The sequence below is a fragment of the Pyrus communis genome, chromosome 2, assembly GCF_041283825.1.
Source record: "Pyrus communis isolate YQ-2024b chromosome 2, ASM4128382v1, whole genome shotgun sequence".
Taxonomy (NCBI): domain Eukaryota; kingdom Viridiplantae; phylum Streptophyta; class Magnoliopsida; order Rosales; family Rosaceae; genus Pyrus; species Pyrus communis.
Genome location: NC_142566.1, coordinates 20,035,147 through 20,143,273, shown reverse-complemented (window position 1 = coordinate 20,143,273; position 108,127 = coordinate 20,035,147). Strand labels below are relative to the sequence as shown.

At 36.5% G+C, this 108,127-nt stretch overlaps 8 protein-coding genes, 2 long non-coding RNA genes and 4 other non-coding genes across 23 annotated transcripts; 3 read left to right on the top strand and 11 right to left on the bottom strand.

Annotated features, from left to right (window-relative positions):
* Positions 1-20,042: 20,042 nt before the first annotated feature.
* Positions 20,043-20,846, bottom strand: LOC137748208 (uncharacterized). Its single transcript, XM_068488320.2, has one exon. The coding sequence runs from the start codon at positions 20,728-20,730 to the stop codon at positions 20,254-20,256; it is 477 nt and encodes a 158-aa protein (XP_068344421.2). The 5' UTR covers positions 20,731-20,846; the 3' UTR covers positions 20,043-20,253.
* Positions 20,847-24,255: 3,409 nt separating this feature from the next.
* On the bottom strand, positions 24,256-30,291 carry LOC137749061 (pentatricopeptide repeat-containing protein At2g22410, mitochondrial-like). Of its 7 annotated transcripts, none has more exons than XR_015956789.1 (5): positions 28,169-30,291; positions 27,404-27,718; positions 27,197-27,309; positions 27,023-27,094; positions 26,817-26,879 (listed from the first exon to the last, which is right to left on the bottom strand). XR_015956789.1 is itself a non-coding variant. In XM_068489244.2 (2 exons), exon 1 carries the CDS (start codon positions 30,171-30,173, stop codon positions 28,182-28,184), a length of 1,992 nt encoding a protein of 663 aa, XP_068345345.2. In that variant the 5' UTR covers positions 30,174-30,291; the 3' UTR covers positions 27,323-27,718; positions 28,169-28,181. The 7 variants fall into 7 exon arrangements, 1 of the variants encoding a protein (XP_068345345.2); XR_015956792.1 differs by having other exon boundaries at positions 26,830-26,879; positions 27,223-27,309; XR_015956781.1 differs by lacking the exons at positions 27,197-27,309; positions 27,404-27,718 and adding an exon at positions 24,256-24,455 and having other exon boundaries at positions 26,766-26,879; positions 28,222-30,291.
* Positions 30,292-31,245: 954 nt separating this feature from the next.
* Positions 31,246-33,604, bottom strand: LOC137748849 (CASP-like protein ARALYDRAFT_485429). Of its 2 annotated transcripts, XM_068489038.2 has the most exons (4): positions 33,158-33,604; positions 31,820-31,952; positions 31,657-31,726; positions 31,246-31,529 (listed from the first exon to the last, which is right to left on the bottom strand). In XM_068489038.2, the coding sequence occupies exons 1-4, from the start codon at positions 33,286-33,288 to the stop codon at positions 31,438-31,440; spliced, it is 426 nt and encodes a 141-aa protein (XP_068345139.2). In that variant the 5' UTR covers positions 33,289-33,604; the 3' UTR covers positions 31,246-31,437. The 2 variants fall into 2 exon arrangements, with proteins under 2 accessions (XP_068345139.2, XP_068345138.2); XM_068489037.2 differs by having other exon boundaries at positions 31,246-31,726; positions 33,158-33,602.
* A 1,400-nt stretch (positions 33,605-35,004) lies between these two features.
* Positions 35,005-36,900, bottom strand: LOC137748280 (oxygen-evolving enhancer protein 1, chloroplastic). The gene is made up of 2 exons (XM_068488408.2): positions 36,458-36,900; positions 35,005-35,920 (listed from the first exon to the last, which is right to left on the bottom strand). Exons 1-2 carry the CDS (start codon positions 36,698-36,700, stop codon positions 35,165-35,167), a joined length of 999 nt encoding a protein of 332 aa, XP_068344509.2. The 5' UTR covers positions 36,701-36,900; the 3' UTR covers positions 35,005-35,164.
* A 793-nt stretch (positions 36,901-37,693) lies between these two features.
* Positions 37,694-37,767, bottom strand: TRNAI-AAU (transfer RNA isoleucine (anticodon AAU)). Its single transcript has one exon. It is a non-coding gene; the product is annotated as a tRNA-Ile (tRNA).
* Positions 37,768-37,883: 116 nt separating this feature from the next.
* TRNAV-AAC (transfer RNA valine (anticodon AAC)) lies at positions 37,884-37,957 on the top strand. Its single transcript has one exon. It is a non-coding gene; the product is annotated as a tRNA-Val (tRNA).
* A 1,490-nt stretch (positions 37,958-39,447) lies between these two features.
* Positions 39,448-39,516, bottom strand: LOC137749108 (small nucleolar RNA Z105). Its single transcript, XR_011070178.2, has one exon. It is a non-coding gene; the product is annotated as a small nucleolar RNA Z105 (small nucleolar RNA).
* Positions 39,517-39,703: 187 nt separating this feature from the next.
* On the bottom strand, positions 39,704-39,789 carry LOC137749117 (small nucleolar RNA SNOR75). Its single transcript, XR_011070186.2, has one exon. It is a non-coding gene; the product is annotated as a small nucleolar RNA SNOR75 (small nucleolar RNA).
* A 4,281-nt stretch (positions 39,790-44,070) lies between these two features.
* On the bottom strand, positions 44,071-47,075 carry LOC137748156 (BTB/POZ domain-containing protein At5g66560). Its single transcript, XM_068488253.2, has 4 exons — positions 46,597-47,075; positions 46,408-46,477; positions 44,988-46,316; positions 44,071-44,859 (listed from the first exon to the last, which is right to left on the bottom strand). Exons 1-4 carry the CDS (start codon positions 46,662-46,664, stop codon positions 44,254-44,256), a joined length of 2,073 nt encoding a protein of 690 aa, XP_068344354.2. The 5' UTR covers positions 46,665-47,075; the 3' UTR covers positions 44,071-44,253.
* Positions 47,076-49,643: 2,568 nt separating this feature from the next.
* On the bottom strand, positions 49,644-50,759 carry LOC148698700 (uncharacterized). The gene is made up of 2 exons (XR_015952179.1): positions 50,431-50,759; positions 49,644-49,925 (listed from the first exon to the last, which is right to left on the bottom strand). It is a non-coding gene; the product is annotated as an uncharacterized LOC148698700 (long non-coding RNA).
* Positions 50,760-58,936: 8,177 nt separating this feature from the next.
* Positions 58,937-63,961, bottom strand: LOC137747424 (uncharacterized). The gene is made up of 7 exons (XM_088685903.1): positions 62,772-63,961; positions 62,169-62,710; positions 61,250-61,494; positions 60,259-60,465; positions 60,033-60,123; positions 59,614-59,887; positions 58,937-59,526 (listed from the first exon to the last, which is right to left on the bottom strand). The coding sequence occupies exons 2-7, from the start codon at positions 62,465-62,467 to the stop codon at positions 59,194-59,196; spliced, it is 1,449 nt and encodes a 482-aa protein (XP_088542029.1). The 5' UTR covers positions 62,468-62,710; positions 62,772-63,961; the 3' UTR covers positions 58,937-59,193.
* Positions 63,373-63,988, top strand: LOC137748178 (uncharacterized). The gene has a single exon (XM_068488284.2). It carries the CDS (start codon positions 63,373-63,375, stop codon positions 63,844-63,846), a length of 474 nt encoding a protein of 157 aa, XP_068344385.2. The 3' UTR covers positions 63,847-63,988.
* A 140-nt stretch (positions 63,989-64,128) lies between these two features.
* On the top strand, positions 64,129-66,231 carry LOC137748176 (thioredoxin-like protein HCF164, chloroplastic). Of its 2 annotated transcripts, XR_011069997.2 has the most exons (5): positions 64,129-64,417; positions 64,816-65,034; positions 65,372-65,475; positions 65,601-65,940; positions 66,037-66,231. XR_011069997.2 is itself a non-coding variant. In XM_068488283.2 (4 exons), the coding sequence occupies exons 1-4, from the start codon at positions 64,247-64,249 to the stop codon at positions 65,881-65,883; spliced, it is 777 nt and encodes a 258-aa protein (XP_068344384.1). In that variant the 5' UTR covers positions 64,129-64,246; the 3' UTR covers positions 65,884-66,231. The 2 variants fall into 2 exon arrangements, 1 of the variants encoding a protein (XP_068344384.1); XM_068488283.2 differs by having other exon boundaries at positions 65,601-66,231.
* Positions 66,232-93,512: 27,281 nt separating this feature from the next.
* Positions 93,513-98,856, bottom strand: LOC148698699 (uncharacterized). 2 transcript variants are annotated; one of them, XR_015956776.1, is made up of 2 exons: positions 97,447-98,856; positions 93,513-97,109 (listed from the first exon to the last, which is right to left on the bottom strand). It is a non-coding gene; the product is annotated as an uncharacterized LOC148698699 (long non-coding RNA). The 2 variants fall into 2 exon arrangements; XR_015956777.1 differs by having other exon boundaries at positions 97,716-98,856.
* Between the last annotated feature and the right edge of the window lie 9,271 nt (positions 98,857-108,127).

The window sequence follows — 108,127 nt, the reverse complement described above, 5'->3', positions numbered from 1 at the left end:
TATAAGTAATTCGGTAAAAACTAAGCTTGGAAATTAGGCAACCCCCGTCTCTGGCTAACACAGAGCCGGCCTTGATCGCCAGAGAGACCAGCTTCTGGGATGCAGTGGTAGCAGAAAGTAAATTTGGCCCGGCTGGAGCTCCTTTTCTTCTTTTAGAAACTTTTGAGCATTTGTGCTTGCACTTAAGTGGTGGTGAGCGATAATCACCCTAAACATTACATTCATGTTCATTAAAAAAATATGGTATTATAATGCAAGGCTTTAAGCTCAATCTCTTCCCTAATTACTATTTTAAACTTAAAAGTTTATATGCAATATTGAAATAAAAAGTTCATAAAAGTCGAAGAGTATTCCATACAATATTGAAAAGAAAGAGTATCACAAGGATCTTAATATGGTTCTATCAATATTCATTTCACAATCATAATTTCTTTAGTAACTGCTATGATACTTTTCTGACAATTTGAAATCAGGACTTTTTAAAACATAAATAATACAAGCAATAAGTTATTTTAAACTAGGAAAAGAGAAGTCCATTAAGCTCAAGTGGATAAGAGGAAACACATCCGTTTTAGTTAATATATGACAATGACCGCGTTTTTCTTGTCCGATTGTTTTAGTTTTCTTCATTTCACTACGATGGATGTTTTGGGATGGATCCTTTGATGAAAAATAATGCTGTGATGCATGAAAACGTAGATACACAAAAGTTGGTCAAACAAGTAACAAATCGTAAAATCACAATCACACAAAATACAAATATTTTAACTTGGTTCATTCAAATCGGGTTACCACAAGATGTTGTTCTTTTGTTTCACTACCGAAGTTTCGAGTTATATGATAAGGAAATTAAGACCATTATTTTCAAAATTTTAGAGTGGAATAAGTAGGGCTAGAAACAGAGTATTAGTCGCATGACAATGACATGAGCTTTTCTTATAAATATTTCATGCGAGCATTACCAAAGCATATATGAAAAGGTGTTCACGTTTCCAACTTTCATACAAGGACCATATGATAGATGTGAAAGCCGGTTAGGTATATGTTGATTGGTGAGCATTTGCTTTTAGTTGCGAGAGTAAATTGTAGTAATAGTTCCTCAACTTTAATCAAATTGGAGCAATGGTCCTTCAACTAAAAATTTAATACCATTGGTCCCTCAACTCATCAAAATGTGTAGCTATGGTCTTTTTTGTCAACTTCGTCAAAATTTTGTCAAAATAAGTTATGTTGGAAGGACCATTGCTAAAATTGAGGTCCCTCAGCACGTGTAGCTATGGTCATTTTCGTCAACTTCGTCAGAATTTTGTCAAAATGAGTTATGTTAGAAGGACCATTACTACAATTGGGTTAAAGTTGAGGGACCATGGCTCCAATTAGGGTTAAAGTTAATGAACCATTTCTCTATTTGGATTAAAGTTGAGGGACCAATGGTAATGAATTTTTAGTTGAGGGACCATAGCTATACGTTTTGATGAGATGAGGGACCAATGGTAATGGATTTTTAGTTGAGGGACCATTGCTCCTATTGAGTTAAAGTTAAGGGACTATTGCTACAATTTACACTACTTGTGAAACCAGGAATTTACAACGATGGAATAAAAAAATAGCTTTTAAAAATCGATTGTACTTTCATTTATAATTGTCCACGACGTGTTCTTACATTTTGAAAACATCGTATCACAACATCATTATCAATAGAATCAAATACATCTTTCGCAATGTATACAACCAAGTTATCGTTCACCATTGATCTCCCATCCTATTATGATTTGGATTCTTCACAATATTCATCACCGAAAAAACTCTTTCAACAAAAGCAGTCACAACAAGTAAAATTAATGTTAATTTGACGAACAAGTACACCAAGGAATATTGTCTATCCTTCTTTTGTCTCCACCAGCTTTTGTTTAAGACTTCTATTCTTTTCAATCCAAAAAAAACATTATGCAAAAAGCATGTAGAAATATAATTCGTTGTACTCCTGCAAATGATGTATATGGAAATTGATGGCTTTGAGGTTGAAACAATTACCTCTGCAAATAAGATCTTCATACTTGATCTCTAATATTTGGATCATGTTATGATATTTGAAGTCGAAGACTAGGATCTTTAGGAAGATTTGCTAGTATGCTATATATGTCACTTTTTATTTGTCATAGAAGGTGAATGTAGTATCCCACATCGCCCGTGAGGGCGTGGTCTTTGGGCCTTATATGTCCATGCCTGCATGTACCTTTCAGTGAGGCCTTTTGGAGCTGCGGCTTGCAAAGACAAAACCGTGAGGTAGCCCTGCTGTCTGCGACCTAGTCCAGGGCAGGGAATGCCAAAGCGGACAATATCACTGCGAGGGAAGGCGGGATGTGACAGTGAAGGAGTATCTTCTATTGATTTTCTCTTAAAACACCTCTCCATAACTGTTCTAAATAATACAAAGGAAAAAGGAGTCAACATAATACAATTATTAACAACCATTGACTCAATCAAAACCAAAGGCAATTAAAAAAAACCTAATTCGACACTTCAATCTTCAGTTCAATATCATATTCATATAAAGCCCAATGTTCTAGCCATCTAGATCGAATGATCAGAAATGTTGAAATCCCATTATCCCAAGTCAGCCAAAGGGAAAGGACAAAAGCAATTTAAATAGAATTACTTCACTCTAACTAATATCGAGGTTTTTTGTGATAAAACCCCACACCTAATGGATTGGGCAGGTGATAAAGTGGGGACAATATTGATATTGTTGGAGTGGGCCCTCGACATGTCGACCTGAAAAATTCTACATGGTATCAGAGCCAGGGGACGGGCTCGTACTGTCACATGATTGGGTGGGTCCCTTTTGGCCCGAAGGATGGGTTAGTCCCGACATGGCTCCACGTAGGCCAATGTTGCCACGTGACGTAGGCCAATGTTGCCACGCAATTGGGTGGGTCCTATTTGGTCCTGCGTGTTGGGTGAGCCCTGACTTGGCTCCACGCGGTTGTCGATGATTGGGTGGGTCCCCGTTTGGCCCCACGTGTTGGGTGAGCTCTCACCCAACTTGGCTCCACGTGGTTGCCTATGTGTGGATCTCCACAAGTGACCCATGATGAGTCGATATTATACCATATATTTTACCCTAATCTTAGTATTAATTTATTGGTTATTTTGGTAAAATTTTGGGTTATCATGGTTACGAATTGGCATTGTTGAATTGATATTTTGAAAAAAATTGATGACGAGCATATTTTCTCATGACTATGTGATTAATAAGGATTAGTCTTGTTGGCCAATAATAATTATGTTTGGAAACCTTAATACTTATGAACGTATTGATGATTTATTGAACGGGAATGAAAGTACAAATTGTGGTTATGAGTTGTCCATTTATAAAGTGGAATGGTGGAAAAACCATGGATATTCTTTATATATCGAATTACGAGTGTCATAAATAAAAGTATGGAATGGGATTTTGGATTCGTTTAATATAAATGTATTCCGGTTGAGTTTTTATATTCGATGCAAAGAATTGTTGGGGAAGTTTGTAATTACAATTTTGATTAGTTGGTTGTCACAATTATAAATTGTCATTGTTGGATTGGTTATTGTGAACCAAACTGATGATGAACACGTTTTCTCATGGTATAGGATAAATAAGGTTTAGTTTTGTTGGGCATCCGAGTGTAATATATTTAAATTTCTCTCTTGATTGATGAAATGTGAATGATACTCTGGAAGTGCGAGTCACTCTTTTATTAGATTTTTGGTTGCACTTTGAAGTAATTTAAAAAGAGAAATGAATGAAAGGAAGATGTGAAAAAGGTAAGATTTTAAAATCATCATGAGTAATCTAGTGTAATAGTGGAAAGGAATGAAATCATAGAATAAATTTTAATTTCGTTCAAGATTAACAGTATTGCGAGCATAGTTTTAAATTTCCTTCTATTACCCAGTGGGTGTGGTAATTACTTAGCCACTGATTAGTATGACTTGCATTTTTTTTTATATTTCTTGGTCCAATGATGGTTATGGCTGAGATGTATGATACTTATTTTTTATGTTGAATATGGCAAGACTTTTCTGAGGTTGGATAACGCTAGTGATTGTGAATAGAAATTTTGAGAAAGAATCGTGAGTGAATAATGGTAAATGGTTTGCCAATGGGAATATGAGAATATGAGTGAAAATCACGGTTAACATTCGTTAGTGCTTATTTTGGAGCCTGAATCAAATCGTAGACTGAGATTACGATTTTATTCACTACTAAAGGAATGGTGGGAGTATTTCTATTTTCTTTTTGTAACTCGGAGGTTGAAATCTCGGGGACGAGATTTATTTTAACGGGGTTAAATGTAATACCCTGAATATTTAAATATATGAAATATATTCATAATTATGAATATGTGGAGAAAATTGAAAATAAATCGATTTACGGTTATGAAGATAGAATTGGGAAATTATTATAATTCACGTAATTGTATTATTGAGATTTTATGTTATTTTTCAAGAAGTCATATTAATTTATTTGAAATCAGTTCTAAATTAAACTGGTTACGAAGTTTGAAGTTTGGAAGTTAATTATTTAAAATCCATAGACCATTCGAGGCCACAATTTATATTTTAAAATAGAGCTCGATCTCACGAACGCGTGGACACAAACCGTTCGCGAAACGGAGTTATAATGAAGAGGTTATTAACGATAGAATTAGAGGACAAAAAAGTCATTTTAGCATTAAGAGGGAAGGCTCCAGAAAATCTAGAGCAATGGGAGTGCCACGTGTGTGGCTATGATTGAAAGGGAAGTAGAGAAAAAGGAGGGACTGGGACCAATGGGAAGGAAAGGAAAGGAAGGCACATGAGAAAAGGAAAGGAGAAAATACAAGGGGAAACGTGTACTTGTGTAACCGTGACCCGACCCGGACCTAACTCCCAACTCTGGCCATCATTAACGGCGAGGTTAGTGTCAAAGTGACCATTCCTTTAAGGCCAATCGATCCCTCTCCCATCTTAGTCCAAAAATGTAATAAAATTTGGAGGATTGCGAGAGAAATCGTGAGGAGAGGTGCACGGGTTGGCTTTAAATTCACCATGATCTGAAGCTAACTCCACCCATAAACACCACCCATAGTCATACCTCAACCTTATGAACAAAGCCCAGCCATTGGTTGGGGCGGTGGATCACCGGAGGAGTCGAATCAAGAACACCTAAAACAAGGGTTCCAACGGTTCATGGCCAATTTGAGGGGTTTCCCGGACAAATTGGACTCGGCCGCATGTATAAAGTTTGATCTACTTTTTGAGATTTTCATTTCCGAAATTTTTGAGAATTTTAAAAATAGTTGAATTTTACGGCGAGTTGGAGCGACCGACCGCCACCTGCAGTGGCGCGCACGGCGGCGCATGGCTAAGACGATGATATTGCTATTTTTAAGCTAATTACAATGTTCTGAGTCCATATTTATAATATATTTGATGTGAATCAATTGTTTGGACTTAATTTATGAAGTGTTAGTCATTTAAAAGGTGAAGATTATGAAATAGAATTTAGAATGTGAACTATGAATGACTTGATCCCTGTTTAGGGTACATAGGCAGTCTAACGAGACGTTAGATGCAGCCATAAAATAAGTGAGATTAAATAATTGAGAATTAATATTTAGATTGAATTTTGACCTAAGAGAAGGAAATGGTTCTAAATTGGAAGTGAAATTGTATGTTTTGGTAAATGATTAATGTTTATGAATTACACGTGGGGGTGAAGGAAACTATTTGGAGAACGCTACTAATGATAGTGTTTTCAATTGTTAATTTAATGTTATGTTTTGACATTTAAGAAAATATGGATAGCTTGTAAGAATCTAAATCATTGACTTAGAGGAATGTGACTAATGACAATAAATTAACTATGATATGAAATTGGGCCTATCAACAAAATCAATCCCTGAAAGAAAAAAAAAATTCAGGGCCGGGGCGTTACAGAGTTGCTCAAGTTCTTTGAGCTTTGATGTAGTGGGAGGTCATACATGGTACGTCTTTAAATTGTAGACGTTTCACTGCTTTTCGATATCTTTGTTGTTCATGGTGGTGAGGATGTAATTGTTGGAAATATGCCCTGAAAGTCAATCTTTGGAAGAAACCTTTCAGGACAATGAATTGATGTATATATGACTCTTATACATCGGAAGGCAAAGATACTAATTAGGACTATCTCAATGAACAAAATATGTCCTAAATAGTGAATCCATGGACAATGGATTGATGGAAGAAGTAACCTAATGATGTTAGATTACAGAGACCTTCTTTTCATAACCATCATGTCCAAAAAGGTTCCTGGTCATAGGATTGTCGGAGGGATACTGAAAATCCATAGACCGGTACATACTATGTCCGCTTCAATTGGAAGGATGGAAAGTCTCATCCCATTCGTGTAGCGACACTAAGACAAGTATGTAGGTGCTCATTAAGGGAATGAGTTCACTGAACACAATCGAACAAGAGTACTTGCATGGAGGTCTACTCACATGTCAAGCAAGTAACTCTAATGGTTGGAATAATGTAAGTAATCCTTTGACCTGAGGCATCGTCGTTGTCTTGTGGTTAAGTACTTAATCTTTGATTATGTTAAAGTCATTCCGTTCGCGAGTGTCCAAGGCATCGTTGGGGTTAAGCCACTTAGCCATGAAGGCAAGTGAATGCGCAACAAGGAATCTCTAATCCTCGATAAGAGAGGATGAATACTCTAAGATATGATTCGGGAATCTTCGGCCGAAGTATCGAGCGTAATAAAGGAAAGCGTTCCTATACGTCTCAAATGAATCATATAAGAAGGAATAATCACATTAGGGGTTTGACATTATAAATCCATACCCTAGTAATGTGATTGAGAGTATTGTTTTAGAGAAGGATCGAATTACATTGTAATTCCAACTGAATAGGTTCTCCGAATAACTTCTACATTAGCTTGGGTAGCCATGATATATGGTTAGATGTCACTCATGGCTTGTGAGTTCTTCTAGATGATTAAAAGTAGTCATCAAAAGGAAGGTGAATTAAAAGTAAGTTTTAATTCACTAAGTGATTGGATAATCAATTGGATTGGTGCCAATCACCTCACTGCCTTGCTAATTAGAACCTAAAAGATTGTTCACCAATACACTCTTGTAGTGAGTAACTAATGGATGAAGGAAATAATTAATTGGATTAATTAAGTGTTTTGATTAATTTAGAAAGTCTAAAGAAATCATAAAAGCGATAAAGATCGTTTTGGGCTTATAGAAACGTTCGGGTTTAATTAGGCCCATTGGGCCAAAACCCATTGGGCTTTTATTCAAGCATTGGATGACTTGAAATAATTAAAAGCCCAAAGCCCAAACCAAACACATATGGCCGGCCAAAGAGAGGGAGAGAGTAGGTCAATTGTTGACTTGTTTCTTTATGTAATAAAAGGAACATTATAGTGAAAGATTCATAAGGGTTTTATGTGTTCTAAAACAACAAAAGAGAAAAAGAAAAGCTCTCTCTCTTGAACACAAAGAGCCGACCACCAAAGGGGTGATTTAACTAATCATCTATACACCCTTTTGGTTATTCCTTCATCTTTCTCATTACAAAGTGGGTGAGGATCTTTAGAGGTTTTCATATCTTTGGAAACTTGAAGAGAACCTAGGAGCACTTACTATACAAAGTGGAGGAAGCAAGGAGGGAGGCTAGGCTCAAGGAGTTTGAGGAGCAAAGATCTTGGAGGTGGTCCATCCTTGGTCTAAGATCTAGATCAAGAGGTATAAAACTAAACCTCTAGTTTGTTCTTCTTATAAATTTTGTTTTGATGCATCTTATATAAACCTATGCATCTTGAAGGGGATTTGCATGACTATAGCTTTGATAAAATGTATGACATGCTTCCGTTGCTTTCGTATATAAATTTTGAATTGTATATGCATGCTAGTCACTAGAAATCCCACATGAATCTCATAGATTTCCCTTCAGTAATTACCCTTGCTGCCTACTCTGCTAATCTTGTAAGGACCTTCCCAGATGGGATCCATCTTTTTGGAGCCTTCTCTGCAGGCAGTGATGAAGGCTTTTCTTAAGACTAAATCTCCGAGTTGGAATTGCCGGATCTTGACCATTTTGTTGTAACTAGAGATAAGCTGCTGCTGATAGGCTGCGATGCGGGTAATGGTCTACTTATGCTTCTCCTCTGCCAGATCTAAGCTTGTGGCCATCTCCTTACTGTTCTGCTCAATGCTTGGCAGTAGAGTGCTGATATTTGGCACGATGACATTGGGAGGAATGATTGCTTCTGAACCAAATGCCAAAGAGAAAGAAGTCTCACTGGTTGCTTGTCTTTTGGTGGTGCGGTATGCCCATAGACATCCAGGGAGTTCGTATGGTCATTTTCTGTTCTTGTCGGTGAGGGATTTCTTGAGGCAGTTGAGGATCGTCTTGTTGGATGCTTCGGCCTACCCATTGCCTTGAGGATATCTCAGCATGAACATATGCTACTTGATGCCATACTTTTGGAAGAACTTCGCCAAATCTTTGCCCACGAACTGTGGGCCATTGTCGGTGACGATGGATTGAGGAATGCCAAATCGGTAAATGATATTCCTCCATATTAAGCGCTCTATGACCGTCTGAGTCGTGGTTGTCATGGGCTCTACTTCTACCCATTTGATGAAGTAATTGGTTGCCACGACCATCATGCCTCTACCCCTAGTAGCAGGTGGCATTGGCCCTACCAAGTCAATTTCCCACTGCATGAATGGCCAAGGTTGGTACCGGCTTGTAGCTTTGGCAACAGTCGCACTTTTGCACTAACTCCTAGTGTCCTGATGCATGGTAGGCCAGTAGTAGCTTGCGTTAAGAGCTTTCTATACTAAGGATCGGCCTCTGGAGTGATTTCCACAAACGCCTTGGTGGATTGAGCTTATAACCTTTAGGTCGTCGGGAAACGCTAGGCAACGAAGATGTGGTTCGGTGTAGGATCTTCGGACAAGAATGCCGTTCCACATGTAGTAGCGTGTTGCCTTCATTTGGAGCTTTCTAGACTCCAACCTTTTTCGTGGGGAGTGTCCCATTAACTAGGTAGTCTATAATAGAACTTTGCCAGTTGGGAGTTATACTAACCTATGACACTTCGGTTGCTGGCTCCGCCTCTATACTTGGCTTGTCTAGATACTCCACTGGAATAGAGCGTTTAAGTTGGATTTAAATTGTCTTCCATTTCTTAGTACAAATTAGTGTAAATGAATTACTTGTTAAGTAAACTTTATTTTTATCCCTTAAAAAGAGACTAGTTGGTGGCTGCTCCACTACAATCCATCATTTTGGGGGAGGAAAAAACTTACAGAGGTACTTCAGCCTCTTTTTGACAACTATCGTGCAATTCACCAAGATCAGAAATCGAACCCAAGACGTTGTGTGAAATGCATTTATGTTATATCTAATATTTTCAAAATAATAATTCACTTTATCGTGAATAACTTAAAAAAATAAATTATTCATTTGAATCCAATCCAAATTAAGAAAAGACGCCTAAGAAGCCACTACTATAATGCAGTCTTCAGGTTCACTTCCTTGATTATTTCTTGCTATTTAAAATTTTAAAAGATGACATTATGCATAACTAACTATTACTTTGATGTCAAATATATACAAACTAATAGGTCGCATAAACTGCATTCATACTAGGCTTTTCAGTCAAAATAGTCTTTAAGATTTGCATAACTCCTCACTTTGATCTTTGAGATTTGAAATCAATAGAAGTAGTCCTTAAGTTTGTCCACCATCAATCATTTTTGTCATTCTATGAAAAATCTCTATTAAATAAGGTTAAAATGACAAAAATATGCTCAATTTTTGTCAAATCATTTGGCTCACTGTTTATTAAATTGAGGGCTTTTTATGTCATTTTGGTCTTTATTTAATGTAATTTTTTATGAAATGATCAAAATAATTGATGGTGGACAAATTCATGGACCACTTCTATTGATTACAAATCTCAGTGACCAAAGTGATGAGTTATGCAAATTTCAAAGTTATTTTATCCAAATAGCCTCCATACTATAATGCAATCCGCATTCTGGTACGGACTTACTGTTGAATTCCACTTCAGATGGGCCAAGCGATGATTGCAAAAAATTAAAAATTCCACTTGAGAAGTTTCTCAAACCAAGAGGAAGAAGAAAAAGCAACAGAGAAAAGGTTTAAATTGAAAAAGCAACACGATGCAGGTAATTGTTAAGCTTTTTCCCCATTTAAATTTTTGCATCAAGAACTTTTAGTTTAGTTTTATTTATTTTTTGAGACTCACTACTCGAGTTAGCAAAAAAAAAAAAAAAAAAAAACGTAGGTACGAAGCTAATTATAAATTCAGATATTCTAAAATCTAAATTCAAATGTCAAATTAGACTATTTGATTGTGTAGTTAGCAGGTGATTATGTAGTTGAATTATAAGTAGCAAGGCGTGTAAGTTTTTGTCCGTAATCGATGAAGATGTAACACAAATAATATTACTTCTATGATTGTCTTTCACTTGTCATTTGGTGAAATTGTAATGCAGATAAAAAAAAATAATGCATGTACCTTTAACGTGTAGTGAGTAGAAAAAAGAAACGTCACACCAATTTCAAAAAATAATAAAATTATTCAGGTGTACAAAATTAATATACTTGTTGACACAATAAAAGTGAGTCATACTATTACTGTGATTTCCGAATGTGTTAAAGAGCGTATCAACGAATATATCAATTTGATGTCAAGATAACATCACCTTCACAAAAACCCTACTCATATAGGCATAAGATTATTGTGATCAACAGCTGGATCCAAGGGCTCGACTATCAAACTAATGTAAACCATGTGAATCAAAGAACGTATGGAAAAAGAAAGTGGGGGCCAAAAGTGTTGAAGTTTTGAAGTCGGGAGTGGAGTGAAGCCAAAATAAGTAGTTTCCCAAAGCTAGAAATTATCGAATATCATGCGTGCTTAATGGGACTGCTTTGGACTCCTTTGCAACCAAAGCAAGTGTCTCGGAATCTTCTCACCCTCAAACAAACACATAAAAGACAAGCTTTTAGTGGAGGACAGCGATTTGAAAACCCTTCTATATAATCCAAATCGTCCTGTTCCTTGTTCTTCGAGCAGAAGTAACGCACTATTATTAAGTTCTCAACTAGCTAGTTTTCCAGTTCGAGTTTTTGCAGACCTGTAGTCCCATGCACTTGAAACTGCGTAGTTTTGAAGGCCTATAACTTATGGTAATGGGGCACATTCTTTCACGAATAATAGCTATTTGTACTAATAGATGAGGACTTGAGGAGTGCATTATGTCCCACACTTGCAATAGTTGCTATGTGTGATGAGTGTAAATAATAAATATATACCTGTAAAAGAAAGATATACAAGACGATAATTATTTCGATTTTAATTTTACTTTTTGGATTGGAGATACGAAAAATATATACAAGAGAACAAATACAGAAGAAATAATGAAAACAAAATTTAGAACGTGAAAACAATTTAAAACGATTTTTTTATTTTTAGTTTTCATTTTGTTTTTCTTTCATTCCTTTTTTAGTTCACTCATTTCTCTCACGTCTTTATCCTCTAAAATCAAACGAGCCTTAATTTTTACAGTAGAGTTAAAGTATATATTTTGTATTTGGCCAATGGTTATGTCATGTTTGTGGATGCAAATTTCCGCCTTCTCTTTCTTGGACGAAAATGCACCTGCAAAACAATTAACACCTTAGGTCAAGGCTAAGAGCCTCACGCGCCCACGATGAATGTGTGTGTGTGTGTTGGGGGGGGGGGGTGAGGGGCGGTTTGGTTGAAGAACCTCCGATGCCAAAGTTAGAATTTGAGAGAGAAAGTGTTTAGAGAATTTTGGAGAATTTTGCAAGAGAATTGGACTTAGGTTTTTGGAAGAAATTGGAGCTATTTATAGGGGTGTGGCCCATATGTGGAGAAAAGGGGTCCGGCCACTTATGGTGGTTTTTGGGTGTAATTGCAAGATATTATGTCAAAATAATATCTTGCAATCAATTAGAAAATTAATTAATTAATTAGGAAATTAATCAATTAATTTAGGATTAAATCCTAGTTTGAATGAATAATTGAGGGTTACCTTGTGGGGAGGATTTGATGAGGATGAATGAAATAGGTTTTGAATAAATACCTATTTTGATCATTTTTTACCTTGATTGAGTCATGATTGTCTGCTGCTTGCGCGTGGGAGTTTCAGTGTGGCTCAAGGATAATTTTGTTATTTTCACCCAAAAGTACAAGTGTTGCCTCCACAATTTTCTTGATTATTTTTTACTCCACAATGTTGTTTAAACTATGGCAGTTGAAGGTCAATGATATGTCTGTAATTCAAGCGATTAAGACAATTTACCCCTAAACATGATATAAGAGATCAATATTCGAATTCATGAAATTATTTCATGTGAACAAAACTAAAAGGACTCATATACATAGATAACAAATTCACGTAACATTATCAACTACTAGACTTAAACAAATTCAAATAATTGCCTTGAATTGGTCTTTTGGTGCTCGACTTGAAAATCTATATTTTTATGTCAAATACAACATGTAGATCATATCTTGCCACATCAAATACACCTAAGGAAGTTTTCCTCGTCATCGGTTACCAACTTGTTCGGTTGGTAGAAGGATTCTCGATGGGCAAATCGAGGAAGAACATAAGCACCCATAGCCATATATAGGCATACATATCAGTATATGTCACCTTGACTGGACCAGCTCACGAGAACCTGATGATCAGGACCACTAATTAAACCTTTGATTAATATTGTTATTAGTTTTATTTATTTGATTTTGCTTGAGGACCATTAAGTTAGGTTTTGGATAATGATGATAATTTGTTGGGATTGGTCAATGGTCCCATGGCAACAAGCTAAGCTTGGTAGAATGATGATGAAAATTCAAGCTGTTCCCCATCTTGGGGTCTTCCTTCCCACTTGTGTAGCTTGTGCATGTGTTTTAGTTAAGTAATAAATCAGGATTAATTTTGTATTGACTCAATTGTAGGTGAACTTGTCTCCTTTACATTTTACATTGTATATTTAACATCAATCATAATTTCCCACTCTATGTTTTTTTTTTTTTTTTTACCATAAGTACAGTGTTGGTGAGCGTGTCACACGTACCATTGTATATTTAACATATCTATTCTACTTCGAGAAGAGCCCTTGTTAACTATTTTTCCTATTTTCTTCAATTTTGCCCTTATTTTTTAATACACAATATTGACATGAGGAGGGTAAAATAGTAATTTTGTATCTTTTGACAAAATGACAATCATATTCTTATTTTTCCTATTTTACCCTCACTTTTGATACACAATATTTACATAAAGAGGACAAAAAAACAGTAATTATGTAATATTAAGATAAAATATGCACTTATTAAGAGAAATTGTCACACCATTATTTTTTCATACTCTTTTTAAAATTTTAAAAACTAATCTCACTCCTTAATAAAAAAACAAAAAATAAAATGAAATTATTCACACACACAGAATATGTGTTCATCGACTAGTCACTGTTTACTAGAAGGAAACTTCACTCTATTTTCTTTTAGTTAAGGTAATATTATTATAAGTTCTTGCTCGGTTTTGGCAACGGTGTAGTTTTATTAAATTTTGGTTTCAGTTTTTGCAGCTTTAACATATAATTTAATTTTTTTAGCCATTTCAGGACAGTAATGTGTAAAATTTAAATGATCTGTGAAATGAATGACTGAAGTTGAAAAAAATATAAAATTAACAATTTTTTACATTAATTTAGTGATTATATCATTTTAAATACTGAGCGCTACGTGAATTGAAGTCACACCTATAAATTAATCAAACAAAGTAAGACATTATAATATTTGTAACTTGTATAATTGCAAGGCTTATTAGTCGAAATGCCCCCCTAAAACTGCTATTGAGTCTCAGTTTACCCTCTGAAATTAGTTTTGTCTCACTTTGCCCCTAAAACTGATATTTTCAACTCTTTTGTCTCACTTTACCCACTTCAACTCTTTTAGACATTTCATTTTTTACACATTTATTTACTTCTAGCCTACACACTAAACAAGTCTCAATTTTATTTTTGAAACTCTAATTCAAACCCATAAATTTTGGACATCTTCAAAAATAAATTATTCAGTCAATAGAAATTGAGCAACAAAATCATTGTATCAACCGAAATAAGGGTTACATTTTGTTCATAGAGTCATTTCACTTGCAAGACATCCATGTATTGGCTCGAAACTTTGCAACTGAAAAAATATTCATTACAACAAAATGATTATATCATTAAGCTATCATATCCAAAATACTTCCCAAACCGGGAAAAAAAAAAAATCATTTAAAGCAAATGTGCACAATTTGAAACAAAAAAATTCACATTGTTGAATTCATGGGTTTGAATTAGAGTTTCAAAAATAAAATTGAGACTTTTTTAGTGTGTAGGCTAGAAGTAAATAAACATGTAAAGAATATAATGCCTAAAATACCCTTAAATTTAACAGTCCATTAATGGAAGTGGGTAAAGTGAGACAAAAAAATTAAAAATGTCAATTTTAGATGGCAAAGTGAGACAAAACCAGTTTCATAGGGTTAACTCAGACTCAATGACATAATTTAGGGACTAATAAGCCTAATTGCAAACCTTACGTATACCTACACCAGAGGAAGCCAAGAAATTTCAACCCATTCCTTTCGTGTTCAAGGAAACTTAGCAAAGCCTACGAGATCCAAATGGACTAAGCACATCGCAACAGCTGTATCCCTGTACTAACGTACAAAATACCCCATGTAAAAATGGCAGCTCTCCCTCTCTCTACTTCTGCTTAACTTCTCTGCCTTTATTACCATACTCACACGCAGACACAACGCTCACTGTCGTGGCCAACTCTTCTGATAAGCTGCTCAACAAAAACCTTACAATTATATATTCTAGCATATGGGCACACAAAGTGTGTGAGAAAATTTTTTATTTTTGTTTTTGAAATAGAAGGAGAGAGGAAGAGAATGTGGCAGTTAGAAGTTTTTTTTTTTTTTTTTTTTAATTAGAGATATGTTAGGATTACATGTAGGTGAGGTTTTGAAAAAAAAAACAGAAAAATTTGGTTGTGTGAAATTACATTTCTGCCCCATATTTCTTATTTATATTTTGTTTTAATTAGTGTTAAATTGGTAATTTTATAATATTTTAATTGACATTGAATGTTTCATTAATTAGTAGAGATATAGACACATCATGGTGTTATTACAGATCCAAACAATATGGCAAACAAAAAGCACACCCCACGAAAGAGGCCAAGAGATAATAAGAACGATACCCATGACATATCAGTGTCTGGCTGTACTATATTCATCATCATGCAGGCATGGTTTTTGGACGTTTTAGACATGCCAATGTTGTAAGTATATATACCGTTCACACTCTTTACTACTATTTTTTAACGTTTTACATCAACATCTTATATGTTAGTCAGTTTAATACGTTATATCGTACTATATTCAACATGATGCATCCATAGTGTTTGGATGTTGTACACATGGCAATGTGAGTAATTTACTGTTCACACTCTTTAATATCATTTTCTACCGTTTATCATCAACATCTCATATGTCAGTCGGTTTAACACGTTATATCGTAGGTTTGACATTGTCAAAACTAAAATTTAAGCTTTTTACTAGTCCAAACTCTTAGGAGGGCACGATGAACAATGCATAGTGACTTTTCAGGGTTTGCCAGCGTCGTTGCAGATAATATTCTCTTGTCATGCAATCTAACACATTGTGTTAGATTGTCAATCTGAAAAGATCAAAACATGAACAAAAAGTATACAACGTAGAATGCGCCCGGCTAATGACCTTTTAGGGGGCGTTTGTTTGCCCTCACTAAGTCGGACTGGACTGGACTGGACTAGCTATTAGTCCAATACCGTGTTTGTTCTATGCTGGGACTAACATTAAGGGTGCGTTTGTTGCACCGGACTATCTCGGACTGGACTAACTTCAGAGATTAAGCTGGACTGGCTTAGACTAGATTAAGCTGGACTAACTTAGTGAAGCGTTTAGTGTAGTGTCGGACTAAAATAAAAAATTTTAAAACTCTTAATTTTTTTATTATTTTTAATTCATTTTTAAATTATAAAAATATCTTCAGCATTAGAATTTTTTTTTTTTTTAATATTCTGCAGCTTCCCCCTACTCTTTTCTGGAAGGAGCTTCCCCTTTCTCTCTCACAACTGCTTCCCCCTTTCCTTTTTCTCACAACTTTGCAGACGACACATCTCTCCCTCTTCACTTTCTCTCACATCTTCACTTCCTCTTTCTCCCTTTAAGTGCAGAGGTATCAGTGCTCATCCCACTCGTCCTCGACAAAAACTCCCCCTCCCACAGCTAAGCAAAACGAACAAATCAAAAAATCAACAGATCCCATGGCGCGATTTGGATTTTGGTGGTACTAGAACAACTAATGTGCAGCTGATGGAACGATAGATGCACAACGATTCTGTAAATTTGTTTTTGTTTTTTGTTTCGAATTCTTGGTTGGATTTTTGAAAATGGGTTTCAAATTCTAGGCTGTTTCGAATTTTGGTCAAATTCTGGGTTTTAGACTGCGCTATCTGGTTTTGAAAATGGATGAGCAAGTGAGGAAGAAGAAGACGGAATGGGCGAAGCGGTGAAAGACGAAGCGAAGCTCATTGGTCTTAGCAGTCCGCCCAAAATTGGGGGGTCTCGCTAAGACCCTTTAGCGAACCCGTTAGTCCATGCGAGTCCCATTTTGTCCCATTAAAGTTAGTCCCTGCTGAAACCAAACACAAGCTTACACAAAAACTTAATCTAGTCTAGTCCAGTGAAAGCTAGAGAGGGCAAACAAACACACCCTAATGAGACTAAAGGGAACTAACATGGACAAAACCCTTCACTAAGAGGTCTTAGCGAGACCCCCCAATAACCATGGGACTAGCTAAGACTATCCTTTCTTTCTCGTCCTCGTCATGCTCAACGACCACTCCCGACAGACTCCTCGTCATCTCCGGTCACCTAGATCAATCATTAACTTTCCGACTCTCTTTCAGATCCACTTCACAACCAACTTTCATATAAAATATACAAAATTGAAGCTGGGAGTGACAAGATTACGATTCTACCTGAATCGAGGCCAAAATGTGGTCGAATGTGGCCGGAAAATGGCCTAGAAGTCTCGACCTGTTTGGGCTTCTTCAAATCCATGACAGATTCGAGCATGCAAAGCTAAGATCTCGGTCCAGGGATGGTGATGAATTTTTTGGCGGTGTTAACTTCATCCAATTTAACGAGGGTTGGCTGGAAAACACATCGGGAAACTTGCAACTCGTCGGGAAAATTGGAGCCTTGAGGTTCCGTTCGAAGAACGCATAGCTAGAGAATGAGGGAGGACAGAGAAATAGAGACTGGAATCGATAAGGAGTTTGACCAGAAATGAGAAAGAGACATGAATTGAGAGGTCTGAGAGGAAAAAAAGAGGGAGAGGGTGGGACGAAGAACTGAGAGAAGAGGAAGAGAGTGGGACGGAAATGGTAGGAAAAGATGGAGAAAAAGATAAGATCATAATAAAATATTAATAATTTATATATTAAATAATATAATATTAGAATTTGTTATTATCCAGCTTCTTAGTCCAATACTGCACCAAACGCTTCACTAATTTAGTCCAGTTTAATCTAGTCTAAGCCAGTCCAGCTTAGTCCTTGAAGCTAATCCAATCCGAGATAGTCCGGCGTAACAAACGCCCCCTTAAGGTTGTCAACATGTTTCAAATACAAGTATATAACTATTCTCTTGCCACGCAACCTAACATGTTATGTTTTTAAACAATCAATCTTACCAAATCGAGATATGTCCTTATCCTCGAAATTTCTTTTTGATCAATCAAAAGAAAAGTGTGATAAAACCCTCATATATACCACACATACATTGCATGATCATTAATTATAATAACGACGTGCTAGTTCTACTACCACAGCTGTAAAGAATTTTCGTTCCTTCAAATCTAATTAACCAAATACCGCGTTGTTTAATTAATCAGCAGCCTGCATGCATGGTCCCTATATATAAAACTGAACCTCGTGAAGAATATAATTAATCGAGATTAACCTGCCAAATTGCCAGTTAATCTAGACATTTTCCTCCTCATCCTCCGTCTCTTTCCTTACTAGTTCGTACCGATTCCGCGTAAAAGTGACTTATTGTAAAAGCACTTTCTTTATATCCGTCAGCACAGTGACTTAAACACACAGATAAAGTAGTTGACATCAAATATCTTTATAGCATCCATGCACACAAACCCTATCACAGAAATATCTAATATTTTCAACATTCAACCCCCAAACCAAAGTCCAAAAAGTGACCGGCCTCTTGTTAATTATCTGAACACCTTTGCCACTTGCTTCTTATCTCTCCTTTGGTGGTCTTCTACGACCCAGCTTTTCAACCCATAAAGTAATTGCTCTACTGATATCTAGTAAAGTACCCAAAACACCCCAAAATAATGGATCATCGATCATCTATCATGGTAATCTTTTTCAGAGAGTTTTAATGAAATACTTTTAGTACTGTTTATTTTTAACAAAAAATTATATTTTTACATTTTCTTAGTACAATTTACTATGCATTTATTTATAATTTTTTATTAAAATTAAATTTTTTTTAAACATTTCGTTAGTTTTCTTCACTTTTTAGTGTCACATCAATGTGATGGAAATTGGGGTCGGATGTTAAAGAGTTAAGACAAGATTAAAAAAGTGACGTCGTGACACTGAAGTTTATAATGCGGTGTGGAAGATATGAGTTAGAGAAGTAAGAATACTTTGGAATTATGATGTACTTTGACGAAGGGTTCAGTGAATATATAAAGATGAAATACCGTTTTAGGAAAGTTGCAACTTCCCCCAAGATATAATCATTCATATATTTTGAATTAATTAATTAATTAACTAAATAAATAATTATATAATTTACTTTGATAAATAATTAACTTATTTTCCCTTTGGTTATGTGTCTATGGATACACCAGTGTTAAAGTGTACATTCACATATAATTACACACATTGTAAAAATTATGTTATCATAATCATATTCCAATTAAATCTTAGATTTGCGTCTAAAACTACTTCGTTTCAAATGTAATTACCCAAAGCATTAACCTTAAACTTGAATCGTAGATTTTATTTCTATTGCAAATGTAATTTGGATAAGAAATGCAACTAAGTAAAAATCAAGAGGGTAATAGACCCAAAAATTGTCCGATAGTTTCTCAAATCATGCATGAACATCACCTATGTGTAAAGCAAAATGAGCAAGATGATAAGTAACACTTTTAACGAGTTGAGCCAAACCGAATATTACTCTGCTCGAATTTAACTTTTTTAACTTTTTTGAGTTCAAATTGATTTGGCTTGCTTCTTATTAGAGTATATGCTGTTCAATTCTCCCAAACACATGGTATAAAGTTATGTTAATCATCATCAAGTAAATTATTTTAAGTACAATTTTGGTTCCTACAAACAAAGAAGTACCCTTTTGGTTTTTGCTTTTGTCTATACTCCCTTTTAGGGTTTTTTTTTTTTTTTTTTCCCTCCAAAAAGCAGACCAGCTAATGGCTTCATAACGGTAGTTCATCATCTTTAGACTCGAAAAGCTCACAAAGACATTTTAACTTCTCCAGGGCACTATAGTGTGATTCACTAGCGTCCAGAATCGAACCCTCGAACGTTCTGTGTGAAATATAGATCTGAAATTTGTCCCAACTAGTTTACTACTCCGTGATTGTTACTTTTTAGTTATTTTGATTTGCAACATTATTTTTTAATACCACATTAATTATTTGAGATAACTATCTAAATAAACTAATATTTGGTTGAGATTGCTATCTAAATATTTAATATTTGGTTAAGTGTAACGTACGCAGTGTTCCAAAAATTAATTTAATTAAGTATATGCATCTGCTCTGTCAAATTTAAATTTTGGACACCAAAATACTCGTTTTTATGGTGAACATTTTATTTTATTTTATTTTTTTTAATTCAATTTTCTCAAAACCACCAGGGTAAAATTGTAACATCACCCCAAAATGGTTAGGGGACAAACAAATTAAACTCCTAAACAAAATTAAGCAAATCTACCCACCCACTAATCACATCCAGATCGTTACAATCTATTTACACAATTACCCATCTTATTTCCCAAACTACCCCTACTCCGGAATTGCACTCAACTCCGCCGCAAACCGTCCTTTTCCACCACTATCCCTCCGCCTCCTCGACCCCCCACTGGCCACCACTCTCCGGCGATCCTTCACCTCCACGCCGGAAAATATCTGTGGAGACACCGAATTCCGGCGACATCCACATTTTTCGCCGCCACTCTTCATAAGCGCGGAGCTGGCTTTTACGGCCAATGCGGCCATCTCTTCCGCTTGCAGCGGGTGCTTGAGCCAGCTGAGCGGCAAGGCAAAGTAGAGCTGTCCAGGCTGGAGCACCTCGTTATCACTGACGGGCTGAAGGACGTCGTCGAAGTCCATCTCGTCGGAGTTGCAGATGAAGCAAGTGGGGTTCTTTTGGAGCACGTAGGAAACCTTTACCGGGTACGGGTATTCTTGTAAATTTCCGTCCTGTAGAATCAGCTTGGCGGTGGCCACTTGGGTGGACCCGGACGAGCTGCAAATACCCATTTGGGTCGAATTCGGATCGTTGGAAAATGGCGGAGAATTTGAGGTGTATTTTTAGAGAGGGAAATTAGAGAGACAGCACGAGAAATTCGGAGGAGGGAGAAGCACGGAGGGTGTAGAGAAGAAAGAGAGTGAATATATAGAGAGAGGAAGGGGTGGTGGGCCCTCGTAATTTGAACCAGGATGCCACTTAGGATATTTGTCGTTTAGCTCAGCCTTGTTTTATTGGATCAGTGGGCAGAGGGCCTTGGCCACAGCCAGGCTGTAAGTTGGTGGTGGTGACAGGTTGTAATCGATTTTCTGAGAGTTTTTTTTTTTTGTTTTGTTTTTGTTTTTGTTTTTTTTTTTTTGTCAAATATTTTCTGAGAGTTTGGAATTGGGATCAACTTGCGGTTAAAGCACCTGCCGCCACCCACTCCGGCTTTTAGTCTTGGCTTTTGGGGTTATTTACGAGGAAGAGAATTTTAACATATATGACTTACTGGTTAATTTTATATCTTAAATCGACCATTGTTATTCGAACTCGAGAAGTTAATTTTGCGATTTGTGCATTTGGTGAGGATTATGGGGAAGAAGTTTGACGTTTATTGGAGGTAACTCATTTCAGGATTTTTTTGTTGGTGATTGCAAGCTATGAATGAATGGGTGCGTTCTTTCTTTTGTGGGGTTTTTTCAATGGTTTGAGGGATTCACAATCATGTTTTTATGTCATTGCAGAGTCTTCGTGTGATGGTATGATAGTTACCTTGTGTGTCTTGACAATGTTATGTTTGACTCGTAGGGCTTAGGCTTTGTGAGTTTATCTTTCCTATGATCGAGGAATCATACACTGAAGAGTTTATTTTGTATTGCGTTGTGGTTTTGTTGTCTGTTCGCTTAGCAAAGGACTATAGGAACATCTTCGAGATTCTCGTACCAAGGCTTCTTGCCGAATGAGCGTCGTCTTTTACAAGTTCATCATCAACATATGGTGCAAGGTTTTATCTTCGTAAGAATTACCTTTTCGTTTGGTTAGATGGGTTTATGTGGAGTAAGTTTTAATTTTCTTTCTGTTGCGTTTATAAACATAAAATTGCATTAAGAAAGTGTGATGTTCTTTGTTTTATTTGATCAATGAAAGACTTATCACTTCTAAAAAAAAAAAAAAAAAAGGAATTGGGATCCTTAGATAAATTGCCCTCTTGGTTGTATAAAATTACAAGGGTAGGGACTAGGGTTGGTCATGAGATTAGCACAGTTTCTATAAGTAGAGAGTGATGTCAAAGGATGCTTGTAAAAAGGGGGAGAACTGCTAAACTTGGCAAGCCATTTCATGGATAATGGGATTATGGGAATGGGAGACCCACCTAACCATGATTATGATCATGATCATGATGGTACTACTATTATATATCAACCCCTTTTTTCTGGGGGTACTAATATTAATATATGGTTCCAATTATATTTTCCACTTCCCCCTTGTGTTTGTTGTGAGAGATTTATTTATTATATATTTTGTTTGTTTTCTGAATATAATGGGTCCACCAATTGTTTTTATAACTAATTAATTAGTATTTAATCTCAATTTTTATCATGATTAATCATGAAACAGATAGAATTTTGCTTTTTAAAGAATAAAATGCAGAGAGTATTACAATCATGGATTTTATTTGCTATGGAATTAAAACCAGAACACAGAAATGTGAAAACCATTAACCATTGGAAGAAGGCAAATATCAAAAAAGAATGTTTAAAAGCAAATCCTGGAAGCCACTCAGTACTATTGCCTGGTGAATAGACTCAGTACTATTGTTTGGTGCTATTCATTTTCACTTGTAAGTGAGAGGTCTTAAGTTCGAATCTCGTGGATGGCGAATTCGATACCAAATTAGGCTGCCTATTGTGTGGCTTAGCCGAACTCCCCCTCCTCCTAATGTGAAATATATCGTTGTACCAAAAAGGAAAAAAAAAAGTAAAAAAAAAGGCAAATCCTGGAATAATTTGGACTTACCAAAGATGTTAGGAACTTAGCCTTCCTTAGCCTTGAAGGTTTTGGTCACTTATGCTTAAACTTTGGGGGTTTTTAGATGTTAGATTAGACTTTGAGAGGTGTATGGCCCTATATATGCTAACGTGCTACTTTTGGATGGATTCCACTAGGTAAAAGGAACTTTGAGTACTTTTTTGAATGGAAGAAAAAGTCACAAGATGCTTCTCCTTACAAAGTTACCCCTGCAAACAACACAGAAAAGTTGAAAAAAAAAAAAAAAACCATGCAGATATTTGTGAAGATAAGTATTAGGGTGAATATAAGAACTACGTGTGTTTTTTTTTTTTTCTTTTTTGACATATCTTACGTATACTAATATACTAATATGAAAATGACAAATATTTAATACGATAAAAAATATTTTTCTTCGTCTATAAGTGTAAAGTTTTATGTCTGCCTAATTCCATAGATAATACGTTTGGCTCATTAACCCTAGAAACGCAAACATAAAACCAGAAGTAAGAAGGGTCCGAATTTTTTATTCTAATTGCGACCCCCAAAAAACCAAACGAAATCTGTCATATACAATTCACATTGCTAAAACTCCAATTGTTGGACAGAGATTTTTCACATGCATGAAAGGGTTCATGTCACTCCAGCATCTCCACTCCCCAGACAAAATCTGCAGGGGAATTGTAATTTATGGGGGACAAGGATACTTTCTAGATTCTTTTTGTAGGGATTCAAAGATCAATCAATCTTGTTCATTCATTATAGATCGTGTGGTCAATTTTTTTAGATACTAATTATATTCAATTTAAAATTTAAAATTTAAAATAATTTCTAATCATACAATGTACGATAAACGAATAAAATTAATTGATCATCCGAATTCTTACAAATAAGATCAGAAGGAGATCCTATTCCATTTAGGGGGGAGAGAGATGGGGTCTTTTCCCAGAGACAACAAAATGACTGAATAATTGGTGACCAGGAGAGAGTGGGTGGCTGATGAACTTGCAACGTTTTCTTTGCACCGTGGCACTTTGCAGGCACATTGTTCAAAATTTGGCCCAACTCCAAGGGCAGAGAAAATTCCAACAAACAAAAAAGAAGAAAAATATAAAATTGGAATGCATGAACGAGAGAAATGGAAACGTGGCAGGGTGCGGGAGGAGGTGGTGCGTCGCTGCAATGCATGAGAGAAGGCACGTGGAAAAGAGTAGCCATGAAAACTGCAACAAGCAAGCTATAACTAATAAGTAGATAATATAATGACGTTAAAATGGTACATACAATATATATGTGTGTATATATATATATACCTTTTAATTTAAGAGATCTCCATTTAAAAAAAAAAAAATAAGAATATCATCTTGATCGTTAGATTTGGTTTTAATGAAATTCTATGGTTAAGATTAAATCACAGACTACAGAATCTCAACCATAAAATTTTTATTAAAGTCAAATCTAACGATCGAGAGGATATCTCTATTTTTTTTTTTTTTTTTTTTTTATGAAAAATGGATTTCTTTCCCTTCATATATATATATATATATTGCAAGGCAATGAATCAAGTATCCGACAAAACAAGCGGTGGCGTAAGCTGACGTGAGTTTGCTGGTTTGATCCCCGACTGCGCCTGCAATCTGCATGCTCACCCATGCATCCCGGCGCAATGCAGCCCTCCTTTCGTTCAACTTAAATAAGCTTCCAAAGTCCGCCGCCCTTTCCTGCTTCCCCGGCGACTCTTATCATCCTGCAATCCACAAACCTCCTCTCTTTTAACTACAATTCTTGTATATGTTTATTAGTGTTGTTGTGCCACTATCACTTAATTACCATCACTACGTATGTATGATAACTAGAATGTTGTCTTGTAATTATTATCTTTCTTCTTACGTTGTTAGATTATGAATCTAAAAATTATATACACATCATAATAAAATTAGATAATTAAATAATTTAACAACATAACATGTTAAATTCAACGACAATATGTCATCAACATCCCCTTTATTGATTCTAAAATATTCATTGAGTAGACTTTTATTTGAATGTGTATATCCATATAAATACTACGACAATACAATATTATCATTCATCGAATTGGTGAATCTAAATTGTTCATAAGTTTGAAGATTATTTCAATAGTTTGCATGGAAGTAAATAATTCAATTTTACATACATAATTTAACAGCATAGCATGTCAAATCCTGCATCAACATACATTATCATCAATTAAGCATGTTATATGAATCCATTGGCATTGAATTTCATGGACATTGTTACATCAATACTTTGACTTAAGGAATGTAATTGTAAAAATTTTCACATTTTGGATATTTAGAGGGTTAAACTTCAAAGTGTGGTTGGAGGAGAGAGTTGAGTTTTTAAATTTGCTTGTATGACAAATGATATAAAGACATCCAAATCCACACTTAATTTCAACACATTCTTAAACAAAAGAAAAGAAAACAGGAAATCCAGGATTTCTTCCATTTTGGCATGCATACTCAAGTTCTATTGGAAGAGAGAGAGAGAGAGAAAATGATCACCAATTATGGATCCTGCACCTACTGGCAAATAAATGAAATAATATATTGATTTTTTTAGCCAAAATAGTATCTGAGAATCTTCGGTTTGGTTCCTAATGATGAAAATTGATTGAAGTGAACCATGTATTTGTCTATCGTAAATCATTTTAGTCATTTTATTAAATTTTCTGTCAGCAAGGGGCTCAAACCCTGACAATACCACACAGGCAATGGAGTTCGTGGATTGTGATGGTCTTTGTTAATTCTTTTTTACACATGTTAATATGTCTTATATTTTAGAACAAAGAGCTACCCACTTGGCCCCCTTGTATGCTTAATTAAATTTAATAAACCCAAAACCGCTAAAACCCCATAGTTTGTCAGAAAGATTACTAACTAATTGTTCGGGTTTTGATTATAATTATTATAATTATCAACCTCACTTTATGGGCCTTAATTATTAAAATGTCCCACATCAATTCCCTAAACCTTCTTTCCTTGAAGCTTCTTAGCGTTCTTCTGCACCCCTCCAAGTTGCCCACCAAAATAGTCATGCATGTATCCCTCTTAAAATAAGCGCTTCAATCATGCACTTTTTGACCCCAAAAATTATGTCTAACACCCAATGCCCTTTGTGCTTTTTAATCATTTAGTTAATTTATTTAAAAAGAAACAATCTTTTGTGTTTTTAATCATTTGTCATTAAAAAGCTTAATTATTTTGACAAATGACCTTTTCTGTTCCCTTCTCACCACCCTCTCCCTCTCAAATCTTTGCTGGCCCTTTTGTCTGTATATGAGCCCATCTTGGAAATATATGTTGTTTTGGGCGCTGCTTTCATTTGGGCTAAGGCCTAGATGTATATATAAAATGAAAACTAATGAAAACGACTTCAAAGTTTTGAGTTTTAATAATAAAGACAAAATAAAAGGTAAAATGAATAGTACCAGGTTTGACTTTTTAATGTAAAAATGTGGTTTTTCGTTAAAGTGAACAGTACCGTGAGTTTTTTGTTAAAACTCCCATATATAAATACAAGTACTCTTTACGTAAGACATTCGTTCTTTATTAATGAAAGAACACACTACGATGTTACCAACACATTACCGACTCCCCATTCTCTAACCTGTGCTTCATGGCCGGATTATATATAAAGAAACAATATATTCAGATTCAGGATCAATTTTCTAATAAGAAATTATTGTTTTGAATGAGTTATGAGATTTGCATTCTTTTATTTCTGGCTTGGACTTTATTTTCTTTTGTTTAGTAAATTAATTGAATTTTGAAGCAGAGATGTTGGCAACACAAACAATGAACCCCACCAACCGGATAAAAGCAAATCCTACTCAATTATGTGTGGATTATGAATTCAGACAAAACCCTGGAAAAGAATCCGATCTAACTAATACTTAAACCCTAGATGTTAGATTTGAACATTTTTAAAGGTTGGACAACATATCGCTTTAGCATTATTTTTATCAGTGCAGATTGCAGAAAGTTGATAAAAAAAAGTAGGGCAAGGTCATTACCATGAAGGTACTTGATCCAGAGCACTTTATCCATGCATGGCTGTCAGGCCCCACCTCTCCTTAGCTCCTTAAGATTTGGAAAGACTCGAGCTTTGGTCAAATTGGTTCTGCAATCTGCATAACCAAAGAATACAAAGAATGCAGTACGAAATAATTGAACAAATTTTCAACAAATACAAAGAATTTTTGTCCTCTACTCGTCCTATGAATTCGACAGGACGATTGAGATCATTAAAAATATAGAAGAAATGAGATACCTTGGATTGGATGTGGCTTTCCTTCTTCTTTCCTTGCAAGATTGGATCTTGGGTTTTGTCCTTTTTGTTGAACTGCAGCAAAAGGATTGGATAATGCCCTTTAATCCAAAAATATTTCAGTAAATCACTAAATCTACCTACAATCGGATAGCATAAAAATGAGCAAAATATTACTGTTAATACTTCATTGTATTCCCTACATTCGATTCAATGAAACTTGTATGGAAGTTTCAGTTGTTCCCATACGTACATATATATGCCTATTAGCTGCAGTTTGACATGAAGTTCTGAAGACATGAAAAGGAAAACAGATTATTATTCTCAAGAAAAAAAATACAGAAAGAAGTTGCCATAGCTGGTTAAAAACGAAAACAAGGTGACCTGCATGTTCGGTGTGCATCCTTGATCCTTCCAAGTTTCACTACTCCCTAACAGTTCGTACAGTAGTATTTTTTAAGGATTTTCATTGTATTTTTTACAATTTTCGAACTCACCAAGTAACCTATTAGCAACGACCATGATGCATCAGTCGGTATTAGGTTCTTTCTGCATGGTTGACATGCTCTCAAACTAGATAGAAGTCTAAATCCAGGTGCTCAAGCTCTGTTTCGTACACTTAATCAACGCCCTGAAAGGAAGAAACCTTTTTGTAGAAGATATTTCTACTTGCTCCGTGGTCAAAAGGTGTATATCCTACTTCAAGTTGCAGTAAAATTTCATGTTAGCTATAATTTCAATGATGATCATATGCTGTATATCCTACTTAGATCAACTAGAATTTCAATGATACTTTTAGTTTCATATTATCAGTTGCAAGTTACTTTCTTGGCACTTTTGCCTTTCACACACTCAACTTTAGAACTCAAAGGAGTAAGTTTCCAGTTCTATTGCCTAAGACCTTGTCAAAGTAAGTAACCAAAAATTAGATCAACACTTGTAACGTCGGTCAGGCGGTGCTAATGACTTGACATTTAAACAAACCTTTATCTTGAATTCTAAAAGCATGGTTATTTTTAATTAAGGTGAGTTTCTCCCGACTGGGTTTGGTATGGAAAACAGAAGCAGGCATTGGCTTCTTGCAAGTCACTTCATATAAAAACAATTAAAAGTATAAATAATTATCAGAGTGTAACGGTTCTAACTTACAGATAAAGTAGAACTATGATTCTTCAATATCCAAAATCGCACTTGGAGCATACCCAGTAGGCCTCAGATGATCTGTTAATTGATCAAGCATCGAGTATATACTGCTTGAAGTTTCATGTCTCTTGTCATCAACCGTAAATTCATAAACACGGCCATCAATTTCAATCGAGCTCACTGCTCTACTCTTCATGGATCTGCCGTCTTTTATTAGTTTCCTGATGTTCTTAACATCCTCCCATCTGTGCGCTTCCCCAAATATGTTTGCTAGAAGTACATAAAGCCCAGAACCATGCAGTTCCAACTCCAACAGCTGCTTTAGAATCAGCTTTCCCAATTCCACATTTCCATGGATCCTACAAGCACCAAGTAAAGCACCCCAAATGACAACATCAGGCTTCATTGGCATTCCTCTTACCAGCCTCATTGCTCCTTCTAAAAGTCCCGCTCGCCCCAGCAGATCTACCATGCAAGCATAGTGCTCAATTTCAGGTGATATTCTGTAAGTAGACTTCATTTTTTCAAAGTAATGTCTCCCTAAGTCTAGAAGACCACCGTGACTGCAAGCAGAAAGCAGTCCGATGAAGGTGATTTCATCCGGCCAGATTCCACCTGCTTGCATCTGTTCGAATATCCTGATTGATTCTGATCCGCGACCGTGCAATGCAAGGGCCCCGATAATGATGTTCCATGATACTACATTCTTTTCTGGTATCAGAACAAAGATGTCCATGGTAAATTCAACAGCACCGCATTTTGCATACATGTCCATAAGGGAATTAAAAAGAGTTACACTGGGTGCAATATTGCTGTTGCAAATGTAATTATGGGTTTTCCTTCCAATGACCAAATCGCCAATTTGACTGCAGGCTGAAAGGACGGAAACCAAGGTAGCCTCATCAGGCACCACACTGGAATTAAGCATTTTCTGGAATAGATCCAAAGCCACCCTGCACTGGCCTTCCCGGACATAATATGAGATCAGTGAATTCCAAGAAACCACATTTTTATGTGGCATCTGGTTGAAAAACTCCTGGGCAAATTCAATGAGCCCATGTTTAGTGTATGCTCTAACCATTGACGTCCAGGAAACCACATTTTTGTGGGTCATTTGATCAAAAATTGTTCGTGCCATGTGCAAATGCCCACACTTGGCATACATATCCAGAAGAGCATTTCTCACAATTTGGTCAATTTCAATCCCACTAACCTCAATAAAACGATGCACATATCTTCCCAATTCCAAATCACAAGCTTGTGAACAAACAGAGAGTAAATTAACCAAAGTAAACTTATCAGGCTCAACGCCCAAATCTCTCATCTCCCTAAACAACAACAGAGCCTCCTTGCACGAACCCATTCTAGCATAGCCACCGATCATTGAATTCCATGAAACCAGACTCCTCTCAGACATATCATCAAACACATTCTGAGCACACCGGATCAACCCACGAACACTATAGACAGCTATAAGGGCATTTTGCACGCAAACTTGAGACCCAATTCCTAGTTTAATAGCCTGGCCATGAACAGCCACGGCTTCCCAATACGCGGACTGTCCCACGCAAACCTTGAGCACAAAGGGCAACGTGAACTCGTTCGGTGAAAGACCTGAACCAACCATTTGGCAGTAGAGTGAAAAAGCCTTAAATGGGTCATCACTATTTGAGTAACCCCTTATAAGACTATTGTACATAAACTTATTTGGTTCAGGAATTTGGTCGAACACAAGCTGGGCGTAGTGGAGATTTCTGGGATCGGAGACGGAGCAGAATGATATGAGTTTTCCGAGCGTGAGGTTTTCGTTTGTGAGGCTGTGGAGAATGATTTGGGCGTGGAGCTGTTTGAGTTCTCTCATGGAGGAGCATTGCTCAAGGAGAAGGTGCAGGGTTTGGTGAGTGGAGTTTTTGAATTTGTGGGCGAAATTGGTGGGCTTTGAAGGGAGAGTGGGGTGTAGAGAGTGAAAGAAGCGGGAAGCAACGGTCGGATTTTTGGGAGTGAAGAACATGGCCGTTGGAATTTTGGGTTGGAGGTAAATGTAACGGTATTATGAATTACAAAGATACCTTGTTTTTTGTTTGGGTTGAAAAATATCATGTTGCAAAAACAACTAGCCTTTAATTTGTATGGAAGATCTCCAAACTCACATGATTAAATTTGATATCTAATTATTATAACCGAATCATTGTGCAAGCTTAATTTGAATCCTTCTTCACTAAAATGAATATCGCCTAAAAAACAAAGCCATATTATTAATTTTTATTTGAATGTACGATTTAAATTGAGAGTCTAATAACCAAACATATTAAATATAAAGAAAGTGCAACCCACAATGGTGCCATTCATAATGTTAGTGTTATATGTTCTAAACCAAATGACCCATATGTAAACTTGTTGAATTATCAGAGCGACGAGCTAAAGGTCCACTTCCAACAACATCAATATTGTCCCCAACTTGATAATTACCACCTACATAATTCGTCCGGTGTGAGATTTTATTACAAAAGGCATCGGTATTAGTTAGAGTGGAGTTATGATATTTAAACTCTTCTTTTCACAGAAATACAGTCCATGTGGGATATTTCAACACGCCCCTTCACATAAAACCCAATTAGTGGGTCACACATAGAAGATCCACAAATCAGCAACCACGTAGAGCCAAGATAACTCACCCTACACATGGGGCCAAGGGACCCACCATCATGGAGTATATTTCAATATGCCCCCTCATGTGAGACCCAATTAGTGGGTCACACGTAGAAGATTCACACATCGGCAACCATATAGAGCTAAGAGAACTCACCCTACAGGCGGGACCAAGGGACCCACTATCTTGGAGTATATTTCAACACACCCCTTCACATGGAATCAATTAGTGGGTCACACGTAGGACGTGAAGTCAAGGGAAATCACCCTACACGCGAGGCCAAGGGACCCACCATCATTGTCCTTGGCTCTGATACCATGAAAAATTATCAGAAAGACGAGCCAAAGAAGGCTTCGGTATTGTCCCCAACTTGTTAATTACCACCTGCACAGTCCGCCAGGTGTAGGGATTTATCACAAAAAAGGCTTCAGTATTAGTTGGAGTAGAGTTGGGTATTTAAACCCTTATTTTATGGGATATTTCAACAAAAGCTTCTTGCAAATATGGTTACAGGTGTCACTTGCATTTACAAGTGACTAGAAAAACTTATTCTTTCTTCATAAAATACAACTCAACAAAACAACTTTGTAATATACATTTCTCTAAGCTTCATCTCAGAACGACTCTATTTGTATCTCCTAAAAGTTTCTGCATATGACAGGATTGTTTCAATCTCGGCGGAGCTCATTTTCTGTATACGACAACAGCCGGCAAGACCTTTACAAAGAAGGAAGAAGCCAAAGATTGAATAGAGAGGAACCTAGTGAAAGAAACCAAGAAAGGAAAGCCATCGCAGCAGATAACTGATATCTAGTGCATAACTTGGCGGGGCAGTAGGATCTACCAAGATAAAGTAGGAGATTTGTGGTACTAGCCGTCGAGCAAGCTGCTGCGAGTGAGAGATACGACAACGCCTGTGATGAAACAAACATAATATATTCTTAAGTTGGGAAAACGAAGAATTTGTTCTTAATGAGATAAATAAGTTTATAGACAAAAACACATACCAAGTCTCCTAAAATAATTACTGTAGTTATTCTTGGTCGACGAGGCAAACATCTAAAGAAGACAGAGTAGACATCAACGATCACCAACGTCATGCTCCACGGAACTACCAAACCCATTACCGTCACCAAATAGCTGCAACGCCAACACAAGCAATGGTAAGAGTTACTACTATATATTACTGAAAGAGTTCTCGTTGAGCATTTTCATCTCCTTCATTTTGCAAACGTGAAATAACCGAGACAACATAAATCTGATAATGGTTATAATGGACAATTCAAATAGCACCATAGAATCATTTCAGTTTACAGATTAGCACATGAAGAAACAAACGTTGCAGGAAAAGTGACTTGAATTCATTAGGTTTTAGAAGTTGAAAAGTTCTTAACTGTTAAAATTTCTAGCTCTTCACCAGAAGACTTTTAGAGATGGCAATATTTTACAGGTTCGAGAAGACACACCAATAAGGCCAAGTTCAGGGTGAGGTTATTGATTGGAAGTACATTTGGAGCAATGGAAGCAACACATACAGGTGAACACAGTAGACTTCTTTGGACATATCATTAGAGCATAAATTCTTAAAGACTAAGTCAATGACCAGCAAAAACAGACGTGCAAAATTAGCTTTGTGAGAAAAAGGAAAAAAAGTCAACTAAGAGCAGATGATACCACAATGTTCTGCAATGAGAGTTTACAGTCTTTTCATTTCCATGAGAGTTTACACTATAATGTTTGAAGGCTGAAAGATTTTGCTTCCAATTCTCTGTTCAAGAGTTTTTTGTTTCGAATCAAGATTCACATCTTACGGGCCATAAAACCAGTTAATTCTATCAAGAAGCAGTTTTGATGCTCTACAATGTTCTAATGACTTCAAAGCTGCTAAAAACTAGAACTAACATAATCTCTAGGTTTGATTCAAACAAACATACAAAGTAAACCTTCCCATCGACATAGAAAATTCGATAGTGAATTACAGAGTCCTAAACAGTTCATTCTCTACAAAAATTCCAACATATTTAGTTGCTCAATTAGGAGAAACTTAGAAACAATAGCATATACTGAAGATTCTTCATCAGTAAGCCCAACTATATATTATTATAATCTTTTGCATGTATAGAATATGTTAAATTTTAACCAGTTCAATCTCCATATGATCTTTACAGAAACACAGTTTCCAGTTCTTAACAAAGCCAAAAGTCAATATCCAGCCCAAGAAATCACAACAGAATTGCCATCAAATTCAGAAACAGAGACATGGGTATTGAACAACAAGTCAAAATCACAAAAGGGTCGGATGAAATTCAACTAAGAAACTCCAAATTCGAAGAATTCGAAAGTACCAGAAAGCGGTGTAGCTGTAGAACTCGACGTCCAAGCACATGAAGAGAAGGGAGGCAGTGGAGAAGATGGTCTGCCCGAATCGCAGAGCCAAGCTGGCGCTGGTTCCCAACGACCCCGGCAGTTCATCCATGTTTGCAATTGCATGCAGCACCAGCAACAAGAACTCCTCATGGTAAACGAAATTCAAGAACAATTCTTCTCAGCCACATGACCAAATAATTGTGACGAAAGTGGAGTTCCAAATAATTGTGGGGAAATATGGGAACTGGGTTTTGAAGGGGGAGAGGAGGACTTGCTCTGGTGGGAAGAATGGTAATGGGAATGTGAATCGTTGTGGTGAATTGTGAAGGAAAAGGAGTGTTTGGGAGAAAAGAAAAGAAAAGTGAGAGGGACGTAAAGGGTACGCAGTTTTGGTGGGTTTTTGGCGTTGGCTTTGGCATCTTCTCCTTCATTTGGGCATAAGTAGTTTAATGTTCTTTTCCGGCAGGTAGGGCGTGTGGCATCTTGTCCTCCATTTCATCCCACTTCATTTATTATTATTATTATTATAAGCGAATTTTATATTTTTATTTACTTAGGGTTTAATCCTAAATAAGTTTAAAAAAGTTTAATCATCGAGAGTGACTATATGACATAGATATACAATCATAGTGGCGTTCGTACGCCAATGAAATAAAAACATATGTAAATTTTATCTATATATTCGTATTTCATTGGCACGCCATGATGTATCAGTAACTTCTCAATCATTAGAGCAAAACCCAAAAATTATTAGGTGGATAAAAATAGTGTTTTTTTTTCCTTCTCTTTATTTATTTATTTTTTTCCCCCAATAAGGTTCTTTGAATCAAAGCATCTAAAGTAAGGGAATTGACCTTAAATTTGCTATTATATGTCTTTGTTTTATTTTGCATGATTAATTGACAAGTGTATTTTAATACATGTTGGATACAAAAGAACCAAAAAGTAGTACAAAGCTCAAATGAAACTTGACAAACTTCATTTCTCACTTAACATGTATTTAATCTTCATGAACACAATCCAATTGGTTTATGACTTTACTGTCATTTACAAGTGAAAGAAGACGATAAGTCAAATATAATTAGATTTCAAACTTAACATTGATATTATACATCTTTATCATTCATGTAAGTCAAAATTTAACCCTCTACTTATGAGCGACAAAAAAAATATTACTAAACTGTTTTTTTTTTTTAATTTAGTTTTTCTTCTCTATTATTTTTAAAGTCTACATGAATCTAGCTTTGTCAACATGTTATCTTTTTACCCAAACCACATCATTTTACTAGTAATATTATAAAAATTGAGACGAAAACAACGTCCATTGAAAAATTAATATTTAATTAAATGTTTGTTGCTTTTGATTTAAGATAATCTAATATATAATAATTTCCCAAATATCATGGTTCAATGGTCTCTTTCATAGAGGGTTTAAATATTATTTCATATATGAATATAATATAATTACTTTCAAGTTTTGCCATACAAAACACAGAGAATTATAATCACTCATTTTTTTTTTCTTTTAAAAGTTTGACAATCATGAAGAGAATACTACCAAATGCATGCCGCTCAGTCCAAATGTCAAATTTGTGTGGCTCACCAACCATATAAAAGGACATGAGAAAGCAATTAGCGTAAAAAGATCATGTCGATGGCCATAATTTATTCTAATCAGTATCGCTCGTTACTTTTTCTCTGCAAATCGCTGTCTGGCGCATCTATAAAAGAAACAGTTTTTGCGCACGTCAAATTTTGACGTATAATGATTTACCGTCAAAGAAGTTTGACTCCTTAAAAGATAATATACAAGAAAGATAATACATACAAGATAATAGGCATGATAATATACAAGAAGATAATGATCTGAGTGATCTCAGTGCTTGTTGTTCAGTTGGGATACAAAGAGAGTTGAGCAACACCTTTTTAATTTATAGCAAAATCTGAAACCCAGAATCACCATTAATACATAGAGGAAAACGAAACTAATCAAGCTGAGCATACCAAACTCCCTGGATTTTGACATCCTTGGGAGTCTTGGCTCCCAAGTCAGTGTCGGATGGCTGAAGGCTCTCGAACACCCCAATCAACTCACCAGTCTCAGGCTTGGTCTTTGTCACACTCAGTGTTATCTTCCCCTTCGATGCTGCTGTATTCTTGGTGTTCTCCTTTGCCAGCTCCTCCTCGTCTCCTCTGCCTCCTGCCGGCAGTGCGACCGCATTGTCATAACCAGTGGATCCTCCTCTTCCCTTGGGGTCCAAGAAAGAGGATCCACGGTATGATGGTACTAGAAACTCTCCTGTGAAGTTTTCGGGCTTGCCAGAGGCTACCAGCTGCTTGATGGTAAAGAGGAAGGGCACGCGCTCGCCTCCCGGGAGCTGGACTGTCACTGCAGCGTAGTCAATGCCGTCTTTCTCTTCGAACTTGATGGTGCCATCTGGAGCAACTTCGAAAGGTCCTTCGATCTCATCAAGGGTGTAGGTTAGGCGGGTCATGAGCTTGGTGTTTTGGAACTCTGGTGGAGCGTTCTTGCTCACACTCTCTGCCTTAACAGTGAAGGATGTTGGCTCTAGGCAGAACTTCTTGGCAGTGTACTTGCCGGGTTTGAAGGCAAATGCTTCGGATCCTCCGTCGATGGTTGGGCATTGGTTAGCAGTTCCTGTTCCCTTCACTTCCAAGTAGGTCTTGCTCTGGATTTCATCGAAGGTCAACCTCTTTGGAGCTCCCTCTGCACCTGCTCCCTGAAACACAAAGTGTTGGCCAAGAATGACCAAATGTCAATCTTGCTTAATAATAAAAAGGAATCCGATGATCACGTTACCTAAGTTGTTGTCAAACTGTCAAACTAAATTGAAATAGTGATATTTATATCCATACTATATAAAATCAAGTGATGCTGCATTATGTTTGATAGGTTTTCAATCCCAATTATTAGATGAGCATAGGTACATATGATATGCGATTCAGATTGTGATCCAAACAACATAACATGTCATACATCTAAAACGAATATTACTCACGTCTGGTGAGACGATCCAATTCTAACAAATTAATGGAGAACATGTCGATATTGCCACAGAGTTGCGTATTCAACTAGTCCAAACTTACCGCCTAACTATAGTTCATATTAACGAGTAAATACTACTAGTAAACATAAATTCACAAAAGTTCAAATGCAAACAACTTAGTCATTGTTCTACTTCTACACCACAATTTCAATCACATGAAGCAAGAAACTAAGGAGTGAAATGGAGTGAAATGGAGTTAGCATGTCATACCGAAACGACGAGAGCGGAAGTAGCAAGAGCAAATCCAGCAATCTTGGATGCATCAAGGCACTTGTGAGCTAAGTCCTTGAGATCAGATTGCAAAGAGCAAGTGAGCCTAGCAGAAGCAGATGGCTCCAAGCCAAAGGCCTTGGAGATACTCTGAGAGGACCTCAGTTGCACACTGGTCCTCGCCGACATGCCGACCTTGGTCGGCTGCATGAGCGTAGCAGCTGCTTGGAGGGAGGCTGCCATGGTTGTGTTCACTATTTTTTTGTGATCTCTCACACAATAATTTGAGTATTTGGAAGCGTTTTTGTGTGGCAAATGGGGAGTTAGTTGGTGGGAGTAAGATAAAACGGATAGGATAAGGCTTGCTGTGATTGGTGGTATGAAGGTAGAGGGTTTGGATGTGTTGGAAGCCAAGTGGCAAGTTTTTCATTTGGGATAAAGATACTAGTGGTCAGACAAGCAAGTTCATATATCATTGGCCTCCTACTCCACAGGTTCCAAACTTCAACGTTTTATTTGTCTACATTAGGCTTAGTACGTGGTTACTTATCCAGAATGACAATATAAAATGTAGGAGTGTCGCTCTAATTTTTGACGTATTTAACGTTTACTAACACATAATGAATGAAAAAATTAGAAGATTTTACGTTAAAAATTTTTGTTTCACTCTCAATTTCAATTAGGTATCATTATCTAAGATCTATTCTGTAGATAGACAATTAGATATTAACATCTAGGGTTTGAATCATGTTCAAGTGGAAGGAATATACAAGTTCTCATCAACATAATTAACGGCAAAACACAATTTTCTGGGAGAATTAGGTCTGTCATCCAAGATATCAACCACCTCAAGGGTGAAGTTTTCACTACTATCGTTCATGCATATATTTAGATTTAGGATTTAGGTAGTTGATGCAGTAACTACATTAGGACAACATTATCGTCATAATAGTATTTGGTTTTCAAAATTTCTTAGTAAACTTTAAAGATACATGTACTGTGTGCGATCAATAAATATCCTTCAAGGATTATCGCTGTAACTTCAGCTTGTTCCCAAAAACAAGAAGATACTATTAGAGACTCTAAAACAATTCAATCAATGAAGGGGAATGTGACATTAATCCAATTAAAACCCCCAAAAGAAAAGAAGAGCATAGAAGTTTCGAACCTGCCACCTTAAAACAATTCGCTCTCTCGAATGTCGGGCTTAAAAACCGAAAATCGTAAAAACTAAATTGGCCCATGCAGGTCTCGAACCTGCGACCTTCGCGTTATTAGCACGACGCTCTAACCAGCTGAGCTAATAGGCCATCTTGTTCAACTTTCTGAATTATTCATATTAGACGAAAGAGTACCTAAACAGATATTGAGATACAGAACTTAATGGTACAAAGAAATAGTATTTTAGAAAAAGAATCACCAACAGGGTTTCGTGGTGTAGTTGGTTATCACGTCAGTCTAACACACTGAAGGTCTCCGGTTCGAACCCGGGCGAAGCCATGTTCATGATTTTTTTTTTTTTTTTTTTTTCTTCTGTTCTTTTGAGGTGTGGTCTGCTGTGTGAGTAATATATAATTTCTTCTCCATTTTTTTGATAATATGCAGGGAATTGTTTAAATTTCCGACATTCAAAAGAATGGATATTTCAGTTTTTGCTCAATTTCTAAAGATCAATCAAGGCATCCTATCCTTTCAGTGCCCCTTGTCATTGTCATCATTCCAATTCAACTTATGCTATGGAAATCCATCAAAATTTGCCATAACATGTCATATTTCAGCTTAAATTCCAGGAGTTCAAGATCATTCGCAGCTTAATGTTTCATTCAAGCATTTTGTCAGACAGATGATACACACCAAGAGTCGGAGGACATCAAAATTGCCCTAATAACACTTGACCTTTTGGTGGATCCGCCACTGCAACTATATCAATCAACTCCTCATATTCCACAAGATTTTCCCCTAATGGAGAAAACCACTTTCAAAATTTCAAGGCTCGCAGATTTCTGAGGTCACAGGGATCCAATCTATATTTTAGATACTTTAGAGCGATCAGTTGTTCCAAATATGGATTGTGGCACTCTTTCAACACCTTCAATTATTTCCAAAAGGTTTCGTATTTATTGGTAAAATCACTTGTCATAAGTTTGAGTTATTCAAGATTTCTGAAGTCCATAGTTAAATATAAAGGAGGATTCTTTACCTTCATATTCTCATCTTTTTTTTTCATATTGTTTTTTGTCTTATTATCTCTAAAAAAAAAATCAATATAAGATGTTACCGTGGTTTAACCGTGAACGTTCAAATAAGAAGGCATAGAAAAGTAAAGAGATTAGGAGGGTAAAGAATCTTCCTTCGTTAAATATCGGCAAAATCCTTTTATTTTCAGAATTCATAGCAATACCAAACCCAATTACTGCATTAATTTTGTATTTTGTGGCAATTAAATGCTGCTAATGCGAATTCATGGCAATACTAAACCTAATTACTGCATTAATTCTGCATTCATCCTCCAGATTTGGTATTGTTTCGGGGAAATTAAGAAATTAAACAAGAAAAAACAGACAAAAAATTGAGAGATGATAGAGAAGCTCAATAGTGCTTGAAACAAAATCATGGGTGCTCCATCAATGAACACTAGACTTGTAGATTGAGTTTTATCATCATTGCAACCTCATCACCCTTCTCTCTCAAATGCTTAAATAGAGTTATCTCCCTCCTAATCTCTCTCTTTCCGTCCCCTTTTATTTAAACAATTACGATTACATCACGTTTACATCTTATTTTAAATTTTTATATAAAAAATAAAACAAAAAGAAAAATATGAGAAAAGAAAATAAAAAATATCTATAATAGTAGGAGAGAGAATTCTATTCCAACACCAACTCAAAATTAAAATAGAATTACAAACTAAAAACAATTTTCACCCAATTTTGAAAAAAAAAAGATCAAAACCTTACATAAAATTAAATTAAAATGTGAGTAGCAGGCATTCAGTATGAGTAGGAGGTAATTAATTCATCAAGAATAAATCAGATAAATACACATCATCACCATGCCTGTTTTTTCAAAAACGAAAAAAATAAAAACACCAAGAAATCAACCACAACCCAGATAAATTCAGAAGGGAACGCCGAATGGATCATCCACACACATGTCTACTCTCAAAAGCCCAACCAAACAAATTAATAAAATCCCAGAAAAATTAGCAACAGAAAAAAAGATGGAAAAAATGGTAATTGGGTGTTCATCTCTCAGACAAATGCCTCGTTTTGTCGTCACGATTTTATATATGAATGGATCGGACTCGTCATCGTTGTTGATCATCATTGAGAAAAACCCCAAATAACAAATTAAAAAATAAATAAATAAATAAAGATTTCAGAAGGAAGAAACCAACCAAAAAAGAAAGGAAGATTTTTTTTTGAGAAAAACGGAACAAACAATCGACAGAAGAATAAAAAACAGAATGATTAACCTAATGAGAAATGACCATGAAGAAGCGGAAAGGAGAAGGAAGAAAACGGGACTGCCATTTCGACTGCTGGCAATGGGTCTCCGTGAACCAGTTCTTGTGCTGTTTTTATAGGGCTCAATTAGGGTTAGGGTTTTGGGTTTTCGGTGTTGGGGGGTTTTACGAATCGGCCATCATTTCGGCTGAATAGAGCGCAGTCATAGCCCATGGGCCCTGGTTTTGATATGAGGACACTTGGGCTTTGCTTTGTCCGAACATGAGGACTTTGGACTTTGGGCTTCACTCGCGTGATGTGGTTCGGCTTAAATATCGACGAGGTGGAGTTCACACGTTATTGCATGAAGATATAGACATGTTTGGAAGTTCTTTTTAATATAAAAAAGCGTTTTTAGATCACTAAAAGTATTTCTAATCATGTTAGGTAAAGAAATTTAAAAGTTCTTTTGGGTTCTAAAACACACTTAAAATGATTGTTAACAAATGGTTCCTTCCGACCCCGACAAGCCCCAAAGGAACATAGGCCTAGAAGAACACAGACCCATAGGGACACAAGTCCAAAGGAAAGAGGAAGTCAAGTGCTTCACGAAGTCTATGTTATTAGTAGTCAAGCTGAGTGCTTTTTCATAAAGTGCTTCTAAGCACAAAGGCAAGTTGGCTACTAATAGCTTTAAGGCACGAGGTCCCAGGAATAGAGGGGGCAAGCCTAGATAGGGGAACATAGGCCTATGAAGGAACATAAAGGTTGACAGATAGGGTGCTCGGATATAAGTTCTCACCGATCCAGGGTTGAGTAAGGTGCTTGGCTGCGTCATCCCAAGAAAGGACACAAGTGGCCGTACTCCAGTGTCCCCTCATTGCCACATATCGGCCTAAGAACAGAGAGATAGCTAGCCAGTCTAGTATGTGCATTATGCACATTCAGTGGCGAATCTATGAATTTTTCAGGGGATGACGATTTCCGACGACCGGAGGGGCGGCTGCCCCTTCTTACCCCTATGTAGCTTCGCCAGTAGGCACATTAAATGTAAAGGAAGAGATATATTTGAACATAAGGTCTGAAAGTTCAAAAGAATGTCTATAAAAGGGGGATGAGTCTTCCGTAAATGAGGGGTTGGATGAATTGAGAGAGAAACTATACTATTCTGATTGAGCACTATTTGTAACCTTATTCTCAATTTATATTAGAAACTCAGTTGAAGTAGCCTAGTTTTAAGGGGTGGACCTGTGAAATCTCGTTCATGGATTTCATTGTTATAATCTACGTATTGGTATTATTGAGATTTTAAATTATTTTTTTTGGGAATTTATATTAACTTATTTGAATTTAGATTTTAATTAAACTAGTTACGAAGAGTGAAGTTTGGAAATTGGTTATTTAAAATTCGTAGGCCTTTCAAGGTCACAAATTATATTTTCGAATAGAACTCGATATTATGAATGCGTAGGCGAAACCGTTCGTGAAACAAAGCTATAACGAATGAATTATTAACGTTTAAAGTTAAAGATATTTTGGTAATTTTATTCAATTGGGAAGGCTCCATATTTCTGCAGCAAAGATCTATGAAGCCAGTGTGTGGCTGGGATGGAAGGAAAGAAAAGAAAGAAGAAAAAAGTCAAGGTGGAGAAGGATCGAGAAAAAGGAAAGAAGGGAAAAAAGGAGGGGGATCTTTGGGATCTTTCTCTTTTTCTAGGGGGAGGACTCCCGTTTCTCTTGAATTTTCTGGGGCGGTTTGAGAGGACACCCATGGGGAACGAGTCCTGCGAGTCTGACCACCAAAACACTACCAAGGAAGAGAGAAAGAACCAGGAGAAGAGGTGTAGATAGACTTGACGAGTAGCCTTACGAGCTTATTGGTTTCTCCCCATTAGTCGACCCAAAAATAAAGAGAAGAAAAGACAAATGGAAGGAAGGGATTAGAAATTAAATAGAAGCTGAGAGAAGGGAGTTGAAGATATTCGTATCATTCTCGCTTGGGATGTCAACCTGCAGTATGGGTTCATATTCTCAACTCTCTTTATCCTTTCCGTTTAGCTAATTCTTATTAATATTTCTTTCGGTTAATCTGTCGTTTGCAAAACTAGTAGTATATATATGCAAATGCCTAAACTCTAGAATGGTATAAAAGCCGAAATGGATGTTTTGTTCAATTGCCTTGTTTCTGAAGACTTGTATTATGCAGAAAGCTATATTGTTGTATTACTACCCTTGGCAAAGTATTTCGACTAGTCCACTTCGGGAAGCTGGTTGTTTTCCAAACGACTGTATACTGAATACATAATTAGTTATGAAGAGAAAATATAGGCAGGTGGTTTTGTCTACATATGTATCAAAGTACCTGCATATCTTCCTCACTCAATTTTTACAATCCAATCGGTTGGGCTTTGAAGAAAACAAGCTATTTTATTTGTTACAATCAGTCCAGGTAATTATTATCAAACCATTGTTAGATTATTTGCTTTTATATGTACTATTGGCTCTATGTTTTGATATAGAATTTGAAAGGGGTATGCATATGGTAATTGATTATGATTGTATTTAAATGATATTGGTTGGTAAAGTTAGGGTTGGTATATATGTCAATAATTTGACAAATCCAATTCAGTGGGATTAATATTTTGATTAAGTGCTTCACGTTTACACATTACTTTCTTTGTTTGAATGTTATATGGGTGTCTCAATAAGTATACATATCTATATGCATTACTACACTGAAACCAAAACCAATTTGACAATTCACGTTCTGAAGCTATGTGCCTATACGTCTCATAAGGGTTACTATGTTTACATGTGTGTAGTAATGACTTGCAGTGGTGATAGTAGTTTATTGAAGATGAACTACGAATGGCTTGATCCCTATTGAGAGTACATAGGCAGTTTAACGAGGAGGTTAGATGCAGCCATAAAAAATACGAAAATTACAACGCAATTCGAATATTGATTTATGCTTTGTACCTATCCCGAAGGTGGGGTATGTTAGACATACGGATATTTGGTGACGTCATGTGTCGATCCTGAACGTATGTTGGGATCGGGGCGTGACAGGACCACTTAAATCGACCGCCTTAGCACTATTTGTACTAGCCAACACTACACGTAGTCCAAGAATTGGCCGCTCGAGCGCCCTCACCTCGATGACGAGCCCATGGACTCGAACTTGAGATTTAGGAGAAGTGAAATCTCTTTTTTGCTTGGCCAATTGGTCCAATCAGAAGTGTAGTCCTCAATTTTGTGAGCTTTTCTCTATGTGCAACATTTGCTTCTTATTCTAATTTCAGTAATCATGCCTCAAATCAAACTTAGCGGTTTAGCTAAGTCACATAATGCGTAAACTTGAAACCTTTAGTTTACAAAGAGAGAAGAATATCACTAAACCATAACGTCAGTGGAAACTTTGATACATCTATTTATCCATTTTCTATATTGCTCGGCTAAATCCACCTGGAATTTGATTAGAATCTCAAGCCCATCCTCATAACTCCCGATGCTAGGTGCTTGCACCAAGTTCCTAATAAGTGATTAGGCCCAAGGAATCATCATGCTTGGTTAGGAACTAAAAAACACTCTTGTTTATCATATTCTCTATCAAGTATCAAGGTAGCCAAAGTTTCTAAAAGTTAAATGTAAGTTATCCAAGCACAATTTGAATAACCATTGTTTGCTAGTGGGCAAGCACTGCCCTCTTTGGTAACTCAAACAATCGTAAAAACTTATTTGAGTCACCAAAGCAAATGCAGACGACTCCCAACCATTGATGTGGGGCATTACCAACTCAAGCGTGCGCAACTAATTCCACCAAAACCCTAATTTTTCTTCTCTTTTTACAAGGTTGAAAACCAACGCTTGAGCTCATGATGAATGAGTAGAAAATGGCCCCCCTAACTTCAAAGTCTACTTAAACTTTCCATCTCTTAATGTTTCCTTTGACACAATTCAACCATCCAACAGATAATCCTTTTAACTAATCATCATGAATCATGAATATTCAAGAACCACATGTGCGTGCTCTCTCTCTGTCCTTCCCCTCTCATCATCTCAATCAACTTAACAAAAACCCCAGACGAGAGACAAGCTGTTATCATATCTGCAGCTTCCAAAAGTCATACCAAAAACTGCTTTTACGAAAAAAATCAAAAGCAGATATGGAAAAAAAGTTTGCATTTTGCACCATTTGTAAAATCGCTTTTCGGCTTTTGCTTTTACATAATCATATTTTCTCAGACACATCGCCTCAAAAGTCGAGTTCTCAGTCCAAATAAGCGAATCCAATCCAAGGTTCATTCATCTACGTGGCAGTGAAAAATAAGTGATCCGCTACGGGCGGGCCTACTGTTGGTGATGGTGTCGCCGTCCTTTTCTCGTATCGACGACGGTAGGTTCGTGCGAATCGCACACCTGGGTCTTGAACTTGCACCCGAACCTCCGGGTCAACGACTTTTTCCAACCCGAACCGTCTATCCCGGGTTGACCCGACTTATCAATCTTCTCGATTACCTTTTTCATGCTGGAGCATTCCCGCTCTAGTTGGTGCACCCGCGTCCTCATGCTATCCATGTCCAACCGCAACACCTGATTCTCCCTCACCGCCGCCCGCCACGTGCCGCCACTTTCCTCCGCACGTGCCACTCTATTCTCCTCTTCCTCCCCGCGTGCCTCCGCCGCGTCATCATCGTCTTCTTCCTCCTCATCCTCTGGCTCGCGTCGCAGCACCGACGGCCTGGCCGACTCCGGCGGAGCGACATCGGCGGCGAGAAGAGTTCCGGCGATTGCGTGACGGAGCTGGAGCTGCTCAAAGAACAGAACCTGCACCACCGCGCGCAGCGGCAATCGCTCGTTCTGCGCCGCGTGCGTGCACGCCTCCAGCGTCAGCTTCTGGCAGTCCAGAATACCGCAGACCTTCTCGCGCTCAGGTTCCGATAGCGATAGATGAGCCTGGAGAGCAGAAAACGATTAATATTTTGCAACTAACACCGTCTTGAGCTTCATTTCTAAATTAATTATGATTAATTAGGCTTAATTTCTGAAATCGTATTCTAATTTGTATCGAATTGCGTACGCACCTTGAGATAAACATCGACGGCTCTGTAGAGACCGTCGTCGAAGAGCCGAGCTTGATCAGGCAAAGAAATCGCGAGATTGTAGAACCGATCCGGTTTGAGATTCGCATCGGAGGCGATCTCGGAGAGAAACTCGTCGATCAGTTTTCCGACGAGCATCAGCGACGGAGATCGGACTGCGCCGCCAGAACCGTCGTCGTCTTCGATTCCGGCGGTGTTTCCCTGATCCAAGCCGTTCAAGAAGTAGCCGAGGATCCGCTCGATGCAATCGACGTCGTAAAGCGTCTCGTTCAGGTAGGAATAGCTCGGGATGAGAAGGTCGTCTAAGGTGGCTTGGTGGAGCTGCAACGCGATCTTCTTCTCCAAGGCGGCCTTGCAGGCATCGGAGGCGTTGAGTATGTTGGCGGTTCGCAAAAGCCCGAAGAGGAATCGAGTCGCGGTCGAAGGTCTGGAGCTCTTCTCCAATGGAAGATTGGAGATGATGGTCTCCAAAAGTTCTCTCTGCTGACTCTCCGAAGCTAAACCCGATGATGCGGCGGCGGTAGTGGCGGCGGCGACGCCTGAGGAAGAAGACGAAGGCTTTCGATTCGTTCTCGAAATTCCAGGAATGTACTTCTTAGCATAATGCATCAAGCACGTCTCCACCATCTCCAAGCTCAGATCTCCAGATTTCATGGCGGAAATCAACCGCTTGAAGAGAGGCAAGCTCAGAACGACCAAGTCTTCAAGCCATGAATCCGCGTGTTTGGATCTTCTCCGTCCGCCGCCCGCGTCGATCCCATTCCATAAAATCTGCTGTTTGGAAGCAGAAGAAGCCGAAACAGTATCGGCATTAGTATTCCGATTGGGTCCACCGTCACCAACCGGCCAGCCAAACAGGGTGGGATCGGCGGACGTGGCGCGGGAAGCGACGGAGTCTATGCACCTCTGCGTTATCCCCAATTTCTCCGCCAGAGGCGCCACTCGCTCGCAGGACTTGAGAGCTCTGAGCGACTCCTTGAAACTTTTCAGCACCGACTGAGTAAGAAACCTCTCAGTTTTCGAAATAAGGTTGTCCTCCGAGTACTCCTCCGTCATCTCCAAATACTCTCCGGCGCAACGTAACGGCACGACGTTGGAGGAGCTCAGGTCGATCTTGACGCCGTAGCAGAACTTGGCGGCGATCTCGAAGGTCTCGGAACCGCCGGGGAAGTCCGAGAGGGATATTTGGCACTGGACTTCTTCGATTTCGTCGTCTACGTCGTTATCAACTTGCTGGTAGGGGTTTGATGGGTTCGCCTCTTGCTCTGTGATCAGGTTGTGAAGCTTTTGACTTTTCGACATCAGAGGGAACTGTAACAAATCAGAAACTGTTAGCTGAAATTTTTGGCCGTGGAAGAAGATGAAATGTAGAATGTGCGCTCCAGGTGTTTGATGAAATGACCTTGTGGAGATGGAAGGTCATGTCGTCGACTTCGACGACAATGTCGCTTGGTAATCCAGTGGTGCAGAACCTGCAAAGACGAGATTTTGAAGTGAGTTTTGGCGAATTAGTGCATTGTTTTCAAATGGGTATCCGGCAGAAAAATCGAAAAGGTGAGGTTTTTTAATTGAATTTGAACATTGAACTCACCATGCTTGGCCTTTGGAGCTTGATTTCTCAGCTGCCGCCGTGGCCGTCGCCGCCGCTGATGCTGCCATTTTCTCGACCAGGTAATGGAAGGGTGGAAGAAATTGGGTGGTTGTGATATTCTGTGAGAATCAATTCAGCATTTGGAGAGAGAGACAACAGAAACCACGAAAGAAAAAGGAGAGACGAGAGAGAGGGATTGGAATCCAACAAAACTGAGAGAGGACAAAGAAATAGAGCTAACTCGATCAAATTTCGAAAAAGGGTATCCAGAATTCAGAAGAAGAATCTCACTCACTCACTCCCAGCTGACTCTCTCTCTCTCTCTCTCTCTCTCTCCCCCCTCCAAATGCTGAGACAGAGAAATGGGGGTGGCGTTGGAAAAGGCACGTTGTCTTTGAGGCAAATTCTCTCTTTTTTATTTTTGAGACATTAAAAAAAGAGCACCCCGACCTATTATAAATATAAATTAGCCAAACATTACGTTGCGTGCCAACTGTAACGGGGCCTTATTTGCTTTTTGGCGCAAATCATCTTCTGTGTTTTTTTAACGGTGTTTTATAATATTAACATCAGAAATAAATGTTTTTTTATTTATTATTATTTAATATGATATATATTTATTATTTTATTTATTATCGTTAGATGAGTTTAAATTTTGAAATTTATGCTTATCTACTACATGAATCTTAAAATTTAAATCTATGTAACTGTGATAAATAGAATGATGAACAAAAATACTCTCCATGAAAAATAATGTTGAAATGTAAAATGATAAAAAGCTCATACATAATCTCACTTTAAACGAGTTTATCTAGCCGTTATCTTAAATTCTTAGTGATACAGCAATTATGAGTTTTGGAACTGTTGTGGAAAATCCATAAGAATCGAGAACAACCTACTTCTGGTGAGACCGAAACAAATTCTCAACTACCCGCATGAGTGTCACGAGACTGCAGTCGCGCTTTCAAATTGGCCGGGCCTCACAAGTCATAGCAGAATGTGCTACAAGAGCTGTCTTTTGATAACTCTAGTCTTTGGTTTTATAGTGAAAGCCAGAATATTTACAATTTGTTTACTATTAAATTCCTTTTGTATTTATAATTTTGACAGGAGTGCGCAGAAGATAAAATGAGTGGGGATATTGTCTCATTGTGTACAACTTTCTTTAAAATTTAGTGGACCTTTACTAAGATGAATAGTTCATTTTTTTTACATTACAAACCCTAAAATTTAGGTTCCAACTAACTTAGTGAGACGATACCGTCTTGTCCAGTGCAATGATATGATCCTCTATCATCTTCTATCCGATATACATGGAAAAGGCCTTTTTTTTATTTATTAAGTGATGTTGTTCTTAATTGCTTGAGTTACTCGTTAATTGTGGTATTTCAGTTGTTGATTGATGATTAAAATTTGAAAATGTGAGGGAGCTTCCTCAGTTTTTGAGCAATGATACCAACTGTTTTCCCATAGATTTGTGTCTGAAAGCCAAAAAAAGGGAACCCTCATGCATTTATAACAACACATCTACTCCAAGTAGTCTTGGACCATTGTTTGGTCTTGCATTAATGCAAAGCATTAATGAAACAGACGCAGCAAAGCAGGGTGCATTGAATGTTTTCATGGGCACATTGGGAAACTGAGAGGTGTTCAAATTTGAAATTGGTCAGATCATTATAGTATTACTAATCTTTTGATTTTAATTGTAATCAAAATTGTCTAATTAAACATGATTTCTTAGTTAAAGTTTTGGTTTTTTATTGAGTAAATCTAATTAATTATTTTATTTTGATTAGAAGGCAAGGAGAGATGGTGATGATGTGTCACTCGTAGGGGCCAAGGGGAAGACAAGCAGGCTCTGTCTCGAGATATTTTTTCCAACATGATTCACTTCGAAACTTTTTGAGAATCTTGATGATTCGTGAATCATGTTGGTTTATTATATATTGTGCAATCAGTTTTCATCCGGTACTGTTTGTATTTAATTTTAAATAAAAAAATTAAAATAATTTATATCCGTACGATGTACAATAAACGGATCTATGAGATCCTCATAAAGAGAATCTGGATTAGATCCAGATCTTTATTTTTCAATAGGCTTATATGTCAAAGCGGTCCCTATGTTTTACTCTATCGGCCAATTTAGTCACTGTGTTCTCAATTTGTTCAAATTGGTCCTTGTGTTTACATCTGTTAGTCAATTCAAGACAATCCGTTAAAAGATAGTTAAAATTAACATGTCCTAAATCCCATAATACTCAAGTGAATTGATCAAAATATCAATTTCTAAAGATGGGCATTATATCTGTTTAGTGGGTGTACATAAAATTACGTTTTTGTCCTCTCACGTGCCTAGCACATGTCAATTTTAACGGTTCTGTAATAGATTGTCTTGCATTGGCTAACAGATGCAAACACAAGGATCAATTTAGCCAAATTAAAAACACATAGACTAAATTGGCCAATTGAGTAAAACACAGTGACTATTTTGACATTTAAGCCTTTTCAATATGCCCAAAATACGGACTTTTACGCCATTGTTATTATACAAGCAGAGAAAAAAAAAATTTAAGTGTCCCTCCACTTAAATGTTGTGAGTGATTTAATAGTAATTTGCTTCTGACGGAATCTTGTGAGTGATTTAATAGTAATTACCTGCTTTTTTGAATGATTTTTAAGTTGAAAGGGAAGTAATCAATTATACAAATGTTTGACTACTTGTGATTAGCCCTTTGTTTTCACGTGGTTTGGTGACTAGTGATTAGGCAAAATGCATAAAGAAGGATGGGAATTGGGGATGCTGATTTGGGCGCACACCAACTAACCTGCCATGCTAGGTGACAAGACAATAAGACGCCAAGCTATAAAGAACCAAAATTGAAGAAAAATGCAATAGAGCTAATAGGTGGTTTTCAGCGTTTAATTCAAACTCGAGATTTTAGTTTTGATTTTTTCGTTTTTTAATATTGCTTGTACAAAATATTGAGTTGGTTAAAAATAATAAAAATTGTGTCACGAATTATATAATCAGGCATGTATACATCCAATTACGTAACATAATATATTTTTTCATAATAATATCCTTCATCATCTTCATATAATCCTAAACATTATTCAAATCCAAACACTACAAAAGAAAAGGCCGGTTGGAGTTGGGTCAAATGTGTCTTGACCACAACCTGCACAATCATTGTTCCAAATCTAAATTAAACAAAACCCTAGATGATAAGATGATATTCATCTAAAGGCTTTTTAGCTACCACTATTCCAAACCTCCATTTGTTTATGCTACCACAGGAGACATCTGCAACTGCAACCTACCTACTTGCCTGCACATAGAAACACCATGGATTAATCAACAATACAAAATAGGCATTAGATTGTTGGATGAGCATAAGTTATAATTTGTTGACGGGTTCAAAAAATTTTATTCACGAGGGGAAAAAATAAGCATCTGCGTCACTGTTATGGTTGCTCTTGCCTCCTAATTACCATGTCTCAACATCTTTGAGACATTTTCTTGAATAAGTGGTCCCCATGGAAGCCATAGGGGAAATTTTATGTATAGTAACAACGGGTGGTAACATCCATATTGCTAGATAGTCTGATAACATATAGATAACATGTGTTATTGTTGTTAGGCTGAATTCATATTCACAACGTACCAACACATATAGTTAAATTGTCAAACTATATGATAAGAGAACATCACCTATTTAATTAGTTCAAACATACCAATATTATATCAAACATAGTACATATATACCATCACCACTCCACAATACAATATGAATAATCTAATTTTTCTTCATAACACATTAGGCACATAAATACCTGAGGCAGAGGCAGAAGCAGAAGCCGGAGATTGTTGCTGAGTAGCTGTCGTCCCCGGCTGCTGGTTTGGTACGACAACACCAGGCCATGAGCGGCACATGCAGTGCTTTCCCTGCTCGATGCCTGCGTACAGATTCGTCAAGTGCTTCCCACATCCTCCCCACGACGTCTTCCCACATTGCTTGCATTCCACTCTGAAGCACATCGTTTCAGTTTCGATTTCGACAACAACCCTTGATCCCGACTCCAAGTTTTATTCTTTCTTTCTGTGGAGATTGGGTGGATGTTTGTTTCTTGCTTTGTTTTCCATCTTATCCAATTGCAGTTGTATATGCAGTCTCTTTCGCTTTGCTGTCATCGACTTGTTTTTCTTTTTGCCTCAAATGCCCCTCATTACTTGGCGTTGAAGCCATCGCTTTATTCCCTTTGCATAGTAGTTGACATATTTTATTAAGTAATAGCCAATGGATTTTGAATAATTTCGGCACATGTTTTCGAATCTTACAATGTGTTTTAGTCAAGATGCTTTTATTCCCCTAGGGTTTTATCTTTTTTTTTTTTTCTTCTTCCGGATATTCCAATGATGTATAATTATTAAACCGTTTATTTTCAAGGAATGAACATAATTAAGAATCGTTCAGTCATTTGATTAACAATGTAATAATTTTGTGTTTAGCAATATATTTGACTTGTAATTTTATTTGATAAAAGACTTAGATTAATAAGCGATTTCTAATTAACCAGATTCAATTTTTACGAAGATGATTGTTAAAGGGTGACTTCTAATAATCAAAACACACTACATGAAGAGAACGAGAAGGTTGAAGGGGAAGCTACAAAGCAAAAAGTAGCTAGGATTCATAATCCGATCATGACAAAAGTTCGGCTGATGACAGATTTGTTGCCCTACAACGGTGTGCAATTGTTTAAAGATTTTCCGAAACCCTATATGTTCACTGTTTTAGCCCTACCAACTCAAACATCCGTGAAGACAACCTGTATTTTCTGGTAGTGAGAATAAGCTTGAAGGGGAAAGCTACTAAGCAAAAAGTAGCTAGGATTCACATTCCGCCAAAGTTGGTAACTCACAACCTAATTATACTATGATGGTTAAAGTTAAGGCAGTCAAAACAAAAACAGAAACACATCGTTATAGAAATAATTAGGATTCGTCATCACTTTATTAGGTTTCATCTTCATCCCATGTTCTCTTGATATTGTAGCCAATTTGAACATCCGAGGCAAATGGAAATGGACCCACAAATCATCAAGATGGTAGGAACTAATTAAGAACAAGTCTGTCTCACATAATCATCAGCTGCTTGTGTTCATAAGAAATGTCAAACATAATAATTATGGTTTCAATGTTTTTGGTTGTAAATGAATGCTTTCTTGGTTACAAAAAATTGACATTTTTCTATACAAGTGATGGTAAAAAGAGAAATTCAGACTCAGAATTTGAAGGAAAATTGACTAAATTAAAAATCGTGAAAGGTGGAGTAGTTCGAGCCTAAACCTTTCTCTTGAAAGAAACCCTAACCACTCTAGCCTCCGTCTCGCCACTGACCCCTTCCTTTGGATGGGGTTGGTGGCAATCCCTACTTATTTTCTGCTTTTTTATTCTCTTTTTTAGTAGCTTAGCTTTGTTTTTTCGGTTTCTTCATCATATATTCATCATTGTTTGCTGATTTTTCAATGTTTCTCACCGTTTTTGTCTTAGGTAAACCATATCTCAATCCTGCAATGTTGAATTTGTTAAGATTTCCTAGCCGTTAGGGGTTAGGTTTCCTAGTTTGTAGGATTATTTTCAGTAGTTGTTAATAATCCAAATTCTTTAGGGACAAGTTGTTTACTTTGCTTCTAACTTTAGTTGTGTACCACATTATTAGGTTTGTTAAAACATGGGCTGCTTATTTCTAGCTTTCAGGTTTCTTGTAAGGCTATTTAACGCCATTGTTGCTCTTTCAATTGAATAACAGATATTCCCCTAACTATTGAGTGCACAAACAAACAGTTATTTACAAGTTTTCTTGAGTGTTTATCCTCGGGTTCCAACATCTGGTATCAGAGCCCCATCATGGGGCCTGATCGTAGCTAGTTTCATCGTTCAACAACAACACCATGACCATTGAAAGTAGCTTTGTGCAACCTGCAATTCCGAGGGTTGATGGACACTATGATCAATGGAGCATGCTTATGGAGAATTTCTTGCGCTTCAAAGAATATTGGAGCTTGGTGGAGATTGGGATTCGTGCAGTAGCAGACAAGGAGGATCTCACTGATGCATAGAAGAAGACCATTGATGATCAAAGGTTTGAAGACTAAGAACTATTTGTTCCTGGGTATTGATCGATCAATTCTAGAGATGATACTGAAGAAAGATACTGCGAATGACATCTGGGACTCCTTAGGCAGAAGTACCAAGGTAAAGCACGAGTTAAGCGTGCATAACTACAAGCTATTCGCAAAGAGTTTGAAGTTCTGTACATGAATGAAGGGGAATTAGTAAATGAGTACTTTGCATGAACTCTCACCATAGCCAACAAGATGACCATTCATGGGGAAAAGATGGGAGATGTGGTGGTCATCGAAAAGATTCTAAGATCAATGACTCTTAAATATGACTACGTGGTGTGCTTTATTGAAGAGTCTAATGATCTCGACATCTTGTCCATTGATGAACTCCAAAGTAACTTGTTAGTGCACGAGCAAAGAATGGGCAGACATACAGTGGATGAACAAGCTCTGAAGGTGACTTATGAAATCTAGCTAGGTGGGAGAGATGGACGCAGCGGTTTCAGAAGAAGAGGATGAATGAGAGGTAGGAATGGACCTGACAAGTCTACCCTTGAATGTTACAATTGCCAGTGGGAATGCCCTAAGAAAGGGAAGGATTCAAAATGTTTCTACAAAAAGACAAGTGAAGAAATGTTGTTGATGGCTTATGTGGATATTGAGGAAGCTGACAGAGAGGAATTATGGTTCTTGAATTCAGGATGCAACAACCATATGTGTGGCAATAAGGATATATTCACAGACCTTGATGAAACCTTTAGAAAATCTGTGAAGTTGGGGAATAATTCAAGCTTGGTTGTGCTAGGGAAGGGAAATGTTCATATGAAAGTCAATGGGATCATGCAAGTCATCACTGGGGTATTTTATGTGTCGAATTTAAAAAACAACTTACTGAGTATTGGGCAGCTGCAAGAAAGGTCTTGCCATTTTTATAAAAGGTCGCAAGTGCAAGATTTATCATCTTGAAAGAGGACTGATTTGGGAAACATCAATGGCAGCGAACAAAATGTTCGTCATGTTTGCTCGCACATAACCACAAGAACAGAAGTGTTTTAACACTATTGTAGAAGATCAACCCCAACTGTGGCATCGTAGATATGGACATCTGAGTTTGAGTGGCCTAAAAATTCTTTAACAAAAAAAATATGGTGAAGGGCATACCAAAGTTCAAGGTTCACACGAAGGTTTGTGAAGAGGGTTTGGTGGGGAAACAGCAGAGAGATCCATTCCCGAAGAAGAATGCATAAAGGGTATCTCATACTCTTCAACTTGTGCATGTTGACATATGTGGCCCCATTAATCCAATTTCCAACAGTAAGAAAAGGTATCTCATTACCTTTATCGATGATTATAGTAGAAAAACATGGGTATATTTCTTGGTTGACAAATCAGAAGCCTTTAGTACTTTCAAAAACTTCAAGGCTAGGGTTGAAAAAGAAACTGGTTCAAGCATAAGGAGTCTGCATATAGATCGTGGAAGTGAATTCACCTCATTCGAGTTCACAAATTTTTACAACATGCATGGAATTCAAAGGCCATTGACCGCTGCCTATACTCCCCAACAGAATGGCGTCGCGGAGAGAAAAAATCGAACCATTATGAATATGGTTGGAAGCATGCTTTTAGAGAAAAAAAAATCCACGAACTTTCTGGCCAGAAGTAGTCAATTGGACCATCCATGTACTCAACAAAAGTCCAACGCTAGTTCTAAGAAACATGACACCAGAATAAGCTTGGAGTGGTTCCAAACCATCAGTAAAAGACTTCAGCGTTTTTGGGTGTCTATCACACTTACATGTTCCTGATAGTAAGAGGATTAAACTTAATAACAAGAGTATGAAATGCATCATACTTGGAGTCAGCGAAGAATCCAAGGCTTATTCACTATTTGATCCAATTTCTAAGAAAATAGTGATATGCTGAGATGTGATTTTTGAAGAAGATAAAGCTTGGAACTGGAGCGACAATCACATAGAAGCAATCATGGCTGATCTTGAGTAGGAAATGGATAAAGAAGAAGGTCTAGGAGATGATAACAATGTAAAGGAATATGAGATTGATGAAGTAGTACTAGAGAGTGGGGAATCATATCAAGATTACCAACTAGAAGACATTAACATTGAAGGACGAGTCATAAGACGATCAACTTGGATGAGAGACTATGTAAGGTAAGACAGTCTGTCTGAGGAGGAAGACATGGCTCACTTAGCTTTGTTTGCTGATATTGATCCCATCTCTTATGAGGAAGCAGTGAAAAGTGACAAGTGGAAGAAGGCTATAGATTCAGAAATTGAGGTCATAGAAAGAAATAATACGTAGGAGTTGATAGAGATGCCATCAGGAGGAAAAGTGATTGGGGTAAAATGGATCTACAATACAAAGCTTAACGAGAAAGGTGAAGTGGACAAATACAAGGCTCGCTTGGTTGCAAAAGGGTACAGTAAAAAATAAGGAGTGGATTATGCCGAAGTGTTCGCACCTGTAGCTCGCTTGGATACAGTTCGTGTCATATTATCACTTGCATCTCATAATAATTTGATAGTTTACCAATTGGATGTCAAGTAGACGTTCCTCCATGGAGATTTGAATGAAAAAGTGTTCGTTGCACAACCTATTGGCTATGAACAAAAGGAGCAGGAGCACAAGGTATATAAGCTTAAAAAGGCTTTATATGGTCTTAAACAAGCTCATCGAGGTTGGTACAGCCGCATTGAGACCTATTTCACGAAGGAAGGTTTCGAGAAGTCCCCACATGAACACACTTTGTTTGTTAAAAGAATGAATGGAGTTCATAATCCTATTATTCCTGGCTTCAAAATGATGAAAGATGAACGAGGCATAAAAATTGATAGCATTCTGCACAAACAAATTGTAGGAAGTTCATGTACCTGACTGCCACACGACTTGATATGATGAATGTTATTAGTTTAATTAGTAGGTTAATGGAACGACCTATTGAGCTGTATCTTAAAGCAACGAAGAGAGTGTTGAGGTACTTGAAGGGCACGGTGAGTTTTAGATTGTTCTATAAGAAGAGAGGAAATGAAGAACTCATTGGGTACATAGACAGTGATTATGCTGTAGATTAAGATGATATGAAGAGTACTTCAAGGTATGCTTTTATGTTGAGTTCAGGGGAAGTTTCATGGTCTTCGAAGAAACAACCTGTGGTACTTTATCTACCACTGGAGCTGAGTTTATAGCTACAACATCGAGTGCGTGTTAAGCAATTAGGTTAAGAAGGATTTTGCAGCAGCTTAGTCATGAACAGTGCAAATCCACAAGGGTTTATTGCGATAATAGTTATACTATTAAGCTTTCAAAGAATCCAGTGATGCATGGTCACAGCAAACACATAGATGTTTGCTTCCATCTTCTTCGAGAGCTCACCAAGAATGAAGTCGTGGAACTGGTTCAATGTTCTACGCATGAGCAAGTAGCGGATATCATGACCAAACCATTGAAGCTGGATGTGTTTTTGAAACTGCGGGAGTTAATGAGTGTTTGCTCACTCATGGATGTAAACTGATTGTTGATAGTATTCAGTTTAAGGGAGGATGTTGAAGTTGTTAAGATTTCCTAGCCGTTAGGGTTAGGTTTCCTAGTTTGTAGGATTGTTTTCAGTAGTTGTTAGTAGTCCCAATTCTTTAGGGACAAGTTGTTTAGTTTGCTTCTAACTTTAGTCGTGTACCACGTTATTAGGTTTGTTAAAATGTAGGCTGCTTATTTCTAGCTTTCAGTTTTCTTGTAAGGTTATTTAACGCCATTGTTGCTCTTTCACTTGAATAACAGATATTTTCCCAGCTATTGAGTGCACAAACAAACATTTATTTACAAGTTTTCTTGAGTGTTCATCCTCAGGTTCCAACATGCAGCCCCTATCTTCAACCCCCAACACCCATCTTTTTGTCATCTTCTCCTTTGGTTGCTCCTCACATATCATCCCTCCTCCAACCTCTGCTCAAAGCTAGAAACAACACATTTGTTTTGGAAATTAGATTCGAATCCTCCCTTCACTATTCTGCACCCCAATTGGCATGCCAGAAAATCGGGGCTAGGGTGTTGTGTTTTAAATGCCCCCTTAGCTGGTTAGCCCGATCCCCATCCCCATCCCCCTTCCATTATTTTTTGTTTTTGGTTCTACTTGTAGGGGCATTTGATGGTGGCTCTGATTCGTTGGCTCTCTTCCCGTGTGGTGATTTTAGTGGCAAAATTTGATTAGGGATTCTGGAGATTCGGGTTTTTTGTTTCATCTTTCTTATTTGTGCTGGATGGGCTTTTGGCTATCCTTTAATTTTTAGGAAAACTAATGAAAAATGCTTGAAAAATTTTAGTTTTAATAAAAAACCATGTTATAAGTTTTTTTTAATGATTAGTACAAGGCCCACATTAAAGTAGTTCAACTAAAAATGGCCTAACTATAGTAAATGATGATTTGTCGATTTTACCCCTAACTTTTTTAGGTTGAGTCCCAGATTTTTGTCGTTAATGGAGTTCATCGTTCTTTTGCAGACCTTTTTCTTTTTCTTTGAAACAAAATTATAGATCCTCATGCTATTTAATTTATATTTTGTTTTATTTCCTTGAAAAGTGATCATCGTTATTATTCATAAAGTATTCGAGGTACTGTTTTTCCATTTTCTTCGTTAGTGGAGTTCATCGTTTGTTTCTCCAGAAAATAAATTTGAGGTATGCATATTATTCAATAATAACGACGGGTCACTGTTTATGGACTGTAAAAAAAAACTGTTTCTGGATTTGAAGTAACACTGTTTCTGGATCCAAATGAAATAGACACACTGTTTCTTAAATGTAAGCTAGAAAAGAAATAGTGAAATTCATTGTATTTGGATTCAAAGCAAAATAAGCATCATGTTTCTTAAATATAACAACTGATGCATGAAAGAAAAGAAACAATCAAAGGTTAAAACATAGACTGTTTCTGGAATTTAAGTTGCTGTTTCTGGAATTTAAGTCACTGGTTCTGGATTTTGGTTCTTTTCTTTCCAGATACAATGTTTGTTTGTGCATAGAAAAAACAAACATTGTATCTGATTTTTTTTTTCCAGAAATAGTGTTATGTTTTGGGTTTTGCAGAAACAGTTTTATGTTTTGGTTTTTTTATTTTTTTTCCCTATTTACAGACGTTTGATATGTACGTACATCACCGAGACTGTAGGTCCTTATTGGATCTAATTAGAATAAAATAATAACACTATAAATTGTTCATGGTGCTAATAAGAAGATGAGGATGAGAACGATGACGAGGAAGATGAGGATAAGGGCACGGAAAAGATAGACAATAGTTTTGGATGAATTTTTTTTATTAAACTTTGAATTTTTTTGGTTAAATAACATTTTAAGATAGTTTTTGGTTAAATATTTGTTGACCCAAGTTCTTTTCATTAAAACTTCGACTAAATTGAAAACCCGTGCCGGTTGGCCTGGTTCGGGAAAATTGAAGACCAAAAACAAACTAATTGTTCCGTGAAAATATAAAAAATGTATTTTATAATAAAAAACGAGATTTTCAGGCCAGTTCAATTCGTTTGACCGATTAGCCGGTTCTTTGCCCCCTACTAGTTGCCCAGTGCGACAATCGTTAAGAGTTTTAGGTCCAAACTTTTGGGTCCTGGTACAACGTACCGCTTATTAATACGACTTTTATATAAGATATAATCGTTACAAAGATCCATTAATTCCTATATGTAAGATCTAAATGTTGATTTTCTAGATCACTCAGTGCTATGTACTATGAAAGAAAAATTGCAGAATTTTCATTTCATTCTCCCTTTAACTTTATATAAGATATAATCGTTACAAAGATCCATTAATTCCTATATGTAAGATCTAAATGTTGATTTTCTAGATCACTCAGTGCTATGTACTATGAAAGAAAAATTGCAGAATTTTCATTTCATTCTCCCTTTAACTTTTCTTGAGTACATTATATAAAAAGGTAATGCTAGGAAGACTAAATTTTAAAACTAAATTTTATAAACCAAATGATACTTTACTCGGACACGAACAATAAAGGCTAAATTCGCCCATCGATTCATGAACTTGTAACAACTTTTTTCTTCAGTAAATAGACATGATAAATTCTGAAGACGAAACCCTAAGTAAATGGAGCTTGCAAGATTATGATCAACCAGGAAGAACGTTGAAAAAAAAGAGCATTTCTAGAACTTTGATTAGTATGAGAAAGAGATGGTATGCTAACCTTCCAACTTGTACATTACCATTTCTTCGAAATCGAACACAAACCAGCATGAACTTTTAGTCAAATGGAAACACGGGCAGTGAGGTGTTCATAATCTCAAATCTAAATAGTAAGGTCTATCATCATACAAAAATCTACAAGTCAGCTTAAACTTTAATAGGAATTACTCCGCATATAATACTAGAATCCAGAATCTAACCAAGATTTCTCAATTCTGTCCATACATTTACCGGAATCCATGACCTTCACGACACGTTGCCCTCACCCTTATCTTCCGATGAATCCAAAGCAGGCTTCTTCGATGCGCTTGATTCTCCCGAGCCTGCGTTCATCAACACTCGCTTGACTCCTCTTCCCACCACACCAAGATGTGTGACTCCAGAAGCTCCATTTGTATGAGCAGTAGAAACAGTTGGGGAGTCGAAACCTCCATTGTTGTCAGCAGTTCCCATCCTTGAAGAGCTCACCACTGCTGAAGATTCACTTTTCTCAGTCCCTTTTGCCTTGGCAGATGCTAATCCCAGAATCTCAGCGAGAATGGATTTTGAGTTTGACGCCAACTGTTGCAGATCTTCAAGCTACAAGCTCAAGAATACAAAAATCAGAAAATATAAGCCTGAATGTTTTCCAATTTTAAAATTAAGGTTGAAAAAATTATTAGAAACCTTCTTTTCCAGATCTCCAGAGAGTTCAGTTAGTGTTTCAATCTCTGCCTGTTTATCCGTCACATTATTATCAGACTCGGTAACATTTGAGGTAAGCGTGACACCAGGCTCCAATACAGAAGCAGACGACGATGTTGTGGACTCCGAGAAACTCCTTGATTCAAGCATGAGCCGCCGCACACAAGACCTACAGGTTGATATAGCCTTCTGGCAATACGGAATGGCTTCCTCAGGCTTGGAGCCAATCTCTAGACACAAACATATTCGAAAATTTCTGAATTCTCCAGTTAAGGTCATGAGTCCCTTACCCAGTGGGAACGGGAGAAACCCAAATAAAATAAAACAAAAATATAGAAAAGGATCTGTTATTAGTAACAGTTATGAACTCAAAGGCTGTATGTCGATCTTGAAAAGGATACAGTTCAGCTATACGTCGGCTATCAGGCTCAACCAACCGCTCCAAAATGGAAAGTGCTTTTTCATAGTCACTGAGAGAAGTTTGAATGTCCTCTACAAGGAGACACAATGTAAAGCCAAATAAGGTATTTTCAAAAGAAATGCACCAAAAAATTATAGTGAAGTTCAAGAATCTATTCGATTACGATATACAGATCTCAATTCAACTAAACTGAGTACATAACATACCTCTTTCCAATGCAACTTCTGCCAAAGCTGATAATATGTCCACCTTCTCCATTGTGTCAGCCGGGTGTTTTTCAACAATAGCTCTTGCTACATCTAGCGTTTTCCATGCCAAATCAAGGTCAGTTTCATCTTCATCTGCATCTGCTTCAGCCAGGTCCGCATCATCGCTATTCTCACCATCTTCATCCTGGTCTTTTCCACCAGAAACTGCATCAGAAAAGGAAATGAACTGTTAAACTTCATAATGCAATGATAACAATAATGATGAGATATCCTCAATAATCAGTTTTGGGACAGAAAGTATCATCTGATACAATCTGCGTATACCTAAACTTATGTCCTTATATCCTTCTCAGCTATTTAGACTCTATTTCTCCATATCTTCCATGGAATTTAATGTCACATGAGTTTCTTAAACACACTAAATGACTATCTAAAACATTGACAATATGATGTTACGTTTCCTCAAATATCTAAACTAGAAGACATGACAAACACAAACACAAACACAGGATAGAAGTCTAGATTTTTTCTACCGGTTGATCAATGGGCAAAACAGTGTCTCTTGACAGATTTTATTATCCCTACACTAAAATACGATATGAGACTCATGATCTGTTCCCAAACAGAAGGCATGACTCATTTGATTTTCCAATGGATTTGAAGTTGAAGAGTTGGAGTGGAGCAGATCTGTGTGAGCAGCTACGGTGCCACCAGGAGAGGTAGACAAAGTGTCTCATGTGTATCAACAGTAGTCAACGATGCCAATTTTTACAGGAGTACATGACTAGAATCTCATTACATTATATGTGATGAAGACATCATATTCATACATGTGCAACATTTATGCAAAAAACAAAGAGCTACATTGAATAGCTTTTACTTTTAGTTAAGATGGTTTGGAATTCAATGCCCAATCATTCATAAATGTTCATGATTGAGAAATGTTCTATTCGACAATTATACTCAACAATAATTACAAATGACATACCACCATCATCAGCTGCTCCCTCCTGATTACTCAAACTTGCATCCTGTTCGGCATTACATGAAACAGAAGCTGTGGAAGATTCACCATTTACACCATTCTTAGCAGATTCTTGCTGCGACTCGTCCTCCTTCTTGGGTACAGCACCCAATGGATCAGTCTCCTCTTGAGCTTTGTAAAGCAATGCACATCCATATTTATAGTACGCATTGACACACTGAGGAGCAAGTTCACCGAAATGTGCAACCCTGGATTTATTGACATAATCAATAGTAATTACTGATTAGCATACCTAATGCGCTTCTGAAAAAGAGGAGCACCTAAGAAAAGCACACAGGCAATCTGTGAATTAACTAATGCAGATTTTATGAGAGTACAAATAATAATAAAAATTTAACTACAACATGAATATGAAAGAAATGCAATGGTTAAACAAATGCAATACAATATAACAGAGTCTAAGACCTTAACTAATGTATCTTGCGAATATGTAAATTTTTTAAGCCATGGTTAAACAAATGCAATACGATATAACAGGGCAAAGGAATTGGACTCCAACAAATGCACAATTTGGCAACCAAATAGTTGTATTAGCAGGGCTCAACAGCACAATACAAAATCTTCAAAATATGAAAATGAGTATACCGGCACACTGGCTTGACTAACGAAAGAAGTGCAAATTGAAAAAGAATAATTCAAATTGTACAATCCCGACAGAGTCTAACACCTTTACCGACGGCAACGCAACAAATCAAAACTGACCAAAAGTTAGGGTTTATGAGGGAAGCAAAATCCAAGAAATATTAACAAAAGCAACAATATTTACAGCATCACATACACCCGAACTACTCAATTTCTAAGAAAACACGAAGAATGTTACGTAAGGCAAGCAAGGAAAATCAGGGAAATAAAAAACCCTAACCTGATTTCCAAGGCACGGCTGAAGCACTCGGTGGCTTCGCCGTAATCAGAGTGCTTGACCGCCTTGGAGCCCTTCTCAATCAGCTCGTCGGCGAACTCGAGCGACTTTTCACGATCTCCATCGGAGCTGACAGCTGAAGCTTCCGCGCTGTCGTTGTTGCAAGTGGACTCGGCGCCTCCCTGAGCTACCTCCGTGATGGTGGCCTCGTTCGACCTCTGTGCCTCCAGCGCGGCGGTTTGGGTTAGGGTTTCGCTCGCCGTCGCCGTCGCCGACGCCGACGCTGATGCTTCTTCTACCATCGTTTCAAAAACCCTCTCTTTCTTGGCGCAAAAACGTAGAGAACTCGATCAGAAAAAAAAACCCCGAAATTTTTGTAGAGGGAAAATGAAAACCTCGTTTTTGTCTTTTATGAACCTCGAAACGGAGCATTTTGTTGCGTTCTGGTGCGGTCACAGTGCCAAGGGTATAGTCGTCATTTAAATAAGAGTAAATTCCAGCAATTGTCCATTCATTTTAACTTAATTGGAGCAATGATCTCTCAACTAAAAATCCATTACCATTGGTTGCTCAACTCATTAAAACGTATAGCTATAATCCCTTAACTAAAAATCCATTACCATTGGTCCCTTAACTTTAATTCAACTAGAGAAATTGTCCCTCAACTTTAACCCAATTGAATCAATAGTCCTTCAACTTTAACCCAATTGTACCTTTCAACATAATTCATTTTGACAAAATTCTGATGAAATTGATGAAAATGATCATAGCTACACATTTTGATGAGTTGATGGACCCCAATTGTAGCACTAGTCCTTCCAACATAACTTATTTTTGACAAAATTTTAACGAAGTTGACGAAAATGACCATAGCTACACATTTTGATGAGTTGAAGGACCAATGGTAATGAATTTTTAATTGAGAAACCATTACTCCAATTTGATTAAAGTATAATTTAGTCATTAAATAAAAGGAAATTAATGAAAAATGCTTGAAAATTTTAAGTTTTAATGAAAAGAACAAAGATGTGTTGTAAATAAATAGTATCAGGATTGACTGTTTAAAGTAAAAATTTAACCTTTTTTTTTTGTTAAAATAAACAATATTAAAAGCTTTTCGTTAAAAAATTCTGTAAATAAATAACTCGAGGATTTAGTTAGTTAGCGTGTGGTATCAAAATTCGCAAAACTTTCAGAGAGAAAAGACATGGCTGCGAGAGCTTCAGTACTCGCTCTCCACCCAGCGCGCAATGCGCACCGCAGCTCCTCCTCCTCCCCGGCGCACGTTCCGAAGCCTGCGCCGCCGAGTGGACTCGCATTATCCGGGCGGAGACAGCTGGCGCTGTCGCTGACGTGGACGGCGGCGATTGCGGCTGTGTGTGCGAAGGAGGCGAAGGCGGAAGACATCGGGCTGTTTGGGCTGAGGAGGAAGGTGAAGGAGGCGGAGAAGGAGGCGGAGGTGATAGTGAAGGAAGGGATTGAGGCGGCGGAGAAGGGGCTGGAAACGGCGGAGAAGGGGCTAGAATCGGCGGAGCTGGGGATTGAAACGGCGGAGGAAGGGGTGGAAGCGGCGTTGAGCTTCGGGGGTTTGGCGCAGGCTGGAGCGGTGGCGGGAGCGGAGGTTGTGGGGGTTTTGGTGGCAACTTCGGTTGTGAGTGGGATTCTGGGGCCGGAGAGTTAGTTAGAAATCGTTAATTGAAATTTCGATTTCATTTGTATCTGTTCGTAATTTTTCTGTGCGAAATCTGGATTAATGGGATTGTACTGTAAGTTGTAAACTTGAAGTATTTAATTGCGAGCTAATGAAGGAGAATTATTGCTAATTATGCATGTAATTACACGACGATGGTGGATTTCGTGAGGCTCCGCGTTTGGCAATTTGTAGGGCATTTGTATGTGCCACGACGACGGATGAGGAGCACCATTGCTTTCATAAAAATCGTAAAACCAAAAAGTCGTTAAAGAGTGATGATCTCGTACTCAACTAAAGATGGCGCCAAAATCCAATTCCTTTCACGCTAACTACAAATGGCTTACTGCAAATTACAAAAGAACGTTGGCAGATTATCTGCAAATTACAAATGGCTCGCGTGGCTTCCAACCCAGTTGGCTTCCATAGATTCCGGCCATGTTTCCAAACTCCTCCACTTCCCCGCTACGTTAAACCCTCTATCCACTTCCCAAACCACCACCGCCGATTTCCGACCGTTTCTTGCCAGCAAACCCCCAATCCATCCGACCCCTCCACGACGGTACGCTCTCTCTTTCCCTCCAAAATCTCCCATCTTTCTCGCGTAAACCAGTATTTGCACACTGTAAATTGTTCCCTTTTCAATAATTTGCATGTTTCCCGATTTATCCTCTCTGGGTTTCAGCTGTGAAGCTTAAAGTTGTTGTTTTGATGGAGAAAGTTGGAATTTCCGTGATTTCTACATTTATATGAAATTTAGGATTTGGGCAACCGAAAATAGTTATTATCTTGATAAGATTCTTGTTTTTAGTAAAACTTCCCTAAACTATCCTGCATGTCCTTGGTTTCGTTAATCGTTGCGTACCTGAATCGTTGTTGGCTCAATTTCTTGTTCGAAGAGTTTTTCGAGTTGAATTTACTATGTGATTGGTGCTGTGTTCATCAACTATTCTGATTCAGGAGAAGTCAGTTGTTGAGCCAGGCTCTGGCAGTGATACCAGCAGTCAAGCTACGAGTTCCTCCACGAGCTCTGGCCCTCCGGAATTTCCAAACAAGAATACCAACAGGCAAGTAGCGGTGGTTTCCACTCTTGCAGCTCTGGCACTTTTCTTATCAGCAAGGCTCCATTTTGGTGTTTCTTTGAAGGACCTCTCCGTTGCGGCATTACCTTATGAAGAGGTTCGTTCGATTTGCCATTCCCTTTTTACTCTGTCTAGCATGATTGAGAACCTAGACAAGTATATACCCTCAAACAATAACATAGATGTTTTAAGCACAAATGAACCATTTCAGTAGTGAGGTTCAGACCTTATTCCGCAATGAATTGTATTTTGTAACGGGATTTTTATGCTCTAACTCGGAGAATGTAGTAATTTGAACATACAATCACTCTAATTCCCTTGCCTTCAGTCATCTAATTTGTGTTTTCCAGCATGTACATGTGTGTTAATGAATCTAGACATGATCTTCAATGTGAATAGTTTCTTACGATCTTCTGTAATTTATCGCTGATTAGGCTCTTTCAAATGGGAAGCCTACTGTTGTTGAGTTCTATGCCGATTGGTGTGAAGTATGCAGGGAATTAGCTCCAGATGTCTATAAAGTTGAGCAGAAGTATAAGTATGATCTTCAAGTTCTGACTTTTTATTACTTAAAATTTGCAACTCTACTAGAACGCTTCACAGTTTCTTCTTTTAAAGTAGATCTACTATTATTTTTCATTATTCACCAATTATTGTACGCAGGGGTCGTGTAAATTTTGTTATGCTGAACGTAGACAACACAAAGTGGGAACAGGAGCTTGATGAGTTTGGTGTTGAGGGAATTCCACACTTTGCGTTCCTAGATAAAGCGGGAAACGAAGAGGGTAACGTAGTAGGCAGGCTTCCAGAGAAGTACCTGCTTGAAAATGTGGACGCTCTTGCCCGTGGAGAAGCTTCCATACCTCACGCTCGTGTAGTGGGGCAGTTTTCAAGTGCCGAAGCCAGAAAGGTTCACCAAGTTTCTGAACCAAGAAGTCACGGATAGGTGCTCGCTAATTTTGGAGTAGAACCCATTAATTTGTTGAAGGAATTACGTATAAAGGTAATGAGTATCCACCTTGTGGGTTATTTGATACAGTAACACTGCATGTCTTTGCATTTAAGGTGGGACTGAATCTCGATAGTCTTCGACCTGCAGGATAAACATCGCAAAATGATATTGGTTAGCGGTCCTGTTCATATGCCTCTTGTAAGTTATTTGACCTACTCTCGCGACTCATAGACCTCGAATTTTACTTCAATTGTAAAGTCCCGTAGAGGAAGGGAGTCCTTGTATTGCAACTTCAACACTTAGCTACGAAATTTTTCGTAATACATACCTTTCTTGAATGAATTCTTAGTGGAGCTTCTCTACATGTGGGAATGAGTATTTTGATGGTTTTGGACACCCCATAAAGCACAACTAATAGATTGATGGTTTTGATAACAATTAAGATCCTGATAACAAACCGCATTTATTTGATACATATTAACGACCAAGTGATCTACAATTTGATTGATTTTTTAACAAAGATGTATTTGAAACGACAATTAAGAAAACCAGCGGCTTCTACTATGATTGAGAAATTGTTGATCACAACCGAGTTGAAGAACCCTTCATCATATGGAAGCAAGCGTCGAACGAGGAGCTGCAGAGAACCATGATCCAAGTGATGAGGAACATGGAAAAAGTTGCAATAGACACCAGAGGCGAGATCAACAAACTTTGCAGTGTTACTCGGGAGTTGCAGACAAAGCTGGAGACAAAGTTTTCTGTCTCATCAAGTAAGCAATACCAAGTCTACTGCCGAGAGACCCAAGCCTATATATCATCAAGGGAGGGACTATATATTGTACGACAGTTCACAGATGAATTTTGATTGATTTTGAATGTGGTACATTGAATAAATAAACTGGCCCTTGAATGAATTTTTGCAGTCTTTGATCAATTTGTTCTACGTATAATTTAATTGGGGTGTTTAACAACTGATAATTTCGTGACTTAATCATATCAATGCTCCCGTAAAGCGTATGTTAAATCACACATTGTCTACGCATCACAATGACTTGTCTTGCCTCACTAACTGAAACTAGTGTCTGAAATTCTTTCGTGTCTGTTGTAAACTAAATAAAAAACCAATCAAGCAATAAACAAAGCACAACGATTTTAAAGTTCATCCAATATAGGAGTACCTCTCTAACAAGATAAGCTTTATAGATTACCAACAAATACAAGAGAACTCACAAACACAAAGTGTTCTCAAGTATACAAACTTATGCCTCTCAAAAACTCTCACACACAAAACTCTATCTCACATCCATCTATTTATACTAATTGATGTCATAGGTTTACACAAAGTCCCTAGAATATAGGAAACCAAATCCTATACTAAAACCAAATCCTAAATCAACTAGGAAACACAAATCCAAATATCTTGCGTCTAAGATATCCTAATCCTTGTTTGATTCTTGTTTTAGTTTAGGCATGATTTAATGCCAAATCCAACAATCTTCACCTTGGCATGAAATCCATAACGAGGCATCAAACAACTTCCGTTGCTCCACCATATCGCAAGATCAAACTTGCTTCAATTGCACCAAATCCAAGCAATGCTCGAACTTAGCTGTATTAACCACCTTTGTCAACATGTCAGCTGGATTATCTTCTGTATCAACCTTTTTTAGACGAATCTCACCTTCAGCTACCACTTCTCTCACAAAATGATATTGTACATCAATGTGCTTAGTCCTAGCATGATGTACCTGATATCTGGCCAAATAAATGGCACTTTGGCTGTCACAATATACATCCAACTTGTGTTGTTCTACACCTAAATCTCCTAACAACCCCAGAGTCCACATTGCTTCTTTGATAGCTTTAGCGATCACCATGTATTATGCTTCTGTGGTTGATAGTGCCACTGTTGGTTGTAATATTGATCTCTAGCATATAAGACCCTTTGCCATAGTAAACACATACCCAGTCATCGATATTATCTTGTCTAAGTCTCCAGCAAAGTCTGAGTCCACATATTCAACGTTGAGAACTTATCAATTCCTTCATCACATCTTTCAAAACAAATTAATTTGTTCCTCATTCCATGTAAATACCTTAGTATCCACTTAGCAGCATTTCAATGCTCTCTTCCAGGATTATACATGAATTTACTAACAATTCCAGCTGCGTGTGGTATATCAGGACGAGTACACACCATAGCATACATTAATCCTCTAACTAAATTAGCATATGGAATACCATCCATCTTCATCTTTTCTTCATTAGTTTTGGGACATTGTTGACTGCTCAACTTGAAGTGAGCGTCTAATGGAGTTCTTACAGGCTTAGTGTCTTTTGTTACTCTAAACTTTTGTAACAACTTCTCAAGATATTGCTTATGAGACAAACACACTAAACCTTTTTGTCTATCCCTTGTGACCTCCATTCCCAATATTTTCTTGGCTTCACTGAGATCCTTCATTTTGAACTCCCTTCTCATTTGCTCCTTTAACTTTTCTATCTCTGAAATATTGCTTGAGGCTATGAGCATGTTGTCCACATAGATTAACAAGTACACGAAGGAACTATCTTTCAACTTCTTGTGATAAACACAGTGATCATAGTGACTTCTTGTATAGTCTTGACCCTTCATAAACTTGTCAAATCTTAAATACCACTGCTTGGGCAACTGCTTCAAACCATAAAGAGATTTTCTAGGCTTACAAACCAATCTTTCTTTGCCCTTCACTTGATACCCCTTGGGTTGTCTCATATAAATCTCTTCATCCAAATTACCATGAAGAAATGCAGTCTTCACGTCTAGTTGTACCAATTCAAGGTTGAATTGTGCAACTAGGGCAAGCAATATTCGAATGGAGAAGTGCTTAACCACAGGAGAAAAAAATCTCATTGTAATCTATTCCCTCATTCTGAGCATATTCTTTAGCCATTAGCCTAGCTTTAAATCTTACCAAGCTCTTGTCATCCACTTCATGTTTTTTTTTTTTTTTTTTTTTTTTTTTTGCATAAATCCATTTGTAGCCAATTGCTTTCCTTCCTTTAGGCAGCTCCACCAATTCCCAAGTCTTATTCTTGTAAAGGGAGAGCATTTCATCGTCCATTGCATCATGCCATTTACTCCATTCTTCACAAATTACTGCTTCTTCAAAATTAGTGAGAATTTAAGCCTTAATTACTGGCAATGCATATACCATGCAGGCAATGCAATCTTTATATCTTGCAGGTAAGGATATGTCTCTTTTTCCCTTCTTTTTGGTTATGTAATCATCTTGTATCTTTAGTCCTTTTGATGATGTTTCTTCTTCGTGATCACTCTCTTCATGTTCAAGTTGATCACCTTATCTTTCTTCTTCCACAACTTCCTTACTTAGTTGTGAATTCATAATTACTTGTTCCTCAAGCTCCACCATCTGAACTTCTTCCTTCAATTTCATGTGACTTTCATCAAATGCCACATCTATATTTACTATAATCTTGTTCAACTCAGGACACTGAAGTCTAAAGCCTTTCACACTACTGTTGAATCCCATAAAGACAGTTTTCTTAACTCGTGGATCCAGTTTGTTTTCCATCACATGAAAGTAGGCATTGTATCCAAACACTTGTAGCTTATCATAGTCCTGAGCTGGTTTTCAAACCACACTTCAATGGTTGTTCCACCCTTCAATGTTGTTGATGGTAGTCGATTAAGCACATGACATGCATAACTCAAAGCTTCTACCCAAAATCTCTTTGGCAACTTTGCTTGAGATAGCATGCAACAAACTTTCTCAAGCAAGGTCCTATTTAGTTTCTTTGCAATCTCATTCTGTTATGGAGTATGTCTAACACTGAAATGCTGAGTAATCCCTTCCTTTTTACACACTTTAAAGAAGGGATCAGAGGTATATTCCCCTCAATTGTCACTTCTCAATATTTTAATCTTCTTTCCGGTCTTGTTCTCCACCATGTTCTTCCATTCTAGGAAGATGTCAAGAACCTCGTCCTTTCGTTTCATCATATATATATATCCATGATCTGTGAAAGTAGTCATCAATAAAAGATACAAACCATCATTTTCCACCTAAAGAAGAATTCTTTGCAGGCCCCCAAACATCAGAGTGAACATAGTCCAAAATTCCTTTCGTTTGATTAACAACTGAGCCAAATTTCACCTTTGTTTGTTTGCCAATAACGCAGTGCTCACAAAACTCTATCTTTCCAGTTTGTGTTCCTTTGAAACACCCTTACTTGATCAATCATTGCAATATTTTTTCTCCTACATGTCCCAACCTTATGTGCCATAATGCAGACAAGTCACTTTTATCACTTTGCACTTCATTAGTTACCATAGCCACTCTATTTTCCAAAGTCTTTCCTTGTAGCATATAAAGTAAGCCATTTCAAGGCTCTTTCATTATGACAAGTGCTCCTTTAGCAACTTTGAGCACGTTGTTATCGGAGTAAAGTTTGTAGCCTTGTGACTCGAGAGTGCCTAGTGAGATAAAATTTTTCTTTAGATTTGGGATGTACCTTACACCATGCAATTCTCGAATCAATCATCATGATGCTTGATCCTGATGCTTCCAGTTCCTTGAGTTGCACATAGGTTATCATCTCCTATATACACAGTTCCATTCATAACTTTGAAGCATGAAAACTAATGCCTTTGAGAAGTCATGTGATACAACCTATGTCGAGCACCCACTCTTTCATATAATCCACATTGCTTAATGCAGTTAGGGCATAGACAAATTCCTCATCCTCGACTTTAACCATGTTTGCTTCTAAGTCGTCTTTCTTCTTTTTAGTATTTTCTTTGATTTTAGGGCAGTCCTTCTTTCAGTGTCCTTTTTCATGACAAAAAACACACTCATCTTTGTCCAAGACTTCCTATTCTTTGAGACTCCTTTAGTATAAGACCTACTATTTTTCTTGTACGAACCTTTCTTTTTCTTTCGATCTTCCTCTCACCATCAAAGCTTCAAAGTTATTCCTTTCTTGCCTGTCAAGGTGTCTCACATCATGATTCATAAGAGCACTTGAGATTTCATCATACTTAATTGTCTCCCTGCCATAAATCTAAGTAGTCACGAAAGGCTCATAGGATTCAGGCAATGAGTTCATCAAGATCAAGGCATTGTCTTCATCTTTGATTATCTCTTCAAGATTTGCCAGTTCAGCTAAAAGCTTGTTAAACTCTTCTAGATGACCAATCATCTTCGTGCCTTCTTTGTACTGGAACTTGTACACCTTGCTCTTGAGATGCAATCAATTCTCTGCACTTTTCTTCATATATTTTGTCTCCAATGCAGCCCACAATTCCTTCGCAGAAGTTATGTTCATCACACCATGATCTGTTGTTTTCCCAAGCATAGCCGAATTGTAGGACATGCATGAGCATTCAATCTTTCCCATTCTACTTTTTTTATCGAAAATGGCATGTCTCCTAACACAACAACCAAACCTTGTTGTATCAGGACATCTTGAACCTCACATTGCCACATAGCAAAATTGTTCGTTCCTTCAAATATCTCAATTTCAAACCTAGCACTCTGACTCGTCATCTTGGTTATACTAATGCCAGACTTTTCTTCAACATCATCCACTGGTAGAATCACCAGTCTTCGTCATTTCTTGATAGTCACAACTCACGTAAAAACTTAAGCTCTTGATACAACCTGTTGTAAACTAAACCAAAACCAATCAAGCGATGAACAAAACACAATGATTTCAGAGTTCCTCCAATATAGGAGTACCTCTCTTACAACGGAAGCTTGATTGATTACCAACAAATACAAGAGAACTCACAAACACAAAGTGTTCTCAAGTATACAAACTTATGCCTCTCAAAAACTCACACACAAAACTCTATCCCACATCCATCTATTTATATTAATAGATGTCATAGGTTTACACAAAATCCCTAGAATAAAGGAAACCAAATCCTATACTAAAACCAAATCCTAAACCAACTAGGAAACACAAATCCAAATATTTTGCGTCCAAGATATCCTAATCCTTATTTGATTCTTGTTTTAGTTTAGGCATGATTTAATGCCAAATTCAACAATGTGACAATTATTACATGTGATATTATCAATCTACTTATAGTATAATACATGTATTATCTATTAATAATATATCAAAGATTCACGAAACATCAAACTTCATTCCCATTTATAATATAATACGTGGATTAGAAAAATTAATAGAAACAAAATGTAAACCAAATCTCTAATTGCATTAGATGGTAAAATGGTAAACCAATTAGGATAAGATTGGATTTGCTGTTATAGGACTCCCCCTTCAACTATTCCAAAAGAGCCTGAAACCAGGACCTTAGTTTGATTTTTCCTAGACAAGGCAATTACAATTTATACGTTAAAAATAATTCCAATTATATCACATACTTTACTACTTGTTGGATTCTTTGCTATGATTGCTATCACCATTGATTCTCTGATTAATCGAGGTTTAAATTTTCTTGTTATAAAAACGGAATAAGATGTAATTTGACATCATATCCCAACACAAAGTTGTATCTGACTTTTCAAACACATCGTTGGAAAATGGTAATCAAACTGCAGTCGTTTCTGTTTTGCATGGTCCTTGTTGCCCTCTTGGCTCTTACTGAATGTAAGTATATAACTTCGACCATGATTAGATTGAATAAATAATTTATTAGATTTAGTGGCTTGAATAAACAAATAGATGCCATGAAGAAAATTTATCCTTTCCAATTCGCCTAAAACTTGTAGGATTGATAGTGATATGGAAGTTGTCATCTATTATATTTCTTTCTCAAAAGACATTAAATTCTATGAGTTATCCGAACTTTACTTATTTCGTTTACGGGTTATAATTTGAAGTATTTTCTTTTTTTTTCACTGGAAATTATAAACAGGTAATGGAAACAACTTTGATGTTCCTAGCAACAAGAAGAGTAATGTGGTCGAGAATTCAATGGTGAAAGGTGATGAAACTGTGAATATCTGGGCCAGCAAACTGGAGCTATGCTCACAAAGTTGTTCGCCAAGTCAGATTCAAAAATGTTGGTGTTGCGCCTTTAACCATGAGTGCTGGAGGTCTCTAAAAGAATGTCAACAAGTCTGTGACCCGCACAAATTAAATGTTAAACCCTAAACCCGTAAAGGGAAGATAATCCATGTATTGCACAATTTTATTAAGAAAATAATTTGAATATCAACGTCGAGAACCACATATTTCATCAACAATGTTGTTTTAATTTTTTTATACAAGCATATATTTTTTCTACACCGCTACTGTTTTTTATTTATTTTATTTTTTATTATTATTTTTTTTAATACAAGCAGATGTTGAGGAATAAGGATTATCGAACACCAAATGAGTAAAATGATAAAGCCGACTATACTAAATTGTTCTTATTTTTTTTGCAAGCGATAGTCAACATTAAACTTATCTAAATTACGGAAAGAAAATTTAAACTTAAATTTAGAGGGAATAACATATTACTCTAATCAACTGAACTCATTACAACTGAGTTGCATACTTGCATATGACTGTTAGATTGGTCAAATCCAAAGAAACTGAAACTGAGATTACTTGCCCTTAAAAAAAAAAAAAAAAAACAATTAGCCAATTAATATCTTTCCAATTGAATAAACTGACCTAAAACTTCTTGTTATAAAAACCTAACAGTAATATTTTACTTCGTTTCACCACAAAGTAGTCTCTGCTTCCTCTAACATACAAATCAATGGAGACTGGTAAAGCAATCAAAATGCAGTTGGCTACAATTTGCATTATCTTCACAAGTCTCGTGGCTCTTACCGAAGGTGCGTATATCTCCATGCTTATCAAATAAACATTCACTAACCCTCTTGGTTTTTACATAATTTAGCTTTTATTAATTTGTTTTTGCATTTAACAATATAAGCAGGCAATAATGGCAACGATGGCGCTGCTGAGAAAAGTGATGCAGTTTATCAGAATATAAGGGAGAGAGATGATATTGTGAATAATATCCCGGACCGCCGCCGTCGACTAACATTTCGCAGGGAAGAATGTAAAAAAGCTACAGGTCTGGAATGCTGGTGTTGCGCCTTTCACCATGTTTGCTATCCAACTCGGGAAGAATGTAATGAAAACTGTCGCCTCTTAGCCCCTGCTCCTGCTCCTAGCTACTAGCTAGCTAGGCTAACTGATCATCACAGATAGACTATATTATTGTACTACTGACGCATTTTGCTTAGTTTTGAATGTGGTACAATAAATAAATAAATAATTTTGCGTGCGTCCTTATGAAGACTTTTATTTTGTACGAATCTTCCATTATTATATTCGTATACTTCAATTTGTAAGGGCATTGCTAGCTCAATTGATTAATAATATTTGTCTTTGTATTCAAGATTTTATGTTCCAATCCCACATCGTTCCAATCCCACATCTTTCAACATTGATTGTATCAAAATAATAACAATTAGGTGCCAAACAAGCCATTAGGCCATCTTCAACCGAAAGGTCCAGACGGCCAAAGGGCAGAAAATAGCCTGAAAATCGTCTCCAACCAAGGGCTGTGGAATCTCAGAGGGCCCCATGGAATCAGAGAGGGCTAGAGGGCTGGCCAGAAAAACTGGAAATAACCGACAGGATTTCGTTTATATTATTTAATACAAATGTATTCCTGTCGGTTATAATCGATAGGAATTTTTAAAAATAATTTTGAAACCAACGGCTAGCTGACGTCAGCTAGCCGTTGCTAGCTGGCGCCAGTTACCGTTGGATTCAAAAAAAAAATTTTAAGGGTTTTTTGGGCCTTTTTTAAAAAAAAAAAAAAATAGAAATTTTTTTTCCTATAAATACCTAAACCATTCCTCACAAAATTTTCACCATTCCTACCATTTCAATTCTCATATTTTCCTTCCTCTTTCAAAAATCTATCCTTCAATTTTTTAAATAATTTTGAAATGGCCTCTTCTGCAATGAAAGGTAGGGCTTGGACCCGAAAAGAAGATGAAACTCTTTGCAAGGCTTATAGATGGGTGTCGGAAGATAGTGTGAGGGGGAATTGTCAAACAAATGACGGTGTTTGGACTCGTGTGTCCAAAAAATACTTAGAGTTCTATGAAGGCACCACTCCAGTGAATATTTGAAACCACGAGAGTTGTTCTTCAAGATGGAAGAAACATCTTCAGCCAAGTTTGAACAAATGGCATCGAGCATTGTTAGCAGCCGCAAGTAGACATGAAAGCGATGCTAATTACTACGACGAAGTAAGTGTTTTCACAATTTATTTTAAATATTTAATTATATTACATTTAATTTCATAAATTAATTTCCTTTAATTTTTTTTCTAGGTACGCTAAGCGGAGGAATTGTATATGGAGAGCAGCTCGAAACCCTTTCAGTTTCACAGTTGTTGGGAAATTTGTAAAGGGTGGGTGTTATTTGAAGATCCACCAAAGAGAGCTCCTACACCGATGTTCGAAACTGCATCCTCAGCTGTAGATATGGATGAAGATGGATCTCCAACCGTTCAACAAAAAAGGGTAGAAAATCCGTTTTCGGGTGAATGTTCCATACCTGGGGCTATAGGACAAAACAAGGCGCGAAGGTTGAAGGAAAATGGCAAGGCAAATGATAATTACTCCGCTCAACATGAAGTGGCGGCCTTATTGCAATTATTGGCAGAGCAAAATGCCCTTGAGGCCGAAGAAATAAAGCGTAGGCATGAAGAACAGGCAAAACAAATACAAGAAGAGATGGATGATAAAAATATGGAAAGGAAAACTTCGAATTACACTCCAATGAGTAAGGCCTATTTTGATAGAAAAAAAAAAGAAATTATGAGCCGACGGCAGTTGTTTACCTCTGACTATACTTCTACGATGGCGGATGATGAAGATGATGTTGACTATGGATATTAAATTTAAGTTGTTTTAGTTTTTAAATTTAAATTAATGTTGTTTTCAAATTTAATTTGTAGTTTTTAAATTTAATTTGTCATTTTAAATATAAGTTGTAGTTTTTAAATTTAAGGTGTTGTTTTTAAATTTAAGTTGTTATAGTTTTTAAATTTAAATAATAAATTATGTTTGGCCCTTTGGCCCTCGGTTGGAAACGGTTTTTTGTGGTAGGGCTAAAACGAGCCCTTTGGCCCTCTGGCCCTCAGTTGAAGACGGAGGCAAATATGGCCCTGTACTGTTCATTAAAATATTAGTATCTTGGAGAATCTTGGAGGGTCAGATGGCTAAAACGAGCCATCTGGCCAGTCATCGGTTGGAGATGGCCTTAATATCTTGGAGAATCTTGGAGGGCCAGAGGGCTAAAATGAGCCTTCTGGCCAGCCATCGGTTGGAGATGACCTTATATGTTTGTAATTCAATAAGGGCGTTGTCAGCTCAATTGATTAAAAATATTTGTCTTAGTATTCAAGATTTTGTGTTCCAACTTCACATCTTTCAATATCAATTTTATCTAAATAATAATAATTAGGTGTCAAACAAGCGATTAAGTGACTACACAATTTTATATCTTATTGCATAAAAATATTTGTCCGCTAGGGGGGGATCGGGATTTTCCATTTCTCCTAGGCAACTTGCTACCGTTGGAGGTGGGTTTCGTTGGAAAAGAGTGTTGGATATTTATCAATAATTAATGACAAATATATATATATATATATATATATATATATATATATATATGTATAGGAATAAATTTGAATATGCGAATAAACAATAAATTGCAACGAAATATATTGACAGAGTATGAATAAAACGAAAGTAATATCAAACCGATAAAATGACATCGAGGCTTGCGTACTGCAATGTCTTTAAAACATAATTTCGTCCCTACTTTGTGCTTGTATTTCAATAGACGTCTGCTTCACTAGGATTTAACCATCTAAGTCAAGATCTTAGCACCAAAAAACATGACTTCTGACGAATGTCTTTGTGGTTTTCTCGTACTGATAGAATTTGGTAAAATTCATAGGAAGAATAATTTATATTTCCTAAATGCAATGCAGATGGATGAATATATAATGTAAATATGCATGTTCGCAACATGTACGAATTTGGGATGCATCTTCTAGGAGGCATCTGCTCAGAAGATGCGTTGCTCTTAGTACTCTTTCATCCTCTCAGACTTCATCCAAAAGGATGCGTTTGTTGATTTTAAAAAATAAATAATTGATTCCGAATTAATAAAATAATTCAATATTAGATTAATATTAGAGCCCGAGCCCAAAGCCCATATTAATTTATATATAATTATCACACCCCAAAGCTCAAATCCAAGGTTTCCAATTTTGCTCTCTATGGTCCATCCTTCCATTCACTTGGTAAGAGAGACAAAGTGTTACAAAGTGTGAGAAACTTTTAGTGATGAGCAATGTGAGACAATGAGATAGAATGAGATTTCTACTCAAAACCTCCAACAAAGGGTCCATCTACCGAAGAAAGACCACCACTGTAGTTGCTCTTATGGAGAGGAACCCCACAAAGAAAATGAGCGCATAAGGTTTGAGCGTTAAATGAAGAAGCAAGAGCCGTCGGCAATCAAGTACAACAAGAAGATTGGCCAGTTGGTGTCTTAGGCCATTTCTAACTGATTCGGCCAGAGGGCCATAGGGCTAAAAATAACTCGAAATGACACGAAAACTGTTTCCAACCGAGGGCTAGGCCAAAGAGCTTGTGGGCCCCACCGAGCCAAAACCATCAAATTAGGCCAGCAGGTTGGCCATCTCTAGCCAGCCTAATGAGCCCAACCCTTTTTTTGTTTTTTGGACGAATTTTTTTTTTTAAGAAAAAATTTCTCACATACTTTTCACCATTCTATCTTATTTCATTTTATTTCAATTCTTCACATTCTATTCTCTTCCAATCATCTTTCCTTTAATTTTTTTCAATAATTTTCAAATGGTCACCTCTTTCAATAATTTTCCAATATGTTCGAAAATCTTATTTTAATATGGTAGTTTAATTTAATTAACTATATTAATTCAATTAAAATAATAAATTATGTTTGGCTTATGGCCTTTTGGTCCCCTAGGTTGCAGATGGTTTTTTGTCACAAGGCTATATATGTTTGGCCTATGGTCCTTTGGCCCCTTCGGTTGGAGATGGTATGAAATATACCTGACACTGTTCATTAAAATATAATTTCTTGAAGGCCTACAGGGCTGAAGAGAGCCATCTGGCCCTCTTTCGGTTGAAGATGGCCTTACTTTGAGAATGCCGATGAGTATGAGACTAAATCATCGACTAAGGGGTCATCATATGACAACGAGACTGACAAGGGGTCCTCCAAGCACGAAGAGACCTGCGGTGAGGAAGAGATCGCCGATGAGTCATTCTTAAAGATTGAAAAATGCGGAAAGGCCGTAACAAGGTGTTCAAATTTTTAATCTTAAAATGTACTCATTCTTAAATATACCAATTTGTTATATGTAAAATGTACCCTTTTTTTTATATAAAATCTATTCAATTTTTTTCTAGTCCATTTTTAAACTTATATGGGTACATTCTTTTTTCTTTGATTTGAGAATGTATCCATGTCAAGTTTAATTGAAGAAATTTACTAATGTTATTAATTAAGCCTAATATCTTTTTTTTTTTTTTTTTTTTGTGTGATTTTGAAGAATGTACCCATGTTTTGGTACAATAATTTTTTGGTTAATTTTGATGAATGTACCCATGTTTATATACACACACAATAGTATATTTATATTTTAATATTTTTAATCCCACAAATTATGGTTTTTCATTTAAAATATCATTAATATAAACAACTATAAATTTCAATTTTTAATTTAAAAAATATAGTAACATACATAAAAATAAATTATCACCTTAATTTCAAGGACTTCAATTAAAAATTGAAAACCAATAAAGTTTCAGTCAAAGAATATTTATAGTTAGGGCCGTATTCAAAGTCTTCAAAAAAAAAAAAAAAAAAAAATATATATATATATATATATATATATATATCTATATATAGTAATACAACATGCACTGGAGATTTAGAGTAGCTCAAGGTGACGACACTTTTGGCTTGTCTGATCACCAACTAATTACATCTACACTTTCAGTAACATATGTATCACTAAAGGCATTTTAAATTTGACTCAGTCATTCTTCAATATACTGTAAAAATTTAGAGTAGTTATATATGACATCGGTATTATTTGTAATCAAAGTTATATATGTCCTTGGATATTTCTCTAGGGTTAAAAGTGGAAGGCCATGCCATATTTAGATGATACAAAAGTTATATTTAGCTCTAAAATTGACTTAATTTCTTTCTTATGTATAAGAGTTAACAGTCAAATTTAACTCCGTATGCATTGGAAATTTTACAATTTGCAACACTGGCCTAGTGGATGGGGACTAATTCCAAACCCATATTTCACACAGTCCATTCTGAGTTCGATTCTTGGCTAGTGAATCACACGATGGTAGCTAGGGGGAGGCTAAAATGCCTTTGTACGTCTTTTCGGCTCTTGAAAGGGTGGACTGTCATGATGAAACCATCAGCTAATCCATTTTTCAAAAAAAAAAACAAATGATTTTATAACTTTTACATTTTCTATTTGGAATTGGAGATAGCCTTAGCAAATGTCAAAAATGTCATTTTACGCTAAAAAAATAACTTTGCAATTATAAGTGTAACTTTCTTTTAAAATTTAGAAAGTTTAAAGTGCATGATTAATTTTTTAAGAGTATCAATAACATCTTCTGAAAAAACACAAGTATTTAGTCAAACCGCATCAATCAAATTAAGTTATAAAATGCATAGTGTCAAAAAAGTTACAAAATGCACAAATATCTTATAACGCACATTATATTTGGTAAAACTATAAAGATTTCAAATATGCATATGTATGTGTTTTCTATGACGTTTCCAAAAGTACAGCGTTATTATTAAATTTTAAATCTCCTTTTAAATTTTATTTAGTTTAAAAAATACCACACATTCAGAAGAAGCGTTGAGAAGAAATTGCTATAAAAGTCTAAGAATTTGATTGTGACTCGTACAACATATTAGATATTCTCTCTCATACATAGGTGGTAATGGCAACAACTAATGTTAGCAAAGTCTCATTGGCACTTTCTTGCATTGTCTGCATAATTCTCTTAGCAGCTCAAGCTGAATGTGCGTTCACCTATTTTTTTTTTCCACACCAATATCGTTCAAAATTTGACAACTAGTATTTTGAAGTCGATCTTTTTCCCAACAATTTTGCTTAATTAAAATTTAATTGTTCTTTTTTGTAATATAAACGGGCAATGAAGGCACTCATCCTACCAACAGCAGTAACAGTGCTACCGATAAACATCAGCTTTCACGCAAAGGGTTTCTAGGAAAAGACTCTGCAAAATGCGGAGGACGTAACAAGATGTGCGATTTGCTTTTATGATCGTAGCTGCTGGGTCGATGGATTTGATTGCTTGGATCGTTGCAACAATCTTCGTCCTCCAGCACCGGCTCCTACTCCGACCGTCACCTTCTAACTCTTTACATGCAACTATGCAAGCACCTGATGATAATATCTAAACAATAATAAGAGTTGTGGAAATTCAGTCTTATACATTGGTGGGTGTATTGCACTTTTGAGTTTCGCGTAATGAATAAAGATATTGGTTTTCATGGTATTTTTTATGGAGTGTCTAGCCATATTTTGGGGAAGAAATTTGGTTAGTAGATTGTGTTAGAAAATTAAATATTAAATTATTTAATTTTATACTTGTGTCTGTTAAAAGGTGGGACTGGGTATAGGTGGGACTGGTTAATTTTGATACATGATGTAACTCTTTATGAATGTTAAAGGTGGGACTAAACTCATCAATGATGAGAATCGAATCTAAATCTTTTATTTACAAGTAAAGAAGAATATCACTAGATCGTAATACTAAGTTAATTGAGGAGGTTAATTTTGGATAACGGAGATTAACGTGATGCATGAATCTTTAATCCTAATACAATGAGCCTAGTACTTATGATGATTCTTATATAACCCTAGTACATAGAATATTATAAAAGCCAAAACTACTTTCTAACGCAATAACTATCATAAATTAATATTTGCCAGACAATTTTACCGGACGAAATCGAAACTTTGGTCGGGCAACATTGTATTTTTTCTTTTTGGTCGAGTCGGGCAATAGTGGTTAACGTTTCGGTTTTTGTCAGAAAATTTAAGCGACAAAAGCATTCGTCAGGCAAAGCTAAGGGAAAAAATTGGCACGACAATAAGACAAATAAAGAGAATTGCTATTAGCACTTTAAAAATCTCATTTGGCATTCTAAATTTTCGATAATTAGAAAGAAAAATATATTTGTGAAGAGTTTAGAATAAAATTTTTAGAGTGCTACTAACAATTCCCAAAACAAATGCAATACAGTTATACTAAAAACTAAACCTTTTGTGGAAAAACAAGTTTCGTCAAGCAAAACAATAAAATTTAAAAAATAAAAACAATACAACTAACTAAAAAACTAAACCTTCTGCAACACTAAAATTAAAAAAAATAAAAGCAATACAGTTCAACTGAAATACAAACCTTGTGCGATGAAAAGTTTCATCGGGCAAAAAAATAAAACAAAAAACAAAAAGCAATTAATACAATAAACTAAAAAACTAACCTTCCCGATGAAAATTAATTTGAAAAAATCAATGTAGCACAAATAAATGAAAGACTTACTTTGTTGATTTTGCACTCTGACAAATAGATTTCAACTATCCAACCATTATCCTTGTTTGAACATAGTATAAGATTCCATACGCCAAAAATTATTTAGGGGTTAAATAACAGGAATAAATCTTTTGATGGTTAAAAATGTATTATTAACAATTTAATGGCTATTTTAGATCCGATTTTGATGACTTTAAAAATGCGCTCATTGAAAGTAAAACCACAAACTCATATTATTTGATGGTCCTGATCTTTTAATTGTTTGAAAATAAATAAAATTTCAATAATTTTTTTTTATTTTTTGGTGTTTGCCTGACGAAATATACCTATTCGTCGGGCAAACTTAACATTTTTGTTAGGCAAAAACACTATATTCGTCGGGAAAAACTTTCAAATTCCCACTTTTTTCCCAAAAATTCAAAAATTTCCCTACATTAAAAGGTTTATCTGACTAAATTTTGTACTATTCGTGGGGCAAAGGTGTTTCCCACCAATTTTTTTGGCCAAAAACTTAAATGCGCGGCATTTTTATGGAACCTTTGCCCGACAAACCAACTTAGTTTGACTGATGAATATGTTGGGTCGGCATACACGTCACATTTTTAATACCTTTTCCCAACGAATTGGTACCTTTGCTTGACGAATTAGTTCGTCAGCCAAAGATTCTGATCTTTTTTTAAATATGAGTTCCTTTCTTCTTCCTCCTTGCTCAGCAACTCGATCTCTCACTCTATCTAGCTACAACAATTTTCTCTTTCTCTCTAGTAACTTGTCTACTTTTGCTGCTAAAATCTTAAATCAAAATCTCTAGGTACTCAACTCTCTCCTCCCTTTATCCCTTTCTTTGTAAATTCGAACTTAATTTTGTTACTTTTGCATCTGAATTCTTTTCTTCTTTTTGTCATATGGTCGTGCGACATTTTTCCTCTCGCTAACTCGATAGATTGATTCTACAGCTTCAGTGGTTTAATTCAAACTGAGTGCATCATCGGTTACCAACACAATTGTTAATCCAAACTGAAGGTGTGTTGACAAGGGATTAGGATAATTAGTATTTTTCTCAGAATTATGAGAAGGTTTTGCATAGAACGTTTGAGTTGTTTGTTGAGTTGAATGACCTTTCTACATTGCAAAATCACTTCTATTTAAAGGGATGAATTTCGTGATGGCAAGTATGGTATAATTCAATTATAATTCTTTGGCATAATCTTTGAATATTCTCATAATTGTTCTCGGTTGAGACTCTATTGCCTGCAAGTCTTGTCGTCTTTGACTAGGATCTGAACATAGATTGATTGTGGGATTGATTCAACCTTTATTTGGAAACCAATCCTGATCCTTAATATTTCTTTCATTCAAAAGCTTAGAGTAAATGGACCAAGTGCGTGAAAAATTGGGTCCAAACAACATTATAATTAAATAGGCAATGAAGGCATTGGTATTAGCAGCATCAAGAACGATATTGTTGTGAAGAATTAAGAGTGAGAGGTGATGTTGAGAATTTAACGTTTGCTTGTAAGAAACTTGTAGCTCGGGCTCGAAATTGGGTACAAAAATATGTTTTTATTGCGGTTGGTTCATCACATGTTGGGATACTTTCAAAGAATGAAATACAAAATGCCATCCCTAGCTAATCGCTTGCTCGATCGTCAAATTTTAGAGAGCTATACATATATTAGGGCTTATTACTTTGTCTCAACCTTGCTGACCATGAATATATAAGTTGTGATGAGCCCTTTTGAAGAGTTCCGTATTAGTAATATTGTGATCTCGTTCTACTTTGATTAGGTTTAGTGTTGTTAAACAAGATAATCGAAGAGATAAAACATCTACATTAGCAGCCAATAATTCTCTCAAGAATACATGCATGTACGCAAGTCCTTGAGGTTAGCTCAAGGAGTGACGACACTTTTGGCCTGGGCGGGTCACAATCCTACTTACATCTACAATTTGAAGAACATATCTATCGTTAAAGGCTCTTTAAATTTGGACTCAGCCACTCTTCAATATACTAGAAAAATTTAGAGTAGTTATATATGACGTTGGTGTTATATGTCATGTCTTTAGATAATACTCTAAGACTAAAAGTGGAAGGCCCGGCCATATCTAGATGATATAAAAGTTATGTTTAACTCTAAAATTGGCTTAAACTCTCTTTTATGTGTAAAAGTTCACGGTCAAATTTGACTTCGTATGTATTGAAAATGTTATAACATACAACACCAAATTTGTAGTCAAATAGGACTTATAACTTTTACATTTTCTATTTTGAATTGGAGATAATCTTAGAAAATGTCAAAAAGGTCATTTTACATTCAAAAATAATAATTTTGCACTCCTAAGTGTAATTTTCTTTTTAAAATTTAGAAAATGTAAACTACATAATTGATTTTTTAAGAGTGTTAATTGTTCCCAGAACATAATCACAAATATTTAGTCAAAAGCACATCAATCAAAGTTCAAAATGCAGCATGTCAAAAGCGTTTCAAAATGCACAAATATCTAATTAATAACACTCATTATACTTGGTAAAACTATAAAGATTTCAAACATGCATATATATGTGATTTTTATGACATTTCCAAAAGTAAAAGCGTTATTATTAAATTTAAATTTTTTTTTTAATTTATTTTATTTTCAAAAATACCACACATTCCTAATTATGTAAACTACATAATCATTTTTGTAAGAGTGTTAATAACATTTCCCATAACATAATCACAAATATTTAGTCAAAAGCACATCAATCAAAGTTCAAAATGCAGCGTGTCAAAAGTGTTTCAAAATGCACAAATATCCTAATAACACTCAGTATACTTGGTAAAACTATAAAGATTTCAAATATGCATATACATATATATGTGATTTTTATGACATTTTCAAAAGTATAAGCGTTATTATTAAATTTTATATCTCCTTTTTAAAATTTATTTTGTTTCCAAAAATACCACACATTCCTAACTACATAATTGATTTTTTAAGAGTGTTAATAACATTTACCAGAATATAATCACAAATATTTAGTCAAAAGCACATCAATCTAAGTTCAAAATGCAGCGTGTCAAAAGCATTTCAAAATGCACAAATATCTAATAACACTCATTAGACTTGGTAAAACTATAAAGATTTCAAATGTGCATATATATATATATATATATGTGATTTTTATGACATTTCCAAAAGTATAAGCGTTATTATTAAATTTTAAATCTCCTTTTAAAATTTATTTTGTTTCCAACAATACCACACATTCAGAATAAAGATTGATAAGAAAATGATATAAAAGGCTAAAAATTTGATTGTCACTTACAACAACATAGATATTTTTTCTCATACATAGGTGATAATGGCAACAACTAAGGTTAGCAAAGTCTCACTGGCACTTTCTTGCATTGTTTGCATAGTTCTCTTAGCAGCTCTAGTTGAATGTGAGTATCACTTATTTCTCCCACACCAATATTGTTCAAAATTTGGAAACCAATATTTTGAAGTCGATTTGTTTCACAATAAACTATGTTTAACTAAAATTTAATTGTTGTGTTTTGTAATATAAACCAGGCAATGAAAGCACTCATCCTATCAACAACACTAATAAATATCAGCTTCCATGCTCAGGATATCGAGGATGTTATAGTATATAGGATATGGAGAGTGTGGATCATGACACATGTCATTAGTTAAATAGATAAGGCAATTAGGGTTGTTGGTATTGTAAGATTCGAATAAGGCAGTTAGGTGAATATCCATCTATATAGCAACAATATCATTGTAACCAGAAAATTAATCAAGAAAATACAAGTGCAAAATCATTCTCTTTCTCTCTAAGTTTTCTTTGTTTCCTTCTTCTTCTTCTACAATCTCTCTATTCTCTTTTATGTATAATGCTTAACATGGTATCATCGCTGAATAAGCTTCGTAGCAAGCTTTTTCGGTCCTTAGTTCTTTGCTTTCGCTACCTATTTCTTTCTTCCATGATCTTTCTGTGATTTCCTTTATGATTTTCTGGGTTGTGTTTCTTATCGATCCCTACGTTATGTATTCTACAAGTTCTTGCTCACCAGGTGTTTGTTTTTTGTTCTAAAAGAAAATTGATCAACTAGGTGTTTGTTTTCCATCCGTTTCAACATCAGTTTTAGTCAAGTTGGATAAGCCTAACTACCAACAACATGGTTCTGCTCATTTCTTCCATACTTCGATCGATTTCTTGTTCGACTTCTTGATTCTTAATCAAGATTCCTTTTTTTTTTTCCTGCTGTATCTGCAATAACTTCTCGATTTTTCTGCTCAGTTCCATCAGTTTGATTTGTTTACAACAAATTTTTGTCTGGGTTGTTCATTTCTACAACAAAAGTTATGGTTACAGATGCATAATTGCAACTTTTGCAATCCTCAATTGTATCATTGATTCCGTCTGTTTCTTCCTCTCCTTGTGTAAAATTAGATGACACCAACTACTTGCAGTGGCATTTTTTGATGAAGATGATGCTGCAAGGTCATGGCATTATGGGATTCATTGATGGATCAAATCCTTGTCCTCCTCGGTATGCAGCAACCTCTACACATTCTGTAATCATATATGAGTCATCTGCCATACCAGAATTAGATGAATTTAAAGTGTGGAAAATGCATGATCATGCTTTGATGTTGTTAACAACACTTTCTTTATTTGCAATTTCTTGTGTGATTGGTAGCAAGAGTTCTCAAGAGATGTGGGTTCGTCTTCAAAACGAATTTTTCTTACCAGTCACAAAAACTAGTATCATCAAGTTAAAGACTGATTTGTACAACATTAAGAAAGGATCTTATTCAATTTCTCAGTATCTTCGAAGAATTAAAGAAGAAAGGGATGTACTTTCTATTCTTGGTGTTACATTTCCTGATGAAGACATTGTGATTATTGCCTTGAATGAACTCCCTGTGGAATACAACACATTTAAATGTGTAATAAGAGGGCATAAGAATGTCATTTCACTCAAGGATTTTCGTGTACAATTGCTTGATGAGGAAGCAATTATGGGTTGTGTTCCTGTGCCACCTTTCTTGTTTGCTATTGTATCTAAATCTGCTATGTTAGAGTATATAGGATATGGAGAGTGTGGATCATGACACATGTCATTAGTTAAACAGATAAGGTAGTTAGGGTTGTTGGTATTGTAAGATTCGGATAAGGCAGTTAAGTGAATATCCATCTATATAGCAACAATATCTTTGTAATCAAGAAAATACAAGTGGAAAATCATTCTCTTTCTCTCTAAGTTTTCTCTGTTTCTTTCTTCTTCTTCTACAATCTCTCTGTTCTCTTTTCTGTATAATGTTTAACATGACTGTGCAAATGCGGAAAGACCGTAAAACTATGTGGATTTGATTGCTTGGCTCATTGCGAAACGCTTCGTCTTCTAGCACTGACTCTTAGTCCAACCATCATCTTCTAACCTTTGCATGCAAGCACCTGATGGTAATATCTAAACAACAATAAGAGTTGTGGTAATTCAATGTTATATATTGGTGGGTGTACTGCTCTTTTGGGTTTTGAGTAATTAATGAATAAGATATTGGTTTTCTTGGTATTTTATATGAAGCGTCAAGCCATATTTTGAGGAAAAATTTTGGTTAGTAGTAATAATAGGATAACAAACTTGGACATGTTTTAACAGTGTATTAGTCCACATGTATTGATTGTATTGGTTATATAGTAGCTTACTTGATAAGCTAAGTGTTAGCAAGCTATATAAAGGCTTAAGTGTAATAACTATGGCAGTTAATGAAACTTCATCTTTCTTACTTATCTCTTTAAAAGCTTTTCTGCAATTCTTTCTTTTCTGCATAATCTTTTTGATAATTCTAGATAGTTAATATGGTATCCAGAGCAGGTTTTTCCTTTGTGGAATTACTTTGTTTATAATTTCTTCCACTTACTGCAACTCAAGAAGAAGGTTTGAGATTTACAGTGGAGTTTTTTGGGTAGCGCCGATTTCGTACTTTTCTGGTGACTTCTGTCTCGCCGACTGCGATTTCCGATGATTTCTGTACTCTCTGTCTCTGTTAGGTTATTTCTTTACCTCAGTTGATTCCATTGAATGATTCTTGAAAAGCCAATTGCTAATTGATTCTTGAAAGCCGATTGCCGATTACACTACTTAAAGGTCGATTGTCATAAGATTTGTGATTTCTCTTGGTTCTAGTGTTTGATTTGTGATATACTTGAAGGCCAATGCCATAAATATGAATCTTGATCATTTTTTCATGATTTCTTTGTTCAAGATTGGGATTTTTTTTTGAAAGCTTCATACATTGAAGGCCTATAGCCATTACTAGCGTGAAATTGGTGTACTACTTTTTCTGGGTATTTGTGAAATTGCTTTGACACAAAATGACTTCCCCTACTGTGAAAATTGAGAGTATTTTGGGGATGTTAACCATCAAGCTTAATGATACAAATTACTCGAAATGAGTTTTCCAATTCAAGGCTATTCTTCGAGGGTACAAGCTTTTTGATCATTTTGATGGTTCATCTGTTTGTCCGCCTAAATTTGTGATCAATACAGAATCTGGGGTCACTAGAGAAATCTCTTCTGATTTTCAAGAATGGGAAACAGTGGATTTAGCACTTCTTAGTTTGTTAATAGCTACTTTGTCTGATGATGCTATTGAACATGTGCTTAGTTGCAACTGCTAGTAAGGCTTGATTGATTCTTGAAGATAAATATGCCACTGTGCCCAAATCGAGAATTAATATGCTTAAGACAGAGTTTCAAACTCTCAAAAATGGATCTAATAGCATTGACAAGTTTTTGTCTAGGCTTAAATCCATCAGGGATCAATTACTTGCTGCTGGAGAACACATTTCTGAGAATGATTTCATCATTGTTGTTCTAGTTGGTCTTCCCAGGGAATATGCTATTATCTGAACTGTCACCTTGGCTTGTGAAGATACAATCTTGTTGAAAGAATTTCGTGCCCAACTGTTGAATACTGAAAAGGATATTGAGACTATGAAACATACTCTATCTAATAAGATGGCTGCTATGTATGTTCAGGGTTCATCTTCACAGGTTTTTCCTAATTAAGGGGGTTCATCTTCACAGGTTTTTCCTAATCAAGAGGGTTCTTCATCTCATCCTCAATCTCATGCTGATATTCCATTTGCAACTGTTGGTACTATTACTTCTGGTACCTATTATCCTTCCACTGTTCCACCGGTCCATCCAGCTTCCTATAATGCTCATTCTCCACCATATGATGTCTCACCACTACCACCTCCATCATTTCCATATACTGCTTCTGTTCCTGGATATGGCTTTGGGTATATTGGTTTTAATACTTCTTATGGATCTCAATCACATAATTATATACCTTCTTCACAGAATTCTTTTCAATCAAGGCCTTACTATGGTGGTTTCCAAAGAAATAATGGTGGTTACAAATATAACAAGGGCAGAGGTAATAATGGAGGCTACAAACAAGGAGTATGGATTGGTAACACTGATTCTCGTTTTACTATGCAACCTGAGTGTTAGATTTGTCAGAGAAGGGGTCATACAGCTCCTAACTGTTTTCACAGAAATTCTTCATATTCTCATACTTTCATTGAATGTCAAATTTGTAGGAAACGTGGACACATTGCGTTGAAGTGTTATCATCGAAGCAATTATGCTTATCAAGGCAATGGTCCATCTGTTCACTTCAGCATGATTTTGCTCATCCACAGTCTCCAAATTTATCATCTCAACCATCTTTTCCAGGACCATCAGCTTCCAGTTCTTCTATGCAGGCTATAGCTGCTCATACTATAACTCTCTACCCTACATATGATACTTGGATTGTCAATACTGGAGCCTCCCATCATAAGACCTCAAATTTTAACAACTTGAATCAAGTCACTCATTTTGAAAGCACTGATATAATCAAAATAGGCAATGGTCAAGGTTTGCCTATCAAGCATGTTGGCTCTGCAATGCTTCATACACCATCTCATTCTCTTAAACTGACTCAAGTTCTTCATGTTCATCATCTTACTGAGGATTTGTTATCTGTTAAACAACTCTGCAAAGACAATCGGTGTTGGTTCATTTGTGATGACTCTCTATTCTTTATGTAGGACAAGATAACCAAAAAGGTTCTTTACTAAGGCAGGAGTAGCAAAATGAGCTGTTTCAGATTCCTGTTTTCAAGACTTTGCATTCTTCAGCACAACATGTTCCAGCTTCAACATATCTTGGGTAATTAATCAAGTCTTCTGTGTGGCATCAATGGCTGAGGCATCCTACTAATGAGGTCTTATCTGTTATGTTGCAATAGTCACAAATAAATAATGTAGTAAATGATCAGTGTACAATGTGTCACTCGTGTATTCAGAGGCATATGTCAAAATTACCCTTTCCTCAAGAGTCTTCTAGATGTTTAGTAGCCTTTGAAAAGATTCATTCTAATATTTGGGGTCATTCTCCAGTAAAATCCATTGAAGGATATAGGTATTATGTAACCTTTATGGATGATTGTACTCGTTTTTTATGGATCTTTCCCTTATGCAATAAATCATATGTTTTTTTTTTCCATCTTTATGAGATTTTATACATTCAGTACATTTTAATGACTTTGTTAAGTACTTCCAATCTGATGAAGGGGGTGAATACACTAGCAAACAATTTGAAGGCTTTTTGAGTTCTAAAGGCTTACTACACAAGATCTCATGTCCCTATACTCCTCAACAAAATGGATTTGTTGAGAGGAGAAATAGACATATTATTGAAACTGCTATTACTTTGATTTCTGTTGCTGGTTTATGTTAGGAGTTTTGGTTTCATGCATGTGCACATACTGTCTATTTGATTAAAAAAATGCCCTGTAAATCTTTGCATATAGATTCCCCATTTCTGGCATTATATCAGAAACCACCAATGTTGCAACATCTCAAGATTTTTGGTACATCAGTTTTTCCCTATATCAGGCCATATAATTCCAATAAACTACAACCTCGATCAATGCTATATGTGTTTTTGGGATATTCAGTTGGATATAAGGTTATTATTTGCTATAATCTTTAGTCCAAGAAAAGGATTTTATCCAGACATGTTATCTATGATGAAAGTGTGTTTCCTGCTAAGCTTTACGTTGTTACAACTCAGTGTGCTCCAACTGTTCAAGAAACTTGATTAGTTCATCCAGTAGTGGTTACTTTACCTGTAATCACTCCTCAGACTGGTATTGGTGGTATGCATGACAGTTCCTCAAGTACTTCCGCTTCTGTTTCTAATATGTCAGACAAGTCTTCATCATATTTAATGGTTGATCTAAGTATACAAGAATTTGAAACATCAACGACTCATTTTAATGCCATTCCTCCACACTCATTGTTACCTATCCTAGATTCCACTCAGTTGCAAGTATTACTCCCTTTTGACCATTATGTTCATAATTCTCCAATTCGAACTAGATTAAAGACAGGTGCAATATCTAGATAGGATTATTTAGCTTATTTAGCAACTTCTCTAGAGTCATCTTCACTCTAACTTGCTCCAAATGAGTATGGCTTTTTTGGTTACACTTATCTTGCTGATATAGTTGATATAGAAGAACCTAAAACTTTTAGGACTGCTTATATGAACCCTTTATGGCAAAAGGCAATGCAGGAGGAATTTGATGCTTTGAAATCTTAGGGGACTTGGGTATTAGTTCCTGTTCCATCTCAACGATCCGTAGTTGGGTGTCAACGAGTTTATAAAGTGAAAAGGAACTTTGATGGCAGTATATCTCATTACAAAGCTCGATTAGTGGCTCAAGGGTTCACTCAAGAACAAGGAATTGACTATTCTGAGACTTTTAGTCTAGTGGTGAGGCATTCCATTGTCAGACTTATTTTAACCTTAGCTACTTCATGTAAGTGGCCTTTAAGGCAGCTTGACATAAAAAATGCCTTTTTGCATGATGATTTGCAAGAAGAGGTTTACATTCATCAACCTCAAGGTTTTGTTGATTCTTAGCATCCTAACTATGTCTGCAGATTTGTAAAGTCCTTATATGGACTAAAACAAGCTCATTGAGCTTGGCATTCAAAATATACTAGTGTCTTACATGGTCTTGGTTTTAATGTCTCACAATCTAATGCTAGCTTGTTTGTCAAGTATGATGGCACACATGTGGTGATTCTCTTATTATATGTTGATGATATAATCATCACTGGCTCAGATACATCTCAGGTTCAAGCTGTTATTACCACTCTTGGTGACTTGTTTGAGGTAAAAGATATGGGCAAATTGACCTATTTTTTAGGACTACATATTCAGTATAGAGAGAATGGGGATTTGTTTATTAACCAAACCAAGTATGCTATTAAATTGTTAAAGAAGGCAGGCATGGATACCTGTAAACCTGCCCTTACTCCAGCAAAACCACACTCTCAGTTGCTTGTTGTTGATGGCACACATCTTCTTGATACCACTTTATATAGAAGCTTAGGTGGCGCCCTTCAGCATCTCACATTTACTCGCCCTGATATTGCTTATTCCGTTGGTGTTGTGTGTCAATATATGAGTCAACCAACATATGTTCATTTCTCTCTTGTCAAAAGGATCCTCAGATATCTTCAAGGTACTCTTCACTATGGTTTGACTTATAAATCAGGGTCTTCTTCTCTTCTGTCAGCTTATTCCGACTCCGATTGAGTTGTTGATATCAATACACGGCGATCCATTATTGGTTATGTGGTTTTTTTTTTTTTTTTTGTCACAATCCAGTTTCATGGTAGTCTGAGAAGCAGTCTTCAATATCTCGTAGTTATACTGAGGCAGAATATAAATCTCTTAGTACAAATCCTGTTTTTCATTCTTGTATCAAACACCTCGACACCGACTTTCATTTTGTTCGTGAGAAGGTGCAAAAAGGGGATCTCATGGTTCAATACATACCAACTAAGGAGCACGTAGATGGCATTTTCACAAAGGGTCTCCATAGTCCTGTATTTGTTCATCATTGTGGCAGTCTTAACCTTGGTACCTTGGTTAAGATTGAGGGGAGGGGGGTAATAACAGGATAAACTTGGACATGTGTCAACAGTGTATTAGTCCACATGTATTGATTGTATTGGTTATGTAGTAGCTTACTTGACAAGCTAAGTATTAGCAAGCTATATAAAGGCTTGAGTGTAATAACTGTGGCGGTTAATAAACTTCATCTTTCTTGCTTATCTCTCTAAAAGCTTTTCTGCAATTCTATCTTCTATACATAATCTTTGTGATAATTCAAGATAGTTAATAAGTAGATTGTGTTAGAAAATTAAATATTAAATATTGCATTATTTAAGTTGATAATTGTGAATGGAAATTAAAGGGTGGGATCGATTGAGATTTGGGACTGGGAATTATTAAATATATATATTTCGATTGGTTAATTTTGATAGATGATGTAACTCTTCATCTCCAATTGTTGTATTGAAAGCAAGTCACCTTTTAACACAATGGTGAAAAGGTTTGAGCCCTAATTGATCTGGTTTCTGAAAGCACTGACAAGGCTGAACTCGTAACTAGACCCAGATTTTTTTTAGATAATCAAGGGTAAACCTTGACCTCGAATCCTGAAACCTGAATAAAGGACAGTAAAAGGACAGTACCTGGCCATGGTAAAATATGCACCCAAGGAACATTTGGCACCATGAAATACACCAGTTTCTCTGACCAAACAGTTTTCACTTGCCGCCAACAGCACCGATAAACGACCAGTACACGCAATAGGCCATAATATATACATAACTAAGCTCATAATTTTGGACAAAGCAGGGGTATTTTCTCACTCTAATGCAATCAATAACGTCCATTGAACACCATATTTGGAGAGATACAAGCTTAACGGAGTTTCTGAATTGATCGAAAACCCGAAACCCTACACAAGCAGTTTGAATATCTGAAGAAAGCAATTAGGTGATATTCGGATGAAGTAAAAAACGAAGAGATGACCATTATCAAAGGGGAGAAAAGAAGAAGTCGCCATATATATATATATATAAAGCAAGGGCAAATTTCTGAGTACCATATTTCCATATACTTCTATGAAAAAACCATTCCCAGAATTAATTTTGTTCAAAAGTAAAAAAGAACATACATACAATGATTTTTCCATTAAAGCCTTGTACAAAAAGGCATCTACCACTAAATAATAATTGAATATTGTAAGAGGATTTACTGTATGAAGAGGACAATTCGTGTCGGTCCTTACAAAGGCTTCCAAAAATATGGGAAAGCACTTCCTAGTTGAACTCCACTCTCTCCAAACCTACAAGTGTAGCGAATCCAGATCCTCCGCTGAAATAAACAAAAGGGGGGCTCCATTATCGCAGAAATATCTCCCCATGGCCATCCACAGTGAAAGAGAATAGCTTAGCTCCAACACTAAAACGCCATGTGGGGATGATGAACTCAAAAGCAACGTCCAACAGCCAGATGTGATATATTATTTACTATGATGATGAATCAACAGTATCCTGCAATTTTTCACAAGAATTTGGATTATTTATATATACGTGTATATATCAGCTCCTGATCAAAACCTTAGCAAAAACCTAAATACACAATAACAACCAATTATCAAAGAAAAAGTCTCATTTACAAGGGGGAATCACACATGAATATAGAGCAGAAGCAGGCTTAAACTTTAGATGTTTGAAGGAAGTTACACTTGAATGAAACTCTGAAAGATAATAAATAATGTTTTAACAATTTATAACTCCTGCAGACACAACCTCGTGAGTGATTCCAAAGTTTCATTTCCATAGAAGCGATATATAAGTATATATTTCATGCCATCTTCCCCCACACATATGGTTGACCTAAAAATACCAAACTTACCGGTGGACGTTTATTGATCTTTCAACGAATTCATGATCTGGACTGAGATTCACCAATTGATTTAGAAATAAGCAAAGATATTCTAGGGCTTATAACAAAGCTTTTTCTCATTAAAAATAAATCAGTATTTACATCTGAAGCAAGGCAGACTTTATATATTTATGTACTTTCCTAAATGACATAATTAAGAAGTACACAACAATCTAAACTTACACAACTATAGTTGAACAGACACGACGTCAGTATGAATTATGCTGATGTGACATCAGGCTATCTGTCCTCAATCTCTTACTATAGGACTCTCTCTATCATGAGATTGTTTCTAAGATATATAATAACTGTGAAGAATGTATGAACTCTTAGATCTTGACACTGAACTCTTTCGCAAATGAAATGCACATCAATCGTGTTTAGTATGACTATGGAACAATGGATTATGAGCCAGCGAGATGGAAGCTAGATAGCTAGGTTTCAAATCTTGAGTATTGTCAGTTAAAAAAAAATCTGGACAATATTTAACATTAATTGTAACCATTATATATACCAATCTATCAATAATTCATAACTCATGAGTAAAGTTCAACGAAGATTTTACTTTAACGATACAAAAAGGACTGTGTTTGAAATTTTACCAAGCTATTAAACTCCTAACTACAATTTTTTAGCAACTAAACATGATATGCGCTCCAGGACTTTAGTATGAAATGCATATGATAACGACCAACTTAAACTTATTTTGAGGACAGAGGTACATACATTCTTTCGTTCTTCACCAAAATGAAACAATGACCAGCACAAGAAAATCAATCAAAATATCACGAAATGATGAGTATAGTTCAATTAGAAATGTCCTTACCATATCTTCAATAGTGTGGGAATCAATTATTTAACAGATATGCTATTGATTCCAAATCCACCAATTTTCACTAGTTGAATTGCTTGAGGACCCTATGAAGAGTAAAGCACAAATATTTTTTATGTTCTAACAATAATGGATTTTGAAAGATACAGATAATCATCGACATCGATCACATTAACCACACAACAAACAAGCAAATAGAACAAAAGATCAGATGGAGATAGTCTCTTAATCTTTCCTAGGTATGTGGAGCTTTCCATTTTTGTTTACTTGGTGGGATTGCTGAAAAACGTCCCCAAACTTTCACTTCTGCTTCTCACATCAGAAAGTACTGATGGACCACCGCAGCAACATTATGGTCCGATCCCAGACAATAAAGTGGTCACTACGGACAACGTATGTGGTGGTTGTTAATCCCAGCGCATGCATGCAGTACTACAAAGTTTCAACCCCCAAGCTTGGACCTTGATGCCAGTATCATGTGATTGAGATGGTAACCCATTTAGTACACGAGGAACACAACAAACTCAATACGAAGCGAAGCCAAAGCAACTTTTTTCTGTTTTATTTGTACTTTGGAAAGATAAGGCTGAAGCCATCTTTAATTGGCTTATCAATCACATGAATTAAAAGGGTATTGTTCCTCCTAGCTAGACTTGTCATAAAAATGCTCATGTTGCTCAGTTTAGTGAATCTGGACAGCAAAATTTAACAAAAAAAAAAAAACCACGAGCAAGATCTGTATGTACATTCTTCTAACATAAGAATCTTATGAACACCATCAAAAGCCTAACAGTACCTTACATTCACATGCAAGTTAGTTATATCCCGTACCAATTTGACTTATAATTTCCATGCGTATTTGCTGGAATAATTTGTTGACTTATGCCTTCATAACATCGAAGAAATGTACTGAGAATGGGATGTGGCCAGTGTTCAACATGTAGAACCTATATAGAATAATATTTTGTTCGTGTGGCCACACACAAGTCTACATGCTAGATACATGAAAAACCAAATACAATGAATTAGATGTTAAAAATCAATTGCATTGCATGCATATCAACTTACAGGAATGTCGATGGAAAAAGGAAGAAGGACCACAAAAGTCTAGATTCTATAGATACATCAAAAAGTAATAGCAAAAAAAATTGCTAAACAAATGTCATGAGAAATTACAACAAACAGTCACACAAATTAACTAACTAAATGGTTACTATTTTATAATCGTAACCAGTAACCATACAAGAAATAATACAATTTTGGGCATGAATCAATGTTAAGCCACAAAAAATGACTTCAATTGTATAGCAACTTCAAACTCAAAGTGAAATTCATGCTCTATGGAATACATGACATGTAATTCTAAAATTAATATAAGATCAATCCATGCTTGAAAGCTTACTAGTCTATCAGTCATTGTTGTTTGCTAACAGCGGATTCCATTTTGAAAAAAAAAAAAAAAAACAGTTTGTGGGCATATATATGAAATAAATTTCACGGCAAGAAGAAACACATATTGAAATTATTCAAGTTAGTGCAGTATGTATAAAGATCCAGTATTTAATTGGGTTAAAATACTTACCAGCATTGTATAATTAGAGACACAAGTCTAAAAATAAAATCCAAATAAATATATGTATGCCATATAGATCATATAGATGAAAATATATACATAAATTCGGAGCAAGAAATGAACCACCAGATCGATTTTGATAATTCGGAAAGCAAATTCATACCTGTTAAGTTTTCATCTGATGAAACTTGAAAGATATAGCTCCATATACAAGCCCAAAAAAAGGAAGAAAAAACTTACAACTTGACAATGGGTGGAACGTTATATCAATCCATAAGCCTTACCTGCAAAATCAACCAGACAAACAAGAGACAGATAACAAAACCATATTCATTTTCTCTTCGATCATCATATTAAATCACAATAGAATTATAAGAACTATATGCATTCACTGATGATAATTTCAAAGATAATGGGTGTGAAATTATCTAACCATCTGGTTTAAAATAAATTTTTGTAATCAATAATACGAACAAGCAAGCAAATCAACCCTACTCAGGCTGCTGAATAGGGTTCTACAGAAATCCATTAATTAAACCAAATAACAAAAAAGGTCCAAAAAAGAACCAGTTTTCAAGTTAGAATCGCATGCGTATGGATTTAAAAAGGGATCAAAATTACCAATTTTTGGACTAGATCAGGGTTTCAAGCTGACGAGTGATCAGGAAGGGAGGGTAAGAAAGGGAGGACCATTCTAATACCAGAGAGCGTGAATGATGGTCCCGTAATAACGTTATGCTTGATAACCTGGTTTTTGCCGTTAATTCCGCACATTAAACAGATATATCCACATTCTTATATATAAAACAATATCAAAAGTCACGCTCTCATTTCACCAGTTTCTGATAAGATAACATAAAATAATTGATACAATACATATAATCACTTACAGATTTCAAAAGAGTAACAGGAGCATGCTCTCTTAGCTACGCTAGGCTTAGGGATTCAGTTTACTTTGAAGTCTGAATCCCCTTTTGAGCAGTTAATTAAAGATTTTGAGAGAGAGAAGAGGGGGGAACTGGTGAAACAAATTAAAGAGAAAAACCAGAAGAAGGATGGGGATGAGAAGAAAATTAAAAATGAACAACTTAATATTAATCCGGCAGTGGAAATGGGGAAGCTGACAGAAAGAGACATGAGCACGCAAAAGCAATGGCATACGCTTTATGGCAAGTGCCTCTGTGTGCTCACTCTCTTCTGTCAATTTCTACCCAAAGTCCCAACCAAATTAACATTCACCACAATAATATAACTACCCAATTGCCAATTTCTTTTGATTAATAAGAAGAAAAAGTTTGTGAAGAAATCGGAACTCCGATTCGTATTGTTCATAGAGAAATCTCTGATCAACGATAGAACAAGATCCATTTTGCATCATGTCTAAGGAATTCCTTGGTTCGGGAAAGCAAGAAAGTAATAAAAAGACTGATAGAAACGAGTCGGATCTGAGAACCCAGGAAGAAACAAAAATAAAAACCCATATAAGGAAAGATACCAAAATGTCAGAAAAATCTATGAGTAATACTATTTTGGTGTAAAATAAATTTAGGGTTTCGCTCAATGGCAAAAGATAAAGACAACGAAGAAAAAATGGGAACAACCTCCACAAACCCCAATACCAAAAGAAGCTGTACCGCTGCTATCTACTACCCTCTCCGTCTCTCCGTCTCTGTGTTACTATCTGTCTCTCTCTCTTCATTGACTGCTCTGATTTATGATCTTATTTCCTCCCTACCTTTCTCTTTTTCTCTCTCTATCAAGCAGAACGGGACGTACAGGTGTCCGTAACACGTAGCCAGAGAAGTGACCTGAGTGAATCCACAGTGCGGGAACGGCGAAACCCAGAACGGTCAAATAAGGGAAGTCCTCATGATTTGATGTTTTTAAAGGTTTGTGGTGGGAGGAGAGGAAGACAGAGGGATATGATTTGATTGGATTTTTGGGAAGATAATTCTATTTAGACAAATAAAGCTTTTTCGAATAAAAAGGAAAACCAAGTTTGAGACTAACCTAAAGATTAACCAAGGTACAGAGACGACTCTTGGTTAGTATTTTGTGTGTCCAGATGAATAATTGGTTGGCTGAGATTGTTTCAGGATACGTGTAACGTACGTGTTCTTTACAACACATGGATGAGGTGAGAGTTTTCTGACCGCATCTGTCACATCATTATATAATATGTTATAATACTATTATGTAATATTATTATCACATATTATAGTATAATTGATATAGTTGATATTTTATTTTAAAAACTTAATTGGAATCTATCGAGTGTTTCCGATTCAAATGCATAAATAAATATGAATTGGTAACACTTATGACAATTATCTGCTATATTGAAAAGAGTAATGCCATTGATACAGATTAATGTCACTGTATGTAAGTCTCCCTCTTTTTTACACTTTTACGAAACGACAGTAGTAAGGGTGATGAAATACAGCAAACACCAAAACACAAAAGCCGAAAATAAAATACGGCAAGAAGACATGAATAAAACCAGAACTAGCTAGCGAAAACAATACAAGAAAAGCCGAAATGACTATATAAGAAACCCCAATCAGTCTCTATTGCAAAAATTCGACATAAAATTAGGAGCTGGATCCCACCAAAAAAACCTTGATCATATAGCACCATGGTTTAACAATGCATCCGCTGCAATTAAGCAGTGTAATGTGTTTAAACTTTAGCACCTATCACTATTTGATATTGGGGTTAAAAAACGACTATGGTGTTCCACATATTGATACAAGTTCTTAATAAAAAGTTTTGATAGGGCAGTATAATTACGTGACTGCTACAAAAACATAGGATTTCTGTATATTGGTTTAACTAATTTCACCCTGGTTTCACCTCAGAGCTATCCGCTATCCTAGTGATGCAATTTTACTGAAGTTGGTTTCAACACACTTAGGAATCGTTTGAAATTATTTTATGAAAATATTTTTAAAATAAAATTTTAATAAAAATGCAAGTAAATTATGTTTTTTATAAATATTTTCTTTAAAGAAGTCCTTAATTGAAATGATTTGTAGCCATTGATTATGACTTGGGGTTTGAGTATGAAATCAGCCGTACTCCCCGCCGTCAGATTGCAATGATCGTAGGGTGAGGTACTCTGGACAGGTATCTTCTTGGAAGTTGGGGTGAGTGGCGGATAGGACTACGCCATCGAGGGAGACAAGCGCCCTACCTTTGGTGCTTTTCCCTTCTTTGCCATGCCAACCGCCCACGTCCGCCATTCACTGTGGCCCTTCCCGAGGGCAATATTGTCAAACAATTGCATAAAACCCTACCCTTCCTCCTCCTTTGCTTTCTGGCTTCTGCTGTTTGCCGACACATGCCTGTATGATTCTTAATCGTCAATGCATGCGAGATTCACATTTATCAAGAATACAACCAAATGATCAATCAAGCACTAACGACTGTCTTTATCATTTTTAAACAGAGATTATACTTCTAGATCCAGATAAATTTGGCTCCACATAATTGTGGAAGAATTCCTACACAAAAACAGCTTGTTACCAATTTACTGTACTTTCTACTTACAATGAATAATTATATACTTTCTACCTGCGAAGATAATTATTCAAAAGGAAGATTAATGATAAAAACTTGAAAATTTTGAGTTTTAATGATAAGCACAAAATAAAGAGTAAAGTGAATAGTACTATGATTGACTTTTTGGTGTAAAAATATGGTTTTTCGTTAAAGTGAACAGTACCGTGGACTTTTCATTAAAACTCCCATATTCAAATTACAAAATCACAATATAAAAAGTCTCTTTTAAATAATAAAATTTAACATAGTTTAGTCATTGAGATCAAGTGTATAAAAATATATAGTCAAAATTAATACAAGTATCTGAATCGTCTACATAATCTGCTACAATTGATTCATTGAATTTTAAATGATTTCCTGTTAAAAGTCAGAAAAAAATGATTTTAGCTCTCTAGGGTTTCCTATGAGAGAATATTAAAAACAGGTGCTCGGCGACGATTCCTATTTCTATTCTGACGACGACAAAAAGGGTTTCTCGATAACAAGTTCTTTGGTGTGGATAGTTTTGCTGTATAGTTTTCAGGGATGTGCGAGTTGCATTGGCGCTTGTGTGGAATTTGGGCCAAAGGCTATTTGGTTTGGTTTGGTTTTCAATGGAGGACATGGTATCTGGCTTTTCGAAATGATTAGTCCTCACAGAGGAGGAGCAACATTTTGTGGTAGTTGATAAGATAGAAGGTGTGTTATTAAAGACAACTAGGGTTTTCCTGGTTGGAAAAGTATTAACGAGGAAAACGTTGAATACTGAATGATTCAAAAGACAGATGCAGTTTATTTGGCGGCCTAGGGCTAGGTTTAGAATCGTGGAACTGGAGCAGAATTTGTTTTCCTTTGGTTTTGATTCGGCAAGGGAGAAGAGTATGATTCATAGAGGTGGTCCTTGGCGGCCTTTTGATGGAGCGTTGTTGGTTCTCGCAGAGGCAGATAAACCCACTCACCTACACATGATTTCACTGAATTCACAAGATTTATGGGTTTAACTTAAGGGCATAACGTTGCCCTATATGACGAGACATATGGGTCACTTTATTGCAAATCAATTGGGTGAGTATGTTGTGACAGATCATAGTAGGAAAGGTGAAGCCACGGGGAGTATATTATGAGTTCGCACAACAACATATATTACCAAGCCTCTTCGGCGGAGTGTCTGCTTGCTACTTGAAGGGAAAAAGGTTAAAGTGGATGTGAGATATGAAAAGCTACCATTAACATAGTTCTTATGCGGGATAATGAATCATTTGAAGATTAATGTGAGCTCTTTCAAGAACGAAATGAAGATGATTTATCAAAACCTGATGGGAGATGGTTTCAGGCGGATGTCTGGCATAAAGAGTATTGTAAATCGACGGGGAAACGCTTTGGTTTAGATCCTTCTCTGGCCTGGTTTATCAAAGCTCCATCACTTAACGACGGTGATGATCCACCAAAGCAAAGAAGGTCGTAGCGGTAGGAGAAAGCTCAAACAGTTGACCTGAATGAAGACCACGATAATTTGGACAATCATGATGAGATTGTGATTGGCAGGGTTCATGACCCTATTAGAACAAATATACTTGATTTGAATATGGTCGTGGATTCTAGTGATGAAGAGGTTGACTCGCTAGCATTAATTACTTTCCAAAAAGCTGGGTCGTTACTTGCCCAAGATTTACATGTTGAAAATATGGAAGTGGAATGTGATGTTGACACGCCCGACCTTGATATTCACCAAACACTAAGGTAGGCAGGTGATGGGCGACACCCGAAGGTGACGAAGCCGTATTAGGATGCAGAAACAATTAATCAACATAAATAAAACTTGTAAATTTAATTATAATGATTATGCAATTGTGGAACGTGTTCACGGCATACAACTAATCTGAGACACTAAAAAGGAATAATATTAAATTGAATGAACAAAAGGATGGGTCCTACATCAAGAGGACTCGAAGATGCCGATGCCGGAGTGCCATGATGCCAAGATTGTACGCCTCGTTTCTAAGTCTTGAGGGGGCGCAAAACAAAACATGAGTGGACCAAGTTGATATATAGTAATACTAAAACAGTTATTCATCAACGTACTAACCCCCAAAGTTTATGAAAACTCAATAGTATAATATGTAATAGGTTTTCCAAAACCCTAGCATGCCATAAAACCTTTCGTAAAACATATATCATATAGTGTTGTGCTTAGCAGTAGTATCACAAACGCCCGTAGGCATTACATCTTCCGGCCGAAGCCAATATATAAGTATCTTTCGGCCAAAGCCATCAACCAAATGCCCGACCGAAGCCCATGTAAGTATCTTCCGGCCAAAGCAACCAGACGCCCAACTGAAGCCAATATATGTATCATTAGCCCATAGGCAGTATCATAAGAATAGCCACTAAATAAGCACATAAAACATAAACATAAACATAATATTTCTAATATATATATATATATATATATATCTCAAATTGGAGTTCAGTAACTAAAACATCATATTGTAAAACCATGTTCATAAGTAGGTATATAGTCATCAATCATATATACCACAAAGAATGTAAAGTCGAATAAGCATGATAATTCATAAAGTGTGAAACCAATTTACTCATAAATGTTTCATAAAACGTATACATAAAATCATGTTTTTCATGTATGCATTTCTAATAATAAAAATATGCATTTTAGAAGGGGGTCCACTTACAGATACTTCACCGTCGAAGAGGCATGCAAACAAGAGATGACGAAAATGTCATACACAATTGCACCTAAGCACATAAAGGTACCAATTAATAAAACTTTATCATAACGATTGAATTTCGGAAACCGGACGTCATAAAAAGATTCAGGATGTCAAAAAACATAAGAGGAGACCACGGGTACCTCCATGTGCTGCAGCATGCGTCGCCGGAAAGTTGGCCAAAAAAGTCGTCAGTGTCATTATGGTATCCGTTTGGACATCAGTGGAGCACAGTACTTCCAGTGGAGGCACGTGTGTTCCACGTGCCAGCCAAGACAAGCGCTCACGCGTTGGCCAGGGTTCTGGGTTAGGCCAGGGCTTTTGGGCCGTAAGGTTGGGCCTGAGCAACTGGTTTTGGGCTTGGCTTAGTGGGTTAGGTCTTTAAGTTGGGCTTGGTTACATAGGCCCAAGGTTTAGGCCGAATTAGGGGATTTGGGCTGGGTTGGGTTAACCTGTTTTCAGGCCAACTTGGTTGGTTTCCATGGAGAAGAAAGCCGGAGTTATCTAAGGTCCGCTCAACCGCAAAACGTGACTAAAACCTATCATGCCAATTTCAAGGGGTTTGTACCAATTTCAAGATAAACGGTGGCTGGAGTTGGTCAGAAAATGGCTTAGAAGCCACGATTTCTCGCCGGAATCTGGGTTTTCATACTTTCTTTATTCCTGAGCAAAACCAACATTTACAAACACAATCTAGGTTATAGTTAAACCCCTAACATGAAAAAGTAAAGATCAAAAGCATCCCGAGGCTTACCTTGAGTCGGGAAGTTGAGAACTCGCTGGAAAGGGTTATTGGGTAGTCTCTATGCTTCACAGAGAATGAGGAAGGGAGAAGGCATATCACTGGTGATGGGTGATGGTGTTTGTCAGAGGGAATAATTGTATGCTTGTGTGTGTTGTGCTCGGGGAAGAAGAGGGAGAACATAGAGAGTAGAAAGGGATCCAAGAATGGTTAACGGGGAGGATAGGGAAGAGAGAAGAAGGAGATGGAAAGAAATGATTGGGCCGAGGGACAAAACCCAAAGGGTGGGCCCCACATGGCTCACCAATTAAGACCAAATAATAACCCAAATCAAAATATCTTAAACCCAAAGTAAAAATTATGAAAATACCCCTCCGTTCCGTAAATTCCAGGACAGGTCATCATAATCTCGTCCTGAAATTTGAAATAATGTACTACACATAAATACTTGAAGATAGGAAATAATATATGTATAAAGAAGAAATCAAGTCAGAGTGGTTGCATCAAAGAGAATATGCCACACAGTCGCGAGCGGGTAGTAAACTCCTATTTTATGCCTCCAAGCTCCTACTTTCTTCCCTCATCAGTATCAAAGTAAAAGCATACTTTATAAAGATATAAAGTCGAAATTGTATAATAATGTAAGGTCAAGAATAGATAAGTATAATGCAATAACGTCAAAATAGGTATGTATTAACATAGAGGTCGAAAAACTCGTACTGAACTTAACAGTGAAAGTGGAAATGACTCGACCAAACATTTGTAACGTAAAAAATACAAATATAACTATAATAAGGTAACTTAAAATACTTGTACTAAAATTCAAAACTAAAAATAGAAGTGGGTCTTGCCTAAGCATTCAAAACGTCTGAGAACAAATGTGTCTTTGGGTCGAACCCCAACAATACTAAATAGAACAACTATCACAGACGGGTCTACCTACTCATTTGCTTAACAAACCCAACGAATAAGCCATCGATATCATAGTCAGCCGCTCGCGATACCTACAACATATTGTTGTCTCGATAAGCAAGTAGTAATTTCCTAAGGGTGCAAACATACCAATTTGTCCAAACTCAAGTTAACAACAACATAAGCACACAGTTTCCCATAACGAAAAGATATCAAACATCCGAAAACCAATTCGTAAAACTCCATTGTCCAACTAGTGTTGCCAATAGAATCTATCAAACCAAGCACATAGTTCCATACTCAGACTGAAAATAAAAACTATCGTCCTAACTACTCCAAAAGAGATCGGTGCAAAATCTTATCATTCAGAAAACACAAATCAAAGAAATGCTATCTAGATTGTTTGTTCAAGACTATCTAATGGTTTGTAAATAAAAATGCGTTACAGGACAAACAAATTAGTACCCAAGACCTTCACGAAAACTTAGAAGTGAAACGCACTTCACGATGAGGTACAAAAGTGACGATACACCGAGAACCAGAACAATGTGATTCACGACGCCTATGCGAGCTGATTCATTGAAATTTTTTCTTGGATTTAGCGAATAGCGATGCTGAGGAGGCTAAATGAACACTCACATTTTTAAGGTTAAAACAAGTCCAACAAATCTAAAGTATATGATAACTAGAGTGAATGTGTAGCTTTGATGCAAGAATACGTGTAAGTACCTAACTTGATTCTTGTGGTGGCAAGTCGAAATGGTTAAGTGCGGACTCGACTCGGGTGGTAGTCAAAAGTAATTTGATTGACGGGAACTCAAACTTTTTTCTTATTCCAACTTTCACAACAACATGTTACAACAATAACTCAGGGATGATAATCTCAGGGATATTCAATCACCGGTGGTAATGATTCGCTCAATATGATGTTAATGGGTGATTGAACGACTGATGGTTCCAGATAAAACTTTCATATCTGAGTGATTCTCCTAAACAGTCTGTCTACATTAGAAATGATACGAAGTGTCGTAGGGTAAACACGAATCCAAAGTTGACTCAAATGCCTTCCAGTACCAGGAGGTGAAACTGGGATCACGGTCATAATCAATATAAATTAAGACGTCAGCCTAAAGAAATCTAGAATGAAGAATTTTGCTAAACGGTTAAAGTATAGTCTTCTCGTACTGGTAGATAATACGACAAGTGAGTTGATCAACAAATATCGAAACGTCATCATAGTCTCCACGTGTACAAGATGGTTTGTACCAGAAATCTATGGTGACATTCACCTATTTCCATTCTCATCCTTAATAGGTCTCCAACAACCCAAGAAGGATAATCATGGGAATTTCTTCCCACCTCTAAACAAGACTAGAAGGAAATTGAGATAAGCCAAATGGCTTCTATCTCACCGCTTCCACTTACCAGTAAATCAGACGTCTGCTCACATATTCAGCGACATCCCATTCATACAATGCCAGTAATAAAATGGATGAAAACAATGGTACAATTTAATATTGCCAACATGCATGACATATGCTGAAATGTGAACTAATAACACTCACTGTAGGTCAAATGCCAAAGTAAAACTAATTATTCAGAGAGCATCAACTACGAGCATCAACTACGACAGTTGCCTGGCCATGATAGTACTTAAAGTTACAAACAACTCACCGATGAGCTCCATCCACCTTTTTAGTTACAAACTCAACTATTTCTGTGTGAAAACACACTACAACTTCTTTGGTAAAAAGGATACAACATTTCTCTCTGAATAGAAAACATCACCATATTTTATAGCAAGAAAGATCATTATCAGCTCTAGATCAAAGATACGATGGTTCACATCATGCGGTTCTAATCGTCAAAAGGTACATGCATTACTCGATCATGCTGCATCAACGTGCATCCAACATTTAATAATACACCACCACAGAAATTTGAAAAGTGTAAAAGCTACGATCAGATGAGATAATACCCCGTTGTCAGAAACTTCGTTCACCATTAGCATCGCAATAAGGTTGACTGGTTTCTTAGCCAAAAATGAAGTAGGTCTAAGCCCAAAGAATAGTTAAGAATTGCTGATAGAATTTGACAAGACCAAATACATTTCTTACTTCACAATATCTTATGAAGATTTTCAATTTCCAACGGTCGTAACCCTTTTTGGAAATTGATGAGAATAATGTCTATTACCAAAGAAACTCCCAAGAAAAGTATTTACCATAAACAAAAACATCGTTCAAAGAATTTGACGTACAACTAATTGTTAATGTTTAGTGAACTTGAACTCGTGGTTGGAGTAAGCGAGAAGGTTATTGATAGAATAATCGTTAAGAATTACTCTAAGGGTCCACACGAATTTCCTTAGCTGGAACGAGTCCGAGAGCATTAATCTAATCCCACTAAACTACCACTTACTAAACTTCATAACAACTAGCGTTTACTCGCTTTCTCCAACACAAACTTTGAATGTTTTGAATAATTTTCATAACGATATGACTCTGCCCGCCATTCCTAGGGAACGCATGTCACAAAGTGACATCACCGATTGAGGTCTTCCAAATTCAAACCACTTAGATTTTTCCGTTTCTCCACATTCCTGTGTAGATACGACTCTGCCTGCAATTCCTAAGGAACGTATGTTGAAGAGTAGCATAACCGTTTCGTGTCTTCAGCTGGTCTTAACCAACTCATACCATTAAAAACTTTCAGTTTCCAAACACTCATATGCAGATTTGACTCTGCCCGCAATTCCTAAGGAATTCATGTTGCAGAGTGGCATCGCCACTTGGGATTTATAGCTGGTCTTAACCAGACTTCCTTTTATTGAGATTTCTAATTCAAGTCACTTCAATGTAAAACCAACTCATTCATAGGGAATACATGTTGCAGAGTATCGGTTCGATGTTGAAAGTCATCTAACAATCGATTTCGTCACTGATGAGGCATAATCCCGACACGAATCCTTGTATTTCAACCAGAATGAGAGAATTCATATAGGGAAAAATTTGTACAACTACGCCGAATGACACCAAATCTGGAAGTCGTGACATCCAAATGATGTCATGACCGACACATTATTACAGTAACAGAAGATCCTAAGTACACTCTGTACAAACCACCCTCTGATACCAAATTGACATGCCCGACCTTGATATTCACTAAACACCAAGGTAGGCACGTGCTAGCCGACACCCGAAGGTGATGAAGCCATATTAGGATACATGAGAACTAGAAACAAATAACCAACATAAATAAAACTTGTCAATTTAATTATAATGGTTATGTAATTACAAAACATGTTCATAGCATACAACTAATTTGAGACGCTAAAAAGGAACAATATTAAATTGAATGAACAATGGGATGGGTCCTACAC

Coding starts and splice junctions, on each gene's coding strand:
- LOC137748208 (XM_068488320.2), bottom strand. CDS start 20,730: ATGGGTATTTGCAGCTCGTCCGGGTCCACCCAAGTGGCCACCGCCAAG.
- LOC137749061 (XM_068489244.2), bottom strand. CDS start 30,173: ATGTTCTTCACTCCCAAAAATCCGACCGTTGCTTCCCGCTTCTTTCAC.
- LOC137748849 (XM_068489037.2), bottom strand. CDS start 33,288: ATGGATGAACTGCCGGGGTCGTTGGGAACCAGCGCCAGCTTGGCTCTG. Junction 31,953..33,157: donor TACAGCTACACCGCTTTCTG/GTACTTTCGAAT, acceptor TTGGCGTTGCAG/CTATTTGGTGACGGTAATGG. Junction 31,727..31,819: donor TAATTATTTTAGGAGACTTG/GTATGTGTTTTT, acceptor GTTTCATCACAG/GCGTTGTCGTATCTCTCACT.
- LOC137748280 (XM_068488408.2), bottom strand. CDS start 36,700: ATGGCAGCCTCCCTCCAAGCAGCTGCTACGCTCATGCAGCCGACCAAG. Junction 35,921..36,457: donor CTTCCGCTCTCGTCGTTTCG/GTATGACATGCT, acceptor TTTGTGTTTCAG/GGAGCAGGTGCAGAGGGAGC.
- LOC137748156 (XM_068488253.2), bottom strand. CDS start 46,664: ATGGCAGCATCAGCGGCGGCGACGGCCACGGCGGCAGCTGAGAAATCA. Junction 46,478..46,596: donor AGCTCCAAAGGCCAAGCATG/GTGAGTTCAATG, acceptor TCGTCTTTGCAG/GTTCTGCACCACTGGATTAC. Junction 46,317..46,407: donor TGACCTTCCATCTCCACAAG/GTCATTTCATCA, acceptor GATTTGTTACAG/TTCCCTCTGATGTCGAAAAG.
- LOC137747424 (XM_088685903.1), bottom strand. CDS start 62,467: ATGGTAGAAGAAGCATCAGCGTCGGCGTCGGCGACGGCGACGGCGAGC. Junction 60,124..60,258: donor AGAAGTTGCATTGGAAAGAG/GTATGTTATGTA, acceptor GTCTCCTTGTAG/AGGACATTCAAACTTCTCTC. Junction 59,888..60,032: donor AGCCGACGTATAGCTGAACT/GTATCCTTTTCA, acceptor TGGAGAATTCAG/AAATTTTCGAATATGTTTGT.
- LOC137748178 (XM_068488284.2), top strand. CDS start 63,373: ATGGCTGCGAGAGCTTCAGTACTCGCTCTCCACCCAGCGCGCAATGCG.
- LOC137748176 (XM_068488283.2), top strand. CDS start 64,247: ATGGCTCGCGTGGCTTCCAACCCAGTTGGCTTCCATAGATTCCGGCCA. Junction 64,418..64,815: donor CATCCGACCCCTCCACGACG/GTACGCTCTCTC, acceptor ATTCTGATTCAG/GAGAAGTCAGTTGTTGAGCC. Junction 65,476..65,600: donor AAAGTTGAGCAGAAGTATAA/GTATGATCTTCA, acceptor TATTGTACGCAG/GGGTCGTGTAAATTTTGTTA.